Source organism: Globicephala melas, chromosome 8 (genome assembly GCF_963455315.2).
Source record: "Globicephala melas chromosome 8, mGloMel1.2, whole genome shotgun sequence".
Classification (NCBI taxonomy): Eukaryota; Metazoa; Chordata; class Mammalia; order Artiodactyla; family Delphinidae; genus Globicephala; species Globicephala melas.
The window spans coordinates 30,191,036-30,308,530 of NC_083321.1; the positions used below are offsets into that span (position 1 = coordinate 30,191,036).

At 40.8% G+C, this 117,495-nt stretch overlaps 1 protein-coding gene across 1 annotated transcript; it reads left to right on the forward strand.

The window, feature by feature from the left end:
• Nucleotides 1–13,902: 13,902 nt before the first annotated feature.
• On the forward strand, nt 13,903–115,892 carry LGR4 (leucine rich repeat containing G protein-coupled receptor 4). Its single transcript, XM_030864837.2, has 18 exons — nt 13,903–14,674; nt 65,443–65,514; nt 83,684–83,755; nt 85,011–85,082; nt 97,867–98,082; nt 98,927–98,998; nt 100,886–100,954; nt 101,849–101,920; nt 102,103–102,174; nt 102,509–102,577; nt 104,553–104,624; nt 105,630–105,695; nt 106,402–106,473; nt 108,156–108,227; nt 108,482–108,607; nt 109,437–109,552; nt 109,808–109,891; nt 112,658–115,892. Exons 1-18 carry the CDS (start codon nt 14,490–14,492, stop codon nt 113,932–113,934), a joined length of 2,856 nt encoding a protein of 951 aa, XP_030720697.1. The 5' UTR covers nt 13,903–14,489; the 3' UTR covers nt 113,935–115,892.
• Nucleotides 115,893–117,495: the final 1,603 nt, after the last annotated feature.

Consider the following 117,495-nt stretch of genomic DNA (forward strand, 5'->3'; position numbering starts at 1 on the left):
TGACTTGATGTAGACTTAAAAGAATATATGTTGTGAGTATTTTATTATGTGGAATGATCATTGAAATATTAAGGACTCTAGTAATTGTATTTCCTGAATAAATGTATGTTTATGAATTTTCTAACATATATTTTTGTTGTTCCTCTACTGACAATCTGGTTTATAGTTTTTATTGTCCAAAATGTTACTAACAGTGTTTCTTCAAAGGTGGTTGTAGTTCTATAATGATGAAATAGTGGAAAAGCCCAAATTGCTTCCACATTAACTTTCAAGAACTTCCAAACTAATTTGTATCTGGACATAGTTTTTAAAAACGTTAGTAAACAGTATGCTTCTACTTTAAGTTTGAAGTAAAGGAATATAATAGCCAAAATGGATTTAACGCTTTTTCAGTGGATGGCTTCATTTATCAATTTAATTCTGCTTCAAAGGCTTATTTAAAATAAATTTGTATTAGTTATATTCTTGTTCTTTGGATTTGAAAAATTTTGATGCAACTACACAATGTGCTTCTGAAAGAAATGTATAAAATAACTTTTAAATGAGGTAAAAGCATACTGTGGTGGTTACTGGAATGAAACTTCAAATTCCCATATTTTGCTTTGCCTTTCGTAAAACGTCAACTACAGAAAAGATTCTCTTGTATTATTTTAAGAGAGGCTGTCTGGCATGTGATTGAGAGCACAGAATCTGGAGCCTGACTGTCCTGATTTGTAATCCTAGATTCACTATGACTGTGTAATCTTACACAAGTTACCTCTCTGTGCCTTAGTTCCTTCATCTGTCGTGTGTAGTAAGGATGCCTATACGTGTCATATGATCTGTAAATCCCTTAGAAAGGTGCCTGCATAGTAAGTGCTGTTTGTTTGTGTTCGCTGTTATTTTTGAGTATAATAGCTTCAGGACCTTATTAACTAAAGGAAGACATTGTGGCCAAATAATTAAAATTAGCAAGTTCTTATTTTTGATGCCTAGAAAACAGATAAGCAACCTTCAAATTATGCTTGAAAATAAGAAATAAGATTCATAGGAATTTTCAGATTTCACTCTGATCAAAGAAACTCCTGGAATTCTAAAAGTAGTGGAGTTTGAGGGATGTAGGGTTGAGGTCGCATTCAGAATGAAAATCATAAGAAAATAAGTCCCAATAAGGGACTTGTTCAATCAGAAAAGCAATTTGTGGGGAGGATATGTCCTAGAGACAGTGGATTGCTGGAATGGGCTTCAGACAATACAAGGCATAATTCACCATAGTGAATTTTTTAAAGGCATAAAATTATACAAGCAACCAGGGGTACAACGAAATATATTTATTGTTAGCCCTCAGGTTCTTCAAAATTTCAGTAAACCAGAATACCCATTCTCTAAATCTTTAAATTCTAGTTTTGTTATATTCATTATCATTGATTATTCTGGTTTTAATATGATGAAAAGTTTTGTACATGTATTTCTTCAGTGGCAGTTTTTTGTACATTTATGTCTTTGGTGGCAGAAAGCCTGCGTGAAATCTTTAGGACTCACTTTATATACAGAGCAAAAGTAAATTCATGCAGAGCCCATTTGTCAACTTTAGTTTGATTTAAACTTCTTTTAAAAAAAAAAAAGGACAAGCACTTCACACCAACAGCAAGTTATGTGTAAGAGCTCTCCTAATTCTCATCAGCTACAGAAGCATATTTTGGACACAGTCAAGATTTGGTCCTTTTAAAGTTTTCTTTAGGAGAGAAAGCTTGGAAGAATTCTAATTTGTTAGTCTCTCCATAGTTGTTCTAAACAATTGGATTAAAAACTTTAGCCGTTGGCTGCAGATAAGGTCCCTTTACATGGCAGTTACTGCATTTCATCAGAGAGTAACAAAAACCCAAACGTTTAATTTTGTTTTTTATTTGGCAAAGAAGTGCAATCTGAAAGCATGAAATAGCCAAGGGAAAATTTTTATTTCTGGTATCTCTTACTTGACGTACATTGAACCCAGAGTTTAGGTGCTAACTTTTGACTTTGTGTTTTAAGGTATTGTGGGTTGAATTGTGTGTTGTCTCCCCCACCCCAAAAAGATGTGTTGGAGTCTTAACCCCTCAGAATGTGACTTCATTTGGAGATAGGATCTTCAGAGATGATAAAGTGAGATGATTAGGGTGTGCCTACTCTAGTATGGCTGCCGTCCTTATTAAAAAAAAAGGTAAATTTGGACACATATGCACAGGGAGAACACCATGGGAAGATGAAGGCAGAGATTGGGGTGATAGTTCTACAAGCCAAGAAATGTCAAAGATTAACAGCAAACCACCAGAAACAAGGAGAGGCATGAACAGATTCTCTCCCTCAGCCCTCAGAAGGAACCAGGCCTATGGACACCTTGATCTGGGACTTCGAGCCTCCAAAACTGGAACGTTAAATTTCTTCAAGCCACCCAGTTTGTGGTACTTCACTATGGCAGCCCTAGAAAACAAATGCATAAGAATCCATGTTCTGGTGGCATCACTATTGAAAATGGGTGCTGAAGCAAAATTAAATGTGGCTCCTCCTCTGTGCAATAAAAGGGTCTCAGTAGAAATGGTTTTGGTTAAGAAACGATGGAGTCCTGGCCTCTGGGGATGAGGGGAGGGGTTCTTTGCTGTGGTTGAAATGCTTATAACACCCATGCATCTGTGTAATTGAGCTGTGCCTCCAGTGGCTTCCTGGGCTTATCAGCCCCTCAGAACTTAGCTTTTTCTTTTTAGGCTGCCAGTTACTAAATTAGCTGTATCGTTCTCAACTCAAGGACTTTCCAGGAGTTGGCAGTGGCAGAATATTCAGCACTGAGGAGAGGCGTTTCTGCAGCAGCCCCTGCTCTGATGGGAACATGAGCGTTTGTCTCTGGCCATTTCACCCTGTAAAGGTTTGTGCTGGCTCCTTGTGCGTGCCTGATGCAAAGCAGTAATTCAGCCACAGCTGATTGTGCTGTTCCCTCCTTAAAACTTCCCCTTGTGCTTAGGATAAAATCCAGATCCCTTGCCATGATTGAAAAGGTTCTGCATAATCCATTCCCTACTTCCTCTCAAGCCTCGTCTCATCCTAGTGCCCCATTTGCTCTACTCCACTCCAAATCCCCCTCGCTGGAAGGCTTGCCCTCTGGTTCTTCCCCTGGGTGGCTGCTCATTCAGGTGTAAGCTGGAGTCACCACCTCTGTTAAGCCTCCATCTGTTCCATCTAAAGGTAGGTTCCTCTATTAATATGGCAACACCTTGTTTCCTTGTTTATGTTATGTGCTTAATTGTGCCTTCCCATTAGAATTTTTAAGTTCTAATCACAGCAAGAAGGATCCCAACTGTTTTGTTCACATTTGTTCCCCCATCGCCTAGCACAGTATGGTGACTTGTTATATATACCCTCTTGAATTGGCTGGCTTTTCATAATTCCACAGGTAGATCAAGAATTTACATTGGAACCATATAAAAACAATAACGATGGTGTACACCAAGATAGGGCCACATAACTTCCACAGAATCAGAGAAACCAAATAGTTTTTCCAGAATCACACTGTTAGTGATTAACACAGCCAAGATTAAATCTCAAATTTGTTTTCAAAACCCATACTTTTCCACCAGTGCCACACTGCACTTTTAACTAGTATTTTCCTCTTTTTTTTTTTTTTTCTGGCCATGCCATGTGACATGCGGAATCTTAGTTCCCCAACCAGGGATTGAACCTGTGCCCCCTGCAGTGGAAGCATGGAGTCTTAACCACTGCACCACCAGGGAAGTGCCCTCCTCTCATTCATTTTTTAAAAAACTTATTGAAGTATAGTTGATTTATTGTACAATGTTCATTTCTGCTGTACAGCAAAGTGATTCATTTCTACACATTGTTCTTCATGTTCTTTTCCATTATGGTTTATCACAGGATATGTGGAGTTCCCTGTGCTATACAGTAGATCTTGTTGTTTATCCATGCTATATATAATAGTTTTTTTTGTTTTGCTTTGGTTTGGTTTTTCTGGCCGTGCCATGCAGCTTGCAAGATCTTAGTTCCCCAACCAGGGATTGAACCCAGGACCACGGCAGTGAAAACGCTGAGTCACAACTGCTGGACCGCCAGGGAATTCCCAATAGTTTTTTTTTTCTTTTTTTAATTGAAGTATAGTTGAAGTACAATGTTGTGTTAGTTTCAGGTGTACAGCAAAGTGATTCAGTTATACATACATACATATCTTTTTTTCCTCATTTCTTAGCTTTCTCAGTGATTTGGGTGGGTTTTTGTTTATTTGGCTGCTCTGGGTTTTAGTTGCAGCATGTGGGATCTTCGTTGTGGCATGTGGGATCTTTAGTTTTGGCATGTGGGATCTTTAGTTGTGGCATGCGGGATCTTTAGTTGCGGCACGCAGCATCTTTTTTTTAGTTGCGTCATGTGGAATCTAGTCCCCTGACCAGGTATCGAACCCCGACCCCTTGCATTGGAAGTGCAGAGTCTTAACCACTGGACCACCAGGGAAGTCTAGGTGTTTTTGGTTTAGATGTTTTCTTTTTTGAGATAGAGTCCTGTGTCACACATGCACAAAAGCAGGAGAGTCAGAGGAACAAGAAAACAATGTACTTTTAGGTGGTGATGAGTGTTAGGAAGTCCAGCAGGGTAAGAAGGCTGAGAGCCAAAGAGAAAATAAGACTCAGGGACATTAAATCACTTGTCAAGGTTCACAACCAGTGATGCCACAGTCCCTTCACATTCTGGGCTGTCTGAGATGGGCTCAGGGACACGGGCCTACCATATCTGAGCAGCTAGCTTTGTGATTTTCTTTGGAGCCTCCATACAGCACCAACTGCACATCCCATAATGCTTGCAGTGACAGTACTATTTTTTTTTTTTTTTTTTTTTGTGGTACGCGGGCCTCTCACTGTTGTGGCCTCTCCCGTTGCGGAGCACAGGCTCCGGACGCGCAGGCTCAGCGGCCATGGCTCACGGGCCCAGCTGCTCCGTGGCATGTGGTATCTTACCGGACTGGGCACGAACCTGCATCCCCTGCATCGGCAGGCGGAGTCTCAACCACTGCGCCACCAGGGAAGCCCTTAGCACTATCTTTTAAGGATTTACTCTGTGCTGATGATCCCTTTCTATTAGTTGTCCTTACCATTTATTTCCACTGGCTCCCCACCCCAGCTGGAATACTAATCTAAGCACCTCACCATGACCCCCCAGCCCTGTATGGCCAGCCTCTGCAACCTTCCTCACACTATTTCCCCTCTCTAGTCCCACTCGTCCCCTTTCTCCAACATGACAGGCCTTTACACTTGCTGTTCCCTCAGCCTGAAATCTCCTTCGCCCTCTGCTGATAGGTATTTGTCTATTTTGTCAGCCCACTCCCCCTCCAAGATCATAAACTTCTTGAGGACAGGCAGGCCTCTGTTTTGTTTCCTGCCATGTACCCAGAGCTGAGAACAGTGCCTGGCACATGGCAGACGATCCATACTTGTTGAGAGAACGATATGAAAGAACACAATGATGCTATTTTAGAGAGTGAGGACAGGAAAGGCCTCTCTGAGGAGATGACATTTGAACAGAAACCTGAATGGTATGAATTGAAGAAGTCATCTATGTGACTATCTGGGGAGTTGGGGTATGGACAGGGCCCAATAAATAGTTTCTCTTCCCCACTATGTTTCTGAATATGGCAGGAAATAAAAAGAGTTGGCAGATGGGGACTAAAATACCACCTTTATTATTTATTCATTCATACTCCGAGTATTTATTGATTATCTACTCTGTGCCAGTCACGTTTTAGAGGGTAGGGGTGCAGGAGAGAACAGAAACGAAGCCCTTGCCCCCTGGAGCTCACTTTCTGTTAAAGACGGGTCAGGCATACATACCTTAGGCTTAAGAAGAAAACGTCCTTCCTCAAATTAGCCATATTGACCCTCTTCATCTGGACCATGACTGAGTTCTCATCATCTCCATTCCTCGGGGGCAGAGCTTGCTCACTCCCTAGACCCCATCCCTAAAAGGGCAGAGGTGAGACAAAAATGCCTCTTCCTTCTTCCCAGATTTACCAATCTGCCATGGTGTGAGTGCTTCTAAGGGGGGAAGCAGTTAGGAGTAGCAACTGAGATGGAAGTTAAAACCTAGAAATTGTGGTGTCCTTGTAGCCCAATAAAAATGTAAACATGTAAATAATTTTGTAAAGAGAGTGGCTGGAAACAACACAAATTTTTAAACCACCACTTAAACAATTCTTAAAATTTGCAAATATTGACAGAATTGGAATTTTTTAATCTAAATGTGTCATTTTATAATATGAATATTTTTCTTTTAAAACTGATTAAGGAAGGAGTCAATAACACGCACACACCCCCTTTTATCCCCACCTTCTTCTTTAACTAGAACTTCACAGATTTCTTAAACTGTGTATAACCTTTTTCTCCTTTTTATATTTTACCACCAGGTGGCACCAAAGTGCTGTTGATTCTACTTTAGAATTTTCTAGTAGTTTTTGCTAATTAAAGATCGGGCCTAAGTTTTAAAATGTACCCAATCTTTTCTTTAAAGCCCCAAATTAATATTTCAATGTATTTTATGAAGTTCTAACCTTTGTAAAAGTGGAAAGAAAACTTTCCAAACACATTCTAAAAGAAAACAAAACAAACCTATATAAATTACCAAATTACAAGAATATCTACCATTCAGTATATAGGTTTTGGGGAGGGAGGGGAGGATGACTGATTTAGTATTGTTTTGGCCCTTCTACTAAGTATGAACAACTTAAGTTGACTGGAAATTATTTTTGTCTTTACATCTTTCAGTTATCTTCACCCAAATTCAAACTGGATGTTTGATCAAGAGAAAAGTCGTTTCAGAGGGGACACGGTAAGTTCCTTTAAATAAATCAAAAACTGAGGTACTGGGATTAACTGGCTTTCTATGACACTAAATTTGTTTTTTTTTTTTAAATGTTCTCTTTTCCATGAAAATTAAAAATACATATTAAACCAAGTATAGAGTGGAAAGAGCAACTGACCTAGACATTAGCTCCAGTTCTGCCAGTGACTCAGTATGTTGCCTTTGATAATTTAGTTATCCTCTGTGGGTCTGATTTCTCTCTGGTAAATGAGATTTAACCTATGATCTCCAAAGTTCCTTCTGTTTCTGACGATTTCAGAAGTATCAAGAAGAAAGTTTGGCACAGCATAAGACAGAACTTTCTAACAGCCAGAACTGCCACTACCAATGGGAGTGTGAATGAGCTGACGGTAGCTGTATCCAAAAGAAGCAGAGATGCTGTTGAACATTCTTAAGGCTTAGGCAGGTGATTGAACAAGCCTTAAGGTCCTTTTTAAGCCTAAATTTCTTAATTCTGTAAGTTAAATTGAATTGTAAGCTGCCTGACAGGAGAGACTCCAAATCATACCTTATAGTCAGAGGCTGACAACAAAATGCACCTCTCAGATCTCTGACTGTAGGGAGATTAACTGACCAACAATCCTGCTGATTACATCAGAATCAGGAACTTTTTAAATATGGAGAATCCCAGGCCCCATCTCAGACCTACTGTATCAGAATCAATGGAGGTGGAATTTCTATGTTTAAAATCTTCTCCAATGACTTCCCTCGTGGTCCAGCAGTTGAGACTCCTTGCTTCCAATGCAGGGAGCCCGGGTTTGCTCCCTGGTCAGGGAACTAGATCCCACATGCCGCAACTAAGAGCCTGTGTGCCACAACTAAAGGAAGATCCAGTATGCCACAGCTAAGACCTGGCACAGCCAAATAAATAAATAAATATTAAAAAAAAAAATCTTTTCCAAGTGCTTTACCTGTGGACTGACCTGCATAAATCTAAACTGTTCAGTCCCCAACAGAGTAAGTTGTGAGGCCTAGGTGCATGGTAACTATTCCTTCAAAAAAAAATCCCCCCCAAAAAATGTTGAAAAGCTTGACAAGTTTGTGTTATTTTGGAATAAAAGGAGAAACTGGCAAAGTTACTATAATGTGTTTTCCTAATATCTCAAGGTCCTCCATTTTCTCTTTCATATTGAATTTTTTTTAAACTTTCCTCATAATGTTCTATGAACTGAATTCATATATTTTAACACTAACCTGAGGCAAAAAAAAAAAAAAAAAAGAGTTTAATAAATAGTACCAGATTTTGTCAACCAGACCCCAAGAAAGCATTTTTGGCATCACCTTAACATCCAGTGCCATTGATCCAGTCTCCAGACCTTTCCTTGCTTTGCCCTTCTCCAAGGTAATCTTGAAAATTACAGATGGTTGGTAGATTGCCTGAATTTTTAGAGCATTGCCTCAGAATTTTTTATGTTTGAAATGATTTTAAAGACATTTTCAAAAACCTTGGGATTTTTAAATTTTTCATTCTGATTGCCACTCCTCTTATTTCGAAGAGTCATAGCAGCTGTCATTAGACAAAAAGAAAGAGCATCACCTAAGAGGTGTTTACCCAAGAGGTCTTTTTTGAGACAGCATTAGGTGTCCAGGTCAGGAAAAGAAAGACAACCTACAGAATGTAAAGTATTCTCTCCACATCCTCCCACAGTTTCTCCTTGAGTCTAAAATCTCTTATTGCCTGCTTTTCTAGATTTCTTTCCACATATATTCTTGTAGACAAAGAGAGCTTTCCAGGACACTTCAGCAGCAGAACTACCCTCAACCCCACTGCAGACTCCCACCCCAAGTGTTGGTTTTCTGTACATGTCTTTTATGGGATGCCCAGACTTTGCATGTAGTTCTTTGGAATAATTGTCTCATGCTAAGGTCTTTGCAAAATGTTTAAAGTTCTATTTGGAATTCTGAGGGAGTGAAAAGGAACCAAATTCTATGACTGAACTCTGTGTTAATACTTTGGCCCTAACAAATTCTCAGCATAACTAGGTGATAATCTTCCCAGTTTTCTATTCTGATTTTTCTCCCTTTACTTTTCTATTACAACACCTGGTTGCTTTAACGCTCATTTAATTTTTTGCCTCATTCTGTTTCTCACCAGTAGTTTATGCACTCAGACCTTGGGATCCATGTGCGGTTCTGTAATTCAGAAATTGTTCCTTTGAGTCTCATTCTCTTCTTGGGTTAGATTTGAAATGGAAAGATTGGGAAAATAAAATCAGATTTAGAAAGGATTAGGAATATGTATTAGGAATATTATGTATAGGAAAATATTTCTGGTATTTGTCCTAATGTTTTGAAGTTTGGGGTCAATATGGGTCTTCAGAAGTACTGAAAAGGACATCTGACCACAGGATATTTGACCAGGTCAGGAAACTAAGAAATTTTGGATCATGTTTTGAAAAGGTCTGACTTTAAGAATGGCTTTCAGCCAGTCACACCAGAAGCCTCACTGTCAGTCCTCACATCCCAAAGGTCCATCAGTTCTACACAGATGGCAGAGGAAAGAGGGCCCAGAAGCCCAAACTTGACCACTTGTGTAGCTTAAAAGATATTTTTAATTTTTCAACAACTCCATATTGTTATTTTTTTGTGTGCTTCAAAATAATCATTGTTATGTTAAATTATCCCTAAAAAATAGATGCTATCTCCTGTGCAAAATAGGACCACTATACAGACACTGAGAGTCAGAAGAAAAGGACAAGTGAGTGAAACACTAAGACTGCAAGCCTCTGGGCCCATTGTGGGAGCTCCTCCAGCCCAAAGCCCCAGATGCAAATGTGGAGGCATCAGAGCACAGAAACAAGAGCATTTATCTTGAGGACTCAGTTGCTAGAGTAGATACATATCAGATGTCTGATGGATAGGGATTAGACTTGATATTCTTTCTTTATTTCCTGAACCTATTATGTTTTGAAATGTTTATGTATGTATATGTACATACAAATACCCATATATATGTATGTATATATATAGATACATACGTATTTTTAATATATGTGTATGGCTTCTAACTTGAGGTGGCGGGTTTGGCATGGATGCTTTCATAAACTCAATAGCTATTATTCACCGGTCATGTGATTGCATCAGGTCAAATATTTGGGGTGTCTTTTGGATGGGAGGTATGATAAACCCTAAGTGCCCAGGATAACTTCGACACCATTCATTCTAGAAAGAGAGGCGTGTTTAAGCTTGCAACAGATTCTTTGGGGCTTATTCTGCAGTATAATGTTCAGCATGAGCTCACCATGGAGACCAGAAGTTTAAAAGTGCTTGATGTCAACATGCAAGGAAAGATGGTTACCTTTGAGGCATGTCTTTCTGAATTTTACATAATCCTACAAATGGTTTTCAAAGAATAATTAGATTTCAATAAAGGATTAGCACCTATAAAACGGGTGGGAAACTATATGGCCCACGGGCCAGAACTAGTCCAACATGTGTTTTTGCCAAAAAAGTTTTATTGGAACACAGCCACATCTATTTGTTTATGTATCATTTATTTCTTGCTACAATGGCAGAGTTGAATAGTTATGACAGAGACTATGTGGTCCACAAAACTCCAAATTTTACTATCTGGCCCTAAACAAGAAAAACAAATATAAACAACCCAACAGAAAACAAACAGGCAGAGGAAATGAATAGGCAATGCATAGCAGAGCACACTAAATGCCCAGTAAATACATGAGAATATGCAGTTGTAATCAGGGAAATTCAAATTTCAACTACACTTTGATTTCATTCCAGGTGCATCAGATTCACAAATATTTAAGTCTCACAATATTGGTATTGGTAGGATGTAGGGTAATGGGGTTTCTTACTTTCTGCTGAAGGAAGCACAAATAAGTACAGTCGCTTTTGAAAGCAATTTGACATCCAATAGCAGTGAGTGCACATAGTCTATGACCTGGCCATTCCACTCCGAGACACACACACACACGTGTATAAAGGAAATACCTTTTAGAGAATCTCTTGGCATATATAAGGGAGACATGTACAAGAATATTCATGATAGCGTTATTAGAAAAAATACAAATAAGTTTCATATTCATAGAATGGATAAATACTGAGTATATTCTTTAAACAGAATACTATGTAGTAAGGAAAATGAATTAACAATAGCACATATTTCATGAACATGGATAAAGCTCACAGGCTGAATGAAGAAACCAAGTTGCAAAAGAATACAGATTGATATTCTTTATATATGCAAAACAATAATATATATTGTTTAGGGATGCACCCATACAAAAAGCATGAAAATATGCACGGGCATTAATTATGGAGTTTAGGAAAGGTCTTACTTCCCAGAGAGAGAAAGAAGGAAAGGAATATGATTGGGGAGAGGTACAAAGGGAACTTCAACTACATTTGTAACATTCTATTTCTTAAGCTGATTGCCGTGAACTCAGATTTTTGTTCTATTGTAAATTGGAGTTACTTTATAAAAGGTGAAATTCTGTACATTCGAGGACTTATAATCCAGTTATTACAGCACTACTGAAGAAACTTCACGATCTCCCAGGTTTTGTTTCCTTAATGGAGCAGCTTGCAGGTATGGCTTCTTCATACACTTGTGTAGGCTCTATATTTATAAGAATGTCTGGGTGAGGGTGTGAGTTGGACAAAATCCAGCTTGTCCCTGAGTCAACATGCCCTGTGCCCTTTGCACAAAAGCCCCAAGGTGAACATCACTCGAAGGGTGTGCCTCCTTTGCTGCCCAAAAGTACCCTGCAATGCAGAGGCACTGTAGCTAGGCTCCGCTTCCTCTTATCCAGCCTGTGGATGCTATCCATTTACTCATCCATGGCCATGAAAAACTAGAAGGAGGAACCAGTCTGGAGGCAGAGTCTCTACTAAGTTTATTACTTGTTTGCCATCAAATTTTGGTTCATCCAGATATCTTTCTAGGTCCTTAAGGGTTATGTAAGAGCTGATCATTTTTCTCTAGTTGTCTGGGATAGTATCTTAAAAATCAGCGTTTTTTTCCCTCTCTTGGGGCATCTTATCCAAGAAGTGAAGACTAATTGGCTAGTTTTTCTTTAAAGCAAAACATATATAATGTAGCAACTACCAGAAATACTAAAACTTTAGCATATCTTACCTCTTTTTTTCTCTGCCCAAGTCCTTTGTTCCTGATATTTTGTCATCTTGGACAAGCTGCCAATTTGAATCCTCCTTTCTTACCTTCTTCATCTCCTAGATAATAGGAATTTATTCTGCAATAAAATCTACATCTCTCCTTTTTCCACAATCCAAATCTCTCCTTTCATCTAAGTTGCCAGCCCTAAGATCTTATTCCTTGGAAGCAAAGAATAAAGTTCTCGAAGTGTGGTTCAAGGACCACCTGTCTCACTTTCACTTGACATGTATCAAAATGCTGATTTCGAGGCTCTAAGGCTTTTAAGACACTTTGCAGTTTTAATCAAGCTTTGCATGTGATTCTTATGCTAACTAAAGTTTAAAAACCACTACTTTAAAAGAAAGGAAATGAATTATTTGGACAAATTAAAGTCAATCAGTATAATATATAATTGTTATAAAAAAAACAGCAGAAGATAGTGATACCTTGGCAAGAGAAATTCTGTCATCTTCCAGTGTTGTTACGAAAGAGAGACAGTAAAGGAATCAAAGAAATGAAATTAACAATTTTCTCTTCACTTGCTCATGAGAGTTGCTAGAAAATAATGGAAACGATTTAGACAATGGAAACCAATTTAGGGAAGCCTCCAAGGGCAACATACAAGGAACCAGGAGCCCAGGAGCTGTTCTGTGATGATCTTGGGCAGAGCACAGCATCTGCAAGCTTCAGATTTCTTATCTATAAAAGGTAGCGTTGTCCACCTACCTTTAATTTCTCTTTCGAACCTACAATTAGAGCAAATAGGTCATTCCTAAAACTTAAAGTCAAGGCATATCTGTATTTATTTGACTCTCAAGCGTGTGGATAAATTTATTGTATGTTAGTTATGTGCCCAACTGGGCATTATTTTTAAAATAAACTCCTGAATGTAAATATGATGGAAAATTTTCATTTTAAACTCCTTGGGTCTGCATCAACTTATTTCCATTTTCTTTAATTTTACTTACATGACATGAGTAATCAACTTGATGACAGTGACATTTTTAACCCAGCCTGCCTTAATTTAAAGTATTCGTGGCAGTGTCTTCAAAATAGAGTAAAATAACCCAAAGGCACAGTGGAAAGCAAGAAAGGAGGTGCCCATAAAGCAGTATTTGGTACAAACAATGATAACAATAACGTGGGGTCTATTAAGCCACAAAAGTCCAGAAGAGGAAGGAATGCTGATAATTACCTAACACTAAAGTTGCTGCTGGCTTCTCAAGGGTAGTTACCTAGAACTCAAATGACAGCAAAAGCTGTCTGGAGAAATTGCCCAGTGTTCAGAAACATCACCTCCTTTGACCCTAACAAGATTCCTGTGTTCTAGGATTTTAAAGTAGATGAGAAAGCGATCTGAGTTGCGGTCACCAAAACTCTGTATGGTGGATGGCTAATTGCTAAGACTTAGCTATCAAGTGCATATCAAGGTAGATATAAAGATGTCAGTTGAAGTGAGGCGCTTGGGGGATGGGGGGTACAGAGTTTTAATTTAGTATATAGCTAAAACTCAAATATTTATGTCAGATTAAGAGAAACCTTTTCTCTCCTCTTCAAAATCTTTCTTCCATTTGCACAGCTCCCAAAGTCCTCGCCATTTGGAACAGTGGAGAGTCATTTGAAACTTAACTGAATGCTGGAGGCAAGTTCTACTTTTCAGGTCATCCAATTTAGGAGATCCAACTTCTGCAGAGAGAAGACGACGAGTGGGGGAGGGAAAACCCAGATTCTAAGTCTTCGGATGCTTCCACCTTCGATCCACAACCTGCCACGCAAATCGAGCCAAGGCAGGGATTTTTGCCGCGAACCACCACCATCACCACCACCTTGTCACTCACGCCCGATTACCACGCCCCTCTGGTCCCACTCTCGGCCAATGGCGGCTCCTCTCTTTGCATAGTAATGAGCTCGAGACCTCCCCCGGCCAATGGCGCTCCAGGAGACGGGTTAGTTTTGCATGTACCTAAGTGATTTGCATAACCCAGCGGCTGGGGGCTTGGGAACCCGAGCATGCAACCCTAGAAGGGAAAAGGACGGGAGGAGATTGAGCTCCGGCTGCGAGAGAGCGAGAAAGAGCCCGGGTGTTTGTGCGAGAGCCGGGCGGGGGACTGTGGCGAGGGGCCGGCATGGCTGAAGGCTGCGCTCCTCAACCTTGAAGAGCGGCTGCGGCGGGAGGCCGGGGACCGGGAGGCGGGTGCGATGGCAGAGCGCGGCCCCTGCAGCTGCGCCCGGCCCGGCCGGCTGGCCTGAGCCGCTGGAGGAACGGGGCTGCTTCTGCGCTTCCATGGAGCAGCGGGTAGGGCGAAACTCCGGAGCGCCGCGTCCCTGCGCTGCTGCTGCCGCGGACTGTTGAAGGGGCCGAGCCCCCGCGACTGCAGAGAGAGGAGAGCCCCCGGCCCAGCCCGCAGGCCTGCCGCCCAGGGCGGCGGGGGGCGTCGGAGGGCGCCAGAGGCGCGCCGAAGGCGCGGCGCCGCGGGAGAGGCCGGCGCTGGAGGCGGCCGCAGCAATGCCGGGCCCGCTGGGGCTGCTCTGCTTCCTCGCCCTGGGACTGCGCGGCTCGGCCGAGCCCAGCGGCGCGGCGCCGCCTCTCTGCGCGGCGCCCTGCAGCTGCGACGGCGACCGTCGGGTGGACTGCTCCGGGAAGGGGCTGACGGCCGTGCCCGAGGGGCTCAGCGCCTTCACCCAAGCGCTGTGAGTGCGGGCGGAGGGGGCGCCGGAGGGGGTTCCGGGGGGCGGAGCCAGTGGCAGATCCCACTCCATCCCCAGTGTCCCGAGGAGGGGGGCGCCGTCACCTCCTTGGCACCCGCTCCAGCGCCGCGAGCTTCACAAGCTTTGCCAGTCCGGGTCCGAGACCCGTGTAGCTCTTTTTCCCAGACTTTTCGGGCACGATCACCACCACCCTCCCCCAACTCCCAAGTGCGTGTGGGGCCGAGGAGGAAGGAGGAATCTGGAAACACTTGCCCCTGGCAGCCTTTTCACGCGACTTTCTCTTCTCCCGCGGGCCCCTGCTCAGCTGGCAAGAGTTTTGCAGGCGGCAGGGGTGAGGGCGGCTAGAACTTGGCCTGAGTCTGAGACCGAGGCAATTTTCGTGGGGAAGCACCTGGAGCCTTCTGGGTTCCAGCATGTGGGGAGAAGAAAACACCTGTACCGCAGTCGGGGCGAATGGCCTTCCCATTTGGCCCTGTCCGGGGCGGGGGGCAGGGGTGGGAGCGACCTGGCACCTCAGTCCAGTTCCACTCCGGACTCACCAGCAAACGCCTGGGGTTCTGGAGCTCGCAGGGAAACCGGGCGAAAACAACGGAGAAGGGAGGGGGGGAAATTGCAGGTTTCTCTGGGTGAAATACTTTTACCCAGCAAGGCCTTTTAAAGAAGGAATGCTGACCTGAAGTACAGGATATTGGAGGAAAATGAAAGTTCCAGAGCATAAGCTCTGCCTGTCCCAAAAGGGAGCAGTTTTCTGCTGTTCCTTAACCAGTAGAACTTTTCTTTTGAGCTGCCTGAGGTTGGGAAAGTCACTCAGATGGTTCTGACTTCCAAAACCCCCCTCCACATACGGGGACGGAGAGCTTTAGACATTCGCTTTAGAAACGAAGACTCTGAAATAGGTGTTGGCTGTGGTGTTGGCAGATGGCACCAGTAGAGAAATAATAGGGTAACTGCGTGCAGGGTTTGGTGTATGCTCCTGTCCTGCCTTGCTGTGCTGTGCGGCCAGATTAAATCAAGGGCAGTGAAAGAACTGTTTGAGAGAGGAAGGGATTCTGAGAGGCCTTGGGTAAAGGGAATTTCCTTTTACCTTACAGCTGCTGAGAGGGACCTCTTAGAAATAGACAGTGTGAAAGGAATAACAGACCCCGTGAAGAGATCCTTTCTGTGCAGGCCAGAGCGGTGCTGTTTCCAGGTGGCTGGTGGGAGGTGTTCTACTTGGCCTCTGCCAGTGGGGTTTTTTTGAGTCTTGTGGCCACTTGGAACCTGTCTCATTCTTTGGCCGCCAGCCCCCTTCTCTTTTTTTTTCCCCTTGTCTCAGGTTTTAGTTACACATTTGAAGTCATTTTCCTTCAATATGGTGAAATTTAACTTTTCAGTAAAAAAAAGTTAACTTTGCAGTGACGAGCAATTTGCCCACAAAGATACCCTACGTGGGAAAGTTTGTGTGGGAGTGGGGAGAAGTAAGGGAAGGAAGACTGGGTAGAGGGGAAGGGGCTGTTTTTTTTCCCCAAGACCTCTTCATACTTTTAGGGAATTCATTCAGGAGAGGTGGCTTTCCCTGAAACCTCTTTCAGGTCCAAGAGAGAAAAGCATACTTTTAGTATTTTGACCAGTTGAAAAGACCTTGTTTAGCAGATTCCTTGAGTTTTAATGTGTAGACTTGCCCTATAAGGAAGAGGGCTGTTTTACATTAGTACCTAAAAACCACAAAGAAATTTTTATTTTTATGAGAGCACGCTCCTTGCTATAGAGCATCAGGCATCTTTCTTTAGAATTCACCAAAGGTAGTGAAATGCTATATTCTCAACCTTGAGCCTTACATAAGTGACTGTTCGTGGCTTGGGAAACAGATAAATAATTGGCACCAGTCCAGATCAGATTGCCTAAACTAGCATCATCATAGCACTTTCTGAGCTGTGGTGGTGGGCAAATGTGTTATATTTTCTTTTTCCCTTCGTGACCTGTAGAGTAGTTGTACCTCCTGATAACTCCTTATTTCACTTGAACACTCTTCATTTCACCCTTAAAAGTATATGTTAATAGGGCTTCCCTGGTGGCGCAGTGGTTGAGAGTCCGCCTGCCGATGCAGGGGACACGGGTTTGTGCCCTGGTCCGGGAAGATCCCACATGCCGCGGAGCGGCTGGGCCCGTGAGCCATGGCCGCTGAGCCTGCACGTCCGGAGCCTGTGCTCCGCAACGGGAGAGGCTACAGCAGTGACAGGCCCACGTACCGCAAATAAATAAATAAATAAATAAATAAAAGTATATGTTATAATGACGAGCCCTTGTAAAGGGCCTTTCAAGGGCAGTGTATTTGCATTTTGGGAAACCAGTGATCTCAAAAACCATGTTGAAGAGGGGCGGGTGTTGTGATCTGCCCACTCCAGTTGATCTTATAAGACACCTTGGAATCACCCAAGGTCTCTTTGCTAGTACTTCTGATTTGCTGTCCCATCACAGCTTTGGTGGAACACAGGTACACACCAAGGAACTAGATCCATGTTTCCCAAACTTTGATCCACTGATGTCTAATTTCTGGAGCATGGGCACCAAGGCCTGTTTAGTTATACATAAAATGATAATCACAAAAATAGAAGTCAAAAAGATGAGACTAATTATTAATCGAAGTTATTTTCTTGTCATTCCTCAGTGGTGTCTTACCTTCACCTCACTCAGGTGTGTACACATCCCACATTGGGACTCCTCGTTGACAGAGCAGGGATTTTATTTTACTCAACTTGGAGTCCAGAGTCCGGTACAAAGGAAGCGCTTAATGCTTCAGTGAATAAATAAGGACTTAAGGCCACACTGAGGGGCAGGATTGGGGCTTGGAATTCAGCCCTCATTCCCACGCGGGATTGCCAAACTCCGCATTCTCAGCATTTAGCTTTTTGTCCAGATCTGAGAACCCAGAGAGAGGATACCTGCTTTTTCTCCTTTAGGCTCGTTTAAACTTGTTCAGCCTAACAGTGTCTATTTCCTGCTGAAAGCTGCTTTATCTGAGTCTGGGGGCAGAGTCAGATGTAATCCTCAGTGTTGTTGATGGGATTCCCATGTTCACAGAGTTTGCTGCACCTGTAGTGCTTATTTATATTTTGCAGCGGCAGTTCCTGATCCTGTGTCACAGTGCACTGGCTTGTCACATTTCACCCTGAGGTGTTTTAAAGGAAGTACTCCGACTAGTATTAAAATTCTGAAGTGTATTTTTAATCAGAAGGGTTCAAGTTTATTCCCCGCTAGAGCTAATAAGGTCCATCTTAATCACCTGCATTCCAAGATTCTTGATTGAGAGAGAAAGGGGTGAAGTCATGGTGGTGGTGGGGAGGGGATAGTGAACGTGTGTCCTCTGGCTTGTGTGTTACTGTCACAAAATTTGAGACTTGTAGACGGGGGTTACAAATTTCCGCATGCTAGGTTATGTCTGGTGCATAGTTTTAGGATTATAAAGGCTGTTTCTGTGGCTTTGTGGAGAGGGTGGTAGGTCTGAGCCCTCACCATGCCCCTGAGTAATTGTGTGGCCTTGGGCGAGTCATTCTACCTTTTTTTTTTTTTTGGTGACAGTTTCTTCATTTGGAAAATGAAGTCATTGGATTCACTAGATTCTATGTAAGTCTGCTTGTAGCTTCCAGACATTCTATGATTTATAATTCTTACACAGTTTTAGGATGGCAAGGTGACGATAGCGATCGACGACTCTCGTGAAAAGATCCCAGAAGTATCTGAATATCCATCTAGTTGAAGTTGCACAAGCCTATTTATTGCCACTCACTTGGAGGAGGAGTTCTTTGTGTTTAGAAGTGTGTGTTAGGAAATTTGCCATGGAGACTTGTTACAGAATGCATGACTAGCTAAGGCGCTTTGCTGGGGTAGAATAGCCCCGCTTGTTTCCTGTTGGTATGGCTTCACACTTGGAAACTAAAATCACTCTGTTTCAGTAATTTGGATACTGTACAAAAAGTTACTCAACGTCCTCACTTCCATATAATTAGTCATAATCTCTGCAGCCTTCACGGTGTGTGTATCTTGTACACGGGCAGGTTAGCAAGCTTTCTATATAGAAATGATGGTTACCTGAGGGGCTTTGAAGGATTTTAAAAAATAATCTGTTGCTTTTTCTTCTTTGGGAAGCATCATCTCACATTCTTCCCGAAGGTATACTTTTTTTCACGACTCCAAGCACCTTTCTTTTAATAGTATTATTTGAAAGTATTTTCTTATTTCCTCCAGTGTCAGTTGTATTCCCTGGCAGGTCAGTAATCAGTGGCTAAATGTTTATACCTTTTCTGATGGTCGAGTTTTGATATTTTGATGTCTAAGTTACTGTCTGTAAATTTCACTGTTAGCTTATTTTCTGCAGTGTGTCTTTCTAGAGAAGTATTTGTGTTATATACCAGGGAACTTTGTTCTAAACAAGGCCAATATATGAACATCTTTAGGTACAGGTCGTTTATTTTACAAACTAGTGAACTGCTGGGTTCTCTTTAAACAAGAGAAGAAAGAGCATTCTGCTGGGAATATGGAGAGCTGGTTTCCAGATCTGTCAATAAATCACACGAGTGACCTTGAGGTGGTGACACACTTAACCCTTCAGGGCCTCGGCTTCTTCACCTGAGAACAAGGAAGTAAACAAGTCTTACTGCCAAAAGTTTTCTTTCTATTTAATTCAATTTTTTTTCCCATACGTTTGTCCCATCCTCTGTGTTGTGTTAAGTATAGTGTAGGTGTCTCAATCCTGAAATCCCTCCCTGACCCAGGAAACTTCCCCAATTGTCCACCTCCACTGGAATGTATGCATGGGGAACCTGTCTCAGAAGGCAACAACGTGCTGGGTGTGGTCTGAGCTCTACCCAGGATTTAAACCAGTGATTCTCATTCGAGGCTCCTGAAGGCTTGTGGTAACCACTAATATTTTATGATTTTCAGTCCAGCTAAATGCTAATGACAGTTATGGTATCACAAGCATTTAATGTCCAGGCACTTGGCTCTTACGTGAATCGTAAGGTAACATTTGACAACTTAATCTCTTAGGGAAGATCAAAGTTCTGTACTAGTAGGTGGATCCAGGCAAGTTTGGGCGTTTTCTTGGCCTCTGTCAGGTTATCTCTCAAATTCTTATTTTAGTCATCTTTCTAATGGCGGAAAGCACTGACAGCCTGCAAGTTTGGATTTTGGTTTTTGGTCTCCTTGGTTGTGCTTATCCTTTTATTTCCATTTTTCTTGTCAGGAAATAATGCATATTGGTGACTAATGGCTCTCATTGCTTTGAATCTCTCTGAATCTGTGTAGACTATCAAGCAAGTGAAGTTGTAAGAATCCTTTAGTGACTCATTGAAATTTTTCTAAGACCGTTTCCCACTTTTTCTCTATAAAAAAAGATAGAAGTTTCCATAAAAGCACAATATTTATCAGTATACCTGGGTTACAGGTTAAACCCTGCCCAATGTGCCTTAAACTCTGAGAAACGTAACTAATGTAACTTGATCAGACAGCTTTGCTTTTAATTATTTTTAAATGAGAGTTCATGAGTTTGTCTTTAGAAATGTATTATCTAGATTGTTCTTTAATTGCCTCCTGAAGCCTTCAAGTTTTGGGCAATGCCCAAAGCTTGTTTTCCTGTATATACAAGGACATGGATAACTTTGTCCCCAATTTTGTTCAGTGAAGTGTAGTTTTTCGAAAGATTCGTTGAGGATAATAAAATGCTTTAGTTTTAAATTCTGTCAGTGAAGAAAAAAACCTAGGGCATTTAGCAAATCAATACTCTTACACAATGACTAATTTGTCTGCCTTTCTAGACATTTCTTTTGTGTCTCAACACTTGGTGAACAAACTGTAGGCCGGGTATCGGCTCTATTGTCTGAAATTGGGTGAGTACAAAATTGAGTTTAGAAATGATTTTATAGTTCATATACATTTAGTAACATCTCAACTTTCTAAAGACTTGAGCAAGTTACTACTCAAATACCCCCTTTAAATGGCAAGATGTAATTATGTAGTAGTATACTCTGGATTCACCCACCCATAGACAAATATTTGTTATTAAACTTTGTATAGAAATATACAAATATATATATATTTGTAGAAATATAGAAATATTCTGTGTCATGTACAGGCAGTTAAAACTCTGAATGGGTGGTTGTTTTTAGTCTCTAAAGCACGTTTTGATACTGTTACATATTTTAATAGTCAAAAAAGCATGCCAGCCAGGTCCCCCTCTGCCCCTGCAGTAAATCTACAGCAAGAATTGTCATTCTGCATTTTGCATCTCTTATTTTAGATGCAAGTGATTGGGGTTCAGGAATGCCCATCTAAGAGTGTAGGCTTCAGAAATGAACATTTAAAAAATACATATTTTGGTAGTTCTCTTAGCTTTTCTGTAATGAAAGATTTTATGGGAAAAGCACTGAACCAAGCCTCTGTGGCAACACGTTGGCCCATTAAGAATATAAGAATATCCTTGTAAGGAAATGTAAACCATAGATATTTTGGGAGGCAGCTGGGCCAAGACTGGGTATACGTTTAGATCCCGGGCTGGTCTGTTGTCTGTGCTAGTGAGAAAACATGTGTGGGGAAAGCATATTTAATATATTACGGGATATCTAATGACCCTTTATCCTTCATATTTCATTTGTATTTAAGTATTCCGAGTCAAGATAAGTAAAAAGTTATGTAAGCCCCTTGAGCTAGTTTTTTCCCCCCCTCTATTTTTACACTAGGAGAATGCAGCCCCCCCTTTTTTTAAACAAAGTTTTAAATATAAAATTGACCATTAAAAGAATGAAAATCTCAGTGCACACTGGCAACAGAATATTTTTGCTCTTCGAATCAGATTTCAGAGCGTGGTATCCAGAAAAATCATGAGTTAGATTTTCCCTGTTCCCTGTACATTTTGAAAGTTTTCTCTGGGGGAATTTCCCCTCCCGAGTAGAGTGACCTAACTTTGGCAGGGAGATGGCGCCTTTCCCTTGGCTCTGTGGGAAGCATGGCTGAGGAATGCACCTAGGATTGCTTGGGATCCCACTTGCCCACTCTGCCCGGGCTCTGACTGCCCATGTGGAGCTCTCAGTACAAGCCGCAGCATAACTGAATGCAAGTGGTGACCTCCAGGCTCCCCTGAAGAGCTTGATTAGAGCTGTTTTCCTAGGGAGGTAGATAGATGGCCGTTAGAAATCTCACTCTTATTCACGTTTCTTGTTGGGAAGTGCAGGGTAGGAGGTATGCTTCCGAGTTGGCAGTCTTCTCTCTAAAACTCTGGGGACTGGGCTATGATGCTGTTTAACTTCTGCTTTTTCCCATTTCCCTACAGGGTAAACTTCATGCTAAGAGGCCCTTAGAGAAAATATACGACTAGTATGGATAATACAAGAAGGGCTTGGCAGACTAGATTTTCTCAGGAGAGAGGAGACCTGTGGTTGCCACCACTGCGATCTACGTTGCCACCCTTCCCGTGTGTAGAAGCCATCTCAGGGTGCTTCTTTTTTTGCCTGAGAATCTCCAGAGAATCGGCACTATTCTCTGTCTTGAATACCTTACTGACACCTTAGGAGCTCTATCTCGAAGTCTAGCAACTCCTATGGAGGTGAGGGGAGAGAAGGCAAATACTGTTGGTTAACCTTTAGGTTCCTTAATGTTCTTGAAGACTGTTCACACGCTTCTCTGTTTTAGGCGCTAAATCCAGCTTTTGCATTTTCCGAATCTGATCATTGCCCCTTGGGTCCTCTTCAGGCTCTCCTTATCTCACATCAAGCATGTACAGAATTCTCATACAATTTGATCAGAGTTAAGAAAGGAGTATTCAATGCATTTAACATTTTAGTATCGTGTTTTAAAAGATTACACATGGATTTACTAACTGATACTTAGCAGTTTATCATAATCCCAGTTTTCATCCATTCTGTGCTACTGCTAGTTCATCTCATTTGATTAGTGGGGTTTGTCTTAAAATCTTAATGTTTTCTTAACTTTGTAAGAAAGAAAATTTTTTCTTGTTGGCCTTCTGTTCTCTCCAAGGTCATTTTGAGTCCGTGGTCGCATAATCCAGCTTTTTATGTCACTATCTACTCTCCAGTCTTCTTTTTATGCGCCTATTTTTATGAACAGGACTTCAGAAGTTGTTTTATTTTTGAGAGTGTGGCCCAAGGAATCAAGACCCCTGAGGTCCTAAATCTGTGCGCTTGAAGGTATCACTTAATCCCTTTGGACATTGTCTTTTCCATCTGCAAGAAGAGGTCACTTGACTTTATCTTTAAGGGTCACATGTAGGAAACTTTAGCATGACCTGTTTGAGTGGTGGCAAGGACCCATTACATTATGTTTTCATTTCTTTGGGGAGCGACTAAGCAATTGTCTATGTGTGTTATCCCTTTAAGTCACTTAGATTTAAAATTCTAAACTCTATTTCTCTGGTTCTTTGAATGTATATCAGGTTTATAGCCTGTTGGAGACTTCACAGTGAGCCCTTGTGCTAATGGAAAAAAGGCTCTTCATCTGGTAGACTTTTCATTCAGAAAACCATAAAGATCCTGGTGGAGAAAGAGTAATGCATGTGTTTTTATCAAGATTCCTTCTTACAGGTGGTGCTACTCCCTTTCTAACAAGAAAGCCTAGTGGTGGGGAGTTACAGTTTCTCTAGAGGAGAGAGCTTGGAGGAAATCATGCTTTCTTGCCTTGGTCTCTGACTGGGCATTGCTTCCCTGAGATGGCTGGTCAAGTTGAAGGACGCTCCCCTAATAGGGGAACGCATTGTTTCTCCTCACAGCAAACGGGCACGTGACCTTAGACAGTGTCAGTGTGATCTTTAGATAATAATTTTCTACTTCCAGACTTTGGAACACTGAGGATTTTCATGAGACAACGCTTAACTCTTTAAGAAGCCTCATGCCAGTGAGTGCCCAACGGTTTCTCATCACTTTCCATGTTGGGGATGGATAAGATTAGCTCAGGTTTGACAATTTAGCTGAGTTCTTGTTTCTTCATATCACCTTGTTTCTAGCAATATGCAGATTATGGGAGAACTTTTTGTTTCAAGTACTTTGAAAATGATATTATACTGGTTATTGGATACCTGTGTATTTTCTTTACATTTGAGACCAATCCTTGTGTTTTGTGGATAAAGAAAAGCTTATTATCCTTGAAGTAACTTTAGAACTAAAATCCTTTCTTTAAAATCTTTCATATTTCTCAAAAGTTATATGACATTCTTGGTAAGCACAGTTAAATCTTTCTCAGAATGCTTGAAAACTTTTCTGGGTTTTGATTCAGCTCTGATTTGAAAATGAATTGTAAATTCAGAGTAGCAGCTAACATGCAAGAGTGCTCAGGACCTATTTAGATTGGTTGAGTGTTTCAGATACAGTTGTGCATTTTCTACCCTGGGTCTCTTTCTTTAAAAAAAAAAAAAAAAAATGTTTGAGATGTTTTTCCCATTACCATCTTGACATCTGCCTGGTTACACATGAATAGCTTGACCCAGTCCCTCAGCAGGGTGACTACCATGGCCTTGCTTTCAATAGCCATGTCACTGACAAAGAAAACATATGGAATATTTCATTCCTGCCCTTTGCAAACAGTCTGGGGTTGTGAGGGCATGCAGCAGAAGGCTTCATCCTTCATGGTAGGTTGGCAAGTTTGTGTGCTAACCACAGGCCCTGCTGTTAGCAATCAGACTGTGTTTTCCAAAGCCCTATTACATTCTGTGGAAAGGAAATCTCGTGTTTTGGATAAGCCAGTTTCTAATATCAATTTGAATTAAGTTTGTATGACCTGCTTCCATGGTGGGGTTTCCTGCTTGATCAGTTATTTCACCAAAGGGAATTTGTGTGTGTGTGTGTGTGTGTGTGTGTGTGTGTGTGTGTGTGTATGCAGGACGTTTCGAGGCTGTGCTCCCAAGTTTGATATTTGGCATGTGTTTGATGGATACACAAGTTGGGGACAAGGATGCTTGATTCCCGATAAAACGTACCTTTAGGACTGTCTGCCTTTATGTTTATCTTCCTTTCAGTCTGCAGAAGGAGGTCAGTTGATCATTCTCATGCTAGCCAAGCCCTGCCACACTGACCTTTAAGGCTTCTGTTGCGTAGCACCAGCTTCTACTGGGGACTTGGTTTCAGTTCAGCTAGCATTAACGGCTTTGCTTCGTGGCATCTGAATCCACAGTGTGGAGGCTTGTCAGCAGGTGTGGCAGGAGAGGGCCAAGAACGTGGAACAGAGGGGTAAATCAACTGCTGTTTTTCTTCAGGTCTTTTTCTGCATTAAAGGAATTTGCCCTTGGCACCACCCTGGCTGAGGTGGCATTCCAGAAGGAGAAGGGAAAAAAAAAACAACCCTATGACACCAAAGATAAGAAGATTCATGACTTTGGCGGAGGAAATAATGACATACATTTCATCAGGGTCCTTTCCAACCCTTAAGTTACCCTAGCCTGAATTTCTAGTTCTGTTGTTTCTTAGACATGCGGGCTGGTTTTGACAGGAGTAGATGATTGCTTGAAAAGGAGGTGAGCTCCTGTTTTGTCCCAGATATAGCCAAATATTTAAATGTGTATATGCATCTCATCTAGAAGGTATTTCTGATGGTTCTTGGTATCATTACTGAACATTAGCTGTAAAACAACATGCTAATAGACATTACTGCCTCTCACGTTTTCTTATAAGAGTAACTCCTTTTGTAGTTCTTGATTATAGGTAGATTTCCTTTAAATTTGTACGGTTACATTTTAAAAAGTTTTGGTTATACAGTTGTTCACGAATGAGCCTATTTGAGCCCCTCACTTTCTGTTAGTGACTCCATATGTGTTTTCTAAAATAACTCGTATAATCTCCAATGCTCCATCTTCCTTCTTTGACTACTTAACTGACCTTTATAACTACTGATTCATAGGGAGAACTCCCTTAAACCTCTCAATCTTAAAAATTCACCCTTATAAGTGTACAGTTTTGAAATGTGTATAGGAGTTTAACCACCACCATTGTCGAGATCTAGAACATTTCCATCACTCCCCCCTGTGCCCTTTGTAGTCATCCTCTCTCCCCACCCTTGGTCCCTGGCAACTGATGATCTGTGTTCTACCTTGGGTCTCTTATATTGTTTTCCATTTACCATAATGTCACATAAATGGAAAGTAACAGACTGTAGTCTTGTGCCTAGCTTCTTTTACTTATCATAATGCTTTTGAGATTCTACCATGTTGTTGTGTAGGTCAGTATGTAATATTTCTTTTTTTTTTTTTTCGGTACGCGGGCCTCTCACTGCTGTGGCCTCTCCCGTTGCAGAGCACAGGCTCTGGACGCGCAGGCTCAGCGGCCATGGCTCACGGGCCCAGCCGCTCCGCGGCATGTGGGATCCTCCCAGACCGGGACACGAACCCATGTCCCCTGCATCGGCAGGCGGACTCTCAACCACTGCGCCACCAGGGAAGCCCCAGCCTTCTTTTTGATACCTGGCAGTTAACCATGATGCCTGAAGGACTCGTGTAGAAGTGATACCAATGTGGAGCATTTTGCTGACAGTGAAAACGCTTTGAATTGTTAGTGTGTTTGTGTTTGGAAAGTCTGATTCAAAAAAATGGAAATTTGGTGAGGAATTGCTAGGTCTACTTGTGTGTTTGGCATGTTACACATGGCATGGTTTCCATTTTACAGCTAAGCAAACAAAGATTGGAAAGGGTTAGGTAACTTGTGATGACATCCCAGTTAGTGGGTGGTAGTTGGTGTTCGGTATTTGTCCATTCTGTAGTTAGCATGGAGAGCTGACAGTTTCAGAAGAGGATAAGGTTAAAGTGACAAATGAAATGGTGAGAAGCGACAGGTTACTACAGGGAAAAAAATCAGAACTGAAAATAAAGTATCCCGAAAAAGCATACACGTGTATCAATATATGTGTACATACAGTGGGGTGCTGTGCCTTGATTCAGGAGTAACTTACGTTCAAAAATCAATTTACTGGGTAAAATTAAGTTATCTTTTATTTCTAGCAGAATTTTTTAAAAGGTCTCTATGACTTGATCTCCTTGAAAACTTTCACATCATTTTCTATGTTAATAGTGTTTTTCTGTGTTAGGAAAGTAAGTATCAGTTGTGTGCCTTTTAGCTTGCTTTTTCTTTTCTGGAATTCGGTTGGATGGTGTATGAGGATCAGATCCGTTAGCATACTCACTTTTTGTTTCTTAAGGAGCAAATTTCTGAATGTGCTTCTTTAAACCAAAACACTGAAGTAAATTAAAAAGCAAAGTGTGCAGTATGATGGTTTCCATATAGTTGCCCCCTTTCACTCACTGGAATTTCCTGCCTCTCTTGTTGAAGATGTTTTTATAGGGAAGTCAGCATAAAAGTGAATCACCCATGAGCCTTTTTTTCCCCCCAAGGCATTTCATGGAGTCAACTTGGTATTAATTTAGCTGGTACTCTTCAGCTGACTTGAATACTGTGTTTTTGGATGGTGAGCTGATGTTTATTAAGCTGTTAATATTTTACAGACTGGATGGGTTCCTGTTTCAATCTATGTGCTCTTTCCTTTAGCAGCAGGGCTGTTCATGACTGAATCTGTGACCACAGTTTTGATTTGGAATGTGCCAGTCCCATCATGGAGAGTCATTTACCTGGTAACTCTACAGGTTGTCTTCTTCTGGAAGCATTTTGCTGTTTTATTTCACTTAAGTTGCATTCTTTGTCATGAAGAGCCTCTTCATGGTCTGTCTTGCCGTTCAGATAAACTATCATCCTCATCTTGTTATGAACATAGATGCTAAAAATCATAAATGTCACTGAGTACCAGGTACTAGGTGAAGTGCCTTTGCATGCGTTATCTATGTAATACTCCCATCAGCCCTCTAAAGCACATGCTTTTATTCTGCATTTTAGAGATGGAGAAACCCCAGGGTGTGAGGGCACACAGGTAAGAAATGAGGTCTTGTGGATGGGGTGTTGGATCTTGTTTTTTCAGACCAGGGTTCCTTGGTTGAGTGGGTTGTATGACAGTGTCCTTTAGTGCTCTTCCTAGATTCAGGTGTTTATCTATCTTGTGTATGGTGGATATCGTGAACTGCTTGTTTTATAGATGAGGAATTAGTTTTGGAGAGGTTAAATCTGTCTGTGCTCTGCTTGAAGTGTTCTCAGCTCCTTAGAATGTAGATTTGGACCCTTCTAAATCTTAAAGGTCTCTGGTGCAGTGGTACCAAAAGTTTTGTGTGTGGTATGGACCATGCACCAAAGAGCCTATATTTACATACATATGTCCCCAATAAATATATAAATACATACATATGTATATTTAAATATACATACATATATTTACAGGTACATGTTTAGAGACCTGATATCTATTTATTATTTGTTCAGCATTTCAACTACATAAATCATAACCAAAATTTTGCTAATATTTTTCTGACTTGCTTTCCTTTCTTAAAAGTTCACTTCTTTTAAGAACTGGTAGAAGACAGTTGATCTGGCTCACATTCTCCATTTAACATGGAAGAAATCCAGTTACATTTAGTTGTATGAGTTGCCCAGCACCATTGGTAGCCCTCCAGAGTATGTTGACAAAACAAAGCAGGAGGAAGCACATTATCAGAGTAGACGGTCCTTTCTTTGATTACGTAAACCTTTAATATTTAATGAGGCTTTTGACTCGTGTTGCTTATGGTTTATGCTTGTCAGATGGTAAGATTTCCTATACTTCTTCCTTGTCTATTGTCCAGTCTTTCAGGACCCAGTACTTTACTGAAATTGTATAATAGGAGGCAGTTAATTTGTAGAGGTGAATAAAAAGGTTTTGTGCAAATAATTTTATCAGTTCAAGCTATTTTCTGAGAGCTACTAATATTGGTATTATGGTTCATGGACTCAGTAATCTTTCAACTCTAAAGTAATACTTATTGAGATAATAAGTCATTATTTTAAAAGTTAATTTGTTCAACACATTTATTAAGTATTAAGAACTGTTCTTGGTGCTGGGGGGACACAGATAACTGATGATATCTTTTTTAAAAAAATTAATTAATTTGGGGGGCTGTGTTGGGTCTTTGTTGCTGTGTGTGGGCTTTTCTCTCTAGTTGTGGCAAGCGGGGGCTACTCTTCGTTGTGGTGCACAGCCTTCTCATTGCGGTAGCTTCTCTTGTTGCGGAGCACGGGCTCTAGGGTGTGGGCTTTCAGTTGTTGTGGCACACGGGCTCAGTAGTTGTGGCTCGCAGGCTCTAGAGTGCAAGCTCAGTAGTTGTGGTGAACGGGCTTAGTTGCTCCAAGGAATGTGGGATCTTCCCGGACCACGGGTCAAACCCCTGTTCCCTACTTTGACAGGCAGATTCTTAACGACTGTGCCACCAGGGAAGTCCCATCTGATGATATCTGACAGCGTCCCTGCCCTCATGTAACTTACCTGGCATGGGGTGCAGTAGAGGTGGTGGTAGACAGTAAAATAATAAATACAATAAACATATAAGATCAGGTAATACTAAGTCGAGAAAAATAAAGCAGGATGAAGGGGGCTCACTATTTAAGTAGGGTTGTCAGGGAAGCCTTGAATCTTGGAGTGATTAAGGTAATCACCAATTAAGAGAATCAGTATCTCTTGGAGTATGAACCCATCTTAAGCAATGGCAAAGCAAGGTTTTAAAAGTTCCTCCCCATCCCATAATTATAATTTAGTTAAAACATAAAAAGTTGAAAATCCACATGCCATAATAAACTATATCAGTACAGTGGCCTGCTACACAGCAGTAAGATAACCAACTATTGATACATGCAGCAGCCTGGATAACTCTCAAGGGTATTACGCTGGGTGAAAAAGCCAATCTCAAGAGGTTACATATGCTGGTGATTCCATTAAAACACTCTAGACATGACAAAATTATAGTGATGGAGAACAGGTTAGTGGTTGCTAGGGTTAGAGATAGGAGGACAGTGAGACTCTAAAGAGGTAGCAGGAGGGAGTGATGGGGCAGTGATGGCAAAGAAAAGTCTGTTTTATTTCGTTTAGTTTTTGACAAAGTTGTAGTTGCACCTAGCGCCCTAAAGCGAGGAATAGAGGTGAGAGCAGAGTTTTCCTTGAGAGTATTTTTTTATTTCACAAACACAACATTATGGGAGGTTCTATTTCATTTTCCAAGTTTGTGGAATTGAAAGTGTCTATTTTCTGCAAGGAATTGAAAATACTCTGCCAGGAGGAATTGAAAGTATTCATTCTATCCAGGGCTTTGTTTCAAGTAGAGTAATATGCCCATGTTTTTGTTTTTTTTGTGGTGAGGGAGCAGTTCCTTATCCTGACTGCAGTGGTGATCATATGAATTCGTACGTGTGGTTTAAAAAAAAAGGAGTGCATATAAAAAGTTGTGGAATCTGAGTAGGGTCTGTAGTTTAAGATAATAATGTTGTACCAAAGTAAATTTCCTGGGTTAGCTAATGTATTCTGGTCATGTCAGATGTTGCCATCGGGAAAGCTGAGTGAAGGATGCATAGGAACTCTGCACCATTTTTGCAACTTTTGCTGAGTCTTAAATTATTTCCAACAACAACAACTACTACACCAGATCAGTTTAGAGTCTTGAGAAATCTTAGTAGAAATCTTACTCTTGGTCTCACTCCTGAAATATGACGAGGAAACTCTTTCTGAGGTGAGATAATAACCTGAGGTTGCAAAGCCCAAGTCGAATCTAGGCCTTTTAACTGTCAGGCCCACATTATTTTGCTCCCTTTAGAGCTTAACCAGTTTTATTTTTTAATTTTTTTTGGCCACGCTGCACAGCATGCCGGATCTTAGTTCCCTAACCAGGGATTGGGCCTCTGCCCCCTGCAGTGGAAGCACAGAGTCCTAACCACTGGACCGCCGGGGAATTCCTAAACCAGTTTTAACTGCTACTGAGCAGTTGTTGGAGATGATGTGTGTGTCCTCCATGTTTCTCCCCGAATTTGTCTCCCCACATCCCACCTAGCTGTGTGTGTGTGTGTGTGTGTGTGTGTGTGTGTGTGTGTGAATTCTCTTCTACACCCTGCGGCATAGAAAGTGTAATATATAAATCGTGCATTACGTTTATAACTTAAATGTTTTAGCCATATATTTGAATAAATCCCATGTGCGTCTTCTTCATTACTGAGCACTTGGTCCAGTCTAAGTAGTGTGGGGAATTGTGTTGGATCTCTGCCTGTGAATTAGTAGCTGAGTGGTGTTTTACTTCGGATGATTCAGTATATTTGCCTTAATTGCTGGATTAACCAATTTCTTGCCTCCCACCAAAAGCACACACATTTGTATAAAGAGAGGATAAGTGAATGAAGTTTTCAGGACTAATTTTTGTGGTATTTAAGCAACAATAGTTTAGAGTACCCACAACCTTAATTTCCTTTCATGAGTCCTATAGATAGGCTTTGCCACCATTTACACTTGATTACTTCATTGTTAACCCCAGTGATGTGATTTAGCATGCAAAGGCTTAATTATTCCTTTCTGGCCTAGTGAGAAATTTCCTTCCAATAATTGCCTCCACTGCCCTTTAGCCTCTTAAGCATTGAGTTTGTTTGGAACAACATGGCTGCTCAGCAAGCAATTCCAAGCTCAGCAGTGCCCGGAGCTGTCTTTGGACCATAATTTATACCTTTGACATAGTGACTTAGGCCTCAGTTCTTGCGTGATGTGCCCAGTGGATGCTCTTCATCAGAGCAGTGGTGCGATGCATTTGTCTGAAGTTGTAGGCAGAGAAGTTCATGACTAAATGGTACTAAATAATTCTCTGTAGAGTCTCTCTTTTCAAGTTAATATCTCCTTATTTTAAGTGAACAATTATGCCAACTTCAAAAATAAGATTAGACTCTTAAAAGCAAGTACTTTTACTTGAGTACTTTTAAGAAGTGTTTTTGTAAGGCAGTCACATGTTGTCATAGTCAAAGTATAGAGATCATTATGTAACGGATCATTGTCAAGATGAGGCTCAGACCTGCGGGATGCAACTGAGAGGCTTATGAGGGGTTGGCAAAGAGATGTCTTTGTTTCAGTTTGTTTAGTTTTTAAGATAAGTTTAGTTGCATCTAGAGCCCTAAAGCATGGCATGGAGATGCGAGAAAAATTTTCCATGAGAGTATTGTGTTTTTTTTTTAAATTTCACAGCCACAACATTGCAGGAAGTTCTGTTTCATTTCCCAGGTGGAAGTTTGTGGAATTGAAAGTGTCTCGTTGCTCCGAGGAATTGAAAATATTCCACCAGGAGAAATTGAAAGTATTAATTCTACCCAGGGCTTTGTTTCAAGTAGAGTAATATGCCCATGCCTCCTATAGACGCTTTATAAGACCTAAACTGTTCAGTGTCATTTTGGTGGGGGCAGCATAGTTTCAGAACTTTCCTCCCCAGGCCCCTGTCACCGAGCTTCAAAATTCTATCCCTTCCCATTTCCTTAAACAATATTAACTGCTCCATTTCTCTCAGAAAAGGTCTAGAATAACAGTGGCTTCATAGGGTCATTGGCTATTCTACAGTAAAAATGCTTGTAGCTTGTAGGCCAGGCTGTTTTGGGTCAGGGTACACTCTTAGAAAATAGAATATCACATTTATCTCATTAGTTAAACATGTGTTTTTTTTGGCGGTACGCAGGCCTGTCACTGCTGTGGCCTCTCCCGTTGCGGAGCACAGGCTCCGGACGCGTAGGCTCAGCGGCCATGGCTCACGGGCCCAGCCGTTCCGCGGCATGTGGGATCTTCCCGCACCGGGGCACGAACCCGCGTCCCCTGCATCGGCAGGCGGACTCTCAACCACTGCGTCACCAGGGAAGCCCTAAAGATGTTTTTAACGGAGGTGTTTTTTGTATCCATAAACAATTTCAATTTTCATGCTTACGAGACATTTTTGCCTTAAATGATCTGTTGTTAGGAGAACCAGCTCATTTTGCTAACATAAGGAGTAAATCGAAGGAATACTTACTGAATAGCTAATAAAGCCATTACAATTGTTAAAGAATTGGTCAGGAAGCATGGCAGAAAATTGAAGCTCTCTTGCAATATGTGTTCTAGAATACTTTGAGAGTTTAAAATAGTAGAGACATTTGCCATTTGATTTCTGTAAGTAGCATCTCAAGTAACAGAATTTTGCTCATAAATATTTTCAAAATTTCATACAATGATTAAGATAGATTTCTACTAAACTTTAATTATCCTGATAATATAATAAATTCAATACTATTCATTTTAAACTCTCAGGGATGCTTTAAGGATTCATTATATTTAAATAGGCATTGATCATTGTACAGACAGACAGTAAATATCTGGGCAGTGTTAAGATGCTGGACACCACTTGCTCTTAGATGAAGAAAATAAGACTTGACAGTTTGATTTATTATTAGAGTTTAGGTAACTGATCGTCAGATATTGTCAACTAGGTGAGTTTTCCCGCTCCATTTGCATACCTCTATGGAAAAATAAGAAAAGCACCAAAATTTATCATCGTGTTTTGTTTTGTTTGAATTTGCAATATCCATGAGAGAGTGAGAGATGTTCGCTGGTGGTCTAACCTGGTGACAGAAGAGGGAAGAGGCAGTGCCCCTGCCTGCCTGCAGGGGGCTTGCTCCAATGGCTGGTTTATGGAGTTAATTTCTATTCCTCAGATATTACTCTTCTCTAAAGAGAATGGGATGCAGTAAATCTGCCTGACATTGTCAAAGGCAAATATTTATTGGTAGCTTTCATGAATTTATTCACTCTCATGAAGTTAGTGTTTTATGACAAAAGAAACTGTATCGTGGGCAAATGTGTAGCAAAATCATTTTGTTTCCATAACCTTCTTTTCAACTAGAGAACAACTAAAACACTGCATGATTTATTTTAATTTAACAATGGTTTTTAATTAGCAATGATTTCATTAAAGTAGCTCTTCCTAGAATTGCAACATTTAAACAAGTGATTCTATATTTAACAGTAAAGTCTTTGAAAAGAGCTTAATGGAAACAATAACTTGGTACACATGTGTTCATGACCCAAATCTTTAAATTTCATTCCTAAGTAGTTTTGACTCTTCCAGGGCTCCAGAGAGCAATGACTCTTGTCATAGGACAAGCTGTGGCCCTGGAGCCAGTGCACGTGCTATATTAGTATTAGCATGAGGATTCGTAAGAATTACAGACTTCACTGAAGTATCTGAACTATAACATCCTTAAACTCTCTTACTTGCTGTTTCTTTAGCAAAATGAGACACGTTGTTGTACATAAGTCTCTGAAATACTTTACGATGTAATATATGCACTGTTGAGAAAACTCGTATCAGGCATAACTTCAGCATAACTTCAGCCATTAATACTACAGACATATATTTCCAGATGCCTCATGCTCAGAATTGCTTATAAGCTCCACGAGGGCAGGAATCAAGTCTCGCTTAGCATCGCTTTAGCTCTTCCCTTGCCTATATTTGTGCCTTGCACGTAACACACTCGTAAATGTTGAATACACTGAAAGACCTGGAAAAATTGCCTTTGGAAATTGACATTTTATTAGTAAATTAATATGCTTAGCAAAAGTTTATTCCACGAACATCGAGTGTGTGCCTCTTGTTCCAGCCATGCTACTGTCTTCATGGGGGGAGGAGGGAAGATAAGGATGATGTTTCCTGTTTTAACATTGATCAAGCTCCTACGTGTGCCAGGCATTGTGTGGAGGGCTTCACATCTGCAAGTTCACTTGATCATCACAGGAAATGTATAAGAAAGGTATTCTTTATCCCCATTTTAAGCTCAGAACACTGAGGCACAGAATGCTTAAGTAACATGTTCAAGGTCGTATGTTAATAATCTCTAACCAGGATTTGAACCCAGCAGTCTTACTCCAGAGCTTGTGCCCTCCTCCACTCTACCACGCTGGCTCACAAGTGTACACAGGTGATCTGGTTTGGTGGAGAAGACAGACATAAACACAAATAAAATACAGCGTGGGAGTGCCATCAGGAGGGATGAACAAAAGGGCTGTGGGAGCAGAGAGGAAGGGAACTTGCTCTGCCTTGGGGAGCTGGAAGGCTTCGCAGCAGAGGTGACATTTGAGCTGGGTCATTTAGTCTTCTGCGGGGCAGCTGCCTGAGTTCTGCCCTGTTTGAAATAAGCACATTTACAAGAGAATAGTGGAGCACATTCTACTTGATGGATTGGATTGACAGTTTGGAAGTAACTCCCCAGAATGATGGCTTTGTTAGGTATTTGTTCTCCAAGAACCCTACCTGCCACTCCCCTTCAGTGAATTGTGGCAAGAAAGCTGTCACATTAAGCTGTCACTCAGGATATTTGTGAGAGGGGGAGGGAGGAACAAATTATGGGCAGGACTAGGTATTTTCAGAACAGTCTCCAACCCGGAAAGATTATATTTCAGAGCGTTTAAAAACGAACACAGCGGCCTTTTTTAGGTTGTGCAAAAAGAAAATTGAATAATGAAAAGTTAATTAGGCTATGGAGATTTTAAAAAGCTAGACATTCTGATTCTTATCCACTATAATATGTGAAGCTTTGTTTAAAGCCAAGATGGGGGGGAAAAAAAGGGCAGACATGAATTATAGAACTGCACAAAGTTCTTATAGAGATTGCTTAACTGTAAAAATGTTTTATCTTTTTCTCTGTGATTTTTAAGGAGTTTGTAAGAAGCAGTTTCAATTCCAGTTTTTTGTCTCTTGTCTAGCTGTTCGCTTTAAGAATACCTCTTGAGTTTGGCTGTTTCTTTCAGTGTGTATATGTGAAGCTAATGAAAGGTTTAGGAGCCCAGTCTAGATCTTTCTAAATGAGGTCTGCTAACAGTTGTATTTCTGGAGAAATGGTTGCACAGCACTTCTGATCCTGCTTTCCACCCACCCCCTTCTAAACAACCCCTCCTTCAGCCTCCACTCCCCAAGCCTGCCATGCAAAGAACTTGCTTTGTTACTGATGATAATATTTAAGCTCTAAAATTTTAACAGTATTTCAGTTGCAAATAAATGGAAATTGTGTATTCTGTTTAATGTGTCTCAGAAAATCCCTGCTATTTTTTTTCTTTAAATACAAGAAAACAGGCGTGTAATGCCTCATTGAAAAAGGCCTGTAGGGGTGCTTTGTGCAGGTCTTAATTAAGGGCTTTGAAAGACCAAACAAAAGGAAAAAGGAAAATGCTACAGGGTTATTGTTATTCCACCCCATTGGCTCAGCTAGCTGACCATCCATTGGAGCATTTTGTCCATTTTGAAACTGAATGACACTTTTGTTCGTGATTAACAGAGGTGAAAGAAGCCAATTATTGGGCCGTCTTTTTCCATAGAGCAGCTGCTGTTAGATTTAACTGCAGGCAAATATGGCCTTTTACTACCACAAGGATGTTGTGATGACAGTTTATTTTTATAGAACTATGTGGTGGAAAACAAAATCTGTCTGACTCCTGTTATGAATATGCCCTGGAATTTATCATGAAAGGGTGATTTTCATGTTCTAGCTGTTCCACCGTTCTCTTTTTAAAAATCACATCTATGTGTGTGTGTGTGTGTGTGTGTGTGTGTGTGTGTGTGTGTGTGTGTGATACATATATATACTCATTTTTAAACAGCTTTTTAGGTATGAGATTCCAACATTAAAGTTATATAAGATATTTGTGAATATGTATATTTGTAAGCTGCTTCAACTTTTCCCTATTTTAATTTTAGTAACTCCTCACCTCTGCCCCCCCCCCCCTTGTTAAAGTTGCAGAGTAATTAGTGGAAGATGGAGTGGTGTTGCCTGGATCTCAAGCTATTTTGATACATAGGCTACTTAGGTGGGACAAATGAGTCTCAGAGACCACCTACTCATTAGTTCAGACTTCCGGCCACTCAAGCTTTCTGTAATAGGAATGTAACTTGGGAGGAATCTCCCATGAGCCTTGATATTAAACTAACATGTAATAATGGGGTGGAGCTGGGGGAGGGGCACAGGGATCAGCTCTCAGGATCCACCCTCCTCTGATACATACACTCTTAGATGATGGGGCAGGAGGTGCGGCTTGGGGCACAGGGTCAGCTGTGCTTTCCTTCAGTAAGACTTTAGGTCTTCATTTTTATCTGTTGAGGATCCTGGTGCAGTGGACAAGGCACCGTGTCCAGTCTACTTGGGCAAGTTTCTTAACCTTGCTGAGCCTCAGTTTATTCCTCTAGTTGGAGTTAATAATACCTGTCTCTCAGAGTAGTTGTGAGAATTAAATGAACTGAGCCTGTTATGTGTCTAGCCCAGTGCCTGGCCCATAGGAAATGTGAAACTGAGTCCCCCTAAAACTAAGTCCCCCTGCTGAGTTTATGATTAACTTCTCTGTCCAAAACTTCGTGGGCTTTCTTGTCCTGGCCTTGTTCCCCTAAGAATTGAGGAGTATCAAAGAAAAGGAGGTTTGAAACTGAGCAGGACCCTGCAGGGCCTTCCTAGATACAAAAGCCCCTCCTTGTCCCCTGTTTCTTGTTTGTAGAAAAAGGCTTTAGTCTCCTAGGCCTTCCCTGAGTTGTAAAGAGCAAACTCAAGCAGTTACTAATCAGGGAAGTGAGGGAGTGCAGAAGCAAAGGAAAAGAGATTAAACAAGAAAAGTAATGACAGCTTGAACAATAGTTCCGCAATAAAACAGAGTCCTAGTTCCTCCTCAGGGGATATACATAACAATCTGACACGTATTTTTGAGTTGTTCTGCAGAAACTAGACCCCCACTCAGGTGGAGGATGGTGACTATGTGCTGGCCACCAGCACTTAGACCCCAGACTGGTTGGAACCAGAAGGTTGATGGTTAAGATTCCCAAAACATCACCCTGTGACCTCACCACCAACCAATCAGAAGAAAGTTCACAAGCTGCAACCCTCACCCCAAATGTTGCCTTTAAACACCCTCCTCCAGAAGCCAATGGGGAGTTCAAGTCTTTTGAGCCCGAGATGCCTGTTCTCCTGGCGTGGCACCCTGCAATAAATGCTGTATTTTCCTTCATCACAACCTGGTGTCAGTAGATTGGCTTTGCTGCATGGCGGGCCAGTAGACCCAAGTTTGGTTCAGTAATAAATGTTTGATCTGCTAATTCCCTTTCCCTTTTTAGGCTTGAGGAGTCACCTCATACCTAAATCTGAAGCCAGGGGGCAAGAGTTCAGTAACTTCTTACCCAATTTGTTTTTTTTCCTAGCAGGTTTTCTAGTAGCAGAGGGTTGAGTTGTAAGGGATAATTTAATGAGAATAAATGGCTTCCCTCTGCTGTGCTCTCTTAATCCTTGGCCTAGGACAGAACCAGTGTGACTCTTCCCTGCTTTGTAGACCATCTGGGAACATCCTGGAATATGGACTTGTTCTTTGAGAACTGTTGTCATAATTCATTTAAGAGTCATCTCAGGCCTGGCTCTGTCTTGCTCTGTAACCCAGGGAAAGTCACTTAACTTCTGGGCTTTATTGGCAACATAGTGGTAATAACACTTAGCTCACTTCCCACTTTGCAGATCTGTTTTGAAGATGATTACCTCATAGGTGGTTTTAAAGAACTCTGTAGATATCATTTCAGTACATGAAAATGGAAGGGCGAGGTCCCCCAAGTTGTACCACAAAATGAAATACAATTTTATGGCAAGGTGGGTAACCTAGTTGTGTAGCTACATGGGATTGTTTCATTTGGACAAGCTTTTTTTTTGCGGTACGCGGGCCTCTCACTATTGTGGCCTCTCCCCATGGCTCACGGGCCCAGCCGCTCCGTGGCATGTGGGATCCTCCCGGACCTGGGCACGAACCTGCGTCCCCTGCATCGGCAGACGGACTCTCAACCACTGCGCCACCAGGGAAGCCCCTGGACAAGCTTTTTTATATTGAAGTTCGGTTTGGGGCTCACTGGGGTCTTGGGATAGCATTTTCATCCCCACGGGAGAGTAATTTTGCTATGATTGTAGACTTCCCACAAGACGTGGTGTTGGAGGTGGGTTGTATATCTCTTCTCCCCTAACTTGGTTCCCCATTCCTCCTTTCCATCTTAAACCTTTGCCCCATGTTCTTTCTAACTCTCCTTCTCAGGTTGAAACACTTTCCTGCATTCTCAGCCTCTTTGCTGGTTCTCTCCTGAGGACACTGCTTCCCTGCAGCCTTTTGGTTAGATGCTGCCCATCTTCCCACACCATTTAGAGAGTAGCATTGATGTTCCTGCCTGGCCCCAATTCTGCCCGGAGGTCATTATGACCTCTGCTCCTTCTGTGGTGCATGACCTTCAGTTCTGATCCCTCCCTAGTACTGTCATCGGCTGACTTCTCTCTTGGCTCCCTCTGAAGAATTAGGTGCTAAGCTCATGGTCTTCTCATTTCTGCCAGCTCTGCACTACTGTAAGTCCTGTCATTTATTTATCCCAGATGGGTATGTCTTCCAACACCCTTGCCTCTCATTTCATTTCTCTTCATCACACCGGTGAGCCCTGATCACCTCCACTGCAGCCATTTCCTGCCATGGCTGCAGCCTGAACCTTGCCAACACCCCAAGCTGCTAAATACCTCTTGACCATAACCTATTATTATGAAAATATTTAGCTCAGTTTCTCCATGACTGTCACTACTCAGATTTTTCAACCTCATCATGTCCTCAAGTCCCTGGATCCTTTTACTTTCTCTCCATCATTTATTTGTTTCTTTCCCTGGTCCGATAAAGGTCCACTGACAATTCCTTCAGTGTCTCTCACCCTATATCCTTAACCTTCTTATCCTGTTGTCTTATCAGAGGTGACTTTTTGTTTAATGATGAGAACAGTCTATTTGGTCATCAGTGCTGCTTTTCTCTGTGAAATACCTAGTAGGTCCCAAACTAAATACTTATCACATGAACCTCAGGGGAATAAAAAGTGACTCATGATTTGAGGAGCTAGTTAACTGTTAGAGGCTCACTGCTCAGAACGGCTTGATGGAGAAGGAGCTTTCCCTTGTGATGCTGTGTGGTCTTATTCAGATGTAAAACCTGCTCTGGGTTCTAGTTGCCTCATCTGTATAATGAGACTGCTTGGCTATGTGACCCCCAGTTTTTCTCTAGCCCTTCACATGTATGATACTATCAATAATTACATTACCTGTAATGTAATTCATGACTTGATAAAAAACTAATTTGTTCTAACCCTCCGTTTCCTTAGCTATATCACTTGAGGTAAGTCAGGTGACTGCTCTGGGCCTCAGTTTCCCCATTTTTAAAAAGGGACAGTATCCCAGCTTTGTCTGCCTCACAAGGTTGTTGTGAAGTTCAAATAATATCAGGAATGTAAAAGTAAGATCTAGGCGGTGGTTCTCAAATGTGCCACTTCAATGTGTATTTGAATCGCCAAGAGGGTAAGTAAAACTCAGATAGCTGGGCTCCACCCCCAGAGTTTTTGATTCAGCGGACCTGGGGTGGAGCCCAATAATTTGAATTTCTAGTACATCCCCAGGTGATGCTACTGCTGCTGGTCCCGAGAGCACACTTGGAGAACCACTGCTTTCAGGCACTCTAGACATGTGAGATATCACTTTCTTATCCTTCCGAACTGTTCCATGTAGGCCTGTTGACCGTACATTTTAGTCAGAAATCAGGACAAGCCTAAGGGTCTTTGTGGGAACAAAGTTACAAAATAATTGGAATTCAGACTTCCTGAGCATCTTGGACCTACTCTTCTCTTGTGCCTAAGTATGTAAAACTATATTTCTCCAGGAATTAACTCATGGAAATGACTGATCTTGGATCAAAAGACTACTTAATAGTACTGTGTAACACCAGAATCTTTTTCCATAAGGTGTCTGTAAATAAGAGGTCTCAAAAACAGGAAGACCCTTTTTCTCAAAGAAGGTGCCACATAGAAAACTCAAGATGATGTGGGAATTATTGCTATCAGGTTTCACAGACTGGAGACAGAGGTGGCTTTCAGAATGGGTTTGGAGAAGGATCTCCTAGGCATGCAATTGTATTCCTTCCCACGTTCTCCATGCCTCTGCACGCCCCCTCACACTGGTTAAGATGCATGATAGAAATTGTACCTCAAGGAACATTAGAGAATGATTATTCATATTAAAACATCATTCCCTAGGATTTCTTTCAGGGTGCTCCAGTTTTTAATGTATTGGCTCACTACCTGCTTCGTGAAAGGGCCAGGATATGGGGAGGGAAGGAGCAGAGAGAGGTGGACACACGAAAACTGCAGATGTTGAGAACCTTGTCAATTCAAAGCGCACCTGAAGGAATGTAAAATGGTGCAACCACTGTGGAAAACAGTATGACAGTTCCTCAAAATTTCAATTACCATATGATCCGGCAATTCCACTCCTAGTTATATACCCAAAAGACTTGAAGCAGGCTCTTGAAGAGATATTTGAACACATACACTTACATTATTCACAATAGTCAAAAAGTAGAAATCACCCCAGTGTCTACTGGTCGATGAATGGATAAGCAAAATGTGGTATATGGGTACAATGGAATATCATTCAGCCTTGCAAAAGAAGGGAATCCTGACACATGCTACATCATGAATAAACTTTTAAAGGCATTATACTAAGTGAAAGAAGCCAGTCGCAAAAGGATAAATACTGTATGATTCCATTCTATTTGAGATACTTAGAGTAGTAAGATTCATAGAGACAGAATGTAGAATGATGGCTGCTGGGGTCTGGCGGGAGTGAGGAATGGGGATTTATGATTTAATGGGTACAGAGTTTCAGTTTTGCAAGATGAAAAAAGTTCTGTGGTTTGATGGTGGTCGATGGACACTGCATGACAGTATGAATATACTTAGTGCCACTGAACTGTACACTTAAAAATGGTTAAAATGGTAAATTTTCTGTTATATATAAATAATACCTCCATTAGACAATGTCAGTATTCTTGTCCATCGTGGTTTTTCAATCTCAGCATTGACATTTTACGCTGGGTAATTCTTTGGTGTGGGGCTGGGTTCTTCTGAGAAATGGAACTCTGTAGGATATATATATGAGATTTATGATAAGGAATTGGCTCATGCGTTTATGGAAGTTGAGAGGTCCCAAGATCTGCAGTTGGTGAGATAGAGACCCAGGGGAGACAATGTGAATCCAGAGGCCTGACAATCAGGAGAGCTGATGGTTTGAAGGCCTGAGACCCAAGAGAGCAGTAGTGTAGTTTCAGTCCAAGTCTGAGTCTGAGGCAGGAGAAGACTGATGTCTCTGCTTGAAGACAGGCAGGGAGAGTGAATTCCCCCTCATTCTACCTTTTTATTCTATTCAGGCCTTCAACAGATACAGTGAGGCCCACCCACCTTGGGGAGGGCAATCTGCTTTACTCACTCTACTGATTCAGATGTTAATCTCATCCAGAAATACCCCGACAGACACATCCAGAATAATGTTTATCCAAATATCTGGTCACCCTGTGGCCCAGTCAAGTGGACACATAAAATTAACCATCTCAGGGCTTCCCTGGTGGCGCAGTGGTTGAGAGTCCGCCTGCCGATGCAGGGGATACGGGGTCGTGCCCTGGTCCGGGAAGATCCCTCATGCCGTGGAGCGGCTGCGTCCGTGAGCCATGGCCGCTGAGCCTGCGTGTCCGGAGCCTGTGCTCCGCAACGGGAGAGGCCACAACAATGAGAGGCCCACGTACCGCAAAAAAAAAAAAACAAAATAAAAACATCTCAGAGCCTATCCGATGCATTGTTGGAGGTTTAACAGCATCCTTAGCCTCTATTCCCTAGATGAACCCCCGTTTCTCCAGTTGTGACAACTAAAACTATCTCCACTCATTGCTAAATGTCTCCTGGAGACAAAAATCAAGCCTGGTTGAGAACCATTGTTGTACATTCTTCAGATCTTAGGTAAGGAAAATAGATATTCTTTCTAGACTTGGCATTTGTTTTGCTATCTTCTTGTGTGGTTTTAGATTTTGATATTTGTATGTAATGCACATTAATTACTAATTTGGGAGAAACATAGGAAAAGATCCTGGGCTTGATTTTGGTTATGTAGCTTTGAAAAAAGAAAATGTCCCATGTTGGGGCTTAGATTTGTTCATCAATACAAGTTCTAGGGATGGGATTGGGGTTGGAGGCAGCTTTGACTAGATCATCTCTGTGGCTTGTTTTAGCATAAACACACACACACACACACACACACACACACACACACACACACACACACACATGACTCTAGTCCTTTAAATGAGATTCAGGTAAAACTATAAATACTTTAGAAATAGAACCATCTTCTTTCCATGCCTGGCATGACAAGGATTAGAAGGACAGATTTAGTCCCTATTCTTATAGGAAATATCTGACCAGGTGGTATTCAGTAAAAATAACGACTCTTTTCGAATTTTAACTCACTGTTTGTAAAGCACTTTGTAAAAAGTGCACATTATGGAGATACATTGGTTTGAATGAGTGCTACGAGGCACCATTTTGAAACTTTCTTCAACACTAGAAACTAGCAGCGTGTCGTGGGTCTAGCCATTGTGTATGGCTAATTATGATTTCTTTTCAAAATAGCAACTTATTAAAAAAAATTGGCCGAGACAATAAGGTTCTTTGGTTATTTTTAAGGAAGAAACTACTAAGATGCAAAATCAGTTTTAAAATAAAAATGAGAGTGTGTATATTTGAACTAACTTACATGTTTACATTGGTTGTCCTGGCTCAGCCACATAAGTGGCAGTTTGCACTCTGGGCCAAGCGTTTCGGCCTTGCCATCCCCCAAATTTTAGACCCATCCCAACTTTCTATGGCTCATGTTGCTGTCTAAATATTGGGTGGAAACAACAGAAGAACCAAAATAAAGTGTTGGGGGGGATTATTTGAAATTAAAACTAGTTAGTAACCAAACCAAACAGACGTGATGTGTGCCAGGTTTTTTAGTGTCACCCATATTTCACCCCCTTCAACCTCCTTTCAACACCCCACCCCACCCATTTTTCTGGTTGCAGTGCCCAACCAAGCAGGAGGCCCATCATACAGATACAGGATTTGCAAACACATGATATGTAGGCCTGGAGTTACTTATAGGAATATGATTTGCATGATAACATTATGAACAAACAATATTAAGTTAACACCTGTGACAAGGGCAAAAACTCCACTAGCGATTTTCACTACCATTGTTGTAAACTATAATTACGAAAATTGTAGGGCTCTTAGGAAACATCTTTACTGCTCTCATGATTTATTTTCCTGAGATTTTTCTTCTTCTTTTTTTTTTTTTCTCTCCACCTATATGATGGAAAACTATGGTGGAAAAACTACACAGTCAATGTTTTAATTATATAAGTGGCTTCACTTTCCACCAAACCAAAGGACACTCCTATTCTTATAGGATAAATTTCCTGGAAAAGTAAATGGTTTCAGAATATTTCTTAAAATAATTGGTAGTGCCTGACAGTTGTGTGTGTGTGTTTTTAAAAATTTTTTTTAATTGAAGTATAATTGATTTACAATATTGTGTTAGTTTCCTGGTGTGCATGTGTTTTAAGGCTTATGGTACAGTGATTATGGAGACAGGGTTTTGGAGACAAGCCGTCTGGGAGCTCGAATCCTGGCTTCTTACTTTTGGGCAGTTCCACTGCCAGTTCTGGAAAATGGGAATAGCAATGGATTGTTGTGAGAATAAGACATGTGGATCATTTGTTACAGCGCCTGGCACTAGGTGCCAGCTCTTTTTGTCATTGAAAGTAGTGTTGTTTAGTGGAAGTGGTATTTGGTCAAAAAAATGTTATCTGGAAAAGATAATACTGTTGTTAGAATTTGATCCTTTAAAAATTGATCCTTTAAAAACCACTTAAAAATTGTAAGTAGTCAGAAAGGTCGTCTGATATAACGGTGTTGGTTCCCACCTGCCTGTGTGACGAATTGCAGGGTGAAAAATGAAGACTAGGGGTAATGTTGTGATTTTTAAATAAGTCTTTTAGTCATCTGAAAAGACCATCTTTTATTCTAAGATTATGTCCTTATGGCTTATTTTGATATTAAATGCCCCCCACACCCTTAAAATAGATGTTTTATAGATGTTCTCACGTGTCAAAAAAAAAAAAAAAAATGGCAACCCTGCTTTGGTCTCCCCAGTCGTGTGGGATTTAGGGGGTAGGGTTGGAAGCTCTACTGATTTCAGGTACCAGAATTCTGGGAGTTGAATTCATAGTAGGCATCCTCTCTTGTGTCTTTGACAAATGGTCTTCTAGCCAGTGCCCAAGATCTCCGGCGACAAGGCAGCGGCTTCTCTTACTGAACATCTCTAAAGCATTAAGAATGTCCTTTTATGTTATATTTTGTGATATATTCTGCCTTGCAGTTTCAGTATAATGGAAAGACCGATGGCTTCTACTCCAAATTTTATCTTACTTTGGGTATGTAAGGCCAGAGTTGTTATGAATATTACAAGGGGACACAAGTGTAAACACTAAGCCTATATAAGACAGTTGGAAATCGTTTCTCTCCTTCTTCCTCTCCCATCTATAGCATCTGTTCATTGTACCTACTTTGCTCATCTACATTTTCTCTGATCTCCACAAGAGCTCTTCTCTTCCTCCTTTTCAGCTCATCTTCTCTAGACCAGGTAGCCTGTATTTTCTGTGGCCCCCCTAGTCAGAGTTTCGAGACCTGCCACCATCCCAGCCTTCAGTTTTGCAGGCAGGCTACATGAAGTCTCCTTATTTAGTTCATGCATTCTGCTTGGGCACCTAGTATATGCAGCATAATAATAGTAATCCTCAAGTTCACAGAGGCCTCTATAGTTTTCAAAATGCTTTCCTACCTCCCCAGCCCTGTGGCAGGCAGATGCTTTCCCATTTGCCCATGAGGAACCTGAGAGCCTTTCTAAGAACAAACAGACATCATTTAATTTTAGAGTTGGGAAGGCTTTGCATACCATGCCAGCCTCACATCCCAGAAGAGAAACCGGAAATAGAGAAGAGTTAAGGGACTTGTCTTAGGCCACATGGCCAGCGTTTGTTGATGGCCCTTGGGCATTGGGTTCCATTTTGGAGTCTGGTTTTGGCCCAGAAGTTGAACCACTACACCGTGCTGCCTCTGCTCTGCAGTGGGTGCAGAGAAGCGTAAAGCAAATAAAACAGCGCTCCTTAGAGCAAGCAATTTGCAAATGGTTAGTTTTACCTTTCTGTTCAGTTCCTTAAACAATTTCCAGCAGCTGAAATGATGATGGGTACAAACTTTGAAAAGAAGGTTCCCGTTGAGTAGTATTGTTCAGGGAGGGTATTTTATAGGCAGCCTTGAAAAAAATTAGATTAGGTTGTGGGAGGAGAGAATAGAAGTGTGAGGGGTCTAGTGCAGTGTTTCTTAAAGTATCTGTGGTGATGGGCCAGCTTTGTTCTTTTAAATTTCCAATCCAGTGTGGCTCGATACTTTTGTAAAATATAATAATGATTAATTTTTAGAAAAATAAAATGAAAAAAAGTAAAATGGCAAGATACAAACCTATAAAGTTTTTATTATTTGACTTAAGGCGTAAAATTACTTTGTCAAGTTGCTCCAAGGTGAACTTTGAATATCTCTGTGGTCTCAATGTGTCTTGCTGGCAGACTACACACTATCCCCACGTTTTGAGGAACACTGTCTCACGTGAACAAAAGTCAGAAGGCTTAGTCCTCAGTGGCGGGGAGGGGATGGGGCGCGGGGGTCTGAGGGAGGAAGACCTAGTCAGAGCAGGTGCGTGTAGGTGAAGCGTGGAAAGAAAAAGAAGGTGAAGGTGGTGTTAGCTGATAGAGAATCCCAGCCTTGAGCGGGGAGAGGGGAGTTTAAATTTGGCACCATGAGCAACAGGGAGCCTCTGCAAGTTCTTAAGCAAGAATGCTGGCTTGTCAGTGCTCCACTGAATGATGCTCTTGGATATTCCCAGTGACTAAGATACTTGCTGCCTTTGTAAGCTCTGTAGGTATCTGAAACTACTTTTTTTTTTTCTCGTACGCGGGCCTCTCACTGTTGTGGCCTCTCCCGTTGTGGAGCACAGGCTCCGGACGCTCAGGCTCAGCGGCCATGGCTCACGGGCCCAGCCGCTCTGCGGCATGTGGGATCTTCCCAGGCCGGGGTGCGAACCCGTGTCCCCTGCATCGGCAGGCGGACTCTCAACCACTGCGCCACCAGGGAAGCCCCTGAAACTGCTTTGATGCATGCCAGTTACTCTTCCATGATTTCTGGTTTTCTTCATTTTTCTCTGTTTATATCATTCGAAGAGCAGAAATGGGCTGCTTTTGCAGGACCCTTTTTCTTGAATTTTGCTTTTGGACCTTCACCGGGGGACACTTTTGTCTAGAGTAGATCAGCCAGTTTCCCGCACTCCCCCGCTTGTTGCTTTACCACCTCTGTGCAGTTGCAGTCAATTGCAGTTGTCTTCCAGAAGATCTCTGATTTTTAAAGCAAATACAGTTGGCCCTCCGTATCCACAGGTCCCATATCCATGGATTCAGCCAACCACAGACCATGTACCATGTTTACGATTGCAGTTGGTTGAATCTGCGGATGCAGAGGCGCCTGACTCTGGGACTTGAGCATCCAAGGATTTAGGTATCCACCACAGGTCCTGGAACCAATCCCAGAGGGTACCAAGGGATGGCTGTACTTGTTTTGTTTCTGAGCACTTTGAATACAAGGTCAAAAATGGGGGTTGGGGAGAGAGAGTATGGAGGAAGAGTCTGTGTGGGAGAGGTATTCAGGGAACTGTAAAGGTAGCCCATCTGAAGTAGGATCGGTGCTCCTGGTATGTAGAATGTTTTTTTAATTGTTTGCCTACTAGAGAGTGGCAGTGCTCTGCTATAGAGACCCCTATTTTGGTCCTGAACTACCATGGCCAAGAATTTACCCGAAGTCTGAGGGCTAGTAACCAGCAGGGTGTGATGTCTCATAGCCAGTGTGTATGGAGTACTTCCTGTGTGACGGGAGTGATCTCAGCAATTTACGTGTGTTACCTTATTTACTTCTCCCAGCAACCTTCTGAGGTAGGTGCCATTATTCATTATTTTTTTATATAAATTTATTTATTTATTATTTATTTTTGGCTGTGTTGGGTCTTCGTTGCTGCATGCCGGCTTTCTCTAGTTGTGGTGAGCGGGGACGCCTCTTCGTTGCAGTGTGCAGCTTCTCATTGCTGTGGCTTCTCTTGCTGCGGAGCACGGGCTCTAGGCACTCGGGTTTCAGTAGTTGTGGCACGCGGGCTCAGTAGTTGTGGCACTCGGGCTCAGTAGTTGTGGCTCGAGGGCTCTAGAGCTCAGGCTCAGTAGTTGTGGCGCACGAGCTTAGTTGCTCCACGGCATGTGGGATCTTCCCAGACCAGGGCTCGAACCCGTGTCCCCTGCATTGGCAGGCGGATTCTTAACCACTGCACCACCAGGGAAGCCCCTATTCATTATTTTTTAGATGAGGAAGCTGAAGCACAGAAGTTGACCAATTTGTTGAAGTTCATACAGCTAATATGTGGTGGAGCCTGGATTTGAACCCAGGCAGCCTTGCTGCAAAGCCAGTGTTTAGCAATTGTGTTTGACCTCCTGAGACAGATGTGATTCTACAGTGTGGCCAGAGTGCTCTAAGGATTGGTCACCTTGCCGTGGTTTTGTCAGCTCTACAAAGAGATAATCATTCTATCCTGAGTGCTAAGAAATATGGGGGGAAATATAGTGACCTAAGTGTCAAGAAGTAAGAAAAGCAGAAGAAAAAGGTACCTGAGTTTAGCGGTGCCTTCGGGGTATTGAATAACGATAGGCGTTTAAACATTCAAAACGTTTGAGTAGCTTTAGTTCAGTAGCCCACAGTTTCATTATGGGATGAGATACCTCGTCTCCTAAAGTAACTACGGTGTGTTAGGTCGTGGACTAGGAGTTAGAAGATTGGTGGTGAACAGGACAGACTAGATCTTTGCCCTTGTAAATGTTCTTTTCTGGTGGGGAAGACCATGAATACTTAAGGAAGCAGCATAATATAAGGTACTGCAGTGGCTCTCACATTTGCACGTGCATCAAAATCATCCAGAGAGCTTGTTAACACCCCTAGAGTGTCTGATTGGTAGGTCTGGAGTAGAACCCAAGACTGTACCTCTCTATCAGATTCCCGGATGATGCTAGAACGAAGGCCCAATGCAGCCAAAAATTTAAAAACAAAAATTAATTAGTTAAAAAAATGAAAAGGTAACAAATAAGATAATTTGAAGGATGAGAGCTAGAAAGAGGAAATAAACTGGATGGTGAGGGAGTAAACTGGAAGCCACTGTCATGGGGCTAAGGGTTGACATTTGAGATGAAACCAGAAGGTGAGCGTGAACCTGCCCGGAGGGGAGCTGGGGAAACGCCTCAGAGTGGTAAACAGAAAGGAGCTTGGGTGAGCTGGGGGTAGGGGAATGAATGGTTTGGGATGAGGTTGGGGAGGAACCCAGGCACAGGTCAGGTAGGGCCTTGTTGGAGAGTGAATAGAGTTCTAAGGAGATAATAAATAAGTTTAAAAAAAAGTTATTTGGATGCTGGTACCCTGCCCCGCCCCACCCCACCCCACCCCCGCCCGGCCCGCTGCCCCCAGGGGCAAACCTTCACTCAGTTATCTGGAAAATTTGGCCATCCAGGCAACTCATTCTCTGAAATCTCTGGTTTAGTATATTCATGGAGAGTATAATCTGTGTGTGTGTCATTGCTTAATTGTTGGCATGTAGTGACTCAGCTGGTAATTTAAATTAATAGACTGCATATAAGCACACCATTGTTCTTCTTAGATCTCAATGGAGCTTTGATTGGCACTTAAGTGGTGGTGTATTTGAATTAATTACTGTAGCTGAGAAAGAGCTGGGAAAACACATTAGGGGAAAAAAATGTAGTTGTGATGTGCTGTAGGAGTGAAAGGAATACATTCAGTGTGAGAGTGAGGCTGGAATCAGTGCTCCTGGACTTAGAGAATGAAGGAATGGACGCCAAGTAGTCACAGACACCTGGGGTTCTGTCTGCACCGCCGCACCCTTGGGAGGTGTGGTCAGCCAGGAGCCCCACCTGCTCTTGAGGGAGCCCACCCTCCCGCCCCTTCCTTCCCAGCAGGGGGAATAGTCACATTGTAGGTGCCCTTTCCCATCTATCAGCATCCTAGCCCAGTCAGTTCCACCTCAGGCGGTCTCTTTCTCACATGTTTACACACATCCTCTTTAAACCTTGTGTTTCTTTTCCTTTTCTCTTTTAAATCTTGCCCAGTTACCTCAGGAAATTCTCTCCCTTTCTTTGTTCTATTCCCAGAGCCAAAATAAGAAAGAAAAAATTCTAGTCCTGGTTTATGAGATTCATGCTCTGATAAGCCTATTGACAAGTGATCTAATTACCAAATCCTGTGGCTAATCTATTTCCTGATTACGTGGTGGCATTGGACAGTGTATTTACTTGATCTCTGAGAAGCTTTTCCTTCAGATTCTTCCCTCCCTTTCCTGATCATTCCCTTCCTCTTTCTGTTCCTCCAATTGAGTTATTTCTAAACCTTTGTTTCTCAGCCATTTTCTTTCTATTTCTGCATGTCCTCTCTGGGCGAGGCCACCCACTCTGGAGTTTTCATTCTCCCGTGACTTTACCCCTCCCTGACATTGTGCCTCAATTCTGGGCTGGCATTTTTTACCATCCAACACATAACAACTCATGACCTGACAGAGCCAACACACTCTGCCCTCCTGTCATGTCCCTAACTGATGGCAGCATCCCCCTCCCAGATCTGTGGGCAAAAAACCACGGTGTCATCTTCAAGGTTCAACTTTACCTTTTCCCCAGCCTCTAATCACTACGTTCTGCTGGTTCTGCCTCTGAGGGGGCTCTTTTCTTCCTTCTCCTCTCTGGCCGTTGTGCTGTTGTATCTCTCCCTCTCAACCTTCTCGCTTCCAGGATCACCCTTTTATAAAACCACCCAAATGGGCTTGTGCATTTGTTGGCTTCTGAGCGCCAGGCACATAGAGAGTGCTCAAAAAGAACTGGTCTGATCCTCCTTATTCAGAAAAGAATTCAAGATAGCTTTTACCAAAATGCTTAAGATAAAATACAAAATAACTGGCTAGAAGACTGGGACTATCCCCTACCCCCAGATTAGGACCAGAGAAGATCAACTGAAGACAGGAATTCCTGAAGCTGCCCATCTAATGTATATACATTTGTGAAAGAGGGGGTTACAATTTTGGCTCAGAAAATCTTAGTAGCTGATGGGAAGAGGGAGAGAGAATCCACTTCTGTGATTCCACATTGTCTATAAGATAGAAAGGACACACTGTGCAGGAGAAACACAGCTCTTCTTGGAACTGAGGTCAGAGAGAAGTTTTTCCCAAGGGCTCTGCTGAAGGGAACACTGTGTGGCTTCATGAATCATAACCCCATCTCATTCTTACAGTATCCATAGCAATCCGTTTCGTGGCGCTGCTGCTTCTGACCTCATTCAGCGTGGGCCAGTAGCAGAGTGCCAGTGTGTCATTTCAATCAAGGTAGTCGTAAAGGTGTAGAGAAGGTAAACGTCGTGCCCATCCACCAGAATTTCTTTGTAAAGCAGCCTTCTTTATGTTCCTTAAACAATTTTCCATAGCTCCTGGTTTCTGTCCTCAAGTTCTTTATTATACGGACATTCAGTGTGCTCTGTAATCTGAGCCTATGTTATCCTTCTGGGTTTGCCCCTGACCTGTGAACTCCACATCCCAGCCAGACCAGCCTACTTGCTGTCCTTCACACATGCTGTTCCTTTAGCATCAGAGGCCCTGCCTTCTACCTTTTTACCTGGTTTGCATACAGCTCCTTTCTTCCCGCCCCCTAAGATCAGAGGGAATGTTTTAATCATCAAGCCAATAAAGATATGTTGAACAACAAAAAAAGCTGTGAGTTCTTTACATAAAACTGAACATATTAATCCATCAATACATCAACACCTTTTTTTTTTTTTTTGCTGTACGCGGGCCTCTCACTGTCGTGGCCTCTCCCGTGGCGGAGCACAGGCTCCGGACGCGCAGGCTCAGCGGCCATGGCTCATGGGCCCAGACGCTCCGCGGCATGTGGGATCTTCCCGGACCGGGGCACAAACCCACGTCCCCTGCATCGGCAGGCAGACTCTTAACCACTGCGCCACCAGGGAAGCCCCATCAACACCTTTTAAAGGTGTCCAGAATTCCATTTTACGGTTTGGCCTCATTTTAAACGTAAGACTTCTTCAAGGACCAACATCCTTAATGAGTAAAAAGAGACTTTTCATGCATTTACTGAGTTAAGCACAGGTAGCATTGGTTTGTTTCTTTCCGTGTTTTGGTTGTAGTACTTGTTCATTAGCTGAGCTACAGTTGAGGGGCTCAGCCAGCTCTTACCCATTAACTTCAGAATCTAAGCACCATTGAACACGTTGTTTCTGGGGAAGTTATTTTCCCCAGTCCCAAAGCATACTGCTAAAATATTACTGCCACGTGCTCTAGTTTAAGGTAGTAGAAAGAACCCTGAACTGGGATTTATCGTTTTGATTCTGATCTTGGTTCTTTGATTAATTAAATATTTAACCCCTCTGGGCCTCTTGCCTCATTATTAAAATGAGATGATTAGATTAGATGGTGATGGGGGATGATAATAATAATAATAGTTGACTTTGAGTGTTTGCTGTGGGCTAGGTAACTGTGCTGGGCACTGGCTGGAGGTTACATCCTCTAATCCTCACAGCGATGTTCTGAATTCAGAGTGTTATCCCCATTTACACTTGAAGAAACTGAGGCACAGAGAAATTAAGGGTTATACAGGGTTATAACAGGATGATTATAACAGGGTTATACAGCCAGTGAGCGAGCAGAGCTGTGTTCAAACCCAGGGCTCTTGGTCAGGCTTCTGGGAGAAACTTTTAATCACTCTGCTTTCTAGTTCAGTGGTTCTTTGAGATGCTATTTATAGGACAAAGCCTGTAGTTTGAATTTTTGAGGAAGAAAAATTAGTTTTACTGCAATCCAATTTTACATCATTCCTCCCAAGCTATTTTTAAATCCAGGAACTTGTATTGAAATGAAAGCTTTGCTCTCTTTCTTGTTTTTTCCCAAATGTGTTTGCATGTAAGGTTATTACTCGGTTATAGCAGTAGACTTTGGGAGGAAATCTGTCATTAATGCCCTTTGCTGTTCATAAACAATGTGTTCTTGATGTCTGTCCCAGACGCAGATCAGGTGTCAGTTGTCAAGATGAAGATATTTTATATGCCTCTCCTTTCTTTTCTCCTGCAGCCAGGCCTTTGACTATCTTTAGATGGTTGGGAAATTAAGCCTTTTTAAACATTTCTCTTTTTTGGGAAATGCTAAGTACTTGTTACATGACTGTTAAAGCATTTAATGTAGTGTCTGGCATGTCATTCATTAAACTGTGGCCACACATTGAGCTAGAGGCTTGGGGTACATTCGTGAGCAAAACACAGACCCTGCCCTAATGGAACAGAAGGTCTAGGTGGTGGAGGAGCAGGAAATTGATCAAAGTGATACTTACAAACACTACAGATGCTCATGTTTTCCATATTATTATTATCATCATAATATTATACGGATGAGGAATTAGCCTTTTATTTAAGCCCTCCCCAAGGTAATCCAAACCAAGATTTCCACTTCTTCCCATCATAACTCCTTCAACACTATTCAGTCATATCTATAGCTGTTAGTGGGATGATGATTTAATTTATCATCCAAATGACCACCCCTTTGAAAGTGAAAAGGAGGACTATTAATAATTATGTTGAGGGCTTCCCTGGTGGCGCAGTGGTTGAGAGTCCGCCTGCCGATGCGGGGGGCGCGGGTTCGTGCTCCGGTCCGGGAGGATCCCACGTGCCGCGGAGCGGCTGGGCCCGTGAGCCATGGCCGCTGAGCCTGCGCGTCCGGAGCCTGTGCTCCGCAAGGGGAGAGGCCACACACACACACACACACAAAATAATAATAATAATAATTATGCTGAGACAATAGATGTAAACTGGGATTGTCCAAGGCAGACTGGAGTGAGTTGTCATCCTCCTTATTGGTATCTGAATTGGCCTCCTAATCTGCAACATTCTTTAATTGTGGTTAAGCTCTTTATGGGGGCGGGTGGGGGAGAGAGAGGGAGAGTGTGTGTGTGTGTGTGTGTGTGTGTGTGCACGTGCATGCACCCATGCACAAATGGATCGGAAGTGTGTACCTGGTTTCACTGGAGGTTGGGGGGATTAAAGATCCTCCTCCTTATAGGAATTTATTTTCTAAGACATTATTTCTTCTTGGTTTCCAATTTAATAACAAAACTGCTTCAACAAAACATCAAGTCAGCTGAGGAATTGAGAGGTTTTCCTGGATGGACATTCTAAAGCAATAACTTTTTTTTTTTTTAACTATCCATTGTGCCTTTATTTTTTAATTTTTTATTGGAGTATAGTTGATTTACAATGTTGTGTGAGTTTCAGGTGTACAACAAACTGAATCAGCTATATGTATACATGTATCTACTCTTTTTTAGATTCTTTTCCCATATAGTCATTTTCCCATATAGGTCATTACAGAGTATTGTGTTTTGGAGTTCCTAGTTTGTATGTGTGTCTCTCTCTTTCTTTTTATTAAACAGATTTCAGGGTAGCCTATTGTTTTCTGTCCAGGGTAAAAAACAAAGGACCATATGACCCATAATGATTGCAAAAGTTAAAAGGAAAATGAAGTGCTTTGTGACCTGAACTTCTTAGAACGTGAAGACTTATCACAAATAGAGCTGTCCAGAAGTATGAGAAAACCAGACTTGAGAATCTTTGCTCCCAAAGATCCAGGATCAACTCAGATTTGATTGCCTAGCTGCTTCTATATTGACTTTAATGAGTTGTAAGTCATTCCCAAGGGAATATCTTGAATGACTTTTTATCAACTGGCATTATCAATGTCTGTTGTCTAATAGTCAACAGAAATGATTGTCATCCCAGTTACAATTTTGAGTCATTCATCTATGGATAGAATACACTTTACAAGCCTTTTAAAAAATGGCCACCAGAGCGGAGAAGGGGGAAGGTGTGTGTGGTGTGTGTGTATTGCATACCTCCTGGCTTGAAGGGAAGCAATCGCCCCACAAAGCCTGCATTACAGGAATGGTGAAACCCCAGAGTCTGCCCCTGGGTTCAGGCCTTGACGGTTGGCAGCTGGTCTTCAGGGTATAGACTGCCTCATCATAATGAGGTCAGTGCCTCAGTGTCTTGGAAATTGAAGCTCCTCTTGCCTGGGATGATTATTGGATGTGCAAACAGTGTTTATTGGGAGGCCTCTTTTGGATTTGGGGCATTAGAAAGGATTTACTGGAGTGTAGATTTTTTGGTGGGGGGGGGGTCTTTTTTGTTTTTAACCTTCAAATCACTACATTATTGAAGGATGGTTTTGTCAGGTTATTTATAAACATTTTATGCATTTTATGTAAGTGGAAATTTGTCATGCTGTTATCATATATTTCTAGAAATCTCGATAGAGCCCAGGGTAGCCAAGTAGAAATTTAGCTAAGTCAGCTGATTTATCCACAGTTCTGTTGAAACAGTTGAAAAGTAATACTGTAATAAAGTCTTTTAAATGTGTGCCTGTATGTCTCTTCCTCTCCCTCCCTCCCTCCCTCTCTCTCTCTCTTTTTAATAAAGAAAGTTCAGGGTAGCTCACTGTGACATTCTCTCATATTGCTACTGTCAGTTTTAGAAAACCAATGTCACTAAAATATGAAAGTACTGGGGTGTGCTTGAAGGAAGTACTTTAAAGGTTACTAAATCCATTCTGCCAACCTGGTGGTGCTGGGGAAGCAGCTGGAGTTTTGAATCCATTTGGCAGGAGGAATAAAAAGATTTGGCTTGAATACCCAAGTCCTTGAACTCATGGATCTTGCTATATTACACAGACAATATATATGAACTTAAAACTACACGATATATATGAACTTGCGACTTTGCCATCAGGAAGACAGAAGCCCACGAGTGCAGGAACAAAATTTCGTGAGACAATACTTACCTTTATTACATTTGATGTATTCTGATATTTTTCTGTTTTATTCTCTGTTCCTTCTTATTTCAATTGAAAAAAAAAGTTGGCTATGACCCATTAAAATGATTTCACTGCCCATTAATTGGTTGTGAGCTGAAGTTTAAAAAAATGAGCGTCTGAACAGCAGTTTTTGTGGGTGGGTGTGCATGTTTGAAGGCAAGGACCATGAAGTAATGTTTTCCTATCAGTGGTGTTAATAAGTGTAGCTATAATAAAACATCAACCGTTTAGTTAATTAGAATATTTACCATAATAAATGCTGTGGGATTGATTTCTTTGTGAATAGTGCATTTTGTCTGCTAGGATGAAGTAACTGAGTGTTTCCAATCAGCCCAGACGACAATCCTTACAATCCTTCTTGTTGATGTTAAATGGACTATTGAAATTGCATTCTGTCTGTGTGTCTTGGCTGATAATGAGCACTGTTTTGTCATCATTAGGGTTACCAGAACAGCTGTTAACACCCAAAGAATGCCTGAGAACACCCGTTCAGTAGCGAGAAAACAAGGAATATTATCATTTAACCCTTGTCTGTTCCATGTGATGCCAGATGCTAGGGGTCCTCGATCAAACTATAGAAAGGAATGTTCTTTTTGTCTTTGGTATTCATTGTTCTTTGCCATTTAGTAAACAGTGCTCCGGATTTAGAGTATTTTATATTTTCCTCTTTAGAACACATCTCACACTTGAAAACAGGCTCTGTTTAAAAAGACAAAAAACAAAAAAGCCCCGAAAACAAGTGGAACTTCTTTCAGTATTAGAAAATACTATTGAATTAGCCTAACTAGCTTTATTTTTTTATTTATTTTTTTATTTTTTGCAGTACGCGGGCCTCTCACTGTTGTGGCCTCTCCCGTTGTGGAGCACAGGCTCCGGACGCGCAGGCTCAGTGGCCGTGGCTCATGGGCCCAGCCGCTCCACGGCATGTGGGACCTTCCCAGACCAGGGCACAAACCCGTGTCCCCTGTATCGGCAGGCGGACTCTCAACCACTGCGGCACCAGGGAAGCCCTAGCTTTATTTTTTAAGTTACCCTTTTGAGGATGTATAATTTAAGTGACACCTGCCTTTCGTGGGGGTGTGAGGTTTACACATTGGTGTTTTGCTCTCTCTCTTTTCTACCTTGTTGGGTTAACATCTCCTTGAAGAACACAACCTTCAGTGTCTCCTAGGCTGTATTGCTTCACTGAGACCATAAACAATTACAGCATAAAATATTACCTTTGGAAATGAAGTCATGCATCTTTCTTAATTGCTGAACCCTTGTAATTCTGAAGGGGGTAAGTTTAAGTCCTCACTCACACACTTGCTAACACAAGCAAATGTGCCTGCACGTATAGGAAAAAAGTGAATCGCAGGGTTTCTTATTTTCTACTAATTATGCACGAAATATGCAGGAGCAGGAATGCCAAAGTAGGAGTCATAATGATAGATTTGGGAAGGACCTTCGAAGTTAGCAAGTTCAGAATATTTTTCAGTAGAGGAGGTTGAGTTCCGGAGGAGCTGGGATTTGTTCTTCCTAATAACTTCCTTTCCTTTCATCCCATGGCAGTAGATGGCTGCTAAAATGATCTTTCTGCAGCAAACGTGACATGCTTAAACTTCCTCTGGCAGCTTTCCATGCTTTTAGAATAAAGTTATGATTTCTAGAGGTCATACACAAAGGCCTTTGGGGACATACTTTCTGCTTGCCTTGGTAGCTTCTCTTGCCAGTTATATCCATTGTGCTTAGAATACTCCAATTCCTGTGTAGTTTTATCTCCTTGACCACTCTGGTTTTATCTCATTTAACATGATATTCCCACTGCCTGGAAGGCACCCTCTACCCAAACAAACAAGTTATCTGATTCAGAGGCTTTCAATTTTTTTTTTTCCTATGAATCCAGTGATGACTATGTTTTACATCATGACCCAATATATATATATGAAATGTAAATAATTGTCATGAAACAATATTTATTCTTTTTCTGTGTGATGTGCTTAACTTTGATATTAACTGTTCCTTATATTTCTTTTTATAAGATGCCATTTGTCACCCACTGAATAGATTTCACATCCCTCTCTGTGCTGCCAGCTTCCTGCGGGAAGGTTGGAAGCATTTGGGGAATGTTTTTGGTTGCACTAATTAGTGCACCAGGGCACCAGGGATACCAAGCACCCAATAGTGAGCTAGGCAAGACAAGACTGTCTTGCATAACGAAGAACTGTCCTGCACAAAAGCCAATTGCATCTCTGTTGGGAAATAGTGCCGACATAACGAGTGAGACCAGAGATTGAAATAGCAGCTCTCTATAAAGTAATATCTGCCCTTTCCAACTTGGTACCACCGCCCTGCCTTTGGAAGTCTCTCTCTGGTCCCACGTTAGGTTGACCATCTTCCCTCACTCTGCCACGCGGATCACAGTACTTACTGCTTTGTTATTGCAGAGCGCCCTTAGGATAAACACTCTGTCTTCTTTGTCTTTATCTACCTGGGACCGAGCATACAGTCAGTTGCAAACCTAATAGGTGCTCAGTAAAGAGAGAACGAAGAGGCTTGGCCCAGTGTCCTGCAAGTGGATAGCAGAGGCTGGAAAAACGAGCAAAAAACAACAAAAAAGGCAACAAAACAAAACGCAAAAAACCTGCAGGTTTCCTGACTCTGAAGCCAAGCCAGTGCTGTGCATCACGTTATTTGGTTTTGGGCAAGTCCTGGAAAAGAGGATTTCTAGCCACAGGATGAATTATTTTTTCCTGTGGGAGAAATGTGAAGAGGTAGTATCATATATATACTTATTTATAAAAGGCCAACACAAGAATTGATGTTTAACTTATTGATATGTACAGTAAAATACATACTTTTAGTATACAGTTCTAAGAGTTTTGATAAAGGTATACAATCATGTAACCACCAGTCAAAATCAAGATATACAGAGCATTTCCTGTGGGCCAAACTTTCCCTTTGTAGCCGACCTTTCTCCTAACCCATCCATTTATACTTAGCATTGCTGGGTCATAGTCATAAGTATATGTTTAATTTTATAAGAAACTGCCAGACTGTTTTCCAGAATGGTTGTACCGCTAGCAGTGTATGAGAGTTCCCGTTCTTCTGTATCCTCACTAGCACTTGTTATTGCCAGGTTTTTTTTTTTAGCCATTCTGATAGCTGAGTGCTATCTCCTTGTGATTTGATTTGCATTTCCCTAATGACTAATGTTGAACATCTTTTTATGTGCTTTTTGCCATTTGTGTGATCTTCTTGGGTGAAGCACCTATTCAAATATTTTTGTCCATTTAAAAATCAGGTTTATTTTCTTACTGAGTTTTGAGTGTTCTTTCTGTGTTATAGATACAAATCTTTTATCCCATAGTGTTTTGTGAATGTTTTTTTCCAGTTTGTTTTGTATTTTTTCATTTTCATAACAGTGTCAATAGAGCTTTGGAAGTCTTTAGTGGAAGAATGCTAAAAGGTTCTAAAACAGGGGTTTTAATCCATGAAAGTAGAAGATCATAAAATGAATTAAACATTCTTCTCTATATCTCCTGTAGCCAAAACTTTTTACTGTATTTTTATTATTTTTTAAGATTTGAAGACTATATACTAGGACATTCAAATACCTTAAACAGATAATGACTTTACAAGGTGGTAACTTTTCTTGGCAGTGATTAACATTTATCTATTAAGTGACAGTATGGTTGTTGTAGCGGTTCTCCTCTTAAGGATTGCAAGGCTTGGAGAATCAAGTGTTAGATCTGTCCGCTGGGAAGCACTGAGCCTTTGTGCTTGAAACACCAGGGAAGATGCCAGATAGTATGGAGCCAATTTATCCTGCTGCCTAAAATAAGAGTAGAGATATTTCACATGGCATCAGAAGGGTGTCCATCATGCCGTCTAGTTGGATTCTAGCAGTGCAAAAACACGTTAAGGTCAGAAAAATATCTCTAGAGCAAAAGCTGACTAAAATGGCATCCACACCATTTTGGCCCCATTTCTGCAGTGTAACTAAAGAGCAGTATCTTTACACATATGTAGCTGTTCTTATTGCTTCCACAATGCAAGAATGCATTTTAGAAAGGTTAAACTTAATTACATATTGCAACAATGTCTCAAGCAGTAATAGGTTAAGAATAGAGTGGAGTGATGGATTTTAATTAAAAGAGTAAAAAAGAGAACTGTGAATATATCTTTTGATATAAAAGCTTCACCATCCTAGCACAGTGTCTTGCACCCATGTGGATAATTGGGTGCTTTGTACATATTTGTTAAATGGGTGACAGTATATCTCCTTGTCTCTGGAAAAGAGACTTAACTAACCTCTTTTCCTTTTGGCACGGTGATTTCCAGGTGTGAAGTTCCCCTCCCATGATGTGTGGCCTGCCCAAAATAGCATTGAGATATATTAAGTACTTATGCTTTCATTAAAATATATTTTCAGAGAATTTTTTTTCCATTTTGCAAATGAAGAGTCTTAGGCATCAAGAGATACCTATGTTCAGAACGATAGCATTTCATGTTGGCAAAAATACATACCATCCAGAGAAAAAGAACCTGGAATGACACCCATGAAATAGGACAGTGGTTATTTCTGGGTATTGATATTGTGGATGCTTTTCCCTGTATTTCAATTCTTTAAAAACAGTGAACATAGGTTGCTTTGTTATTATAAAAGTAGGGAGCAAAAGAGATCACTTGCCCAAAGATATGGAACCCTGTCAGAAAAGAAATTAAACTCTATATAAGCTTTGTCTAGACCTTTGGTGGTGTATGTGTTATCTATACTACTTGTGCGTGAGAGAGACATTCCCTTCCAATGTGTTCTACCCAGGCTATTTTTCAAATTTAGTTTTAGTTTTTTGTTTTTGTTCAGACAATAGACATCTGTTAATTGGAGAGCGGCCTGAACATTTTTGGTGGATGACAAGACCCTAGAAAAGTCATTGGAATAGTATTAGTTCTTAATCATTATCAGCATGTGTCTGTTGAGTCTAAGGACATCACCACCACTTTCTGGAGAATATATTAGAGAATGATGTTTTCTCTAGAACCTGTTTGTAATTTATTAAACATAATTTATCAACTTATCAGACTGCTGGGTAATATTTGACTTACTATTAACATTATGGCAGCAGCAGTGTAGTTTTATCTAACACAAATAGGAAGGCTTATTCAAAGTTAGATAACATGGGTCAATCACAGTATATTAAAATTAAATAATTCCATGGCAAAAGGCCCAGACCAGCAAGCATGTGGTGGCAGAGTCCACGGTGGTACACGCTGGGCCAACAGCAAACAGGTTAGGCTCGCTTTGGGAGCATTTTACAAGGTACCTTGTTGAAACATGATGTTCCTCTCTACTCTGTAGATACTTTAATATTAATGAATTTTATGAGGGAAAAAAAAGATGAGAGTGTAAGCACTGGGGAGATTTAGCAGTTTGAATTAAACAGTTGCGCCATTTCACTGTTAATTTTGAAATCAGTGACTGCTGGTGTTGGAGCATTCACCTTTATTTTCCTCGTGGGGTGATGTGCTTTTGCATTTTTGATCTTTGTTGTAAAAATTGGGGAATATTGCATTGGGTGTTATATGCAGGCGTGTGCCCTGTACCAGTTGGTGTACGTTGAAAGGCCCCACTATAAAGAAATCTGTTAGGGAACCAGTATGTATAGAAAAGATACATTCAGGCTTTTCCCCCCTACTAAGCAAAAGCTCTAGGTTCTGTGCCCTGCTTCATCACTTACCCTGCTGGACGTCCTCCTGATCTTTCTGAAAATGGCTCTTGTCTTTCCTGTCCTTCTAACAATTTCCTATAAGAATGTAATTTCCTCCCTCCCTCCCTTCTCCGTTAACAACTGGGCTTCAACATTTTTCTTTTAAAACAAAGTACTTGATCTCAAAGAGCTCTTCTATCTTAACAGCTTGGACTCCTGGAGTTCTGGAGTTTAGAATCCAGTTTTGTAGTTAGGAACGACTCCAGGTTCTAGACCTTCTGCACCATTTAGTGTTTCCCTTGTGTAAAAGTGGTTTCTTCTCTGGGAAGGAAGGCCACCAAAGGCGGTGAGATTCTTGGCCTGCTGGCTCTCTGTCCACCAGATTCACACAGCTTCCAGGAGCAGCCAGAACACGGAGGATGATGAGATAACACCTATTATTTATTTAGCTTCTTATGTGATGAATCTGATCTTCTGCTCTTCACAGCATTCTACAAGGTTTAGTTACTACTTCCTCCATTTATCCAAATGAAGAAGCTAGGAATCAGAAAAGGTGAACAGCTTGCCCAAGATCACAGAGCTAGTGCTGGTGAATCGATAGGTAAGCCTTTGTCTCCCAAGCCTGCACCCTTCCATCCATGCTGGGCTGGCTTCAAGTAAAGCCGTCAGTTCTCTTGAAATTACTCTTCAGAGGTGTTTATGAGTTGGTGGTGCTCTGACCTTGTAAGATTATTTTGTTTTCCATGGTACACTTATTTTCGTTGTAGGAACGCAGGATGGTAGATCTCTGGGTTTAGTTACAGATATTCCTGGCAAGATTGTGTTGCTCATAATGAATGTCAAGGCACTGACCTAGAGGTGTTACCTTCTAGCTGAAAATTTTCTATATATACCACTTTTTTACTTATGTATTTTAGTAATTTATAGACAGATGAGCCCAATATATTTGTAATTATTGGCTTAGGACTTCCATTTGTAAATGGTTACAGTTAACTCATCACCCCCAGCATCCTTTCCAGCCTCAAGCTCTCTTGCCAGTATTGGTGATGTCAGGTCTGGAATATACTCTTAAGGCTGTCTGTAGGTTGTTTATCACCATTAGTCCTCATTATTTTAAATGAGTACCCACCCACCTTATACTCTGTAACTACATGTTTCCAGAGCTTCTCTGGAGATAACATCTTCCAGGTCCCCCCTCCCTTTCTTTTATTTATTTACTTTTTTCTCTTCCTTATTCACAAATGCTTTGTAACTGAGGCCTAGAAAATATGATGGAAAATACCTAGAAAGATAGAACTCTGAGTCTGTGAAATTCAGATCAATTTGGAAACAAGTGTTGTTTCTGAACCTGAAGTTTTGAAACAAAACCTCACCACGTGTTTAACACTTATTAGTTTGTAAATATGGAGTCCCACTAATTGCATTTATAGCTCACAGCAAAGCTACCTGTTATGTCTTGTTACTCTGAGGGGGGAAAAATGAGACAGTTATATAGATGTACGCATTTTTAAAAACTGGAATGCAGGGAAGAGTGTGGTATAAATTCTCTCATAATCATGTGTCTTTTCTGATGAGGCAGTCAGTCAGTTTTTCTGTTGCTGTGATACTCACCTGAATTCAGGTGTGCCAAACTTAAGAGGAAACAGTATGGAGTGCCTCCTTTTGTAAAGTAATAAATTATAGTTGTCCATTCTCCTTTTATTGGAATGACTAAAGAACACCAAAATTGTGTGATGTTTTACAGAATCACTGCTTACTCATTATTATTTTACTTTTCAACGTGAGTAAAAGTTTTGTTGTATTCTTAAGAGTGAATTTATTCGTTAAGGGCAAATGTGCTCCAGTGGGAGTGACTCAGTAGTTTTATAATGGCAAACTAGTAGTCTTTAAATTTTGCGTTGTGGTAAATTTTTCAGAAACATGCCTTTTCCATCAATTGAACCTCATATATCTTCATCAGGGAGGATGAGCCCCTCCATGAAAACTACCAAAAAAAAAAAAAAGTGAATCACAGAAGTATATAATGTCAGGCCAGGAAGACCCCCAATCAATCAGTTCAACTCCCCCATTTTACAGATGAGCAAACTGAGGCCCAGGATGAAACAATATTCCATCTGACCCCTATTTGGGTGCTATTTCTCTCGCACATTGCTCCAGTGTTTATGAAAAATGAAGGGTTCCCCCTCCCCCTTCTCCAGGGATAATGATAGCTGATTAAATTAGTATCAGGGCCTACATTTAAAAATAATAATTCCTTGAAAAGTATATTAATTTTGTTTTTCTTGTAAGTTATCTTTAGTAGAATTTGAGTTGTTTTTAATGATAGACAATTTTGGAATGCATGTGAATCCGTATGGTCTTGGGATTTGTCTCCAGAGAATTTTCAGAACTTTGTTTCTTCAATGGCTAAAGCTATTTATAGTTCTTTTATTTTTTTATTTTTTTTGCGGTACGCGGGCGTCTCACTGTTGTGGCCTCTCCCGTTGCGGAGCACAGGCTCCGGACCCGCAGGCTCAGTGGCCATGGCTCACGGGCCCAGCTGCTCCGCGGCACGTGGGATCCTCCCGGACCGGGGCACGTACCTGTGTCCCCTGCATCGGCAGGCGGACTCTCAACCACTGCGCCACCAGGGAAGCCCTATAGTTCTTTTTTTAAATCATCAATCAGAAGCGCTCTTCCTGAGATTCATTGATGATTGTGCCAAGGTCTTGGAGGCAGTATCCCTCCCTCTTTTTAACCTTGGTGGGACTCAGGGTTTGCTTTATGTCTTAACTACTTACTGGAGCAAAGTAGCAGGATTCAAATGATATTTTAGAAGACTCAGAGTTTGGAGTTAAGATCTTGGACTGTGGAGCTCACATGTCCTGTTACACCACTCGTTGGTGGCCTCAGGGAGGTTACTTTGCCCCAGTAAGCCTTGGTTTCCCCAATCGTAAAGTGAGATTTGATATGCAGTCTTATCCCATGATCAGTATTCTCAACATGTTAGCTGCTACTGCTGTTTTTGCAACTGCCATTCTTATTATTCCCAAGCCAAGAAGTTTTCCAAACCTGCCTTGGGAAGGGCTAGTAAGAAGAGATGCAAGTACCGTTTCGAAATGTTCGTGAGAGGAAAGATGGGGAGAAGGGACTCACCTACCTTGATACTCAAGGTGTCCTTTAAAGGAGATTTTTACCTGACCAAAGTAGTGAAAAGAACAGTGGTATTGTTGTCGGCTGGTTTTTGTGTGCTTGATGTCTCTTCCACCTCCTTAGACTATTATGTCTAATCCAGTTGTGGGAAAGTCACACATGTGAATTTTCATGGTGGTTTCTAGAAAGGAGAGACCTGTGGGCTGAGCCAGAGAATTTAACAGCAAATAAGAGGCAGAGGCATCTGGGTAAGGCAGGCAACCCAGAGCCTGCGGGGGCTGTCCCTGGTGAGGCTGCCTTCAGCTGCCTTTTACAGTGTCCAGATTAAGTAGAGTGTGGAAGGAGAAAGCCAGTTCAAAAGGCAGCTGCCAGGGAAGAAGGAAATGGTTAATAAAGAATTTTTTTCAGCTGCTTGCACTAGTTAATTGTCAAGTGATATCGTCGAGTGAGTACCCTCCTTGCTGCTGTCTCTTTAAGGAAAAACTGGAAATGGACCGCATACCTGTCATGTATGCACTTGTTTGCAGCCTGCATCTGTTCATAGGCTAAAAATGAAATCTACTTACAGCTATTACCTGGAGGACTTTTATAGGTTTTGTAGAAAATACGACTGGGGTACAGTTAGGACCTGTTTTATTATCCCTGACAGTGGCTTAAGAAGCCACCCATACCTGCAGATCTCTTTTATCAAGTTCTGGGTGTTCATTTGTTTATTTTTATCAGGTACAGCACTTTGAACACCAGAGCAATGAAAAGCCACACCGGCTCACTCATTGTAGGTCTTTGGAGACATTTTTTTCCAAGAATACTTAAAGGGTGAAAACCCAGGATCTGGGTATGTTATAAATGATGGGACGTAATTTATAATAAAAGATTTAGCTTTTCTGTTTTCTGAGCATTGCATTCTGAAACTGAATTATGACTATTCCTACATCTGTCTCATTTTTCTTGCTTCTTTACAAAATTTCAGCACCTAATTATTTTTCTGTTGACTTAAGTGCTTTAAGTCTAATATCACTTAGTTAACAATTTTCTTAACTTTGTTTTCCAGGGATATCAGCATGAACAACATTACTCAGTTACCAGAAGATGCATTTAAGAACTTCCCTTTTCTAGAGGAGCTGTAAGTATTCTTTCGAGAAATGTTTTTTGTTCATTTGTTTGTTTCTCCTGTTCTCTTTGGGAGCTCTTATGACAGAGATAGTCTACTGTTTCTCAGGGGGCACTCAGAGATCTTGGTTCAGTGGCCTTTGTACAGAGGAAATCATATGTCTTGGGGCAAAACAAATTTGAGTTTTTAAGAAGTACGATTGCTGAAGTTATTTTTGAAAGCCAGAACGAAAAGTGCTACTTCCATAGGACTTTTTTTGCCGCAATTATTATGACCATGAATGCTGCAGTGACACAGGTTAATTACAGTGTTATCCCAAGATAACAAGGCTGCAGTGTAATTACCATGGTTGCCACAGGAGTTGCTGTGTGGATAACAGAGCCATAAAGAATAATCCAAAGTATTTCAGGGTCATGATGCAGCAGACGACCTCTACGTGAACGAGCAGAAAACTGTCTCCTTGGACATTGGCAGGTGGTCTTGGGGGTTGGGCTGAGGACATAGCGCATCTTACGGGTCTCTGAGAACATCTTTAACATTAAGGCTGTTTCCGAGCTTGGCGGTGGCATCTCACTGCCAATTTAACAGTTTCTGAAATTGGAAATTTAACAGTTTAAAATTTCCAATTTAACAGTTTACATGGGGGAAAATTTCTTTCCACCTGTTATAACCTCCATTTTGTTTTGCTCTCCACACTTATTTGAAGTTCATCACCCAAGTAAGCATTTTTAGATTTTATAGGAATTGGGAACGGTAGATTTTTAGAATCCAGGTTAAAAAAATAAAAGCAGAGTTGACTCACGTTAAATGGAGGCTTTTAAAAACGGCTAAGCCAGTGGGTTATGTAATATGTAGAGGCAAGAAGGTGACAGTTTGATGGTAAGAACATCAAAGAGCTATGGCCCTGAAGGAATCTAAATTCATATTACGGATTGTGCCCTGCAGCCAGCTGTTGAGTATTAGATCCAAGTCAGTGACTGTCTCCTATCTTAACTCGGCCCCTCCCCGCACATGGGGAACAGGAGTCAAATATAAGCCAAGCAGGTTGTGCTCGCTGCTTCTGACAGAGTATTGAAACAGCAGTTAAGGATTTAGTGAAGTTAAGGAGAAGTTTTTCTTCCCACACTGCTTAGTTGAACATAATGTTCCCACAGAAGAAATTGGACAGAGATTATGTGCCACTTCCAAGCTTGTGAACTGGGTCAAGTTACTTAACCTCCCTCTGTTCAGTTTCTTTGTCTTTAAGGTGCAGATAAGACAGAATGAATTAAATAGATGTTAAATACTTAGGACAGTGCATGAAGCAGAGTGAGTGTTATGTAAATGATGGCTGGTATTTATTTCACTATTTTAAAAGTGCCTAAAGGGGAAACAAAGCTGCAGCCTATATACCAACTGTTGCCGTTGGTACAAGGTTTAAATGTATGTTTTACTTTATTTTTGCCTTCTTTTTCCTTGAGTGAACATTAATTCTTTTGTAAGAAATAGCTCTTCAGTTTTAATTAAACATTTAAATTCAATGAAAAAGCAGTGAACTATGTATTTGAATCCCTCACTTCCCACTCACCCAATCGAGCTCTAGGATGCTTCACCTATTTCTTTTTATTTCACATACAGTTTTAGACTTCAGGATTAGTCTCCCTTTACAGAAGTAATTATACAGCGAAAGGCCATTAATGAGCAGTTGTTCAGCCGTTGTATCACCACCAGGGATGTGAGACGCACCGGGTGGGAAACAGAGAAGCCCTCCTTGCTCTGGGTGGGCGGTGTGTGCCGACCAGTTTGTTGCCAGCCAGTGCACTCGGAGGGATTTGGTAGTGGGTGCCTGGATGCGGAGTCCGCCCTGGTTAATCTCTGCTTTGTGAAGTTCGCATCTTGGATTTCTTAAAATCTCAAATGACCGAGCATATGTCAAGCTCATGAATTCTGTCAACCGAGAGTTTTAATTGGAACCAAATTGGATTTGACTGCTAGTCCTTTGTAGGAGGTCATGTTCTCTCTGCATTCTGCTCATGGCAGTGAGGAAGCCCATCAAATCAAGTCTGTACAGCTTCTCCAAATACTGTATGGGATTTCAAACATGAATTCAGTCAGGAGAGTTGATGGTTAATTTTACAGAATTCTTCAGAATAGTCTTTAATATGCTGGGAATACTTAAGGCATTCAAGAAATTTCTAACATAGAAATTTCTTTTCTATGTTAATAGAAATAACATAGAAATTTCTTTTCTATGTTAATAGAATCAGGGTAAAAAGCCCATGTTTTTTCTTTATAAAACACTGCAGTTGGGTTCGACATTCCAAAATGATGCTGCATGAGTATTGTAATATTTCATAAACAGCGTCACCCTTTGTCCAGAAGTCATCTGGAAGTCATTTAAGTGTGATTGTGAAGCTAAAGTGCCCTGAGCAGAAATGAGTGATTTACTGAGGTTTTTTTTTTTTTTTCCCCATGATAGTTAATAAGGTGCGCTTTACAAGAGGTGACTGGTTTGGCCGAATTTTATATGCTAACCCAGAATGCTGGGAATATTGGGTGGAATCACTTCCCAACTTAATAAGTGTTTGTAGACACTTACACATTCACTTATTCTTTCGACAAACACTGAATCCTGCTCTGTGCCAGGTCCTGTGGTCGGTGTCAGGGATACCGAGGCAAGTAAGTATGGTGTTTGTCCTTGGAGCTGACAGTTTGTCTAGAGCTGTGCTGTAGCCACAGGTGGTTATTTAAATCAAGATTTACAAAAATTAAAATTAAATGAAAAACCCAGCTCTTGGGCTTCCCTGGTGGCGCAGTGGTTGGGAGTCCGCCTGCGATGCAGGGGACACAGGTTCGTGCCCCGGTCTGGGAAGATCCCACATGCCGTGGAGCGGCTAGGCCCGTGAGCCATGGCCGCTGAGCCTGCGCGTCCGGAGCCTGTTGCTCCGCAACGGGAGAGGCCACAGCCGTGAGAGGCCCGCGTACCGCAAAAACAAACAAACAAACAAAAAAAACACCCAGTTCTTTAGTTGAATTAGCCATCTTTCATGTGCTCAGTAACCACCTGTGCCTAGTGGCTATTGTGATGGACCGTGTGGATATAGAAATTTTCCATCATTGCAGGAAGTTCAGTTGGATAACATGGGTCCAGAGGAAGAGGTGGAACAAACACTTGGTGCGACGTGGTAAAGACGGTCCAACAAGTGAATGCTGGGTCAGCAGAAGCCTGAAATAACCTGTTTACTTGAGACTGGAGGATTTGGGAAAAGCTTTCCAGAATAGCTTCAGCTGAGTTTTGAAGGACACGTGGGAATTAGCCAGGTGAGGATGAGTAGTCAGGGAGCTCCAGGAAGACCCTTATAGCATGTGCAAAGGCCTGGAGGTAGACATTTCAGAAGTGTTAGGACACTTAGGAAGTGTTAGGAAGTTGTTAGTTATTCCAGTTGAAATACAGAGAAATGTGAAATACTGAAAGGTAGAGAAATGTTAGGAGATGTGGCCAGATCATCAGGGGCCTTTTTGTGTGTGTGTGTGTGTGTGTGTGTGTGCGCGCGCAGTACGAGGGCCTCTCACTGTTGTGGCCTCTCCCGTTGCGGAGCACAGGCTCTGGACGCGCAGGCTCAGCGGTCACGGCTCACGGGCCCAGCTGCTCTGCGGCATGTGGGATCTTCCCGGACCGGGGCACAAACCCGTGTCCCCTGCATCGGCAGGCGGACTCTCAACACTGCGCCACCAGGGAAGCCCCCATCAGGGGACTTTTTAAGCTAAGGATTCCAGACTTTATCCTGAAGGAGTTGAATTGGGTATGAGGGTGAGCGATAGGGAGGCGACTAGGATTCTTTGTCCTGAATGACTAGATGCCATTCACTGATATTTTTTCCCCCTTCTTTCTCTGGGTATCTTAAAACATAGGGTCTGGCCCTAAATTCAATACATAAAATGTCTAAAATCTTGGGACAGTCTCTTGTTTCCTCAGTTTCCTACTCTTTAAAATGGGACTCTTCACTGTAGTATTGTAAAGGGAAGAGGGGATTATTTACATAAAAGTGCTTTGTGACCATGAAGTGCTACATTGACATGAGTAATGTAAATTTCACTTATCCCCTTAAACATTGCAGTCTTTCATGAAGTATTTGGGGGAGAGGTTGTTTTGCCTGGAGATGGGAGTTGGAGTGGGCCGATACAGATTTCTGTTAGCGACGTGAAAGGAAAGGCAGAATTTTTGGGAAATATTAATTTAGCATCCACAGGATTGGTTATCTTATGTGATGCTGCCGCAACTATTTTTGGCTCTCCTTGGGACCTGTCAGGGCATTGGTAGCCATTTAGGGAATGGCTGAAATGTGGAGTTGTGAAATTGATTTAATTAGAAACAGCAGAAGGAATATCCAACTACTTTTCTGTAGCCTCCCACTGAGAAATCCATGGATGTTACTTTGAGCTTAGATGTTGCCACAGCAGTGGAAACCGTTGCCAGCTTTGGCACTTGCACAGTTATTGTTTAATACATACTATAAGACTGGGCTAGTTCTATCCATTTCAAAATGTACTTTGACTTTGGAACTCTTTGCAATGCTAAAGTGAAAATTAGGTCTCTGAGTACTCGTTTTTTTTGGTGCGTAGGACAATTAATTCTAAGTAGAGGCATTACTGTACAAAAGAGGACTAGTAAGTAATTTGAACAGGGAGATACAGAGTGGGTCAAAACTAAAAATTTTAAATACTTTAATTTAGCCAATACTTACATATAAAACTGTACACACACATACATGCACACAATATTCAATGTGTGTACATTTTTTTCTGAGCCTTTTGAAAGTAAGTTGTAATCATAATTTTCCTTTGTCTCTAAATAGTGCATTGTTTATTCCAAAAACACAAGGACTTTTGCTAAAATAATTGCAGTACTGTTGTCAAACTCAGAAAACTAGCATTGATATGTATTATCTGGTCTGTAATTCTTGTTCAGATTTGATAGCTGTTCCACTAATATTCTTTTTTTTTTTTTTCTTGTGGTACGCGGGCCTCTCACCGTTGTGGCCTCTCCTGTTGCGGAGCACAGGCTCCGGACGTGCAGGCTCAGCGGCCATGGCTCACAGGCCCAGCCGCTCCGCGGCATGTGGGATCTTCCCAGACCAGGGCATGAACCCGTGTCCCCTGCATCGGCAGGCGGACTCTCAACCACTGCGCCACCAGGGAAGCCCCTCCTCTTAATTTCCAAGCTATGATACGGCCTCAAGAGGCACAGGATTGGAAGGAAGCTTAAGAGGACATCTATTTACTATCGTCTGCAATTCTATGTCCACAGCTAACCATCAAAAGTGGTTGGCTGCCCAACATTTCCCATAGTAATAAGTTCATTGAACAAAACACTTGTTAACAAGGAGGTCTTCCTAGAATGAGGTTTTCTGGTCTAGCCACACCATCTTATAGATGAGAATATCAAGGCTCAGCAGTGAGTATGTATCTGAGCTAGAATTAGACCTACCTAGTTCAGAGCCATGTCCACTATATCCTGTCGCCTTTCATATCTCTGAGATGCATAAGTAGTCTCAAATAGTCTTACTGGGTTGTTTAGAGTTCTAGAAAATAGCTGACGATTGTTCTCTTCCAGTACTTACAAGGAATTTCCTTTGCTTCCAAACTAATGTTTGACTTGCTTAACATTTACTCCCTTGATGAAGGCTTCTCAGATCTGCAATAATTTCCCCCCAAAAGGCAGAAGAGTTCCTCAGTCGCTCCAGTGGTATTTGATTGTTAAAAATATTACATTCTTTGAAGCATTCTCTTGTCCCACTTTTTGGTGCTCTGATAGGATGCCTTGGTAGCGATGATCCCTACACTTGCTGTTGGGAAGTACATAATCATCTCACAGAGGAGTATCAATATTCTGATTCATACCATTCCCTGTGTGTCATGTGGAGAGCTCTCAGATTAGATTATAAGGATGAAAAGAGAAATGGAGGGACCTTGTACTAATTGGCCCTACTGTGTACCAGATAGGCCCTCCTAGAACAACCATTGTTTTGTTTCAACTCATAAAACTCTGTAAGCTATATTTATTCCCATTTTGCTGATGAGGAAGCTGAGTTTTTCCTCAGAGAGGTTGAGTAACTTTCCCAAGGTCACACAGCATGTTAGCAATGGGCCTGGTAGACGTGGAAAGGATGAGGAAAGACTTATTAGACAATCCATGGATTCACCAAACTTGTGTTAGGTAAAGCGTTATGTGCAGTGTTGAATTAAACCGGGATTCTTGCCTTCGAGAGAGATGAGTGAATGGTGTTGTAGAGTTACGGGAGTTCAAAGGAGAAGGGAAATAACTTCAAGCAAAAAGATTAGGGAAGGCTTCATCAAAGAGCTGGCATTTCTGGAGAGCCTCGAGGGATAGTAGGAGTTATTCATGAGGAGATGTGGAAAAAGGAGGATGAGCAAAGATACGGCGACAGACTGGGATAGGGAGAGGAATGCTGTGGTATTTGGTTTGAGTTTAGGGCTGAATTCCTGAAAGAAAATTATGGGAAAGAAACCTTGAAAGGAGTTCAGGGCCAGGCGGAGGACCTTTCTTGGCAGACTCATGGAGGAGTGTCAAGTTTTGAGCGGCTATGGAAGTTTTCTGAGCTAGGAAATGACTTGATCAGATGTGACCTTCCATGAGTATAATCTCATAGCAGAGGTTAGGATGCTTGGGATTAAGAGAGTGTAGGAGACTGATGAAGATGATAATGGCAATAGTCCAGTTGAGACCTGTGAGACTCTGAACTAGGGTAGATGAGAGGCAGCGAGAGGGAGGAGGGAACTCAGCCAAAGATGTTATGGGAATAGAAGCAAGAGGACATCTCAGCTGGGATGACAGGGGGTGTCGTCGATAACACTTCATTTTTAGATTACCAGGAGTCTGGTGGTGCTTTGACAAAATGAAAGACCATGCAGAAAGAGAAACTTTCAGAAGTGAAGACAGCATATGCAGTTTTTGAACATACATCTTGAATTTAGGTGAGAGGTGGGTAGGGGTGTCTGGAAATATAGGTGTGGAGTTGAGACTAGAGATTTATGGGTGTGGATTATAGAATGGAGTTTCATGGGTATAGATTTTAGAGTCTTTTATTTTGAGGGGATTACTGGAAACATTAGGTTGAAAGAGCTTGCCAAGGGAGAGAGGGTAGAAGGAAAAGGAAGGAGGCCAAAGACAACTTGTTGGGAAACACTTGAATCAGGGTGTGGGAAGAAGACCAAGTGCCAGAGAAGCAGGAGAACTAGGGCAGAGCTGTGCCCGGGGAGCTGCAGGAGGGGAGGTTTTTCACAAGAAATGAAGGATCAACATTGACATGCTAGAGAAAGGTGCCCACAGCCAGATTATGAGAAAAGGCCTTGAATTTAAGTTGTGTTTTTGTTTTTTTTTTGCGGTATGCGGGCCTCACTGTTGTGGCCTCTCCCGTTGTGGAGCACAGGCTCCAGACGCGCAGGCTCAGCGGCCATGGCTCACGGGCCCAGCCGCTCCGCGGCATGTGGGATCTTCCCGGACCGGGGCACAAACCCGCGTCCCCTGCATTGGCAGGTGGACTCTCAACCACTGCGCCACCAGGGAAGCCCTAAGTTGTGTTTTTTCCTTAAGAGTCATTTCTACTGAGAGTTGTGAGAGTAACTTTGGGATAAAGAAGTTCATCATGAAGCAGGCATTTGGGGACTGCTAGTAGGTAGTTTCTGGTTTGGGGAGAGAAGGTAAAGTTTGGAATATGTCCTGTATCTGACAGGAGTCCACAGGGTGTAAGAGACAAAAACCCAGCTGAGGTATAATAGAGGATTTATTGTTTTATGTAGATCTAGGAAGTCTAGAGGTGGAGTTGGCTTCAGATGGTCCTGCATCTGGAGGTTTCACAGTTGTGAGAGTTTTCTCATGCTTCAGCTTCAGTTGTCTCTACTTTTGTGTTTTGGCTTTGTTCTTTGTTCTATAGTGGGAGAAATAACCTTCAGCAGCCCCCACGTACATCTTTGCATCTTGAGATCCAAGATGAATATCTAAAGTGTTCCTCGCTGCTTTCAGCAGAAAAGTCCTAGGAGAACTTTCATTGGCCAGGCTGGCTTCATGTGCCTGTCCTTGAACCAGTCACTCTCTTCTATTTGGGTTGGTATGGTCCATCCTGGGTCCTGGGCTCATCCTCACTAGGACCGCCTGGAGTAGAGAAGAAGTCCCCCAAACGAAGCAGAAGGGGGAAGGAAGACACGCCTGAGAGAAAGAAACTATAGTTATCACGGCTCACTGGAACCTAGTGAGTAGACAGCTGTAAGAAATGTTTGTTTACTTGGGTCAACCTGAAATGAACAAAGGATCACTGAAGAATAGGAAGGTTAAAGCCTAGATAATATAAATTTACAGTGGAACCAACAGGCTCTGTAACTTTGTCCTATAGTGCTTAGCAGCTTAGAAGTAGAGGCAGTGAAACATGTGATATACTCAGAATTGGGGTTTGATAAGTTAGTGTTTCATAAGCAACTAGGGGAAATCAAACAGGAGAATCAACAGTTCGTTGTTAAAGTGTTTCACCTGGGATTCAGAAAGTGTAGCGAGGCTAATGAAACCACAGTTTGCTGGCTCATTTACCTATTTTAATCAAAGCTAATTATTTGTTCTTTGACTAAAGGTAGTACTAACTACAAGTAAGTGAAAATGTCTTTAATATTCTACTGGCATGATTGAATTTTCCAGTAAGGAAATAGGCTAAGTCATTTCTTTCATGTATTGTCCACTCTTAGTCAAGTCATGCTTATTTAACACAATTTTTTTATGCTTTCATAGAATTTTAACTCAGAATTTGTTCATCATTTTCCCCTGCTGGAATTTATGTGTACATCAAAGATTATGTTAGAGCTGCTAGAAATATTTGTTTCATTGATGCACTTGCCTTTGTAAGGAAATGATCCTAAAATCAACGCATACTCAATTTTTAAAGTCTAGATGCATAGAAAGATAAGGAGAAGGGAGGAAAAATAATCACCTATTATCTTACACTGAGCAATACCCACGGTTAATATTTTGTTGTTTATACTTCCCGACTTTTCTCTTAGTATATGTATGTAATTTCTTTTCTCAGCATAATTGGTTAAGACCAATCAGAATTTACTCATGGAGATAAGTCATATTTGAATAAACCCAGGCTGTTCCAGGAAGGCTTGAGTGGGTATATGGTAGGCAGCCAACAGTATGTACCATAGTTCCTCTCTATCCAATTCACATCTTACCCATTTTTATTCAGTCTGTTTTGAGCCCTTTCTGCCATAAGAAGCCTTCCCTGGTCCTTATCCAAATTCCTCTTGTACTTTCTCTGCCCCTCACCATTTAGTGCTGGATTGAGTGTCTTGTTATTTTGTGCTCTAAGCGTATCAGTGCGCACCTGTCTATTCAACTCCATGGACTTTCCTCTAAGCGTAGCACTTATTGTCACACACCTCCTGCATGACCTTTGGTGACAGTGACCACATTTTTGAATTTGAAATTGAGGGAAGGGTTAAGACAAAGGATCTCCTCTTATTTTGAGTTTATTATCAGCCTATATAAAAACTAAATTCCATTGACGTCTTATGTTTAATGAATTATCCTTATTTAAAAGAAAAGAAAGGAGAAATGTTTTGGGAAAACTCAGTACTTAACTTTGCCATACCTATGGTGTTTGACTTGTAGTAGAAGGTCAATATTTGTTGGTTGATGTTAGCTGTAATTTTTTTTTTTCAGCTGTAACATATTTCCTCATATGGCTAGATATTACATGTGTTTAGTGCCAGAAGATAAATGACTAGGTTGTCAGGATAAACTTTGCTCAGGAAATGTAACTATTGCCAGGGTTTTTATTGATTTGCCTATAAATTAAAGTCTTCTGTGGGTTACTTACTATAAGAGGAAGTGAGAGACACAAAAGGGCAGTCGGGTGCCAGTGGAACTTAAGTTTCTTTGAATTGAATAAAGCTCTTTTAGTATGTGGACTAGTTCTAGATGGCCTGTAGACTGAGTTTTAGCAAGGACAAGCTTATTTTTATTTTTTTATTTATTTATTTTTTGTGGTACATGGGCCTCTCACCATTGTGGCCTCTCCCGTTGCGGAGCACAGGCTCCGGACGTGCAGGCTCAGCGGCCATGGCCCATGGGCCCAGCTGCTCCGCAGCACGTGGGATCCCCCCGGACCGGGGCACGAACCCGCGTCCCCTGCACCGGTAGGCGGACTCTCAACCACTGCGCCACCAGGGAAGCCCAGACAAGCTTATTTTTTGTTAAGCATTACTGCTTTCATTTTTGTGCATTTAGACAGAACTATGTAATATGATATATATATGAAATAATTTTCCCCTTCTCTGTGAAGGAAGACTACATTAAAAAACCTTGGGAATAATAAGGGTTCTTAATACATGCATGTTCAAAAAATATATTTAATTTTTACATATTCTTCCAAAGTTATATGAAAGTATAAAACTCTTCCCTGGTATGTGAAGAAATAGGGTAAAACATTGTTAGTTGATTCAGGACTCTCTGCTCCACTGTGGCAGATGAAGTTTATTTAACCTTGGTGGGAAGAATGTCCAAGGAGACCTGTCAAGGATGCTAGTCAGTTGTTGGCCCTCCGTATTACCAAGAAAACAGCCACATCCTTTGGTCCTTTGAAAGTCAGTCACAAAACAACGTGGTTTTGTCTCTAGAGTTTCCATTATTTTGTTTTGATTACCTTATTTTATTTCTAAAATTTACATTCTTTAGCTATGCTGTAGGATCTTAGACAAGGCACAGAGGAAACAGAGGCTCACTTTCCTCATCTGTTTAAAAAAAAAATAACAGGAGCAGGCCCACTGCAACATGGTGGGGTAATGACAATGAAAACTGTTACCCAAATGTTAGTTTTTGTTAAGATGTACTGATACCAAATATCCCTAAATGGGAACAGTACACTTCTTGAATTCTTAATTTTTCACAGGATCCAGCAGAGTTCTGAGCCCCTAGTAGGGCCTTAAGATATAAATAAGTAGGGGCTTCCCTGGTGGCGCAGTGGTTGAGAATCTGCCTGCCAATGCAGGAGACATGGGTTCGAGCCCTGGTCTGGGAAGGTCCCACATGCCGCGGAGCAACTAGGCCCATGAGCCACAGTTACTGAGCCTGCGCGTCTGGAGCCTGTGCTCCGCAACTAGAGAGGCCGCGAGGCCGCGATAGTGAGAGGCCCGCGCGTGGCGATGAAGAGTGGCCCCCGCTTGCCACAACTAGAGAAAGCCCTCGCACAGAAACGAAGACCCAACACAGCCAAAATTAAATTAATAAATTAATAAACTCCTACCCCCAGCATCTAAAAAAAAAAAAGAAGATATAAATAGATGATTAAGGACTTATTAGAGGTACACATTATAAGTTTTTTTAAATTTTACTTTTAAAACTGTTGCAAACATTTTGGGTCCTGCTGATGTCAGATTATATTTAATAGGAGAGCGTCACTCACCTCCTGTTGGATGCTTTCCCGTGCGTGGCCTTCCTGGCCCAGATCAGGTTTGAACTGGACGCGCCATCTCTGAAGGCAGAGTCAGGGCTCGTGGTTGCGTCTGTGGAACTTGGCACAGAGCGTGGCACCGTGCTGGTGCACCCCCTCGAGAGAATTTAACGGCATCGCAGGAGGGGCGGCCCGGATAGGTGTGGGTCCCATCTGTGAGAGGTCGTATGCGTGGCGTGGAATGAGGATCTCTTGGGGATGGGGACACGTAGGTGTGGAAAGAAATGGTGAGAGAGGTGAGAAGCCGTAGCCAAGGGGTAGATATACGGGGCCCAGAAGGGAAGGGTGGTGCTCACAGCCGTTCTTCTGGCAGGACTTGCCACAAGGCCAGGCCACCTGGTAACCACCTCTGCAAAGTGGCGGTGGGCATGTGAGCGGCTGGGAGGCTGTGGCTCTGTCACCTAGGGTCCAGGTCCACTCCACCAGGGGACAGAGAGATTGCCACAAGCACATCTCTCCGTTGTTGGCGTGCAGCGCGTGCTGGGGCCTGGGCCTTCCTGCTGCAGTTGCTTTGCCTCCCTCTGCTCACTCCTCACGACAGCTGCTGGAAGCTTCTGACCCCTCCTCCGCCCTCCCCTCAGCCAGCCCGTGTGTCTAGTCAGTGTGGACAGTATAGTCCTTACCCCACTGATTCTTGGCTGGAATTCCAGCCAAATGGCTACGGGGACATTTCTGTCATAGACCAGAAGAAACCTAAATCCAGGCACTTCTCAGAGACATAACACCAATTGGCATACTCTCTGTTTCACACTCGCCTCCCTTGTTGCTTTAAATTGCTTCCCAGATGAAGAAATCCCAGTCTATTCAGCGCATCTCACGAAGGTATGAACCCTCTGGCACAGGTGACCATGGACCAGTGTCCATTTAACCAGCGCTGTTCCTGCTTTCCTTCTTCTGGGAGGCGTGGCAGATAGAAAATATCATGTAGCATATGCACTAAGAATCGAGGATATAATTGAAAACTCTAGCTTCCCCTAAAAGGAGCCCCTAATGTATATCCATGGTCCTTATGAATAAAAATGCACACAAAACAGACTCATAAAGACATTATACGCTGAGCCACTTGTATCCTGTTTCCTGGAATGGTTCCAAATCCGAAGGGAGCGTGAGGCTAATGGATCAGTTTCCCTTTCCTCCACCCTTTCTCTGTCTCTACCCTCTCCATCTCTGCTTCTGGGACTGTTTTAACAAGCAGAATAAATAGGAGTTGCCTTGAGATAGACTGTGTCCCCATTTGAAGTCCTGCTAGACTTGTTTTAATTCTGTACGATTGTGTGCACGACCAAGCGTGTGTTGAGATAACACTGTTGACCCGGGAGACTGGTGTTCTCATGTTCAAGGTCCATCCCACTTCCTTAAGAAAATATACTACCAGAACAGGTTAAGAGAGAAAATTGTTGCCATTGCACTTTCAAATCAAGCCCAAGTAGTTCTGTCCCGTTAGGAGAGCAGAGGGGAGTGGGGGAGTAGCAATGAAACAAGAGGAGAAAACATGCAGAAAAGCGAAGTCAGCTTTCCCCACACCTTAAATAGCAGTGTTACCTTTTTTGAATCCAGAGTCTTATACTGGGGTTTAGTTGAGGCATTACAGCAAATACTGAGTGTCTGTTTCATCTAAGGTCCCACACAAGAGGATCCAAAATGAATATGACCTAGTCACTGCCCATAAGGCACCTGTAATACAGTTGAAGGAGTTGCAACAAGTTCATAGTAACCAGAGGCAAAATAAGATGCACCTGACAAGAGAGCTGCGTCTAAGATAACCTGTGGAATCCAAGAAAGGGTATATCCTAATAGTTCCACACTGTTGGTAGCATCCAGCTTGCAATAATGATGCATAAGGTTTCAGCTGGCAGAGACTGGAGTGGAGGTATTTCAGACGAAGGCAGTGCCATGAGTGAGCAAAGAGTCCGAGGTGGGAAAGCACGGTGTTCTAAAACGTAGGACACAAGGAACATTCGGGAATAAGGTGAAAAGGGAAGAGAGGATCATCCTGAAGGTCTAGCTAATTCAGTGGGAAAAAAAGCCTTTGGGAAAATGCTCAGAGTTGTGCGTTTTAAGATTTAGATCTCACAGTATTATAATGAAGTGGTTTGAGGCAGGAGTCTTGTGGAGGTTCATGGCAAGAATCCAAGAAGAAGAAAATGAGGGTCTAGACTTAGGTGGCAGGAGGAGGAGTAAAAGAGTGGATGGATGGAGACTTTGCATGAGGTTGCCTGTGGGCTTTGGAGACTGAAGAGCTACGGGACGCAGAAGGGTAGGCAGTGATGCGGGGGACCGCCCCCCTTTAGCAGGCAGAACATGGTACCACTTTTCACTCTTCTGTTCTCACCCTGATGAGTTTTTTCTTTAGGGCTTCACAGTCATTGGAAGAATAGTAAAAGATATAAATATCATTATTTACCACATTAAAAGAGTTTTCTGGAGCCAGCCAGTAGGTCTTCATGAAGTGAGACGCTGAGAAAACTGTTGGGTGTAGCGCATACAAATGGCAGGCCTAGACTGGGGAGGAGCTGCCCTTTGCTAGTAGAGGGCCATGGGGGACAAGTTCTTCCTCGGGATCAGCCATCTCTTTTTCTTTGGGAGTTGCTAAAAAAGCACAGTGGAGACTGTTTTGTACCCTAAATAGAGGCAGAGTGAGTTTAGGGCATGCCACCCGCCACCCTTAGCCACCCAGGGATCCCATCTTCCCCCGTTTCCCGTTGGTCATCTTTGGCTGTGGGGAAATTCCTCCATAATTGCAGTTCGGCGCTCCTAATGCCGTAGTCCCTGCTGTGAGCACTGGTCTGCTGGGTGAGAGCTGTTGCTCCTCAAACCAGGCTATTAACTTGCCCAGGTCCCCTTTGTTTCACCTTCTGGGAATTATTTCCCAGCCTCTTGGTGACACACCAGAGGCATCGAGTTGAGGACGCGGATAATCACTGGAGCCAGTCAGGCGAGAACTGGAATGCTGGCTCCCCCGCTTACCTGCTGTGTGACTTCTGCCAAGTCACCTAACCTCTCAGGGACTCTGTCAGGAGATGATTAAAAGGAAAGAATGTAAACCACCTAGCTCAGCGCCTGCAACTGCTCTGGGCACATGACATGGTAGGTTTTTTTCTCCCAGAGATTTTGGGGCTTTGTCCCTAACCCTGTTCTTTATTCACTTTGCTCTCTCCTGGATCTGAGTTTTTGGACATGAAGCATCCCCAGGGTCTACCATAAGAAGTCCTGGGTCATAAAATCAGCAAAATGTAAAGAGGCTCGGGAGGGTGCAGTTGCTGAAGCTGCAGAGGCTTTACGGGGCTGCCGTGTTTATTATTCATTAACCCAGGAGCTAGGTAAACATGGGTAGATGCATTCCTGAAGGCTCCACCTGATCTGTTTACTCTCCTAAGGAACGAAGTAATCAGAGTGGTGTGAGCCCCACCTCGCTCAGCATTATCACCGCCCCCGCCCGAATCCTAGCCCTGTAGGCTTCTCCAGAGAGCAGGCCTGGAGTGCAGGATAAGTCACGTGCACAGCCCATTTGGTCATTTCTCTGAACTGTAAGTAGTGTAGAAAGAAAGGATGCTTTTGGAAGTCAGGCTCCTTTAGTCTTCCCAGGCTTATCAAGAGGCAGATCATTGGGAAAAGGGAGTAAATGTTTTGGCTCATGTGGCTCAACACTGTTTTCTGTTGACAGGTAAAGGTAATCAGGTGTTCTGTGCTTTGCCACTTCCTTTGTCACCTTGTAAAATCCTCTTTTCATGAGCCCTAGTACAATAGACTGAACTCCACAAGGAAAGCCCATAGATAGGGGGACATTCAAAAGTAAGAGAGGAAAGCACAAGAATCCTGTGACACCCTTGGTCTGTTTACAGTGTTCATTTTTTGGTGGACTTGAGCTGCTTAAGGCTGGTCTTTCAGATAACAGAGTCACGTGACTACCTGCTGCCCTGGGGGGAAGGAGGCTATTGTTCCTTCTAGTCCTTATGGTCCAATTTGATCTTATAAAATGTGACCTTTGTTGTTTTGTTTTTTTTGCGGTACAGGGGCCTCTCACTGTTGTGGCCTCTCCCGTTGCGGAGCACAGGCTCCGGACGCGCAGGCTCAGCGGCCATGGCTCACGGGCCCAGCCGCTCCGCAGCATGTGGGATCTTCCCAGACCCGGGCATGAACTCGTGTCCCCTGCATCGGCAGGAGGACTCGCAACCACCGCGCCACCAGGGAAGCCCTAAAATGTGACCTTTTAAACACTGCATTACAGCTATGAGCATTATCAGTTGAATATAATTAGTGAGTCTGGGGTGTAGAAAGCCCCTTGAGAGGGCTTGTACTAAGCCTGCACTAAGGTAGACTATAGGATGCTATCTGTTTTCAAGGAGGAAATGCTGAGAATGCAGTTTCTGAATAATGGGTTGACACACTGGTAGGTGGTGACAGAATTGTGATATGCACACTCTGTTCTTGGAAGCTTTTGTACTTGGCCTATAAAACTAATGTGCTAGAAACAGCCAGTAGAAGGTAGCCTGTTTAGTTATGCCTTCCAAGAATCCACACGTAAGGCATGTTGATAAGAACTGACATTTTCTAGGGAAGTCACACTGGAGTCGGGGATTTAAGGGGTGAAGATGAGGTTGTGAGGTGAAGCATTTAAAGACATAGTGGTCAAGCTGGCTAGTCTAGAGCCCAGAGGATTTGCTGAGGAGGAATTGTTTTAAATAGAAGTGTTGAAAAGTCTTAACACCATCTTCTGCGGTCCCTCATTTTACATATGGTGGACCCCATGAGGTGAAAGGCCGTGAGGCTGATGGTGTAGAGTAAGCTGTTGTGAGCCTGGGTTGAGGGATGCCCTTGAAGGGCACGCAGTTTAGAGCTCAGGTGCTAGGGTGCCTTGTGAGAAACAAAGCCGTGCACGGTGAGAGGGCTTTCTAGGGAGAATTTAGTTTAGGGACATGAACTCTGTGTTAAACCTGTAGTGTTGCCTGAGAATCCAGCCTGGTTGTCCTTGCAATTGAAGAAATAATTCTACACACTCACTCTTGGTTTCTGAGTCCTCTTTCACTTTCCCATTCCCTGCAACACACACACACATCTTCAGTACACATTTCTGTGTTAATGCTTAGTTAGTAAGGATCAAGTATTATCCTTTCCAGGGCTATTTGCATTTTAACTGGGACAAAAACTTCAAGAGAAAATAATGCATCTAAAAAATAGAGTTTCAGATCTCTGTGACTTCAAGTTTTAGGAAGGGTAAAGGAGCCCTCCTTATGTCCCTAAAATCAGGGTGTCTAAGAAGAACAGATTGAAGTGGGGGGACTTGAAGCCTAAGGAGAGGATGTTCCTCTGCCTGGAGCTGAATAGGTGCTCATGTTGTTAATCAGTGAATGAAACTTTTTAGTGAATGAATGAATTGCTGAATAAGGCTCAGGAGGGCAGGGTGCTTACAGAAAGAAGAGATTGCTGAATAAGGCTCAGGAGGGCAGGGTGCTTACAGAAAGAAGAGAAAGGACAATGGAAATTAGACTCTTTCGAGGAGGAATTAATATGACTTGATGACTATGATCCTAAGACATGATGGGGAGAAAGCATTTAAAAAGAAATCACGCATACAGAATCTCATTGCTTGGGAGAGTTCCCCTGATGGAACCAGGAAGCTGGAACAGTCCTATGTTTAATCATCGGGGCACACAACTATCATTTTTAAGTCAATACAGTTCACCCTTGAATAACATGGGGGTTAATCCACTGATAATTTATCATCACCCCCACTCCCACCCCTTATCCAAGGTTCTTCCACATCCACGGATTCCGCCAACCTTGGACTGTGTGGCACAGTAGTATTTACTATTGGAAAAGATCTGCGTGGATGTGAACCCGTGCTGCTCAAACCCGCTGTTATTCAAGGGTCAACTGTACTTGAAAACCTGCCTCCAGTTCACCTGTTTACAAGTCACTCGTACGAGTTGCTGTCCTGCTTCCTGCTTCTTCTCCCTAAAGTTCTCTGTCCAACTTTTCCTCCCATGTCTGAATGTTTGGGAAAACGGGAGAAAAAGTGGGGCTCAGGATGAATTGCATGCTCCTTTCTTAAAAAAGGGCCCAAGGACTTCTTATCCTTTTCTTACTCCACTCTTACTTGCACTTAAATTTGTCACTTTGAAATTTCTTTAGGAAAACATTTATCTTTAAAAAAAAATGCCTTTGTTTGGGAAGTTATGCTTACAGTGACTTTCACTTTTTGCCTCTCTTTTGCAACGAATATGCTGCCCTTGGTTATGGAGAGATAACAGGCTCTCCTTGTCTCCCGAAGGCATTCATTCCTCCTTGACAGACTGGTGTGCTCTGATCTGTATAAAACTCCTGCCTGCTGCCCAGTGCTCTGTATTTATGAGGCACTTGGAAAACACCGCAAGCGGCAGAGAGTGACCATGAATAGCAAACTTAATTCGGTCCAATATGTTTTGGCTTGCTTGACCTCACCAGAATAAAAATGTGCCTGTTTAAATTATTGTATTGAAGTTAAAAAAAAAATTCTAGAGGCATTTATCTCATTGGAAGAACTTTGGGATTGCTTTAGCAGAGGTTTAAGTCCATGTTTAATGTCGGATAGACTAGAGAGATGTTTAATGTAGAGCTTCAATAGCAGATTGGGTCATTGTGAGTTATGAATTTTAAGAGTCTGAATTACTATTTTTCTCTTGCTACTTTTTTTTTTCTCCTAGACGACTGGCTGGCAACGACCTTTCTTTTATCCACCCAAAGGCCTTGTCGGGGTTGAAAGAACTCAAAGTTCTGTAAGTAATGCAATTTTAGAGTTTCACAGCTGGCTGTGTATTTTCTTTCTGCGTAGTCAACATGCTCGGAGCTAGGTTAAGCACAGTTTCTTTTAGTTCAGGATTAAAAGATTTAAGGAGTGGCCAATGGGTAGTGTGGGAGGCTAGAGGCTGATTTAGGCAACCTTGGGTCTAGATAACAAAAGTTAACGTCGAAATAACAGGCACTCTGACCTCTGGTGCATTACAGTTGAATGTTAGGCTTTTTGTGTGGCTAATACATTGAATCAAAATCATATTTAAGCTTCACTGGTAAGGTTTTGTTTCTACTTCTTTTGTAGCTATAAGAACTTTGCATGAACTGACCCTAAAGGGAAAAAGGCTTACAAGAGCTCCAGATGTAAAATCATTTTAGAGCTAAAGGGAATTGAGATGCCTATCATTTACATAGCCTGCGAGAGATCAAGAAATAAATTCCTGGCAGTGGTCAGGAACTGGCAGATTGGGGAGCCGGTAAACTGACTGCCGGCCCCACCTTGCCACTGCCTCGCTGGGTGACCATCTGTAAGTCACTAGACCTCTCTGGTTCAGTGAGTTAGACGGGCCCTTTTCCATTCCATTCTGTGGTGATGATTCTTGTCAGGCAGTCATTTTATTAATATGACCAGGAAGGACATTAGGCAAAAACTAGTAAAGACTTCATGTTCATTACTGATCTGTACCTCCATTCTCCAGGTCGGAGACTATTAGATAATTAAAGCTTTATTTCTGCCCTAGCCCTGCTTTCACTGGGGACATGGCCACTGCCCCCTAAGAGCTCAGGGTCTGCTGTCCTCTTGATAAAATTGTCTTTCTCTAATGTGCACGTTTCTGGGCTGTGCTTTATTTCAATTTGAAAAGGCATTAGGGATTCTAGTGGGTTTGCTTGCTGTACCTCCCAGTTAACTTGTTATACCTCCCAGTTAACACTAATGGTACCTTGGGTGATGAATATTAATTAGGGTGCCTTAATTCCTGAGAATGAAACAATCCTGGATGACCCAGCAGGTCTGTGTTAGGAGATGGCTTGGGACAGTAGCCTAGGTTTCATTTCTGGCTTTACGACAAATGCCTCTTGCTCTCTGGCAGCTCTCTTATCTTGGGTGCTTTCCACCTCGACTCCTGATCCTTTTTTTTGCTATTGGAAAGATGTTTTTGGAAAGAAATTGTTCTAAATTCTTCTAAGAAAAAATGGTCATAATTGCTTCTTATTCACTAACCCAAAATTTCCTTCCAGAACTCTCCAGAACAACCAGTTGAAAACAGTACCCAGTGAAGCCATTCGAGGACTGAGTGCTCTGCAGTCTTTGTAAGTAACTTTTTGGTTTGCTGCATTCTTGAATCATTAGGAGAACACTCTGGCTACTACATAGGTAAAGAACTGGAATCCTAGGGAAAGAAGACATGTATCCTCTCATCTGGGATAAAAATGGGGATGGCTAGTTGCTGTTACTGAAATGTCCATTGGAATATTCTGTCTCCAAGGCTGGGAGAAAGCTACAAGCTTGCATGTAGCAGGCGATTACACCATCTTTGGAATCAGAGTTATGTGTGTACAGGAGTTCCAGAGTCTTGTGCCATGACGCTCAAGAAACAGCCAGAGAGGTTGCTGTTTCAGGTGGTAATGATCATCAGAGCAAATTAGTTATGGACCCTCGTCTGTGGATGTTGAGCAGTCATCAGGGATGGTGACTTAATCGCCTGTGCTGTCTTTTTATCAGGTTTTTTTTTGAGGAAAGTTTGGTTTGATGTGGAATGTTCAAAATTTTAGCTCTTGAACAGCAAGGTCCTACTGTATAGCACAGGGAACTATGTTCAGTATCCTATAATAACTATAATGGAAAAGAATATGATATACACACACACACACACATATATGTAAAACTGAATCACTTTGTTGTACACCAGAAACTAACACAACATTGTAAATCAAGTATACTTAAATTACAAAAAAGATCTCAGCTCTTGGCTTTTACCATGTTTAGCCACTATTTTCAAAAGCTTTTTTGCATAGCACTTCACTTTATTCTTTTTTTTTTTTTTTTCCTCCTTGACGAGCTTAGAATTTAATATTTTCTTTCAAAGGGAAAAAAAGCAAAGCAAATAGATTTAACCATTGAAAGTTGGGGTCAATGAGGCATTAGCTCATTAAAATACAAAGTATTTCAGTTCTTCTCCTTTGGTTTTTTTTTTTTTTTTTTAACATCTTTATTGAGGTATAATTGCTTTACAATGGTGTGTTAGTTTCTGCTTTATAACAAAGTGAATCAGTTATACATATACATATGTTCCCATATCTCTTCCCTCTTGCGTCTCCCTCCCTCCCACCCTCCCTATCCCACCCCTCCAGGCTGTCACAAAGCACCAAGCCAATATCCCTGTGCCATGCTGCTGCTTCCAACTAGCTATCTACCTTACTATGTTTGTTAGTGTGTATATGTCCATGACTCTCTCTTGCCCTGTCACAGCTCACCCTTCCCCCTCCCCATAACCTCAAGTCCGTTCTCTAGGAGGTCTGCGTCTTTATTCCTGCCTTACCCCTAGGTTCTTCATGACATTTTTTTTTTCTTAAATTCCATATATATGTGTTAGCATACGGTATTTGTCTTTTTCTTTCTGACTTACTTCACTCTGTATGACAGACTCTAGGTCCATCCACCTCACTACAAATAACTCAATTTCGTTTCTTTTCATGGCTGAGTAATATTCCATCATATATATGTGCCACGTCTTCTTTATCCATTCATCTGTCAATGGACACTTAGATTGCTTCCATGTCCTGGCTATTGTAAATAGAGCTGCAATGAACATTTTGGTACATGACTCTTTTTTAATTATGGTTTTCTCAGGGTATATGCCCAGTAGTGGGATTGCTGGGTCGTATGGTAGTTCTATTTTTCATTTTTTAAGGAACCTCCATGCTGTTCTCCATAGTGGCTGTATCAATTTACATTTCCACTAACAGTGTATGAGGGTTCCCTTTTCTCCACATCCTCTCCAGCATTTATTGTTTCTAGACTTTTTGATGATGGCCATTCTGACTGGTGTGAGGTGATATTGCATTGTAGTTTTGATTTGCATTTCTCTAACGATTAATGATGTTGAGCATTCTTTTATGTGTTTGTTGGTAATCTGTATATCTTCTTTGGAGAAATGTCTATTTAGGTCTTCTGCCCATTTTTGGAATGGGTTATTTGTTTTTTTGATATTGAGCTGCATGGGCTGCTTGTAAATTTTGGAGGTTAATCCTTTGTCAGTTGCTTCGTTTGCAAATATTTTCTCCCATTCAGAGGGTTGTCTTTTTGTCTTGTTTATGGTTTCCTTTGCTGTGCAAAAGCTTTGAAGTTTCATTAGGTCCCATTTGTTTATTTATTTTTTTATTTCCATTACTCTAGGAGGTGGGTCAGAAAGGATCTTGCTGTGATTTATGTCATAGAGTGTTCTGCCTATGTTTTCCTCTAAGAGTTTGATAGTTTCTGGCCTTATATTTAGGTCTTTAATCCATTTTGAGCTTATTTTTGTGTATGGTGTTAGGGAGTGATCTAATCTCATACTTTTACATGTACCTGTCCAGTTTTCCCAGCACCACTTATTGAAGAGGCTGTCCTTTCTCCACTGTACATTCCTGCCACCTTTATCAAAGATAAGGTGTCCATATGTGCATGGGTTTATCTCTGGGCTTTCTATCCTATTCCATTGATCTATCTTTCTGTTTTTGTGCCAGTACCATACCGTCTTGATTACTGTAGCTTTGTAGTATAGTCTGAAGTCAGGGAGCCTGATTCCTCCAGTTCCTTTTTTCGTTCTCAAGATTGCTTTGGCTATTCGGGGTCTTTTGTGTTTCCATACAAATTGCAAAAATTTTTGTTCTAGTTCTGTGAAAAATGCCAGTGGTAGTTTGATAGGGATTGCATTGAATCTATAGATTGCTTTGGGTAGTAGAGTCATTTTCACAATGTTGATTCTTCCAATCCAAGAACATGGTATATCTCTCCATCTATTTGTATCATCTTTAATTTCTTTCATCAGTGTCTTATAATTTTCTGCATACAGGTCTTTTGTCTCCTTAGGTAGGTTTATTCCTAGATATTTTATTCTTTTTGTTGCAATGGTAAATGGGAGTGTTTTCTTGATTTCACTTTCAGATTTTTCATCATTAGTATATAGGAATGCCAGAGATTTCTGTACATTAATTTTGTATCCTGCCACTTTACCAAATTCATTGATTAGCTCTAGTAGTTTTCTGGTAGCATCTTTAGGATTCTCTATGTATAGGATCATGTCATCTGCAAACAGTGACAGCTTTACTTCTTCTTTTCCGATTTGGATTCCTTTTATTTCCTTTTCTTCTCTGATTGCTGTGGCTAAAACTTCCAAAACTATGTTGAATAAGAGTGGTGATAGTGGGCAACCTTGTCTTGTTCCTGATCTTAGTGGAAATGCTTTCAGTTTTTCACCATTGAGGATGATGTTTGCTATGGGCTTGTCATATATGGCCTTTATTATGTTGAGGAAAGTTCCCTCTATGCCTACTTTCTGCAAGGTTTTTATCATAAATGGGTGTTGAATTTTGTCAAAAGCTTTCTCTGCATCTATTGAGATGATCATGTGGTTTTTCTTCAATTTGTTAATATGGTTTATCACATTGATAGATTTGCGTATATTGAAGAATCCTTGCATTCCTGGAATAAACCCCACTTGATCATGGTGTATGATTCTTTTAATGTGCTGTTGGATTCTGTTTGCTAGTATTTTGTTGAGGATTTTTGCATCTATGTTCATCAGTGATATTGGCCTGTAGTTTTCTTTCTTTGTGACATCCTTGTCTAGTTTTGGTATCAAGGTGATGGTGGCCTCGTAGAAGGAGTTTGGGAGTGTTCCTCCCTCTGCTATATTTTGGAAGAGTTTGAGAAGGATAGGTGTTAGCTCTTCTCTAAATGTTTGATAGAATTCGCCTGTGAAGCCATCTGGTCCTGGGCTTTTGTTTGTTGGAAGATTTTTAATCACAGTTTCAATTTCAGTGCTTGTGATTGGTCTGTTCATATTTTCTATTTCTTCCTGATTCAGTCTTGGCAGGTTGTGCATTTCTAAGAATTTGTCCATTTCTTCCAGATTGTCCATTTTATTGGCATAGAGTTGCTTGTAGTAATCTCTCATGATCTCTTTTATTTCTGCAGTGTCAGTTGTTACCTCTCCTTTTTCATTTCTAATTCTATTGATTTGAGTCTTCTCCCTTTTTTTCTTGATGAGTCTGGCTAGTGGTTTATCTATTTTGTTTATCTTCTCAAAGAACCAGCTTTTAGTTTTATTGATCTTTGCTATTGTTTCCTTCATTTCTTTTTCATTTATTTCTGATCTGATTTTTATGATTTCTTTCCTTCTGCTAGCTTTGGGGTTTTTTTGTTCTTCTTTCTCTAATTGCTTGAGGTGCAAGGTTAAGTTGTTTATTCTAGATGTTTCCTGCTTCTTAAGGTGGGCTTGTATTGCTATAAACTTCCCCCTTAGAACTGCTTTTGCTGCATCCCACAAGTTTTGGGTTGTTGTGTCTCCATTGTCATTTGTTTCTAGGTATTTTTTGATTTCCTCTTTGATTTCTTCAGTGATCACTTCATTATTAAGTAGTGTATTGTTTAGCCTCCATGTGTTTGTATTTTTTACAGATCTTTTCCTGTAATTGATATCTAGTCTCATGGCATTGTGGTCAGAAAAGATACTTGATACAATTTCAATTTTCTTAAATTTACCAAGGCTTGATTTGTGACCCAAGATATGATCTATCCTGGAGAATGTTCCATGAGCACTTGAGAAAAATGTGTATTCTGTTGTTTTTGGATGGAGTGTCCTATAAATATCAATTAAGTCCATCTTGTTTAATGTATCATTTACAGCTTGTGTTTCCTTATTTATTTTCATTTTGGATGATCTGTCCATAGGTGAAAGTGGAGTGTTTAAGTCCCCTACTATGAATGTGTTACTGTCGATTTCCCCTTTTATGGCTGTTAGTATTTGCCTTATGTATGGAGGTGCTCCTATGTTGGGTGCATAAATATTTACAATTGTTATATCTTCTTCTTGGATCGATCCCTTGATCATTATGTAGTGTCCTTCTTTGTCTCTTTTAATAGTCCTTATTTTAAAGTCTATTTTGTCTGATACGAGAATTGCTACTCCAGCTTTCTTTTGGTTTCCATTTGCATGGAATATCTTTTTCCATCCCCTCACTTTCAGTCTGTATGTGTCTCTAGGTCTGAAGTGGGTCTCTTGTAGACAGCATATATATGGGTCTTGTTTTTGTATCCATTCAGCTAATCTGTGTCTTTTGGTGGGAGCATTTAATCCATTTACATTTAAGGTAATTATCGATATGTATGTTCCTATTCCCATTTTCTAAATTGTTTTGGGTTCGTTATTATAGGTCTTTTCCTTCTCTTGTGTTTCTTGCCTAGAGAAGATCCTTTAGGATTTGTTGTAAAGCTGGTTTGGTGGTGCTGAACTCTCTCAGCTTTTGCTTGTCTGTAAAGGTTTTAATTTCTCCATCAAATCTGAATGAGATCCTTGCTGGGTAGAGTAGTCTTGGCTGCAGGTTTTTCTCCTTCATCACTTTCAGTATGTCCTGCCACTCCTTTCTGGCTTGTAGGGTTTCTCACTTTATTCTTTGAATTCTTTCCCATATAAACGTATGTATGTATTAATATGTATATGAACCTGGAGAATGGGGGTCATTGCCTCCATGGTTTAGCTATGCACACCCCGCTTCCCCCTAGAGTGGGGGGATCAGGTAAGCAGCAGTAGTATCACAGGAACCATGCAAACCCACAGAAGATTCTAAAGAAACAACCATTTTTATGTTAAATAAACAGATATTTGTTCATGACTAGACTGCGTGTTGTGGACTAGTGTTGTCAGGGCTCCCCATCCCTGGGTTAGAAGATCCAGCTTCTCTGTCTTCAGGGGCTCGGTTTTAGAAAAGGTTGAGAAGCACTGAACTGAAGCATGTGGTTAGTGTAATCTTTCGCCAAGATTAAGAGAAGCCCTTTGCATATTTATCTGTCAGAATGTTTACATTGCTCTCAAAAGAAGTTCAGATAAATTCAGATTAATTAGAATTCTGAAACAGGCCTGTCTGGTTTTGCATCCCCACTCTGCCACTTGTTAGCTGTTAGCTGGTTTGGGGCACGTTATTTAAAATTCTCTGTGCAGTAGTTTGCTTATTACCTACCATGTACTTTAATTCATGAAAAGCACTTTTAACGGTATCTGACATGTAGTAAGTGCTCAATAAACATTTGTAGAATCTATTAATATTAATAATGATGACTATTTTATCTGTTCTTTCTTTTGATTATTAGATTACCCAATTTGCCTAACTAGGTGAAGGAATCGTCTGAAAGTAATGAAAAAGTATTCTTTAAAACAAGCAATTTCATTAGTTTCTTATTCTACTACAGTGATGAACACAAATGTGCATTGCCTCAGTTCATGTCCTAACACTAAATACAGTGGGACTAGGGCCTAGTTTCTCAAAGTGTGGCACTTGGCCCACCCTCAACAAAATCACTAGGGGGATATTGTTAGAATGCAGATTCTTAGGCCACATCCTAGGAGTCATGATAGTCTCTCTTTAAAGGTAGGGTCCAAGAAGCTGTAGTTTAAAAAATTTCCCCAGATCATCCTCATGGATACAGAAGTTCTGAGAATCACTGAATGAAAAACTGTAATAGTTATCACACTTAGGTGTTTATAATTTTAATTATAAAATTAGGGTATAACCACATCACATATTTGTGTACTAATCTGTCCCATAAATTTTTTTTTATTGCGCTTGGAAATAACTGTAAAGGTAAGCATTTGTAGAGATGCACATGAGCTAGAGAAGACATAGGTGAAAGTGACTGACCGGCTTGTCCCTTCCACTCGCTGATATAAAACCATTTATAACTGCACCAAAAGCACATCACTGGAAATTGTAAATTATGGATTACCTTTGATTTTAGATTAGATAACCTGGTAGTTAATGGGCAGTAATATGAAAATGAAAATATGTACTAATAAAGCGTAGCATATGCTGTAAAGGTTAAACTTTAAAATGTATCTACTATCATAAAAAGGAGTATCTGGGGTATTGGCCATTTAAGTTCTGGTGTCAATATAAGTTTAATTTAAGGTAGATACTTGTTAAGTAGCTCATTTCACCAACTGCCGAGTTATGGAACATAAGGATTCACTATCTGCCATCACTAATTGAATGGGATTCCACAGAGACTATTTCAGGGAATAGATTGGAATGAGTTCCTTTAAAGAAAGGTGATTTTGCTGCCTCTGCACCATTTCTAACCTTGGACGGATGTACACAGAAGGAGCCATCTTACCTCCCTTGGATCTGAAGTCATTAGATGCTTTAAATAGTTCTCTTTTTCTTTTGCTTCTTCAGAATTTGTTTTCCTTCAAAACCTTCATACAGAATTGTTCGTATTTCCCAAGACTTAATGATCAAAATATTCAATCATTTTGTCTTGTTGGAAGGCTGAAAAAGAGAAGGCTAAAATCTTTGAACATTAGAAAAATTACCAAGAAAATATACAAATAGATTTTTTTCTAACTTGTGGTCCATAAGTACTCTAAAGTACACATGGTATTTTTGATCATTTAGATGGGAAAAAAATTTGAAAAAGAATAGATACATGTATATGTATAACTGGATCACTTTGCTGTATACCTGAAACTAACACAACAGTGTTAATCAACTGTACTCCCATATAAAATAAAAAGTTAAAAAAAAATAAAGTATTTTCACAAAAATCATAGGTATCTTCCTCTAAAATAATGTTTTAAACAAGCATACTGTGCTCATCGCTCACTGAGTACAGTGCATTGTTTAAATTATCTCCCAGATTGGGATGGGAGGGAGGTAGGGGTAAGGAGAGGAGTCAAACTACTTTTTTAATTTTTTTTTTATATGCACCATTTTTTTTATATGTATCAGATTTTTTTTTATATGTATCAGAAATATAAGGAGCTATGTGCCAGGCCTGTTTTATTTAAGAAGGAAATGTTCATGGGTTTGTTAGCATAGTGGGTGCAGTGGTCAAGTTGGATACAATTGAAATTCTGTCCTGGTGTAAAACAGTGTTATCAACACTTGAGTCAGTTTGCAAATCTGATCTTCAGACCTGAATTACATGAAAGATTTCCTTGTGGTTTTGAAATAGTACTCAGAGAGAGCAAAGTTCATTAGGGCTTGAAATTGATCAGAAGTGGTTTGATGCAAATGGGTGACGATGGCTATAAAATCTGAAAGTGAATTGTAGATATTAATAAAAAGCTAACCTAACAACCTTCCACGAAGCCATGAAAATGGCTAAAGCGTTACCTGAGCAGGATATTAAAATGACATGTCAGAATTTGATCCACTAGAATTTTTTTCTTTATAGTTGTTCACACTTATATTGACTATTAAAGGATTTCAAAGACTAAATTTCCTAGGATTTCTACCGTAACAGAATCTAAGTATTTTGAACTTGAAACTGGTAACAGAGTATAATACTATAATGTCTACATTATTGGTAAGTGAGGAGTAGAGAGAAAAAGGGCGAGCTTTTGATTACACAGAACAAGTGTTTATGATAACATAGACATTCATCAGTAAATAGCTGCATTTAAAATTGTTACTGTAATTTCACTTACGTCAAGAGAAAAAAGTATGTGAGTCTCAGTAAGATATAAAACAGGCTTTTGAGAATAGGGAAAAGAAGCACATTTTAAAGATGAAAATAGTAAGGGAATTTAGTTAATACATTGTTAACTGTTTAACAACTCAAGTGCACTTAAATAAAGTAATAGTTATCTCTTGCCAAACGAAGTTGAAATGGTAAAATAACTTAAGCCACATAATCTCTTCACTTTGTGAGATATCTAATGCCATTTACTGCCCCTATTGAAAGAATCAGTTACAGTATTTTGTTTTTTGGTCTGTTAGTTAGGATGAATTTTAATAGTGTAGGTCATTGGTACAAAGCCATGCTTTCTAAGACCATTTCTCTGTGAAACATTGATCTCAGTGTAAGTGCAAACTCATTACATTTATGGGTGTGCCACCAACACCCACATGTGGATTGAGGTGTAAGGATTAACCATTTGAGTCACCACAAATCCTTTTTCTCATTAACTTTTTATTTAAGGGTTCCATTTTCCCAGATTTCTTCCTTTTGATCTCTTACGTATGGCTGACTTTACAATTTGGGGAGATTTTTAAAAGAGGAAATTGTGTCTGTGCACTTTTTGTTGTATTATTATTTTGCATAGAAGGTAGTTTCATTACTATCTTAGCTCAGAACTCACCTGGTTATCTTGCTAAGTTAAGACCACCCCTTTTCTTTGGTGGGGTGTAGCACAGAATTCTGCAGGAGCCTAAATGGTGTATATAATACTGGATTTATGTTAAAAAAGGTCTAGAAGGGACTTCCCTGGTGGCACAGTGGTTAAAAGTCCGCCTGCCAACGCAGGGGACACGGGTTCGATCCCTGGTCCGGGAGGATCCCACATGCCGCAGGGCAGCTGAGCCCGTGCGCCACAACTACTGAGCCTGTGCTCTAGAGCCCGTGAGCCACAACTCCTGAGCCCACGTGCCACAACTACTGAAGGCCGTGCACCTAGAGCCCGGGCTCTGCAGCAAGAGAAACCACTGCAATGAGAAGCCTGTGCACCACAACGCAGAGTAGACCCTGCTCACTGCAACTAGAGTAAGCCTGTGTGCAGCAACGAAGACCCAACACAACCAAGATAGATAGATGGATAAATACATAAATAAATAAAGTCTAGACAACTTTTCTTATTATAGTTTTTTGCCACATCTTTTTTTCTTCCTGTTTTATTGAAATGATTGACATATAGTACTGTATAAGTTTAAGGTGTACAGCATAATTTTTTGACTTATGTACATCATGAAATAATTACCACAATAAATTTAGTGAAAATACATCATCTCATACAGATACTTAAAGAAATAGAAAAAAAAATTTTTTTTTTCCTTTTGATGAGAGCTCAGGATTTATTCTCTTAACAGCATTTATATATAACATTCAGCAGTGTTAATTATATCTATCATGTTGTGCATTACATCCCTAGTACTTATTTACCTTATACTGGATGTACATCTTAATGAAACACATATAGAGAGGACTTAATGTCAGTGGAGTGTTGTGTGTGTGTATGTGTGGGGAGCACTGCTCAATATTTTCTACAGTGTGAATGAACATTATCCTCACTCTTATAACATGAGCAATTGAAACTTTTAAACTGTTGTGACACAGAGAAGCTGGGGAGGGATTTCAATTTGTGCTTAAAATACAATCTAAATCCTCACCTGATCTAATGGGGCTCTGTGTCATCTGGTCCCCATTTGCATCCACATCTGTGTCTCCCTGGACCCTCCACTCTCTTCCTCCTGTGTTCTAGTCACTCAGACCTTCTGGGAGTTGCTGGGACCACACCCAGTGGGTTTCTGCTACTGAGTCTCTGCCCTCACTGTTTCCGTTGCCTCAAACACTCCTTGCCCAGCTTCCTTTGCCACCTGCTCTGGATCTCAGTTTAATGGCACCTTCTTAGAGATGCTTTTCCTGACCAATACATTGTAAGAAGCTACCCTCCCCCTCAGCCCCTGCTAATCCTGATCTCAGTACCCTGTTTATTTACTTCATAGCACTTTTTAAGCACTCTGCAGTCATTTTTCAGTCTGTTAGTTATATTGTGGGTCAGTCTCCTCATTACTGTCGTGTTCACCATTTTTACCTTTTGTACCTAACAAGATTCTCAGTTTACACGAGCTGAATGAATTGCAGATAGATTAGCTACGTGTAGAATTTAATTGCATGATTTAGTTACATTATATGGTTAATTGTATGATTATATTTCAGCTCCACATTATTTATAGAAAATGTCCAGATGTGTGAATGTGAAATAAATGTCCTTAACTCTCTCCGCCTCAACAAAATGTCTCTCTCTTCCTAAGTAGAAGTTCCTTGAGGCTGTGAAGCGTGTGCGTGTGTATGTGTGTATGTGTGTGTGTGCTTGAACACACTGCCATCTACTCATTAAAGAAAATCTGCTAAGCAGCTCTGTAGCCAGTCCTTTGCCAGTCTGTTATATAAAGAATGCCTGTCTCTTCTCAGGGTTAGGTAGGTTCTAGAAAGTACAAGGAATAAACAAACCTAAAACTGTTTGTTTCTAAGTGGATTCTTAAGGCAGCTGCTCAGTTTCTGAAGCTCTCCACTTTTTAGTGCTCTTCAAGTTATCCTGACTATCAAACAGAAGGCTTCCATCAGATCCTTACCGGAACCAAGGGTCTTTGACCTCGACCAATCTGCCTCTGCAAAGGAGACTGCATTTGGGGCTGGGGCAGTTAGTTGGGAGCGGGGGCTCAGCACTTGCATGGAGGAAAAAGAGACACTTATGGCAGAATCCGAAGCTGGAGCAGCACAGAGAAACAGGAGGCACGAAAAGCACTCTGAAGTCAGAATTTCCTGAACTTGAAGACTGCCAAAGTTGCTTTCTTTAAAAAATGGGCTGCTGGGCTTCCCTGGTGGCACAGTGGTTGAGAGTCCGCCTGCTGATGCAGGGGACATGGGTTCGCATCCCGGCCCGGGAAGATCCCACATGCCGCGGAGCGGCTGGGCCCGTGAGCCATGGCCGCTGAGCCTGCGCGTCCGGAGCCTGTGCTCCGCAACGGGAGAGACCACAGCAGTGAGAGGCCTAAGTACCGCTAAAAAAAAAAAAAAAAAAAAAAAAAAAGGCTGTCGTTTTGACCTTGCACCTGTTTTCTAGTGTTCCCTAATTTTCACCAAGAGATCCAAGCCTGTGAGATATGGATTTAAATAGTGAAGTTATATCAACAAGGTATTTGCGAAGAAAGTTGTGATTTGCCTGGTGCATACGGTTCCTCACCATATTAATACTAACTTGTCATTTTGGCAAAAAGCAGTTATTCCAACAATTGCGCCTGGTTGTGTCAAAACTAACATTTAGGACTTGGTTTCTCAGATTTTCAGATGGGGATTTAATTTTTAAGTATGGGTAATCCTATTAGTAAGGTGTCCTTAATTCCAAAATTTGGGGGAAAATCCAAGAAACTCTAAAGCCACAATAATGTTGATCGGAGGAGCTGTTTAATTTTTTCCTAGGGACAGTTTGCCCTTTTCTTAATATCTGTTAATTTTGACAAACTAATTTTTCAGATGTACTTAGGCCTAAGAGAAGAGGAGAGGGTTGCTTTGCCAGTACGTGACACGCACACACATACACACACATATATATATATATATATATATATTTTTTTTTTTTTTGTGGTACGCGGGCCTCTCACTGCTGTGGTCTCTCCTGTTGCGGAGCACAGGCTCCGGACGCGCAGGCTCAGTGGCCACGGCTCACGGGCCCAGCCGCTCCGTGGCATGTGGGATCTTCCCGGACCGGGGCACGAACCCGTGTCCCCTGCATCGGCAGGCGGACTCTCAACCACTGCGCCACCGGGGAAGCCCGACACATATTTTAAATTGCCTGGTAGTAATAAGGATTGTTGAGAATCTATTGAAATGGTTTGTTGCTGTAGAAAAAAATTGTAAGTATGTTCTTACTCTTTCCCCTTTGGTACCAAGTCAGAATAGCAATTAAATTTAATATCAAATATTAGTTATAAAACTGTAAGTAAAATAGATTATTTGGTCAGCTTAGTTTTTTCTTGTTGTTTTTCTATATTTTTGATAAGTACATTCTGCAACATAAAATTCGCACTTGAGCTCTGAGGGTTTCTTTCTTTCTTTAATATATCATTCTGCCATACAGTTGTGCTTAGCCAAGGATTCAGATTTGTATGCATCTCTTTGTTATGAAGGAAGGGAGACACCTGAGTTCCATATGCTGGTCTTGGAAACATTGTTAGATTTTAGGAAAACTTCTAGTGAAATTAAAGAAATAAGGGATGCTGTGGCTTTGGTCATTTTTAGAACTCCATTTTTTTTTTTTTGAACCCTGAGAGTTGTGTGACTTGCCTTGACTCATTCCACTAGAATCCATTATTGAAGGTGGTTGTTTTTCTCTGTCAGGCGTCTAGATGCCAACCATATCACCGCAGTGCCTGAGGACAGTTTTGAGGGGCTCACTCAGTTACGGCATCTGTGGCTGGATGACAACAGTTTGACAGAGGTGCCAGTGCATCCCCTCAGCAATCTGCCGACCCTGCAGGCGCTGACCTTGGCTCTCAACAAAATCTCCAGCATCCCGGATTTTGCATTTACTAACCTGTCCAGCCTGGTGGTTCTGTAAGTATCCACCCCTTTTAATACTATATATTTGTGTTAATTTGGGGGCAAAAGCAGAGTTCTTGTGACAAATTGTTATGAAAGTACCTCACGGAGTATTTTCTTGGAGAGCTGGTGTTTGGGGGATCTGCCTTTTTTACAAAATTGCATGTGCTGACTTTTAAAAATACAAAACAAGATAATTTTATAAAAATTAACGTTCGATGGTAACAGTTGAATGTCTCAAAAATAAATGGCCATTTGTAGTCAGGAGAAGAAAGTGGGTCATTCAGCAAACACTGGTACAGCTTTTACTTGTATCCCAGCAATGCATTCAGTGTTAAAAGAGGCGGAAATCCTTTTGGAGATGCCCATAGAAAATGAGTTTCAGTGATATTTCATGTTTTTACTGTCTATTCAAAGAGTATGTGATTTTCTGTTGTTGCAAAAACTTGGACATAATAAAGTGGCATTTCTTGTAAAATCTGTTACTGATTCTCACTGATGTAAGCTGACATTTCCCCTGCCTCCTCATAGGAGAACTCATCAAAGTTTTGCTTCGTATAATTAAAAGCTCACCAAAACTTTTGTTTGGATATGGGTAAATAATTAAGAATCTTCCATGTGTGCACTCCTCTTCCACTAGAGATATGTTCCTTTTCCACTGGCCTCCTATGTTCAGTGAATCCGAGTCTGTGCAGTATTTATCAAGAGATATCTACCCAATGCTATTTGTTTTCCATTAGTCAAGTGTTGCAGTGTTTAGCTGCACCATTCCTTTAAGCTCTACCAATTTAGACATGTAAAACATTATAATAGTTACTTCTGGGTGAGGCAAAAGTCATTTTTGTGCTTTTTTCCATAGGCATCTTCATAACAATAAAATTAAAAGCCTGGGTCAACACTGTTTCGAGGGACTCGATAACCTGGAGACCTTGTAAGTTTATTCGTATTTTGGATGATCACACTTGGGAAGTTGACAGTGCAAATTTGCATTTCATTGCAGAAAAAGGAAAAAAAGTAATGGTCTTAAGTTCAGCTCATTATTAATTTGCTTTAATACATGACTAAAATCTTGCCTTCAGATAACACAGTCATGAAAACGAATCTAGGTTTCTGGTTAAAAATGGCGTACCAGATTGATATTTCTTACAAAAGGACGTGGTAAAACCAGCTCAGTCTGCCAAGCTGTACACCTTTTCAAAAACTTTGGTTTTGTTCATATGATAGGCAGTTTTGGAACTTTGAACCTTATAAAATTAATACTGGAAAAGTTGTTTTGTTTCTTTGTTTTCTCCCTCATCTCAGTTGCCTTGCTAATTGTTAACAGTGGGTTTTAATACCATCTCTGCTTTTATATGCTAAATGTGATGAAGGTTTCCATTTTGCTTAGGATACTTTTGTTGTTGTTTCTATTGTTAAAGTGTTAGAGAATTCTGGCTGTTTCAAAACTGTCCATTGTACCATGATATGAGCAAAAGACATAGTGCAGCTGTGTGTAATCAAGAGTAGGATCTTTATTTTTGTTGTTTTGGTTTGTACTAGTTGCCTTTATTCAGAGACATATAATATTAGCCATCGTGGTATAGTAAATGATTCAGAGAATGTCCCAGTTAGATGGGTGAGTAACATCTGATTGGAATGCTTAGGGTTTGTAATATTTTGTTTAATTGAATTTTTGGGTTAACTGTCAGTCAATGAGAAGACTTAAAATCTTTTAGTACTCTATTAATTCACTTTCCTGTTTAAACCACTAAAAGATAGTAAGTATCAGTGGATATTTGAAAGTTGAAGCTCTTGAAGAAGATACTGCCGAACCCAGTTCTATTCTAAGTATGTAAATACCAGTGGAACAAAAGACTGGGCAGGTCTTCTGATCCTAAACCTTGTATTATTCCAATATATTATTCTAATTATATTAAAATTAAACCTCTTCTTCCCAGTTAAATTTTTATTTACCATTTTTTTTCTATGTAGAAAAGGAAAACAACATTGGTCTCTAAGGTGCTGGCCTTTTGATTTTATTTACTCTCATTCTGAAATCAATCGCTGATCATATGCTAACATTCTCTTTAGGTTAAAAGAAATTAAAGTTTAAATACACTCAGAGGGACTTCCCTGACTGTCCAGTGGTTAAGACTCCACGCTTCCAGTGCAAGGGATGAGTGTTCAATACCTGGTTGAGGAACTAAGATCCCGCGTGCCTTGTGGCGTGGCCAAGAAGTAAATAAATAAAATAAAATACACTCAGAATTAAGACTTTTAGAAGTACAGATCACTACGGCTTTTCCCTCTCCTAATTAATGGAACTTTTTCAACAATTTGTAACCCACTTGAGGACTGTGGTTGTATGAAACCGTCCTGGTCCTTCTCCTTATTCATACTTAGGTCATCCTGCTGATGTTAGGGCCGAGGTCAGCCGCCCTCATACCAGAAGTTCAGGAAGCCACTCTAAACCTAAAATAGAAACCTCAGTCTCAGGCTATTGTCATTTACAGATGATAGTCAATAAATTCCATTTTATGGAGAACTGCCATTCAGGTGATTGGCTTATTTAATGCACCCGTAATATGTGATTCTGAGAGTTGTTTGCACTTTTAAAGTTGTTGACTTAAAACATCATAGAAGCATTAAGATTCTTTTTTCTATTCAGTAATCTAAGAAAAGGTGTACATTTAATTAAATGGACTGGCGATTGGTTGTCAAAGAAAGATTACCATCCAGAGGATGTGATTTAAAAAAAAAAAAAAAATTTGTACCAAAATACCTTATAAATTGTGACCATCCTTCAATGTTCTTATGTATTTTTCCAATTTTTTTCTAGGGACTTGAACTATAATAATTTGGGGGAATTTCCTCAGGCAATTAAAGCCCTTCCCAGCCTAAAAGAGCTGTGAGTATTGCTTTGCTCTATCTGTGCCTTAATATCCCTAGAATTCACCATTTAATGTTCCAACAATGAGATTTTAGAACATCTTTGTTCCATTATATGTATCATAGTACACACACATGCACACACAATCATACAGATTGGATTATATTGGCTAGCACGGACAATTCTGAGCATAGATTACTGTATAGGGCTGGATTCTGGTGAAGCAAGCCATAAGGTATGGTCTCTGCTTTATAGGAGCTGTGGTCTTAGTCCCACTGGGGAGGCTGACCATATAAGACAGACAGAGAGCAGTTTCTAGGTGGAAATAAGTGCTGAGTGAATAGGATAAATAAATCATTCCAGAAAAAGACCTCACTGAGGCTTGGGGTCATTGGAAAAAAACATCACCAAAGAGAAGGAATTTGACTGGACTTGAAAGAATGGAAATATTTAGATAAATGAAAGAGATGAGGGAGCATTTTAGATATTGGATTTGTCAAGGTCAGAGATAAGAATGCACATGGCATAACAGAGATCGTGTGTCATGAGTTGATAGCAAATATTCTGAGATGCATTTCTTAAAAACTAAATGCAGGTGACAATGAGAGAGATTTTGGGGTTAGAATACCTGTGATGCATGCAGTCAAAAGTTCTTTGAGGATGAAGCAAGCTAAATGTATATAAGGAACCTGGCAGTGGTAGTAGGTTAAACAGTGGGTTTAAAAAGAATTAGGTATGGTCCTGAAAAAGATGAGATGGAATTAAAAATTCAATTTCCCCACATTTTTGAAATTTTCATGTAGTTGTTATCAGTTATATTTTACATCCTACTGAAGAGTAATAGATATTCAGGTTTTAACTTATTTCACAAGGGGATAAACATTTCAAAATATTTTTCTTCTATCTTTGTAGGTTATTTCACAGTAATTCTATTTCTGTTATTCCTGATGGAGCATTTGATGGTAATCCACTCTTAAGAACTATGTAAGTAGTTTTGAAATCTTCTTTTAATATGTAATCATGTAAAGCAATGTCTGTACAATGCCAAACATCTGGATAAAGAATGGAAATTCAGGCTGTTAGATATATGAGCTTTGTGAACATAGATTTAGTGTTGGAGTGCTTGTGAACATATGAAAACTTTGCTTTTTTGGCTATTTTTACAGACATTTGTATGATAATCCTCTATCTTTTGTGGGGAACTCAGCATTTCACAATTTATCTGATCTGCATTCCTTGTAAGTATTATAGAAATTTAAAAACAAACCTGAATATTTACACAGTTGCTTTAATGGAAAACTAGAATTTATCATTGTAGCTCCAGACAGCAGAATCTTTTATTTTCTTTTTCTTGGGTGGAAATCCAAAAGACAATTTTGAAAATTTATGATGATTCTTATTTATGTGAACACTTGGTCAAAATTATCACACTTTCAGGTCCAATCAAGAGATGAAACTAATCTTTTTAGGTATAGTGGTACTGTAATTGTAAGCTGTTTAAAAAATAAAATGAAAATATTATCTATGAAAATTTTTATTTTAAATTACTTTTTATCTCCCAATTTCTTAAAGAGTCATTCGTGGTGCAAGCATGGTACAGCGGTTTCCCAATCTGACTGGAACTGCCCATCTGGAGAGTCTGTAAGTGTGGCCTTTTGAAGAAGGGCTGTGTAAAGATAACACCACGCTGGCCTGCTAGTAGGTTGCCAGTGCTTTTGGTGATGATGATGAGTTAATGTTGATTTCTACAATCTTGGTTTGTGAATATCATGCATAGAGATGGATAGGGTTTGGAGTCAGTCAACTCAGGTAGAGTATATAGCCTAGTATGTGAGAGGTAAGTTCTGAAAAGGTCACTGAAACTATAAGGCAGTAAGTAAGTACCAAATTAGAAGCAGTGATTTAGGAGTTCAGAAGTGGAGCAATCGATGTAGACGATCAGAAAAGGCTTTATGGAAGAGGTGAAATGTTTCAAAATTGGATACTGTCAGGTCTCCCAGACCTGGTCTTTTATTTAGAAAGGCAGGATTTAGTAAAACCGGGAATACTGAAAATATACTCAGGTATGGCATACAGATGATCAAATATAGCTAAAATTGCATGTTTATAATCAAATGGGGAATGATATGGAGAAATCTGGAAAATTGTTGGGCTTGTAATTTTAAAGTGACAGACCTTGAGTACTGAACATTTGGTTATGGTAAATCTTCTCAGTGGGCGGCCTATGAATGGGCTGCAGGTGCATCTAAGATCTTGATGACCTCAGCCCTCCAGAAGCCATGTGGGGCCTGACCGTGGTTAGGATCTCTGCCACAAGGAGCCTTACCACAGTGTGCCGCAGAAGTTACAACATTCGTGTGTGCCAAGATGTAAGAAAAGTTGGGAAGCATTGAGCTAAGGAGTTTAAAGTCTACTCTTACGGCAGTTTGGAGGTGTTGAAAATGTTGGAGGAGGAGGCGTGAGGAGGGTAAGAAGAGAGACTAGAGGTAGAATGGTGAGGGGGCCATGGGAATACTCCACTTGGCTAAATGAACACATTTAACCATGAGAGTTCTGTGTCTTCGATCCATCACTGGAGTTCCTCCATGTGGCCTGAGATTCCTCTACCCCTCTCTGCATCATTTCACCCTTGATCTGCATAGTAGCAGAAAAAATGGAGAGGGTCAGATGCTGAGACCTACAGAAGACGGAAGAACAGGAACTGGTGACTGACTGCAGATGGGGAGGTAGAAAGGGAGGGGATTGCTGGGCTGCACCCCTCAGGTCTATAAGACCTGCACTTGTCCAGCTTCATGACCGAAGAAAGAGCCCAGAGTCAGCAACAGAGACAGCAGTGGTTTAATGGATGGGGGAGCTTACATGTCTGAAGCAAGGTCCTGGAGCAACACCCCGCTGGCACACGGAAGGCAGGACATGGCAGCAGTCTTCGCTCCCGGGGTGGGGGGAAGGGGAGATTGCCAGTTATAGGAATTGACATCAGGTTGGCTAATTAGTTACCAGGGAAACCAGCAGAGGGGCATGCCTCTCACCACCCTTTGATAAGAACTATCACTAGCTGGGGTCTGGGGCAAGTATGCAGGAAGGTCAGTCATGTGAGTAGGGTGTAGGTAAAGCAGGCCCTGGTCAGGCAGGGGCTATACAGAGAGCAAGAGAACAGCCATCTTGAGTGGCCTGATCATACAGGGATTAAAAGAAAGTTTCAGAACATTGAGTCAGGTTGATTGAAAGAAAAGATAGAAACATGGTTTGCGGGGCAGGATGCTATCCTGGTTTCAAATGTTTTGGGTATGAGGGGGTGACAGAACTTGCAGAACTTGTGGTCAGGCTGTGACTACGGATTCATTTTTTTCTGTTGGTCCACATGAGAACTCAAGCTTATCATCTGGACAATATTAAGTTCTCGTGTCACAAGCTCTTCTGCATTACTATGAAAATAATATGGGTATTAAGGGTTCATTCTTCTTCCCACGTGCCTTACTTTAGGGAGTAGTTAGGCAGTGGGACACATAGACTCTAGTCCATATGCAAGTATGTGAGCATGTATGTTTCTATATGAGAATAGAATTTTGTTTACCATCTCAACTTGAATCATTTCTTAGACCATGTTTTTCCATAGGACCTTGACTGGTACAAAGATAAGCAGCATATCCAGTAATTTGTGCCAAGAACAGAAGATGCTTAGGACTTTGTAAGTTGGATTCTTCTTCCCTTCTCCTGCCTTTCTTTGTTTTATGTACTTCACACATGTTGAGTTTTATTTTTAATGAACTCTTTTCATTAGGTGACATTAAGGTATAATTATTTCTTATTGGTTCCCTTCATGGAAATGAGCAGGAATTTTAGTATCCCGCTTCCTTGATTTCTTTTTTTATCCTGACTCCTCATCCTTATTCTAGTTGCCCCAGGGGAGTTAGCTGTCTGTATGCTGCTCTTTCATCCATAACCCAAGTAAGAGCCCCAGTCTTTCTTGGATCAGGAACCAATTAAGCATGGAGCTTTCCAAAATCTCTAAGCTGCCCTGGAAATTAAAAGTAAATAAAGGATGTAAAGTTGTCACAAGAACAAACAATTAAGTTACTAAGTTGTTAACAAGTATTCAGTGGCAAGAGATAGTAACAAAATAAATGACTGACTGATCAAGCAAGTAGTTAAATGGTGTCATGGAGTATCAAACACAATGATAACACTGAGGAAACACTGCATGGGATTAACAGAGTTAACTAGTCCCAATTTTTTATTTACTATAAATATTTTTTAAAATGTGAGTACATATAACACTCCTCTTACAGCTTTTAAATTCAATAACAACATAGAAATTATTTATGGTATAAACAATATTATAAAAATATGAATTAAAAAACTCGTAACTCTACCATTTGGACATAATTTTTATATATTTTCTGCACTGTATTTTTCATATTTATTGTATATTCTTAATGTTTTAAAATATATTTTATATTGTCTATACTCAACATTATGTACTTGAAGTTTGCCAGTCTTAAGCCTGTTCTGTCACTGAGGTAGGTGCTCTAGAAAGCTTATGTGTCTTGGGTAAAAAAAAAGTTGCTTTTGTTGTTCAGCCGTATCTCTTTATTACAGATCTTAGCACTGCTTTCAGTGCTTCTGAGTACAGCTCTCATAATGTAGTATTCTGATAAGATAAAATTAATTTGTTAATTTCCGTTATTTTAAGGGACTTATCTTACAACAATATAAAAGACCTTCCCAGCTTTAATGGTTGCCATGCTCTGGAAGAAATGTAAGTTGGTCTTTGACTTACTCTTTTTTCTATGGTCTATTGTTAATTCATTGAGCCTTTCCTATTGTAAATAAATGCCTTTCATATTAAGATCTTAGAAATTCACATAATCAGGTGTTCCTATGAATAAATGTCCAATGGTACCAGGTGTGTTCATGTGACCAGCATTTATCGGGCACCTGTCTATCAGGCATTCTATGAGATGGTATGGGAGGAGGGTGGTGTATATGAAAAACCAACCAAACAAAAAACTGGTCCAGATGTGGATATCTACAGTGTAGCTATACAGGACAGCTCTGGTGGGAGTTGACTGAGAGGTCAGGAAAGGGAGGAACTTATACTCCCATGTTATCTCCTCCTTCCTCTGACCTTCCTTCTGTGGTACTTGGTATGGTTGCGTCTTGGGTCCTTTCTCACTATGTTGTCTTCCTGCTGTCACTACTATGTGGAGTTGGTGAGGAATTTAGATAGTGTACCTTAACTCTCAGTGTAATTTTGGGTGAAATACCAATTAGTCTAACCCTTTCATCTTCTAGACAAGGAAACAACAGTTCCTTTTACTTTCAACAAGATCAATTAATGTTACTCATGAATGAATGTTTAAACTTAGAAAAAGTTTAATTAAGAAATGTTATTTTTCAAAATAGAAAATATTTTCTTGCTTTTTTTCTCTTTCTTTTATCTTTAATTCTTATTCTTTTTTTAGTTCTTTGCAACGTAATCAGATCCACCAAATAAAGGAAGATACTTTTCAAGGCCTGACATCCCTAAGGATTCTGTAAGTTCCTCTGTGATTATTAGAGACAAATAAAATTTTTGTTAAACTGTAAATTAATGTATCATTATAATTCCCATGTTAGTAGATATACTTAAATATAGGATTTATTATGCATAAATATTGTTTTTCAAACTTTACCACATGGTACTTCATAAATAATTTCCTTTCAGCATTTTTTCACCTTAGCTAATTTATGAGATTGCTAAGTTATGAGATTGCCCATTTGTGAGTGAAAAAGTATAACGTGTATAGCTTGAGAAACGCACCTTGTGTGTTTTCAAGTCATAATAATGAAGTTTGTCAGTTTGTTAGGGGCTGAGTGGGCAAACTATAGCCTGTGGGTCAGATCCAGCGTGCCTCCTGTTTCTGTAAATTAAGTTTTATTAGAACACAGCCCTGACTTTTTGTTTAAGAATTGCCTAAAGCTGCTTTCACCATACTATGGGATAGTCAAATAGTTGCAGTAGAGACCGTGTGACCCCCAGAGGTGAAGGATATTTACTATCTGGCCCTCTACAGAAAAAGTTTGCTGACCCCTGCACTGGGGTACCTATCATGGCAAACACAGCTAATATGCAGTAGAAGCACTCATTTAAAAAGTGATTTGTATTTGAGTGCATATTTGTGCCTGGTACTCTATTAAGCACTTGGGAATACAGAGATGACTAAGACAAACCATGTCACGGCCTTCATGCAATGCAGAAGATGCAATACACTAAATAGGGAACAATTTTTTTTTATACAGAAAAGAATTTGAAACATTGACAGTGAAGTGAAATTACATATATTAAAATCATGTTTTCCAGTAGATCCCCATTAAGAAATTAAACATGCGTCTGCTAGAGAAATACTTTATTGGTAGTTGGGTTGCTGGACCTTTCCTTGTTGCTAACAGGCTTCCTGTGGGTCTGGGCAGTAGTGGGGAAGGGGACTGGCTCCCAGCTGCCATCACTTCTAGAGCGCTGATAAGTGACAACAATGAAAAGCTAGCTGGCCTTTTCATGATTTGGAACCAAGTCTGTCGAATTTTCCTGTTATCCAGGAGATGTGTCATGGAATGAATTTAACCTATGTTTAAATTTCCATTAAGTCTCCATGTAAGTGTGGTTGCAGATTAGGTCTCTGTTTTATTAATTCTGTAATATCAGAATTCCTCAGGGTGTGTTTCTGAATATAGTATATGGCTCTGGTGTTGATATGGTTTTTATTTCCTGCTTGGGGAAATAATGATATCTGAAGCCCTTCTGGAATGCTCTTGTTTGCATATTGATTATTTGTCTTCCCTCACGGCCTTATCACTAACCTTTGAGAAGGCAAATAACCTGAAGCCTGTTTTTATTTTCAGCTTTGTCAGGAGCTGTGCTTTTCCTCACCTAGTTAATAGTACCAGAAGTTATAGCATATCATTTATATTTCTGAACTAGTATCAGAATGATAAGGTGGAGAAAATTCACAACTGTTTGAAACAGATGCCAGTTAGAATTACTGCTCCCTGGAACACATTCCAAGAAATATTTGGCTGTGAAGGGAAGGACTTTAACATAAACATTAAAAATGTTGTTGAACAAGATTAAAGATCTTTGTTATCTTATCAGGGATATTGTGACTACAGCAGATTCTAAAGTGTAGTCTGCATTTGGAATTTATTTCAAAAGAGTAACACTTTATTTTTATAATTGCAGAGATCTGAGTAGAAACCTGATCCATGAAATTCACGACAGAGCTTTTGCCAAGCTTGGGTCAATAACTAACCTGTAAGTTTCATGCAGCAATATCATGAAAGTAGTGAATAGTCTGCAGAAGCTTGTGTTTTAGCATTGTCCTACCCAAATCATTTTCTCTTTTTAGTGTTCCCTTGTATAAATGCTAACCTGCTATGATGTAGTGGCAGCTTCTGAAATGGTTTTCGCACACCTAAACTTCCTCTTAGAACTCTGAGACTTGTGATGTTAATGCATGTACAGATTTGTGTCTTAGGAGTTAATTTGAAGTCTTATTCACATTTTAGAGATATAAGTTTCAATGAATTAACTTCATTTCCAACGGAAGGCCTAAATGGACTAAATCAGCTGAAACTTGTGGGCAACTTCAAGCTGAAAGAAGCCTTAGCAGCAAAAGACTTTGTTAATCTCAGGTGTGTTTTTGCTTATTTTTCTTTTTTGTGGAAGTTTTGGTAAACCTCCAGATTATAGAGTGTCCTGGGTTTTTTTTTTTTTTTTTTTTTTTTTTGCTGTGGTTCCCAGATTTTCTGGGAGGCTATCATTTAAGAGTATTTTCAACCTCAGTCCTCACAAACTTGGAAAAAAATAGAACATGAGCATTAGTCCATAGTTGTTGAGGACATGAATTGCAGACCATGTTGCTGTCAAAGAGATAATCTAGCCCTTCATCAGAATGGTTTTGTATATAGTGGGATTTGTCATTTGCAACAAGATGGCAGAAAGCACATGTGAACCTACAGAAAGTTGACACAATGTGATAATACTTTACAGAGATATTAGAGTTAGAGAGGGGACCTTACTAGATATAGTAGAGAGAGGGTTTGGGAATATTATTATGGGAGAAGAGAATAAATATTTTCATTATACTTATATGAACAAAGTGAATTCATTTAATGGTGTAAAGTCACAGATGACCTGGGACATTAATTTTAAATGAAACTACCAGTTTCATATGATAAATTGGGTGTGGTTAATTCATTTATAAAAGGAGTCTGATAAGATTTTACTTTAAATTGCAGTATTGCTATTAAATTTTAAAGATGTCTTGATTCAAATTGTTTTTAAAAGCATACCTTATATAAATGGAGAAACTCATGGTGTCATCTGATACCAGAGCTTTTTAACAGATGAGGAAACTAAGTCCAGAGCGGATAATGACCAGCTTAAAGTATTTACTTTTTACAGAACAAAAGCATGTCTGTGAAGTTGGTATTTCAGTATAGATTTTGCCATTTTTTTCAGGTCTTTATCTGTACCATATGCTTATCAGTGTTGTGCATTTTGGGGTTGTGACTCTTATGCACATTCAAGCACAGAAGATAACAGCCTCCAAGATCACAGTGTGGCAAAGGATAAAGGCAAGTGCATGAACTTTTGAAAATAGAACACAGCATTAATCAAAGTCTCTGTTATTGTAATCAGTTTGCAAAGGATCAATGTGAAATCTGTGGAGAAAAATGGCTTTTGTGTACTGTGTTCCTGACATCTTTAATATGTTATTAAGCCTGGTGCAAGCTGAACTTACATCATGTACAAGAGAGAAGACTGCAGGAAAAGATGGGTCTTTTGAAGTGCCTGAACCTTGAATTAAACAGTTTGTGTTATATATTCAGGTCCCACTGACCTAGCAGTTGTCACCAGCAGTGCTGAAAAGGAGGAGCACAGTCAAATCATTATCCACTGTACACCCTCGACAGGTAAGCCTAACACATTTGACTGCAGTTTCTCGCTTTAAACAAACACTAGGCAAATATACCTAAAACTTCCAGGGATAGATGTGATTTCTGTAACAGGAGTGCGACTAGATGGTTTCATAAGGCCTGACTCAATGTGTGGTCTGTATACAAGGAGCTTAGCCATCTCTTGCAGAATCTCAGGCCCAGACCCAGTGACTCAGAATCTTTAACAAGCTCCCCAGACGAGAGTTGTGCACGTTGAGGATGGAGGGGCTCTTTCTTCATGCAACTTTAACCCTAGGTCCAGTTCTTACTGGTCTGTAAGGATTTTTAGTGTTATCCTTTTTTTTTTTTTTTAATGAAACCTTGCCATTACTTTTAAAAAATTTATTTATTTGTTTGTTTATTTTGCCTGCATTGGGTCTTCGTTGCCGTGCACAGGCTTTGTCTAGTTGCAACAAGCGGGTTGCCATTACGTTTCTTTCTGTTTTATTTCACTGAACTTCAGTAGACTTGGGAAAGTTATTAAATTGACACCACGTATTGGTCATGACTGTATTCTGCCTAATCTATCAGAGAAGATGGATTTAGAATTTTACTGTTAAAGAAAAATTTAAATAATGGCTAAATTGTGTGCTATGAAGTAGATTCCTCTTTAATATGATCACAGGATGATCTGGACATTAATTTTATAACTCAGAATCGTAAATATTATGGATTCTTTAATGATTACTACTGAATTGTGAGCTTCCTCAGAGGCTGTGTATGTGTTCTTTTAATACTTAGCACAGTGCCTGGTGTAGAGAATAATCTTAAAGTGATCAGCTGAGTGAATGGGATTAACAAGAATCATTTATGTCTATGCAGTTATTTAGTTTCTGTATTGACTGGTAGAAATTAAGGGGTCACTTGCCCTGCTGGGCTTCTTGTGTTGGAGAATGTACATAAGGAAGGGAACGTCTTTATTAAAGGGGAGTGTAAACTGAATATGCAGAGATTCCATTTCTTCCACACTGATTTTAAACCTTGGGGGTCAACCAGAAGGAAAGTTGGTCTGAGCTCATCTCCCCAGGTGGCAATAGGAGTGAAGTGCAGGTCTGCTTCCTCCACTCCACTCACTTGTAGTAACACAGAGACAGCCATGTGCTGACACAGAAGCAGGAAGTGGAGGAGAGCAGGAACCTTCTTTTAAAACTCGAGGAAGCAGCAGGTTTCCAAAGACAGACTGGGTGGAGCCAGCTTCCCAGGCTTTTGAGGGAAAGTAATTCCACCCACTAATCAGACACTTTCCAAAGGGTGTCCTGTTCTCCCAGGTCGGATTAGCTACTCCTTGTTCCTTGCAGAAGGAAGAGTTCAGATACAGAGATAAAGGTGAAAGGTTCCTCTTAACACTTTCCTGACGGGGGAATAAAAAAATTAATTAGAAAAAAAAATTTTTTTTTAAGTTTCTCGAGTGAGATCATATAAATGGTGCAGAGCTGGTTTGTTAGGTCTGTGAATATCTCAGTGATTAAGTTGCTTTATGGGATGTATCAAACTTCAGGACAATCCAGAAACATAAATTAGAACGTGTCTTTTGGGCAGTTGCAGTACATAGTTTTCTTATGCTCTGTAGACAAAATTCTGTTTTTCTTCACTAACTTTTATTTTTTAAATATTACTATCTTTTTAACATCTGTATTGGAGTATAATTGCTTTACAATGTTGTGTTAGTTTCTGCTGTATAACAAAGTGAATCAGCTATACATAAACATATATCCCCATATCTCCTCCCTCTTGCGTCTCCCTCCCACCCTCCCTATCCCACCCCTCTAGGTGGACACAAAGCACCGAGCTGATCTCCCTGTTTTCTCTAACTTTTGAATAAAACAGTTGTCATTTGGGACATAACTAGCATGCCAGTCAGTTGCTAGAACATACAGCTCAGCTACTAAATTAGTTTTTGCAATCCTAGTTTGTTATGTAGGGTTTTACTGGACATAGTTTTACATTACTAGTTAACATTGGTGTTAACTAGTGTAACATTGATTTGGCTCTCATACTGTCTGAATGACCTCTGTCAGGTCAACCAAACACTTTGAAATCTCAGTTTCTCTGGATGAAAAATGGGGATAATTATACCTATCTTAACCTGCTTCATCAGATTGCTTTTGAAAGCTATAAGAAATGTGTAAAAAATATATGTATTACACATACATATAATATACAATTAGTATAAAGTATATTAGGAACTCGGAAGGAAGAAGGAAAGGACCTGACATTTACTGAAGTACAACTATGTACCCAGTAGCCCGCTTAAGTACCTTGTGTATGTAATTTTACTTAAGCTACACAACGCTGTGAAATAGGTGTTATTATCCACAAGTGAGAAAATGAAATTCTTAGAGGTTTAAGTTGCCCTCTCAAGTAAGAGCAGCAAGTTATGAACCCCAAACTCAAACTCTAGTATATCTGATTGCAAGCCCTCAGTTTATGAAGTACCTTTCAGGTACTAGACACTGTGCTATGTATATTAACTTAGGTATAAGAAAAAGTGAAAATTTTCTTTTAAATATCATTGTATGGTTTGCCCAATAGTTAATAAAAGAAATGAAATAAATATATATTAAAATAACATATTAAATTTTTAAATAGCCCAGTCCAATGACTAAAATATCAAAGAAACGGTAATCTTTTCAATTGGGATCAGTTCAATTTGTAGTAGATTAATTATTCTAGTTTCTCTCTCAAGCCATATCATATGGAATATGGTCTTTTATAAGTTGTCTTTTCTCTCTTTCATTTTAGGTGCTTTTAAGCCCTGTGAACATTTACTGGGAAGCTGGATGATCCGTCTTACTGTGTGGTTCATTTTCTTGGTTGCATTGCTTTTCAACCTGCTTGTCATTTTAACAACATTTGCATCTTGTACATCACTGCCTTCCTCCAAACTGTTCATAGGCTTGATTTCTGTATCTAACTTATTCATGGGAGCCTATACCGGCATCTTAACTTTCCTGGATGCTGTGTCCTGGGGCCGATTTGCCGAATTTGGCATTTGGTGGGAGATTGGCAGTGGCTGCAAAATAGCTGGGTTTCTTGCCGTTTTCTCCTCAGAGAGTGCCATATTTTTATTAATGTTAGCGGCCGTCGAAAGAAGCTTATCTGCAAAAGATATAATGAAAAATGGGAAAAGCAATCATCTCAGACAGTTCCGGATTGCTGCCCTGTTTGCTCTTCTGGGTGCGGCAGTAGCAGGCTGTTTTCCCCTTTTCCACGGAGGGGAATATTCTGCATCACCTCTGTGCTTGCCATTTCCCACAGGAGAGACCCCATCATTGGGATTTACCGTAACCTTAGTGCTGTTAAACTCACTAGCATTTTTATTAATGGCCATCATCTACACTAAACTCTACTGCAACTTGGAAAAAGAAGACCTTTCAGAGAACTCACATTCTAGCATGATTAAGCATGTTGCCTGGCTCATCTTCACCAACTGCATCTTTTTCTGCCCCGTAGCCTTTTTCTCGTTTGCGCCATTGATCACTGCCATCTCTGTCAGCCCCGAAATAATGAAGTCTGTTACTCTGATATTTTTCCCATTGCCTGCTTGCCTGAATCCAGTCCTGTATGTCTTCTTCAACCCAAAGTTTAAAGAAGACTGGAAGTTACTGAAGCGACATATTACCAAGAAAAACGGATCCATGTCGGTTTCCGTCAGCAGCCAAGCTGGTTGTGTGGAACAGGATTTCTACTATGACTGCGGCATGTACTCACACTTGCAGGGTAACCTGACTGTGTGTGACTGCTGTGAATCCTTTCTGTTGACCAAGCCAGTGTCCTGCAAACACTTAATAAAATCACACAGCTGTCCTGCCTTGGCAGTGGGTTCTTGCCAAAGACCGGACGGCTATTGGTCCGACTGTGGCACGCAGTCTGCCCATTCTGACTACGCAGATGAAGAAGATTCCTTTGTCTCGGACAGTTCTGACCAGGTGCAGGCCTGTGGACGAGCCTGCTTCTATCAGAGTCGAGGATTCCCTTTGGTGCGCTATGCTTACAATCTCCCAAGAGTTAAAGACTGAATCAGTGTGTTTGTGACTGTTTCCCCCATCAACCCAAATCACAGTGTTTATAGAATGAACTCTAGTCTGATCTCTCATCTGGGAAGCACTTCTGTGATCACTGCCTGGTGTCACTTAGAAGAAGGAGAAAGGCGGCAGTTTATTTCTTAAACCAGACCTTTGCAAAGAACAAGTGCCTAAACTATCAATGGATGAAAAAATGCAGTGTCCAAGCAATGTATAGTCTATTTGAAACAAATGTATAACTTGAAAAAGATTCTATGTATATCATAGCAATATAGCGTTAGGTTTTTCTGATCCATAAGAAGCAAATTTATACCTATTTCTGAATTAAGCACAAGATAAAGAACAGCTGTTAATATTTTTTTAAGAATATTTTAAATGGTGATTTTGTATAATTGAAGAAAAAGTCTTGCTAATTTTACCTAATGTTTCATCATTAATCTCAGGACAACTTACTGCAGGGCCAAAAAAAGGGATTGTTTCCCAGATAGGACTCTGAGAGTGCATGTAGGCATCATCGTCTGGCATTGTCTAATCCATCTCTGACATAATAGAGATTGTTTAAGAGATTTAAATCTCAAACCTGAAGATGTTTTTAAAACAATATTAACAACTGTTAGATTTTAAAAGAATAACCGAACACATTTGTTTTCAGTCATTATACACTGCTTTGTTTCAATCACAGCAATTTTTTCTTCAGTGTTTTGTGATCACACTATTAGGAAAAAGTAAAGGGCTCATTGCTGTGTGAATTAGTAGATTTGGCTAAACTACTTACATGGGACTTTAATAGTATCTGAGGGATTCGATAGCTCCGTGTAATGTTCTCATTGATAAAACACGTCCTAATATCCTTGGAGCTATCAGTATTTTCCAGTTTTGTTGGTCTGTGATCTACCTATAGTTTAAATTATACAGAAAGTAAATTGTGGCAAGTGATTTCATTATTTGGAAGAAATTGGGAGTAATTATGACACAAAGCACTTATATTCATTAGTGAGCTGGATTCTCCTGAACCTATACTATTATATGGAAGCTGCCATACATTTTCCCCCTTACTTTGATTTACAAGAGCCTGTGCAACAGCTCAGGAACGGTGTTCTTGTGAGACAAGCCAAATATGTCACCAAGGAAAAAAAAAGGCATAAAGCTTAGGCCTGACAAGCCAAATATGTCACTAAGGAGAAAATAAAAGGCATAAAGCTTAGGCGTATATCTTTAAAAATCAAAAATTTTACTTGATGCTCACCTATGGACTTCTGACATGTTCACTATGTGGAGTCTTAAAGTTATAAAGGTTCAATACGTTTTTTGAACAATATGCTAAATCAGTAGCAAACCCACTGCCATATTAGTTGTTCAGGAGATACTAAAAGACATTAAGCTAGATTGCAGTTTAAAAATTAAACTGTATATAATGTGCATATAATGAATTTTTATCTTATGTAAATTATTTTTAGAACACAAGTTGGGAAATGTGGCTTCTGTTCATTTCGTTTAATTAAAGCTACCTCCTAAACTATAGTGGCTGCCAGTAGCAGAATGTTAAATTGTGGTTTATATACTTTTTGCATTGTAAATAGTCTTGGTTGTATATTGTCAGTGTAATAAAAACAGAATCTTTGTATATCAAAATCATGTAGTTTGTATAAAATGTGGGAGGGATTTATTTACAGTGTGTTGTAATTTTGTAAGGCCAACTATTCACAAGTTTTTAAAATTGCTATCATGTTTGTATATTTACACATCTGATAAATATTAAATCATAACTTGGTAAAAACATCTAGCTAAAAGTTTTTTCTTTTCAAAAGTCATGTTACTGAGTACTTTCATTGCATTCATTTAAAAAATAGAATAGCAGATATCTAAAATATGTGGTAAACTGTGCTATACATATGGCAGGAAATACAATATTGTATGCAGTGTGTTTAATTATTAAAGTTTCTGGAAAGCAATCTATTTTGCCTTAATTTATACTGATATATTAATGAATTTGCTTAGTGTTAAACTAAGCAAATTGAAGTAAAATATTTTTAAGAGTATTAGAAGAAATGTTGAGAGAACACTTTGCTGAAATTTAGAAGTGAGGTTTTATTCTATCTTAAGTCTGAACCATACTCACGGAAAACAAACTGTGAAATTTACGAGGATACCATCAATTGGATCTTATTTAAAAGCAAATTATTTTAAAAACTGCATGATTCCAGTTGTAGCCAATTGCTCAAATGCAGTAGTCCTCCCTTTCTTCCCTTATCTGAGGTTTCACTTTCCATAGTTTTAGTTGCCTGTAGTCAACCGCAGTCCAAAAATATTAAATGGAAAATTCTAGATATAAAAAATTCATAAGTTTTAAATTGCACACCCTTCTGAGTAGTGTGATGAAATCTTGCGCTGTTCTACTCTGAAACGAATCATCCCTTTGTGCAGTATATCCTGCCTGTTAGTCACTTAGTAGCTGTCTCTGACTATCTCAGTGCTTGTGTTCAAGGAACCCTTATTTTACTTAATAATGGCCCCAAAGCATGAGAATAGTGATGCTGGCAATTCAGATATTCTCATACTATGCCTAATTTATAAATTAAACTGTATGGGGAAAAAAACATAGTATACATAGGGTTTGGTACTATCTACAGTTTCAGGCGTCCACTGAGGGTCTTGGGACATATCCCCTGTGGATAAGAAGGGTCTGTTGTGCTTAGAAATAATTCAGTATTCACAGTCATCAAGACTTCATTTTACAGATGGGAAAATAGAGGGCCTAATGAAATTTAAGTGAATACCTGACACATACAGCAAATTAGAACCCAAACCAGCACCCAGTTCCCCTTAATTTGAGATGTTTTTTGTTTTTGTTTGTTTTAAACTTCAGTATATGTTTGGAATTCCCATAACCAAAAGTAGAATACTATAATTACCCCTCCTCCCATGCCCTAGGCCCTTACTGCCCATACCCAACATCCAGCTTTGGCAGCTGTCAACAGCACATGGTAAATCTTGTTTCCCCTTCATCCCATTCACTCACCTTCTCTAATCCCTCTGCTCCTTGGATTATTTTGAAGCAAACCTAAAACTAATTGTTTCATCTGAAAATATTTCAATATGTCCAGGGATACATTTTTTTAAATTGTGTCATATATTGCAATAGGACTCACTGATAATGATGTTATTTTTGAAACAGAGATTTTCAAGCAAGGGTCACTCTTCACTTACACAAGTTTACAAAGCCAGCAAAAAATAGGAATTATCTCAAATATAGCGTGAAAGTGAAAATAAATGAGTAGTAAGAAGAGAAGTTACTAAGTTAATACCCTGAAACTTAAGGGGAGAGGCCCTCTTTCGAGCTTATTTATACATTTTATATAATGCAACCAAACTTGATTATGGTTTCTGTCCCAGTAATGAAAAGGTGCTGTAAGAAAGGAGACCACAGGACTTGATTATGTTCAAGCACCAGCACCAGCAGCTCTTAGCCTCTTAGCTCCAGGATTGTTACAGCATAATGCAGTAGTTGGTCATGATGATGATTCTGAGGCGTCAAGGGCATAATTTGTTTAAAAC

Bases quoted from the DNA above. Each gene is read 5' to 3' on its own strand.
- LGR4 (XM_030864837.2), top strand. From the start codon at position 14,490: ATGCCGGGCCCGCTGGGGCTGCTCTGCTTCCTCGCCCTGGGACTGCGC. The intron at 85,083-97,866 runs GTAAGTAACTTT...TTTCTCTGTCAG, and splicing joins CTGAGTGCTCTGCAGTCTTT to GCGTCTAGATGCCAACCATA. The intron at 98,083-98,926 runs GTAAGTATCCAC...TTTTTTCCATAG, and splicing joins CTGTCCAGCCTGGTGGTTCT to GCATCTTCATAACAATAAAA.